This window comes from Pelmatolapia mariae, linkage group LG2 (assembly GCF_036321145.2).
Source record: "Pelmatolapia mariae isolate MD_Pm_ZW linkage group LG2, Pm_UMD_F_2, whole genome shotgun sequence".
Taxonomy (NCBI): Eukaryota; Metazoa; Chordata; class Actinopteri; order Cichliformes; family Cichlidae; genus Pelmatolapia; species Pelmatolapia mariae.
In genome coordinates this window covers 31,547,297-31,691,475 of record NC_086228.1, presented here as the reverse complement: position 1 = coordinate 31,691,475, position 144,179 = coordinate 31,547,297, and the positions used below count along the sequence as shown (strand labels likewise).

Below are 144,179 nucleotides of genomic sequence, written 5' to 3'. Positions count from 1 at the left end.
CTCTCTCACACACACACACACACACACACACACACCAGATGAAGATTGATTTATCCATCTCTGCATTTTCATATTTTTCTGTTCCCAGTACTGTTTTTTTTTTTCTTTGTGCAGCAGTTGCCGATACATCATCCTTTTTTCTTTTCTCGAATAAGAGACTTCGTGTGATCATTGGAAAGTCGGTGCGAGTATAACAATACTACTATATTACTTTCAGTGTTTGCATATGTGCTTGTTTTCATTTATGCCAAGATCAAATGAGTTTTTAGACAGACGAGTGTTTTCATCAGTCCCACACTGACAGCTTCTATTAAAAACACCCTTGGATTCATTCTGATCACAGTTTGACAGGAGTAATTTCCGTGGCATGCAGGATGATGAGATGGAATGCAGACACGAGTTAACACATTTTAATGTCTTTTTTTCTACTGAAGAAAAAAATGTAGTTACTTACTGCATCAAAGCCATATGAACATGTAAAATCTTAGCTTGTAAATAGCAGCTTCAGGACAAATCGCTCACAGCTTTGGGTTGAGCTCAGCAGTGTCTCTCATTGTTGGTGAAGACAATATTTCAGTTAGTTGAATGCCCTAATAAAGGTATTGTAACTGAGGTTTGGAGCTTGCTGTATCAGGCCATTTGTGGTGGCTGCAATCTGTCCTGTACTTAAAACTATAGCCTGAAGGAAAATCTAGATGCATCTAAAGTCGATTGAAATAACAGCAATCCCCGCATGCTGCACTTGTGCATCATAATGTATGTGCATTCTTATTACTGTGGCCATATGGCTGAGCAAATGTGCCAACTAGCAACTTTGTATCACTCTTCGTTTGGAGTTTTGATCAATGCGCATTTTTTCAGATGCATAAAAATGTTATTTCATCATCATCCATCTGTATGCTCTGCATGTAGCCTCACATTTTGCAAGCAACAGTTAGTGTGGTTGTCAATCTTTTTATCCCCCAGGGGTTATGTATTGCCCATGTTCAGTGAAATCCTCATGTCGCCACATCATTAAGCATTTTCAGACGTAATATATTTACACTGTATGATTTCTGAACCTGAAAACACTGAAATCACATGCAGTTTGTTTCATTTTCAAAGCTCGTACTTCTATTGTCAAACACTCTTCAGCTGTTAATGCTGAGATAAAGCACCTCATGTCATCCATGCTGAATGACTTTTTTCAGTGCTGTGATGTTCTTTGACATAACTCAGCTGCAAATTATGGCAAAAAACAACTAACAACATTGTGAGCTCATTTTACGTGATGCTACACACTTTAAACATAAATCAATGTTGTCAGCTGATAAAGTGTGACACATACATTCACTTTCATTTTAATGCTCCCACACTGCTAAAACTACTCTCACACCAAACAAGCTGTACCCACAGCCCCTCCTTTATGAGAAAACAGCAAGGATGAATGACAAAAAATCTGTGTGGCGCATTTCAGGTGCAAACACGGGCCTGACTGTCGACGGTTCTTGGTGGGTAACAGAATAATCTATGTCTAGCATAATTGTTAGTTAATGATAGCTGAAGAAGAGTTTTTAAAACATCTGCAGCATAATAACATTACCTGGCAGTGTAGCTATCACACACAGAATCACAGCATTACAGATATCTTGAGGCATGCTCAGCCCTCCAGCTAAGAAAATCCCAGAAAGTTAATTCTGTGAACTCTCTATAGCTTTTTGAGTAGTAGAAACATTTTGTCACTCATCCAAGTAGAAGAAGTCACTTGGATGAGTGATGAAACGTTTCTCCCACTGAAAACGCTACATACAGATGAACAGAATCAACTTATGGGAGTTTAAAATGGCCTGTATTTGTATAGCGCTTTGGGGTTCCCTAAGGACCCCAAAATGCTATACACTACATTCAGTCATCCACCCATTCACACACTGGTGATGGCAAGCTACATTGTAGCCACAGCTGCCCTGGGGCGCACTGACAGAGGCGAGGCTGCCGGACACTGGCGCCACCGGGCCCTCTGACCACCAGTAGGCAGCGGGTGAAGTGTCTTGCCCAAGGACACAACCGGACACAACACAATTGGACCGGGAACCTTCCAATTATAAGACGAACTGCCAACTCTTGAGTCACGATCGCCAAGTTTCTTGCCTTAGTTAGTTGTAAGGCAGTGAAGAAATAATAAGGACACATTTAGATTCAATAATAATAAATAAACATTGTGCGCTGTTTAAATGTCTAATTTACCCTGCCCTAACTAAACTAATAAGCTCCTACCTAAGACTGATTATCGATTTATTCACTCAAAGTGATGTAAAAACAGCAGTTAGCAATGATTCTACGTGACTCCCACATCCAGAGCTGGAAGGCTCAATTTAAGCTCCCAGGAACGAAACAGGGCTATGGAGCAATTGGAGCTGCTACAACACCCACATCACTGCTGTAGCTGTAGCTCAGGAGCTAGAGCACATCATTTACTAATCAGAAGGTTGGTGGTTTGATCCATTTCAAATATCCAGGATACTAACTCAAGTTGCTCTCTGATGCATCCATCTGAGTGTGAATGTTAGACAGAAAAAACTTAGAGAGATTAGGGGGAATAAAATCCTTTTAGTGCTCAGGGTAGATGACCGCTCCTTTTTTCATACATTCTTAACTTCACTTTGGATGACTCTGATACTGGGAGGAGAGTTCAACCTGGTATTCAGTCCAGAAACTGACAGATTTATTGGCTCCTGGTTTTCAAGTCAAGTCAAGTAGCTTTATTGTCATTTCAACCATGTGGTACAGTACACAGTGAAGCAAGATAACGTTCCTCCAAGACCCTGGTGCTACATATAACAGACAATCGACACAGTACTGCATGAAGTGCAAGTGTGCAAAAATTGCAAAAATTACAAGAAAACAGAACAAAGACAGTCCAATACCAGGCAGAACAGAACGATACAGACACAACAGTGCAGACACAGCAGTTCAATAGAAAAGTCCAACAATGACAGTGCGTTGTGCAAAAAGACTGAGCATTGTGCAAAAAGTAACTTGATGTATGAAGGTGTGTGTGTGTGTTTGTATGAGATTGTAAATAGTAAATGATGAATGGACTGACTCTTATATAGCGCTTTTCTACTCTCCCGGAGTACTCAAAGCGCTGTATGCAACATGCCACATTCACCCATTCACACAAGCACTTTTATGGGCTCAAATTCTGGTCATAAACATTTTGTACTTGTAAATGAAATGCGTATTTGTGAACTGAGTTTTTTAACCTTGTAAACCAAAATATGTGAAAATGTTATGAAAAAATATTTACAGGAGTTACAATATTTTTGTTAAGGTCTAGTTACAGATGCAAGGCAAAAAAAACTAAGTGTAAAACTCTGCGCTCTGGTTCCCTGGCTGTGTGTTGATTTGAACTTACAAGTACAAATTTTGACCCGATTTTTCTTCCTTTCAGCTGATTGGTCAATGTCATGTCACTCACAAATTTAACAATCCAGTCAGAGAGCAGATGGGTTTGGCTGTTGGAGGGGTGCTTTACTGAGCTTCAGGTCCTGGAAGAATAAATGCCCTTTTACATGCCAGTTCGGTGATTTTTGTGTCACAGGTTTACGTGCTTATACTGAGACCTCAACTATGGGCTACTCCAGAGCCTTTTCAACGGCGCTGCGGACGTCGGGGGGAAAGCAGTGTTGTGGAATTGACACAGTCTTCACTAGTGGGACTAGTTACAAAGCTTTCTTCGTTATGAATTAGCGATACATGTTTTTATTGAACATTTGAAGATAAAACAACACAAACTCTTGTAGAGGACATAAAGTCAGAGATAGAAACGACAAGGAGCAGGTGCATCTAGTACACATAGAGCTGCCGATGAACCCACAGAGCTCAGCAGCCAGCGCAACAAATTCTGGATACTTGGCGCTTAGTTAGTAGTTAGCATTAGCAGCACATGCTGCGTCCGCTGTGAAAGGACCTTTATGCTGCGCACTGTGACTCACAGCAATGGTCCCGGGTCAGCCCTGACTTTGTGTTAAACTAGTCCTAAAGTAAAAATGGTATTTCTAACCACTGATATACCACAGCTTTATCCCTTCAACAGCTACCGAAAGTTAGGGGAACTAGCTTGTATGACCCCTATAGAGATTCACAGACCACGTGACTTTCGTGCATTGCATTCTGGGTACGAGTGGCACCAAAATCAAAACACTGCATCAAGTGCTAGCATTTCCAGCACCGGTAATCATTAATTCTGCAGTTTTAATCCCTACTTGCATTTTATTTGCCCCAAAAACAGTTATGTACAAAACGACAGAGCGCACGGCAGGTCCATACAAAGACAGACTTGACGAAGAGGCAAAAATTTTTAAAAAAAGTACGAGGAAAAAATCAAAGGAGTGAAAGGGTCAGACCCATACGAGCATACGAGTGGAGTAAGGATGTTAGCTGCTGCCCAACTTGCATTACGCACATATTTATTATTATATGGTCCTAAGTGTGAGTGCATACACTCACAAAATGTTTAGTAACTTCAGATCCCTGCAACAAGCCCAGGTCCAGTTTACTTTGGTGATTTGGACTATTCCATTTCACAGCTGTTGTTACATTTTTTTTCTTTATTTCCTGCACAGGCCAACGCATCTATTTGTCGTTTCAGGTTGTAGTATTACACAACATTTTCAGATCTAATAGAAATAAAATAAGTGTTTCGTAATTCATTCAATTTATTGTCTTTATTTATAACTGGCATTACTGTTTCATTCTATTATAGGATCTTACAAGAAAGAGGCAAAATTGTATTCCATCATGCTTTATTAGCTTCTTCGGTGAAAAACAAATCAACAAATTAACAATGCAACAACAAAACAAAAAAAACAACAACATTGCAAAACAACACACTGGAAAACAGTTATTCATCACTTGATTGCTTCAATACAACACTTGGGCACATATATGCGGGACTTTTCGTGGCTGTTTTGATATCGCTCTCTCTCTTAACCGGTCAAATCGCGCTGTGGTAGCAGCTTTAAACTCGGTATGACCCAGGTTGATAGAGGGTGCTCAGTCTGGATCGCATTCCAGCATTTTGTAGGCTGGTTTTCCTACAAAACACGACAAACATTAGCCCGCAAAGCAGCATAGCGCAACGAATTCAATTCAAATCAATATAAGACTTATTTGTAACCTACATCAACAATTATGTTACGATAAATTACATAACAACTACAACAGAAGACTTACCTTTGTGGAAATGCTTGGAGCAGACTAACGTGAGCTGGAGTGTTCTGGGACGTTATATTTGGTCTTCGAATGGCTGCAATCCAGGCCATCCATCGGCTCTTTGTTACTTCAGCTTGAACAATTTCTCTTCGACGACGGAATCCGATAAAAACCGATCTCTTTACCCGTCGGCTTCCCGTGGCTGTCATGCGACCGGCTATTGCAGTTAATAATACATCAGCTTCTTGCCATTCTTTGTGTTTCTTTTTATCGCCGCTAAACACGGTTTTCTTGTGAAAACCTGCGTGCACTAGTACCCCTTGCCACTCGTTCCCAGAATCCTTTGCGGTTTTACCCCGGAATATATTTTCAATCTCTATAGGATATTTATATAGAAATCCTCCAGCTTCAAACCGTACTACCCTTCCAGGACCTGAAGCTCAGTAAAGCACCTCTCCAGACCCGGTTCCGGGGACTCGGGGTCCGTGAGCAGTGTGGACTGTTATTATTATCATTATTATTATTTCTATTATTTGATAAGATAAGATAAGATAAGATAACCTTTATTAGTCCCACACGTGGGAAATTTGTTTTGTCACAGCAGGAAGTGGACAGTGCAAAAGTTATGAAGCAAAAATTAGAATAAAATAAAATAAGAATAAATACAGTACACAACTGTACAGAATAGAATAAAATAGAATACTATATACACTAGAATAAAATAGAATAAAATATACAATAAGATAAAAATGCTATATACAACTGAGTAAAAATACAACGATGCCAGAAAGATTATTGCACTTAGTGTTATTGCACATTTGTGGATGTGTGTGTTTGATCAGTTAAAGTCTTTGTTGTGGAGTCTGACAGCAGTGGGGAGGAAAGACCTGCGAAATCTCTCCATCCCACACCGTGGGTGCCGCAGCCTGCCACTGAAGGAGCTGCTCAGTGCTGTCACAGTCTCATGCATGGGGTGGGAGATGTTGTCCAACAGGGATGACAGCTTAGCCACCATTCTCCTGTCACTCACCACCTCCACTGGGTCCAGAGGGCATCCTAGAACAGAGCTGGCCCTTTGGATCAGCCTGTTCAGTCTCTTCCTGTCCCCAGAAGAGATGCTGCCGCCCCAGCAGACCACACCATAAAAGATGGCTGAGGCCACCACAGAGTCATAGAAGGTCTTCAGGAGTGGGCCCTCCACTCCAAACGACCTGAGTCTCCGCAGCAGGTACAGCCTGCTCTGCCCTTTCCTGTAGAGGGCGTCTGAGTTATGAGTCCAGTCCAGTTTGTTGTTCAGATGAACACCAAGGTACCTGTAGCTGTCCACAGTCTCAATGTCCATACCTTGGATGTTCAGTGGTTGCAGTGGAGGATGTTTGTGCCTGCGGAAGTCTACCACCAGCTCCTTTGTTTTACTGGCATTGATCTGGAGGTAGTTCAGCTGGCACCAGTCCACAAAGTCCTGAGTCAGTCCTCTGTACTCCTTGTCGTCCCCATCAGTGGTGAGGCCGACTATAGCAGAGTCATCAGAGAACTTCTGCAGGAAGCACTGGGTGGAGTTGTGGGAGAAGTCTGCAGTGTAGATGGTGAAGAGGAACGGAGCCAGAACCGTTCCCTGTGGGGCCCCCGTACTGCAGACGACCCTGTCCGACACACAGCCCTGAGTCCTCACATACTGTGGTCGGTCGGTGAGGTAGTCCAAAATCCAGGTAGTGAGGTGATGGTCCACTCCAGAGTTCTCCAGCTTGTCCTTCAGAACCGAGGGAAGAATAGTGTTGAAGGCACTGGAGAAATCAAAGAACATGATTCTCACAGTGCTCCCAGCGGTCTCCAGGTGAGCAAGGGAGCGATGTAGGAGGTGAATGACGGCATCATCCGCTCCAATGCCAGGCTGGTAGGCAAACTGAAGTGGATCCAGTGATGAGCTCACAAGGCGCCGAAGCTGAGCCAGGACCAGCCGCTCCAGGGTCTTCATCAGGTGGGATGTCAGAGCCACCGGCCTGTAGCTGTTGAGGTCCTTGGGGCGTGAAGTCTTTGGCACTGGTACAACACAGGAGGTTTTCCAGAGCTGTGGGACTCTTCCCAGCCTCAGGCTCAGGTTGAAGAAGTGCTCCATCACCCCACACAGTTGGTCCGCGCAGGACCTGACGACCCTCGAGCTGATGCCATCTGGGCCCGCTGCCTTCTTGCCATTAATCCTCCTCAGTTCCCTCCTAACCTGGGTGGTTGAGAGAGTCAGGTTGGAGCCTTGTGTTGAGTGTGTATTGGATGCTATTGTTGGGGGTGGGGAGGAGTGAGCAGGGTGAATAGAGGAGGTGTGAAGTGTCTGAGGTGTCAGAGGTGGAACAGCAGCAGTGGGGGTGGGTGAGTCTGCAGCCGATGTTGGAGACTGCCTCATGGCTGAATCAAATCTGTTGAAGAAATGATTCAGTTCATTTGCCCACCTCACATCCCTCCCAGGCAGAGAGTTCTGATGTTTGTGGCCTGAGATGGTTCTGAGGCCTCTCCAGACTTCACCAACGTTGTTTTGCTGAAGCTGGTTCTCCATCTTCTGCCTGTAGCTGTCCTTCCCATTCCTTATCAGTCCCCTCAGCTCTCTCTGCACCCTTTTCAACTCCTCTTTGTCTTTGGATTTGAAGGATGTGTGTGTTTTCTGCACGATACTGTCATATCTGTGTTCCACAGCTTATATGTATAGGCAGGGTGTGTGTGTGTGTATATGTGTGTGTCTGCGGGTGTGGCTGTAGGATGGAGGACAGGCACCTGCAGGCCTGATGGGTGTGGCCCTGCTGGAGGATTGGCCACACCTGAGGCCCATGCCACGCACCTGTTGCTGATTCGGCTTGTCGGGGGAGCTATTTAGGAGAGTGATGGAGCTCCCACCGACGTGGGATCATTGAGTTTAACTCCAAGTCAGTGTGTGTCAGTGTATGGTAGTGTGGATCATGTATGCCCGCGGGGGTCAGTGTTTGATGGCTGCTTATGTTGTTTTCCTGAGGGAGGAACGTGGACAAGAAGGACAGCACGCACAAGGTGTGCAGAAACACAACAGCGGAGAGCACGTGCACGGTCGCCGGAGTGGGACACACACACGGGAGTATAGGGAGCAACGGGGAGTATAGGGAGCAAAAGAGGAATTATGGATTTGATCAACTGGTCCCTGAATGTAATTGACACCCTTTTCTCAACGAGAAGTCTGGGCTCAGGTGAGCCTGAGTGTCCTGGAGGTACTTTCCCTGCCGGATACACGATGGACGGGTGGCAGAACTGGAGAATCGTGTGCCTGGCGGGACTGTCGATTGAAGACGCTGAAGATATCTACCTATTCGGAACCATGATAACAGGGTTCTTGCTGATCGGAGCTGGCTTGGCCCTGGCTTATTGAAGAATTAAGAAAGTGGAACCGGCTGTTCAAACCCCCACAAGGCTGCCCGCTGGGATTGAAACGATGGGACGAGGCGTGAGTTCTCAAAATGGGCTCATTGAGCGCAGCACGGATAAGATCTTGGAGAAGCTTACAGCTGCAGTGAATACTCAGAATAAGGCCTCTGAGCGCAAACTGGATTACATCTTGGAGAAGCTCACTGCGGTCGTGAGTTCTCAGAAATCGGCTCTTTGAGCACAAGCATGGCCAATTAAGGGCTCTGTTGGCTCTTAGGTGACGGTTTCCTCGTGGCTGCGTGCAGCGGGGCTAGGGGAGGGTCTGTGCTGACGGACGTGGGTTACTGACCTGGTAGCCTGGCTGCCCCTGGGTGGGTCCGGGACGGGCGTGAGGTTCTGGGGGCGCTCCGTCTCTGGGCTGGGGCCCTGGCCGGGCCTCGGGGGCTTGGGTCCTGGTTGGTGTGTTGCTGGGGTTGTGGGCGGGTGGGTATATGGGGGCCCAGCCCTGGCACAGGGCGCCGCCAGTGCATCGAGCCACCTGGGGGACTCTTCAACTGGTGGGGGAGGTTGTCACATCTTGCAGGAGCTTTCCTCTCCTCAGGAACTCTCTCTGCAGGAGGGGGAGATATAGGAGAGGTGGAGGAAGATCTCAGCCTGGGCGTCTATTGTCTTGTGTAGTCTGGAAGATGAGTGGATGATGGGGTGGGTGCAGTTTTCTCTGTAGTGGGGTCGGGTGGGCTGTCCCGGGCTCTGTGGGGCCGGGCGGCGCTGCTGCACTGGGCCCTGGTCCGGATGGGCCTGGGCCCCCTTTCCCTGGCGGGTTGCAGAGTATGGGGGTGCCTACTGGGGTCAGCGGGGGAGCTGGCCCCAGGGAGGGGTCACTTGCCCCTCCCTTTCTTCCCTCCCCATCTCCAGCTGCCTCCCTCTTCCCGCTCCACCACAATCACCCACACATGCAGGGCCTTGGGGTAGGGGTGTGTCACCAGGGTGCAGAGGAGGCATCCCCCCCTCTGTCCCCTTCTGGCTGCCTCTGCCTCAATTTTATCTCACAACTTAGACATTCACATTACTCACACTCTCATAACACATACATATAGGATCTTGGGGGTGGGCTCACAACACGGACTCCAAATTACCATCAGGGTGTACACCTCACCCCTGGCGTCGTTGCCCACCTCTCAATTTTAAATACATGTAGACATTGAGGGCTATCAGGAGGGGCTATGCGCTTACCTGCTGCTCTCTGGCAGGTAGCTCCATGCCCTCCTGGGTTTTAATTGCACCTTAGAACACATATACATCAACACTACATATGAGCGGGTAGAGGGAGGTTTGGAGTCTTCTCACACCCCCGGTCTCTGCGGCCTGCTGGAGCGGGGGGGCTAGGAGGAGGAGTTGGCCGTCCGACTGGGGTCTGGTGTGTGGGGCCTCCCTGCTGCTGCGGAGTCCGGGCAGTCTGCTTCTCCCCACTGCAGGGAAAAGGGTAACAGCACCTGGGCCTGGGTGCAGTTTCCCCCTCCAGGGGCAAGGGTACCTAGACCCGGTTCTTAGAGTACGCTTGGGGAGTGTGATTGTGTGTACAGCGTCTCTTTATGTCTGTCTCCACGTTGGTTGAGTGTGGAGTAATTGCCTATGAGAGCATGAGGGTGGGAATGGATATTTGTATTTGAGTGTGCCTGTATGTCTGTGTCTATATGTCAGGTTGGGTATCAGACGCCACCTCTCTGGGGACATCTCAGGCCCTCCAAGGTTTGGAGGCCTATCTCCCCCCACCACTTCCCCTGCCGGTGGCAGACGCCCTCAGACATCGATGCGTTGGTGGTTCTTTGTGTCCGGGGATGGGCGTCCGGGTACACACCGGCTCACTCCTTGGTGGCTGCTTATCGGGGCCTGGAACCTGGGGCTCGCTCGGGCCACTTCGGGGGTGGGGTGCCCTCGGCCTCTCGGCCTGGGGCTCGGTCACTCAGGCACAGCTGGCTGCCGGCGGAGCTCACGGGCACGTCACTGCAACCCCCCCCTGGCTTCTGCTCCGCAGCTGCTGAGTGATCCCTCATCTGGGACTCTCCTCAGCTCTTTCTGGGACAGTGGCGCAGCTGCCCCTCTGTTGGTCTTCCTTGGTCTCTTGTGTTCTGGGGGCCTCTGGATGTCTGGAGTTTTGATCTCCTCCATACCTGCTTCATGCCCTGGAGGATGGGACTGTGGCTCCCCACACCCTCTAGCAGATCATTACATTAAGGAACCTTTTAAATACAAGCGCGTTCATGCTCACAGGTGTACACACAGGTGATCACACACACAAACTACACCCTTTTTGGCTCCTACCTCAAAGCACACTGTGCGCTGTCCATCTTACGTGCTGCACAATAATGTTTAATATTAAGTATTTAGTGTTATATTCCCATATATCATTGTGATGTTGTTTATTCTATTACTCTCGTTTTCTTCTGCTTGTTTTCTTTTTTCTTTCTCAACAGGTGATCCAGGTGATCGATATATGTATTTTTTGTCTGCTTATTCTGTTGGTTTTTGTTTTTTGCCCTTTATCCCCGTCCCTCTTCTCCGCTGTTTTTTTTTTTTTTTCCCCCTCTTTCTTTCTCCATTTTCTTTTCCCCTGTCCCGTATCTAGCAAGTAAAAAAAATAAAAATAAATAAAATAAACAATAAAAGGTAAATCAAATGGACCATTACGGCAAGGCTGGGATGGTCCATTTGGTAAAGTAAATCCGTTGGGCATCTTTCTTCGCCTTTAGACAATAATTCTGATGGCAAAAGAACCAAACGGTTTATATGAAAAAAAAAAAAAAAAAAAAGAATGACAACATCACGGAGCTCAAGTTTGATAACATCATGGAGAAGCTCACGGCTCTCCAACGGGAGATTGAGAGACCAGCGTTGGACTGTTAGAACAGCTTTGAAATTCTCATGAGTTGTTCGCACTAAAGTAAAAACCACCATTACTTCATGCGGATACCCCTTTGGCGCCAGCTGCGGTCTCAAGGCTGGAGCTGAACAACAACACCCTGATACGACTGTGCTTAGACTGTTCTTCCCATTCTATGCAAGGCCACCTGGGTTGGCTGGAAGACTGTTTACTTAGCCTGGCAGGGCGAAGGACACTGTCTCAGCTGAACTCTGGACACACACGCACACAGACATATATATACACATGCAGATGTACACTCATCCCCCCTCCAAACGCCTTCGACACTTATTCCGTTCCGATGCTGACGGTGGATCAAGGAGACCAGCGCACAGGCTGCAGGCCCGGATGTACTGTCTACACTGGCTGTCTCTCACCCTTTACCCACCCCTGTTGCTTGTCATGTGTTTCTTTGGTGTATTAAGAGTTTTTTCATGTGCAGAGGTGTTTTTTTTCTGTTCTCAAACTGATCTCCCTGTTGGAGCTCAGTCTGGGGGGAGTTATTTTTTTCTCCTTATCTTTCCTCATGTGGTGCATTTTCCATGTTATACCCCTCTGACCTGTCTTCCCAATGTGATGTTTTTGTGTAATGTATGTATGGTCGGAGGGTAAGATGGCGCTGCCATTGGTGCAATAGGTCGGCAGCCTTAACATGAAATTTCCCACTCGTGAGACTAATAAAGGTATCTTATCTTATCTTATTGTGCATCTGTTATTTACCTCACTGTAAATAAACGCACTGTCTTCACTAAAGAGTCCAGCATTCGGGTCCTCCTTCCTCACATCCCCACGGTCTGCCATGCGGACCGTGACAGTCACACACAGCCAGGGAACCAGTGCGCAGTTTTACACGTAGTTTTTTGCTTTGTACATGTAACCAGACCTTAACAAAAAAAATTGTAACTCCTGTAAATATTTTTTACACACACACAAGTTCTCATCTGTAGATGCACAAACATAAAATTTTCACATATTTTGGTTTACAAGGTTACAAAACTCAGTTCACAAATGTGCATTTCATTTACAAGTACAAAATATTTTTGACCAGAATTTGAGCCCATACACTTTCTTCTATGTTTTTAAGTGCTTACTAACTAACATTCATACACATTCATACTCTGATGGATTCATCAGAGAGCAACTTGGGGTTAATATCTTGTGCAACTAAGTGCTTGAGGTAGTGACGTGTATGAAAGTGTGTGTGTGTGTCAGTTTCACTAACTTAAGTTGGTTTTAGTAATACAGCTTCTGGTCTTTCTTTTTAATTTTTAATTTTCTCATTTACTTCACTCGGCTACATGAAGTACAAGCAGAGGAATCATAGGAGCTGCTCCTCATCAATCATAGGACTAGCTCAGGGGTGGGCAATCTCAGTCCACGAGGGCCGGTGTCCCTGCAGGTTTTAGATCTCACCTTGAGTCAACACACCTGAATCACATGATTAGTTCGTTACCAGGCCTCTGGAGAACTTCAGGACATGTTGAGGAGCTAATTTAGCCGTTTAAATCAGCTGTGTTGGTTCGAGGACACATCTAAAACCTGCAGGGACACCGGCCCTCGTGGACTGAGATTGCCCACCCCTGGACTAGCTCCTCTCCATGTGAACATGGTGACTTCATGGCCCCTCAACATGAGACTAAGCCATAAAGTCACACTGACTCCTCTAACAACCAATTCTGCCCCCATGTCCATCAGATAAGGCCTTCCACCTGTTGGTTTATAGATAACCTCTCCCATTCCCCAGACAGGATCCAGGGTGACCCTCACCTCTTAAGCTGTTTTTCTCAGCCCTCGACTGGCTTTATGATCCTATGTTGACAGTTTTGAATTTCAATTTCTCTGACTTTTCGCAAAGGGCAAAAAATGGAATATCCTGAATTTAAACTTCTTTAATGCAGGATATTTTATTAAAGCAGTTTAACAGGAACAAAGAAAAAGCAGAATCAAATATTAATAATCGCATTATAATAATCAAGTCACCTAAATTTTACTTAGCATTTGCTCAGAGCGAGAACCAAATATTGGTTCTAATCTTTGGATTATTACAGTGTTACAGAGATTGGAGAGGAGAACGGGCACATCCAGGCCTGAAGATGCACATCTGCTGGTTTAGGTACAACCCAATGGGAAAGGAGTCAATTCTGGTAGGAAACAATGAAGATCCAAATCTTCTTTAAGTTATACTGTAACGTGGTAAAAACGCATGGAAAAAAAAATCATAAAAGCAATGTTTTTTTCAAGAGTACTTAAGGGGACTAGAAAGAGAGAGCATGTTTCTCCTATACTGGCTTCTCTTTACTGGCTCCCTGTTAAATCCTGAGATAAATTATGCTCTTCACATAGCAGATCTTGAATAATCAGGCCCCAAAAGTGCATGGAACTAAAACATTTTTAACTCCATCCCTCCTCCATTTCAGGGGCTAAAAAGTAATTGGACAAATTAAATAACTCAAAAGAAAATGTTCATTCCTAATAATTGGTTGTAAGCCATTTGCTGGCAATGACAACCTAAAATCTTGAACTCATGGACATCACCAAATGCTGGGTTTCCACCTTTTTAAGGCACTGCCAGGCCCTTAGTCCAGCTTCTTTCAGTTGCTGTTTGTTTTTTTATTCACTGTAGATAAGTGCGTGCAGTTATCTTCAGAAGAGGATGCTGAATGTTAAGTCCCCATGAAAGAAGCAGGGGCCCACATCAGAGCGGGGCTGTTCAAACAAAAGACCACACATCAGGTTCTCACCAATTAACAAAGGAGGAAATTATGATCCAGACTCAAGTGGTAGATCAACAATTATTCTGTCACCAGTGAACAGTTCTGATAGCAACAGTTCATGTAATAAAAGAAAATGTAAAAAAAAAACAAACTAAAAAACCAAAACAAAAACTGAAAAAAAACCTGTTCCTTCTATTATGTTTCTCATTATTGTGTATAATCCCTGCTTTTATGCCTACTTTTACTACTTTGCTCTGTACAGTGTCCTTGAGTGTTCTGAAAGGCGCTTTTAAATAAAATGTATTATTATTATTATTATTATTATTATTATTATTATTATTATTGTTATTATTGTTTACAATTTCTCTTTTAGTGGACATAAATAGTCTAGCAACAAATCCAATGCATTACAAGACTCTGCAAGAGATGAGTAAGAAGCCAAAACCCAAACAAGATTGTGCAGACACCATTGTGTCTGCACAATCCTTAACCTTGAGTTTCAATGAAGAAGAGCTTTCACTGACAGGGATGTTCTGAAAAAAGAGTACAGGCAAACAAAGATTCAGATTTACTTTTGCTGTGTCTTCCTCACAAAGCACAGGCACTGTTGAAGGTTTTAATGCTTACTTGCATCATAGGTGATGGAAAAACTTTGGCAGATCCTGAATACAGACAACAACAAATTCACAGCTGAATTAAAGAAGAGATGGGAAGACTTCTGCTCCACGATTCGGTTTTATGGCGTTTGGAAGAAGGTGCTCAACCTGCATAGTGGTTAGTCATTGTGCTGTCTTTAATGCACCTTGTAGCTGTTTCCACAGACATTAGTATGAATAAGTTTGTATATGTTATCAATGCTGATGAAAATGATATTGTTCAAGATGAAGCTGTCAATCAGATTTAGGCAGAGGAACATTGAGCTGAAAGTTAATTTATTCTGTTCCAATGGAATACAACATAGCCCTGTTCAGGGCACTCCCTATACTTTTCCCCTCACCAGCTGCGCCACCGAAGATGCTGGAACATGCTAGTGAGGCATTGTCCTTTAGTTTGGAACCACTCCGATCTCCACATTTGCCAAAGAAAACCTTGATCAAGGTTTGCTGTATGTGATAGCATACTGCTACACGCTGCACATCATCTTCTGTCTATCATTCTAACTGAAGTGCTAAAGGACAATCTCTATGAGCGAGTCACCACAGTCTCGTACAAGAAAGCCATGGACGAGTTTTACTGAGACGTTCAGGCTATTTGTGATACAGACATTTGCATTTCAATTTTTCATTTTTTGTTTATCTAATACAGTTCTTCTTCCATCAACACATCTTCTGTGCCTCAAAACTTCTGCTTCATAGAGTGAGTTTTAGTAGCTTTAAATGTTGATCACAGTTAATGAAACTTACCAGTTACCAGTGAGAGGAACACCAAAATGATGTAACTTTACCAGGCAAGTGAAAGTCACTCTTAGTTTCATAATGATGACACAGCATAAAATGTATTGCATTAATTGCATTATAAGCTTAACATTACTGTTTCACTGCATTTTCATACGTGCAAGGCTTTAAGCATTTTGAGTCAGAATCAGAATCAGCATACTTTATTAATTCCTAAGGAAATTATGTGAGAAGGAAAGTTATTAAAACAGATGAAAGTACAAGTAAATAAAAAAAAGAATAAGTAAGAACAAGGCTAAACTAAAGAGAAAAAGCAGGAGCAACTGTAACAGGCAGCATGCTGATTGGTGCATGTGCACAGAAACGAAGAAGAAGTAATTCAAATAAAGGCTGTTGTATATTATATGTTCTTTAATTCATGTAGTGTATAAAGGCTTTCTTTGCTCTAAGATAGAAATTTTTTTGGTTTTGTTTTTAACAAAAATAAAAAAAAATACAAAGATAAAATATTTTTAAATTAAACGGATCATCTTGTTTAGTTAATCTTGGTTTAAGATATTTTCTTTCAAAGTCAGAAAGAAATGGCAGAGAGAGAACCACTGACAGGCTAGTTTAAAGTTTATTTGACTTAATAAAGTACTTGAGTTGAGTGTTCTTAATTCAAGAAGTATAATTGTCTTCTTATATTTAGATTGTGGCAGTTTTTGCAGTACCCTTGCTGAGCCTGGTTCTGCAGGAGGTTTCCTCCTATTAAAAGGAAGTTTTTCCTTCCCGCTGTCACCAAAGCACTTGCTCAGAGGGGATAATTTAATTATTGGGATTTTCTCTGGGTTTTTTTGTTTCATTGTAGGATCTTTGCTTTGCAATATAAAACACATTGAGGCAACTGTTGTTGTGATTTGGTGCTACATAAGTAAAATTGAATTGAACCAGAATTCTATTAGAAGTCATTATGAAAGACCGGACACATTGGAAGTCAAGATAAGGAAATTTCATGTTGTTTATTTATTATTCACAGGTGAACACAGCAGAGGCATGGAGGAGTTCATACCACACATTCGGCACATTCAGCAAGGCAAAATGTCAGTGACTAATCAGAAATAGAAATCCTTCATGCAGGGACACATAAATGCCCCAGGTCATAAACACTTTTTCACCAACACAGTTAGAAACTTCTGTCACTATCAGTCTATAGATCTCTATCAACTGCTGTTTACTTCTGTTTATTTGCCTTTTTCTTATCTGTATGCAGGAAAGCCTGCTTGGAATTCATGTGCCTATGAAATGGTCAGTAACAGTCCAAACATGTGAAAAGCACAGGAAGTATCAGGACGATCAACACTAAAATGCGAGAGAGTTGGGAAAGCCCTGTGGTAATGCACCTCCTTTATTCTGGCACTTTACTTTAGATAGGGAGGAAATGTCAGTTTGTGTAGAGTGTTCTTAGCCCTCATCGATGTTCTTTAAATAAAGTATGCTTATCACTACCTGCTCACCTCCAGGGTCCAAGCTTTAGTTTGGAATTATCCACAGAAAAGGTTTACATTTGACAAAATGAGAGAGAAAGACCGATCCATCTAATTTGCCTTCATGCTGCTGCCTCTTCTCTGGAGTGACAACTTTTTCTCAGGGTTGTCACTGTGTGTGTGTGTGTGTGTGTGTGTGTGTGTGTGTGTGTGTGTGTGTGTGTGTGTGTGTGTGTGTGTGTGTGTGCGTGTGAGCATCATCGCCTCAATCTCCATGACAATGATATCCTATTCAGCTAGGCACCTGCCAGGATAAGAGGTGAGTGTGGAGGAGTTCAGTCAGTCAACCAGGAAAAAAAAGCATCAAAATGGCCACCCCACCCTCACCAGGTGTTGGTATACTGAAAAGGATCAAACTTCCAAAAATTCATTCAGCTAAATTTACCCCTTGAAGTCACCCAGGGTGCAGAAACTGCAGTAGCCATGGCAACACATTGCAGACAGTGACCAGATCGTGCAGCTGTGTTGAATGGGAAAATAAACATCATGCTTAAGAGGCAATACCACTACAGAAAACATCACAAACATCAATTTATCTGTGATGCAGGGAAGCTCATCTCTACGAGTTCAGGAGTCCATGAGAGGGGTCCTTGAGGAAGGTCTTCACCAAATTATTAACGGTACATAAAATTACTCAACTTCAGTGAGAATGAGTGCGATAGAAGGGAATACTCAGTAGTGGTGAGCATATTATAGTACATACTGTCCCCTGATTACATGCAGTTTGACAGTCTGATAAAAGAAAGGAAGTATAGCAGATCTAAGGTTTTCTATATGTTGAGGGCTTTTCATAAATTGATGACACTGATGCATCAAAATACCTTTGAAATAAAGAGTTGTTTAATACGGAAACATTTTGCACAAGTGTAGCCCAGCTAGGAAAAAAAGAGCAGTGGAAAGTAGGGTTTTTTTTGGTGTATGATGTAAACAATTTAGTCATTTCTTTCTTTTTTTTTGTTTAAAGGAAGATGTGGACAAATAAGATTATCTGTTGTCGTTTAATTTGGCCAATCAGCAATGAGCTCCCAGCGACCCTTGCTGTTGACCTTGATCACATGACTTTCTGTAGTTGCCATTTCGTTTCTGTTCATATAATGCCATGTGCCAGAGAAACTAATGTTCCCGAAGTCGAATTGCTAGGAGTTGCAAGCGAATCTGCTGCAGTTTTTTTTGATCGGTCAGAGTTTCACCCTGTCATCGGTGAGTAAGAAAAGTGGGGAAAACCTAATTTGTTAAGGAGAAAAGGGCAGACTTAACGGGACGAAAAGTCCGCTAGCCGCTAAGCTAAAAGCTAGCGCTCACGCTAGCAGAATTGAATGTGTTTATGTGTGTGAAATGGCTAGCGACTGCGACCGTATTACGTTTAAGAAAAAAAAAGGAAAAGAAACAAAGACAAAAAAAATGGTCCTAATCAGTTTTATGTGTAACAATTTAATTCAATTGTAAGCCGATTCTTGTATTTTCAGTTGTGTTCTTTGAGTTGTTTATAATGTACAAGTCTGGTGAGCTACTGTGAGTTGCCGACTGCAGCTACAGTGTTAACTCTAGAAGCTGTGTTTTTGTGAACATTGTCAACCCTTCAGGTTGATAAAATTATAGCTCACCTAAGAGGATATGATGCTGCAGTGATATAATTTTGTTGTACAACAGAGCTAGCTGAATCAAGATATAGAGTTACACTGATACTTATTGTTCATTCTGAATGTTCTAAGTAAGTGTGGCTGTTTCACAACGGTGTATGTGACTATATGTTATCTGGTAAAAGGATGACTCGACAGACGGACCCAGTCTGAAGCAAGCCCTCATTGAGGAGCAGCGATTCCACAGTTCCAGTTAACTGGATGGCGAGCCAACCCAAAAGTGAACAGGATTTGCTGAGGTTTTATTGAAGCCAAAGTTTCGTTCCCATTGAAGCTTCAGATACCTGCAGGACTACGAACTTTCTTCCTTCATCGGAGTGTGGTAGGACAAACGTAACCAGACATCATTCACTCATACATTTGACTCAGAGAAAGCTGTATGCGCGCACTTTTATTTAGTTTGTTATTTTGGGGGGAAATATTTTGTATTTTATTTTATTGCTTTCATTACATTTGTTGCAGCTGCTGTGTGTCAAATATAACAAATTTGTGAACAGTCTACTGTGGTGTGGTCTCTCCTTATTGGTGTTTATACCTTAGGCTCCTGTCGATCCTAGATTTTCTGATACTGGCTAGTGGGAGTTCGGTCATTCTTAATAATAATTCGTAAGTTGGGTTACACAAGACAATAGAACAGGGGTCTCGAACTCCAGGCCTCGAGGGCCGGTGTCCTGCAGGTTTTAGATATCACCCTGGGTCAACACACCTGAATCAAATGATTAGTTCATTACCAGGCCTCTGGAGAACTTCAGGACATGTTGAGGAGGTCATTTAGACATTTAAATCAGCTGTGTTGGATCAAGGACACATCTAAAACCTGCAGGACACCGGCCCTCGAGGCCTGGAGTTCGAGACCCCTGCAATAGAACATACCCTAAATGCTTAGTGGTTTTGCTGAAACCATATTATGCAGTATGAGTGGATACGGCTATTTTAGCAGAGTTCATTTTTAGCATTTTAACATTGGTCCATATTATTAAGAAATAAGTAACCTAGTCTTACTTCAAGGATACTAACTAGTATGTCTTTTGTTGAAGATCTGAGTGATCCATGAGTGATCAGTCTTGATTTGGTAAGGTTTAGGCAAGTAATTTGTACTTTAATTTGCATTTAAAGGTTAAAGCATTTCAACTATTTGGCTTGGTTTAAGAAATAATCATAGTTGAGATGATGGAAATAAGAGCATATAAACCTCCAGCCTTTACACAAAAGTGGATGTGTTGCTGGGAACATGCCAACACAATTTTAACTCTTGAATATCCAACTGACTTATTTCCAGGCCACCTACAGCCACCATTACTGAGACTAACAAGCTGATCTACACCACGGCAGCAGTGATCAGTGAGATGCTTAGCTACAAGTTGAACAGCCACAAGGAGCAGTACCCTCCATGGAGAAGGAGACTAGAGGCCAAAATCAAGGTAGCACAGAGGGAGGTTAGCCAACTATCGAAGCTGCAGAAAGGTGCAATGCAGAAGGTGCCTAAAAAGTACAGCAAGCTGTCCATACCTGAGGCCTTGGAAAATGCCAAGCAAAGACTCACAGCCTTGACCAGCCGCTTGAAGAGGTACACCACAGAGATAGAAGGCAGGACAATAAACCAGCTGTTCTCCACAGAACCAGCCAAGGTGTACTCTCAGTGGCAGGGGAACAATATGAGAACAGCACCACTAAAGCTGGAGACAGAGCAATACAGGAGAAGGACACAAACCATAATGGCAATGCTCAGTGGCTAGTGGATGTAAGAGCAGACCACAGTAACCTCCCTGAACAGGGTCCAGTAACCATCACAGTGGCAGACACCCAAGAAAGGGTCTCCAGTATGAAGAGCTGGACAGCACCAGGCGCTGACATGGTTCCTACTAGCAGCACAAATGAACCAGCTACTAGTCGATGAGAGACACCCAGAATGGCTAACTGAAGGCCAGACAGTCCTGGTCCCTGAGGACACCCAGAAGGGATCGGTCCTATCCAACTACGGGCCAATAACCTGCCTCAGTACCAAATGGACGCTCCTGTCAGGCATCATAGAGGCTAAGATGAACAGGCACTGGGTGGCCTTGTTCATCTTCACTCAATACATGAGTGGGGCCCTGAAAGCAACTGGCAAGAATACCAGAGGGGCAAAACACCAGCTACTGGTAGACCGAGCAGTCAGCTGACACTGCAAGACCAGAGTGACCAACCTGTGCACTGCCTGGATTGATTACAAGCAGGCCTATGACTCAATGCCCCACATTTGGATCCTGGAATGCCTAGAATTGTACAAGATCAACAGGACCCTAAGAGCCTTCATCAGGAACTCAATGGGGATGTGGTGTACAACACTGGAGGCCAACTTCAGGCCCATAGCACAAGTCACCGTCAAGTGCGGGATCTACCAGGGAGATTCTGTGTCCCCACTACTGTCCTGCGTAGGCCTGAATCCCCTCAGTGAGATCATTGACAAGACTGGCTACGGATACTGACTACGGAACGGAGCAGTTGTCAGCCATCTCCTGTACATGGATGACATCAAGCTGCATACCAAGAGTGAACGAGACAGCGATTCACTGATCCACACCACCAAGATATACAGCAATGACATCGGAATGTCATTTGGACTGGAGAAATGTAGTCGGATGATAACAAAGAGCAGGAAGACAGTCAGAACTGAGGGGATCGAACTACCAGAAGGCAACATTGCAGACATAGAGGACAGTTACAAGTACCTGGGGATCCCACAGGCAAATGGGAACCATGAAGAGGCTGCCAGGAAAACTGCAACCACCAAGTACCTGCAGAGGGTCAGGCAAGTCCTGAGGAGTCAGCTGAACGGTAAGAACAAGATCTGGGCCATCAACACCTACGCCCTGCCCGTAATCAGGTACCCTGCCTGGATGATAAGCTGGCCAAAGGAGGAGATATAAGCCACTGACATCAAGACCAGGAAGCTCCTGACCATGCATGGAGGGTTTCACCCCAAGTCCAGCACCCTGAGGCTGTACGCTAAGCAGAAGGAAGGAGGCCGGGGACTGGTGAGTGTCACCACCACAGTCCAGGAAGAGGCAATGAGCATCCACGAGTACCTTAGGAAGATGGCCTCAACCGACCGCATGCTCAGTGAATACCTCAGGCAGCAGAAACCAAGAAAAGAGAAGGAATCATCATGGCAGGATAGGCCCCTGCATGGTATGTACCAGGGGCAGATAGAGGAGGTGGCTGATATCCAGAAATCCTACCAGTGGCTGGACAAAGCTGGACTGGTGGGTTCTATCACACCAGGCAAGACCCCAGGTGCAGGCTGTGTAAAGATGAGACAATCCAGCAGGGTGTAAGATGCTAGCAGCAGGGCATACATGGAACGCCATAACCAAGTGGCCGGCATAGTGTACAGGAACATTTGTGCTGAGTATGGCCTGGAAGTCCCAAGGTCAAAATGGGAGACGCCCTCTAGGGTGGTGGAGAATGACCGAGCTAAGATCCTGTGGGACTTCCAGATGGAGACGGACAAAATGGTGATGGCTAACCAACTGGACATAGTGGTGGTAGACAAACAGAAGAAGACGGCCGTAGTGATAGATGTAGTGATACTGAATGACAGCAACATCAGAAAGAAGGAACACTAGAAGCTCGAGAAATACCTAGGGCTAAAAAATACCATAGTGGCAAACCTAACGCTACCCCTGACATCACTGGTGACCTGGTGGATGCTAAGAATTCAAGAGTTTGTGATTATTTAATGTTTAACTTTTTGAAACAGGCTGTGAATACAGCTTAGCAGTAAAAACAAAGGAACTTTAGCTGTTTGTGATTGTCAGTGGCATCTGTGCATGTTTCCATAGTTTGCATAAGAATCTGAGACTTTCACTGCATGAAGAAACGTTTTTGCGATGATTTGGTTAATTTGATTAAATTTACTCCTATGGGAGGACTTTGTATGTAAATGTGCCACATTATGATATATTTTTTTTCATTCGGTACACCATAGAGAACTGGATTTAATGACATTCACTAAACATGTCTGAGCATTTACGTCGATTCAAGCAATCTGGTAATCTAGTTACGCAGAACATATGGCTGAGAAGTTGAACTTACTATTGCCACATATTATTGCTCAATGCTCCAAAAAGCACAATGAGTTTTACATGTATTTACATTGAATAACACAGCTTTTTGCTGATGGTCTTTCAGTTTGGTTAGATTAAGCTAAAATTTTTCCCACTTCAACACATTTTGACTAAATTTTTAAAAAATTCTTAATGAATTTTTTGTGTGTGTGGGTTTACCATTTTCATTTTCAAGTTTTCCAGTGTCTAAGAATTAGTGATGTGCGATACCACTGATTTCTTTTCCGATCCGATACCACGTAATATTCAGGGTGGTATCGACGATACTGATCCGATACCGATACTTTGTACAGAAACTTATTTTATTTATTGTATCTCAAATTATAGCATCATAATGATTACAGGACATCAGATTACTTGTTCTTATCACTTAATAATGCAGAGTTCATCATATAGAAATAAAAAAACTGAAGATGTGCGCTATTTGAACATGTTGCCTGCCTGCAGCACTAAAGGACTCCCTGAGAGACGTCTGTCTCGCCCTAGCAGCACCTGTCCCTGTCCTCCTCTTCAGTTCGTCTCAACATACGCTTGTCATATTCTGTGATATGATTTATTCTGAGGTGTTTGACAAGGTTAGTGATGTTGCCACAACCATACATGCCAACCCTCCTGATTTTTCCGGGAGAATCCCGAATTTCAGTGCCCCTCCTGAAAATCTCCCGGAGCCACCATTCTCCAGAATTTCTCCCGATTTTCCACCCGGACAACAAAATTGAAAAACCATATCGCAGAATTCATTGCGCGGCCCAGCCAATTCCAGTTTCCAACAATGGCGGCAGTGACGTTTTAATATTACTCTTATTTCTCTTTCTGGGTCGCAAAAAAACGTTTAACATATTTTCAGGTGAGAATGTAGCTGTGGAAACTTCAAATATCTGAGCCAATCGACACATCGTTTTCAAACCCCCGCGGTCTTTCGCTACACTACTAAGAATCAACATTCTGTTTTCATTGCAGCATAACTGGTTTTAACATGAGATCTTCAAGAGACAAGAATCACAAACCCTAACCACAGCTAGCTGATGAAAAATATCACCTCTGGAAAGATGCTCTATGTGAAATCCCCAAAGTGACTTCTGTTTTTCAGGGCACTCCTGAAGTCAGTGTAACAGATATTAAAAAGAGGAAGAACTGTGGGCAAAAGGAATCTCAGTTAGGTGTTACTGTGTTGATACATCTTTGTTTGTGTGTGTGTGTGTGTGTGTGTGTGTGTGTGTGTGTGTGTGTGTGTGTGTGTGTGTGTGTGTGTTTGAGTGCTCTGATGCATGTGTGTGTTAAGTGGAACAGGAGGGTTCAGGCTTGACAGTCACGCACAGGCACACCTTGCCAGTCCCATCTCTCACTCACATTTTTCTCCCTGTCTGCCTTCATCATATTCCACCCCTCCTCATCGTTTTTCTGCTCCTTCTTCCCCTTACCTTCGTTCCTTTCGTCTTTTGCACTTCCACTGTATCTCTTTTTCACCACTTTATTCCACCGCTTTATCTCACTGGATAAAGCTTTCTCTGCTCTGGAGTTTGTTTTGCTCCCTGCTCTGCCTTTATCTTTCATTTGAATGCTGTGTATTTGCAGAAGCAGAGAGAGAGCGAGAGAGAGAGAGAGAGGCATAAATGAAGAGAGATAGAAGAGAGAGAGAGAGAGACAGCATCCCCATGTCAGGCCAATGATGGATTAGAATACTAAAATACTGAAGAGAGAAAGCAGGCACACTAGAAACTCAAATCTGACATGGTGTGTGTCTGTGTGTGCACACACATTTGTCCATGCAAATCTACTGCTTGGTAATAGAACAATAAAAAAAAGTGCTCCTTTCCATGAACACATCCTCCTCTAGTCCTCTCTCACCCTGGAGGCTTGAGTTGTATTGCTCTCTCTCTTCCTCTCAAAGTTGATTTAACGCATGACTTCTCTGCTTGTTTAGTACATATTATTGTAAATCACCAGTGTCCAGTCCATCCTCTGCCTCTCTTTCTCCCTCTTGTCATTCCATCATCAGGTATCTATCTTCACAACAAACAGCCGGAACAACAATTAAAATGAACAATGGGTTCCAGTAAAAGGATACTGCTCCAGCCTCTGCTAGCCACATAATTCAGACACCTGCTCCCCCCCAAGCTGATCTCAATTAACCCCTGCTATCAGGTAATGCAGAGGAAAATGGTGTGGAGTGGCTGTGAGGTCAAAGGAGACAGTTCATTGACTTTTGAAGTAATTTGCTTTAAACCACATGCTCAGTGTTGTCAATTTGAAAAGGAACATCTAGTAAGTGTAATCAAAGACTGATGCTGTCTTTGACCAAGGCAACAATATCCTCTTCTAGTATTTTTGAACCCATGTGGAAGAAATTTGGTGTTTGGAGAAATTGTTTTTGCTACCCAGCCCCAAGAAAGAAACGTCATGCTCAGCACAGCAGGGATTGGGAACTGAGACATCCACCCATGGAAATAGGAGCAGCAGTGTTTTCAGGTGGCAGATACATGGAGTGAACAGAACACTGACAGCTCAACTGCACTGCCATATCGATGACTTTCTGTAGAATCACAATAGTAGAGCAGCAGACTTTTGGTTGTGGAGGCGTTCAGGACAAGAGAGTATTTGCCATTAGGGCTCTTTTACCACTCCAAAGTAAGAACATAGTCTCACAACAATTTATGAAACTGTAACAGAATTGTATCTATTCATCGGTGCTTCTGGACAACTTCTTGGTTAGGACTAGAATAGAAAAAACTACCCTGTTACATTTAGGCAATAAAAAGGCTTAAACAAGAGGATTGTTTGGATTAAATCACAACAATTGGCACATTTTTCAAATCTTAATTTTCTTGTGATTGCTCATCATGTGATTATTAGGGTTTCTTAATAATATTGTAGGGTCTTTACCTTAAAATATTAAACACATTGAATTAGCTGTTATTGTGAATTACATGTAAATTATACTTGAATTGGTTACTAGGGTAATGTGTGCTTCTGTAAAGGTGTACAACATACATGTTAGGTCTAAATAGGGTCAAACAACAATTTTTTGATGAGTGAATAAATGCTTGGTGTGAGCATTACATATTTTGCTATGAGACTTTTTTTTTTCTTTTATCATTTTACCAAGTCCACCCTGGAAACAACTGCTTATTACCTATTTCTGAACAAGTAATGTAACGTTTACTGCTTACTTAGCTTTACAGGTTTAAATTCTCTTTAACGCCAAAGAAAACTAGCTGCCACCGGTGGCTGATGTGAGCAAGTTAGCTAAGAACAGAGGATTTGAGCAATATTGCATTTGCCTTTTTTGGGAATCAAACAGTTGATCTAGGATTCAAATATTTATCAGACTGTTCTGTTAATGGAAAGCACAGATGAGGAGCTAAGATATAACTGAGTAAGATTAAAAAAACTCAGTGAGATAAAAAAAAAAGGCTGTGGTCGTCACACATCATCTTAAAGATGACATTTGATAATACCAGAAATTTTGGGTTCCTGTTACCTAAGTTACCTAATGTATTTACCTCTAAGCCATATGTCAGTCACTGATATCCTCCACTCTCATTTCAGGCATTTACCTCAAAGTTCAGCAAAGTTTTTCTTGGGGCCCATCCACTTTGCACTGTCAGTGATTATTTCACCGGTAATAGCTCACAGGTCTCCTTGTTAGTGTGGACATTGCTTAAGTAATGTGTTACTGAACTATATAGTAGCCAAATGACTGTTTAAGCTAACTTAGAAAGAAATAATAATAAATAATTTGTCAGGTCAGATGGATTTTTTTTTCTGATTTTTGTTGCTTGTCATTCTCTCCATGCGTTGGTTTAAATGTCATCTTTACATAAAAATGATTTGCTTCAGTCCATTCCCAGTATTTGATGTTCAAAATTCAAGGCACTGATTTTATATTAGCCAGCTTCTATATATGTTAGATCTGATGTCACACATGAAGAAATTTAAATTTTTTGACGTCTACATTTTGACTCACACATCTGAACCCACATCAAATAAAATTAATGGGCTGGTCTGTTTTTGACCTCCACAATGGTTTTTATCAGTTCCCTCAGCTGAACAATTACACTTCAAATGAGCCAGTTGTTTAAGGGAAACGTTTAAAGTGTTGAACAGCCTGGAGGCTGAAGACAAGGAAGGACCCCATCAGAGTTAACTATAAAAATACCCCTTCTACATTAAACCTTTTGACCAAGGAAGCATTCATAACTTACAAAGGTTGCAGATTTGTTATATTCTCAGTGCTTAAGCTGTAAATTCGAAGGTTCATAGCACCAAATGAGAGCGCCATTAAAACAACACAAGAAACAATGTTCGCTAAGAATCATCACATAAAGGTAACTAATTCTGCGTCTTCTATAGTGATTTCAACTTAAGAACTGGCTGAGACTACACATGAAAAAAGGAAAATATGCTGTGAATTGTTAATTTATATCACAGCAGATTCAGTTTAAGAAGAAAACTGACGCTGGCCTGTTACTCATCTTGGAGAATAAACTCTTACTGAGCATATAAATTCTGAAATTCCAGCCTCAAATTTACACTGTCATTTTTCTTTATTTTAAATCTAACATGGTCAAACTTTTATTGAATGTTTTTGTCTAATCAATTGGGGAGCTTTTAATGTTTAATTAGGTAATTTTAGCATTTGTTAGGGACTTTTTCAGTTTGTGGATTAATCCATATTTGAGTCAGAACAGTATACAGCTGACAGAGCAGCTTCATGCGAAAGACTGACCAGGCTGTGAGTGTTTGAGAAGTTAATTAACAATAATCTTATCACTTTTCCTTATCAATTTAACTCTAACATACTTTATGATGGACTGTTTCTTACATTGCACTTTTCTATTCAAGCACGGCGTACAGCATGCCTCCTTCACCCACATGCATATAAGCACCTGTGTTTTCTATCTAATATTCATACAGAACATTTTGATTACTAGATGACAGAGATGTTTTACTCTATAAACCAGAAGTCTCAGGGACTTTAAAAGGACACACATTTTTTCCCTTGTGAACATTTCAGTGGTACAACGTGCCAAGTTGTCTTTATACTCTGCAGTGACACAGCAAACCTGTGTTAAAGCTTCATGAAAATGCATAACTGAGACAGTGACTGGGGGGATAAATGTTTTATTACTATTAGTATCCACCAAACTGCAGGCCTGAAAACGTGAACCCAACATCATTAACAATAAGGCTTCAAAAATGTGAGTCCAAAATGAGTGACACATTGTCTTTGTCAAGCTTGTATATGTATGGTATCCTCTCCTGTATTGCTGTTTTTATTGCCTTCTCGCAGAACATCAGTAGTTGCTGTGCAGACCGCCTCAGTATTTAAAGATAAGAGCTTTACTCAGTCTCTTATCATATTTCACTGATTGACACATGCTTTGTCTAAGACCTTCATTAGGCCTTTGAGATTGTGTGTATGAGTGTTTCCTAGCAGTTGCATCTAACAGCAGTGCCTGAGGAAACAGAGAGGTTACAGTACCCCGCAGACCTGTCACCTCTCACTATGTCTGCCCTAAACCATTCATTCTCTTTGTAGTCTGTTTCCTTGGCAACTTTACAAAACTAACCTCTTCCGCCTCCTCTTCTCTATGTTTCCTTTAACATTCTGCAGAAGAAGAAAACAAGAAAAGCTCTTGTTTTCTGCTCTTGCATTACTCTTCTCCTGTTTACTTTATTATATATAATTCTTGATTCCTGTCTTATTCTTTTCCCGCTTTATTCCAGTTGCTCTTTTCTTTCTTTTCTTTTTTCTCTTTCCCTTCATTTCCTGTTGCGTCTTATTCTTTTGTCTGTCCTCATTTTTTCTTTTTTCCCCTAGTTTATCCTTCTGATTTTTATCTTCCTACTTTTGGCTTTTTTCCCCTACTTGATTTTTTTCCTTTCCCTCTCCCTCTGCTTCTCCTCTTCCCCATTCCACGTCTCTCTTTTCAATTCCATCTTGCATCTTTCATGGACTTTATTCTTTACTCTTCCTTCTCTGTGATTCTCTTTTAGTGTCCTTTTCTGCTTTTAATCCTTCTCTCTCCCTTTTTTCCTTCCTTCCTTTAGACTGTCTTTATCTCTTTTGTTTCCTCTTCCTTCCACTCCTCTTGTCTTCCCTTTTGCTGTTTCCTTTTTATCGCCTTTACTTCTCTGACTTCTATTCTTCTTCCTTGTTTTTTCTTTTCTTCAAACTCACTGTTTCTTTCATTACTTCTTCCTTCTGTTTTCTTTCTCTCCTCTTGTCTCCATCTTCCCAACCATCTTTTCCTCTCTCCTTCCACTGTCTCCTTTCTTAGCTCTGCCCCATCAGTGGCGCCCCTGCAGATGGAAGCTAATTTTACATGTTCCACAAAAATGGGAAATGAGAGAGGAAAAAAGTCATGTCAGCAAGAGATTTATAAGACACAGAAAATCGAGAGCTGGCAATTCTCTGCCATGTTTGTGCTCCAGGGCCAGTGATTTAGCTATCACTGCCTGGTAGCAGTGATAGGACACACACACACACATGCACACATGCACACACGCACACATGCACACACGCACACACACACACACACACACACACACACACACACACACACACACACACACACACACACACATGCACACACAGCTCCTCCCCAGGAGCCTGTCAGATGATAAAAAGATGTTGTTGCAAACTGATCATCAGCAACTAAAAACAAGACAAACACCAAACACAAAGACCACACGGGGACTCAGCCTTATTTCTCTAACATACATTTCTCTCTTTCCCACTCTCTTCATTTTTGTCCGTGTTCATGAACCTGCCAGGGAGCTTTTTGATTTGTTCTGCTGTTTTAGAGATCATATTGTTTCTGGTGTGTTGTTTTTATTATCACTGCTTTATTCATATTACTGCCTGTGGCAGGGCAAAGGGACAGGGATGGAGCAATAAAGAAAGAGAGAGCTGCGTGGTCTTGATATATGGCAGGCAGCATGTGTGCAAATTGGGGGGGACGTCTGTCCAAGCATCCAAGGCTCTGCTGATGAGGGTGGCAACATTACAGTGCAATTGTCAAAGTATAATGACAATTTTTGACAATTTTCTTTGCAGTCTCTGCTTGATCCCTGCACTTGTATGCACAAACACACACATCACATACTTGGCACTTGAACTGAGAGACAAGCGTGTAATTTATCATTCACTATGGCTGGAAAGCAGAGACAGTGGCAGAGCTACTGGGAAGGCTCCATTCATCACTGTGATAAAGTTTGACTTGTGAGTTGTATATCAAGACCTCTTTTCCCTTCAGTCATTGTCAGGATGACCCTTAGACAGGTAAGTCACAACCAGTGACACTAATCATTATTCATAAAGTTAAAAAACAAACAAGTGACAACAACAAAACAGGGGATAACGTGCAAATGTTACACAGAGTTTGGATTCAAACCCAGGACCTTCTTGTTGTGATGCAACAGCACTAACCACTGCTCGTGATGGACAGTGGCAAAAGGTGGAGGACGGTTGCAGATTACTAGCACAGCATAAAGTTTACCTTTTGTTTTTTTCTAAATTACAGTGTGTGAATGTGTGTGTGAATGGGTGGATGTCTGGATATGTAAAGCGCTTTGGGGTCCTTAGGGACTAGTAAGGCGCTATATAAATACAGGCCATTTACCATTTACCATTTACAGTACTGTTCAGTTATAGTAACATCAATTAAGCACATCTGGGGCATTTTATTAAATTTGTATTTGCTGAATTCTCCTGCTTAAAGGCAAACAAATAAGCTGCAATAGCAATAAAAACCTCCTTGACTAAAAGGGAAAAAAATGTCAAAATAAAAGTCAAGTGTGGCAAATTAAATTGTAAGGTGATGATGTAATGTTATCATGATAAAAATATAATTAATTGATTTATGACCTGCTGTAATTTAGAAGTAAATATTTAATTAATATTTGTAACAGTTTTCTTACATAAGGGGAGAACTATTAGACCCCCTGTGAAAAGTATTTCCCAAGCACTGTTAAACCAAGCAAGGAATTTTTAACACAGCTGTTTAAAACATCCTCATTTATTTTGGATGCTTACATTATTTTACTTTGGACACAGAAACAAAAGTATTTTACAAAATCATTTTGGACATTTTTTGGTTTCTTTGTTTTTTACCAGGGACAAAATTATTAACCCTTCTGATGCTAATAGTCAATTTTGTATCCTTTTTGCTGGATAAGAGCCTGCAATCATTCCTTAGTAGTAGTTTTGAACTGATCTCACAAACATCTCATGAGCAATCCCAACCCATTCTCCTTTGGCAGATCGCTTGGGGTCCTCCAGATTTGATGTTCTTCTGGTATGGACCTGGGCCTTAGGTCCACCCTATAGGGGTATCAATGGGATTCAAGTCAGGGCTTTGCACAGGCCAGTTTTGGGTCTTTGTTTTGTTGGAAGAATGAGATGATGTATGAACCAGTTCCCGTTTTACTGCTGACAGCTTGAAGTTTTCAGAATCTTCATAAATCCTTCTTTCTTCATAATTATTTCCACCTTCACAAAATTCCCCAGATCCAGAAGCACTGAAGCATTCCCACAGCAACATACTCCCACCACCGTGTTTCATTGCAGAGACTGTTCTTTGGGTTGTAAGCCACTCCCTTCTTTTTCCAAACATAAGCAGTGTCTCTCTGGGCACAATTCCAGCATGCATGATCTTTAGCATACGTCAGTTTTGCTTGTAACTGTGTGTTCTGTAGAAGTGAAGTTTTTCTTGGCCTGTAACCTTGGGCTCCATTCTTCTGCAGTGTTCTAGTGATTGTCTACTTTGAGACTACAATTCATGACCTGGCTAAGTCGTTTTAGACGCATCTCTCACTAGTTTTCTTTCTAGAGTCTTTGAAATCTTTTGCTTAATTGACAGGCTTATTCTGTACCGTGTGGCTCTCTTTAAATTTCTTCATTATACTTTTCAGTCCAGTTCTCAACACTGTCAAGCACTCAAAACTCTGCATATCCATCTCATGCTTTATGGGCATCAACAGTCTAAAGTACAACATATAAATTTGCAGATAATCCTCAATATTAACTTGATTTTTTCCGGTAGTAATTATGTTATTATATGCAAAAAGAAATACTTTATGCTTTCTAAAGAAAGCTAGTAAGGAATGCTATGTTGAAAATCCATTGCTCTGTTAAAGAAGCACTTGGGAAAATTTGGAGAAAATGTTACATTTTATGACGTGGGGGTGGAGTGGTGATTGTGGGCTAAGAATTTTGTTTCAGGCATTTTGGTAAGTACTGTGTATGCCTTTTATATACCAGTTCAAAACACTGTCTAAACTTTACAATTGGGTGTGTACAAAAGGACACAGAACCGCTGCCAGAAAGTATTTGCTGAGACTACAACAAGCCACTTTCAATTTTTCTCTAGACCGGTGATATGAACAGCTTTATTATGCTTATTAATAATTGCAGTATATGAACACCCGACCACAACTAGGATTTCTGTGCTCATCAGACCTTTTACCTTCAGTCACATTGAAAAAGAAAAAAGAGCCATGTTTAGGTTAGAGGGCAGAGCATGGGGATCGAGGGATTCTACAGACAAATGGCAAAGTCAGTTTTTCAATTTTGGAATTATAATTTTACAGCAATGAATCTAAAATAGTTGTGTGTATGTAATTTCTTTCCATCCTGTGTTTTACAGCCAGCTGAGGGAAAATGACAGGAGAAGAAGCAGGAGTAGCATGGCTTTAGCGGGGCCAGTGGTCAGAGATGTGGACCCCCCAGTCCCAGAAGAGCCCAGGTTGGAGACAGTAGCCCTCTCTGAGTAGAGCGGGATGACATCAAACTGGCCACCATCTGCACCCTCCTGCTCATCTTCTGTTTGTGTCAATTCCTCCTCTTCCTTACTGTCCAACACCTGTCGGGGAACAAAGTGTGAGTGAAAGTTATTGTTGCATTTTTTATGCTTGGACATTTTCACATTTCATAGTGTTGAAAACAGTGCCACTCTCTGGGTCCTGGTGAGGAGGGGAAAATGTCAAAGCTTTTATGTGTTTTGTTGACTTGAGAAAATAGAATTTGAAACTCAAGAACTGAATCTATATTAATTTTTTAAGCTAAAGCTATTAGCACATGCCTAATTACATTGTGTGTTGTTCTGTTTTGTTTGTTTTTTGCCATGTGCAACCAAAAACATCTTTTGAGCAGAGCCCTGATGAATATGAGTCACTGCAGTGATATGGGTGCTAGTGCAGCTGGTTAAATCCAAGACCTATGTGAAGACTGTTGCTTTTCTCATAATATGCCACGATCCTTCAGATGAAACTGCCTCTGATCCTGGCGTGTTATATGTATTTATATATATCTGACTGGGATTGTTTGAGTCTTTTTTAACATTTGATTATCTAGTGTGAAAATCAGAAGCTCCAAATAGGGCTGAGATGAGCAGCAGGTATAAACTGAGAGAAATGAAGTGAGTTAAGGTTAGGGCTGTGCGATATGACCAAAATCTCATATCCCGATATAAGACATTTATCGTCCTGACAACGATATAAATCACAAAAATTTAACATTTTCTGTAAATCCTGTGAACCTGCTCGACTTGTGTGAAATGTTTTCAGCTGGGCATCCTGTACCTGGAGTCTCTACATTTTTAGACATAGGTTGTAACGGCCGCCGTTTTCTTTGTATTTATTACACGGCGTGCTGCGGGGAAAAGCCTGTTCTAATGTTTGAGTCTAAGGTTTATTTTTTTAGCACCTGATGGTTCTTTTTGCTTCTCATCCGTAAACTCTCTGCATACTTTTTCACGTGATTCAGTTTATTTTGGAAAGTCTCAACAGGATCTTGAGCTTTATTGTGAAAGGTGCCACGCAATGGTTTTACCATCGTTGCTGCTAATGACAACACATAAAAACAGGCGCTTGTCCGTCTGTAGTGTGGTTATATTAAATATAAGAGAAAGAGAACTTTAAGGAATTAATATATCCACTACAGTGACCATCAAAACGATGAACAAATATTGCTGTAAACAGTTTATTTTGCGACACCACGAAACAAACGATAGTGTAAAATAAAACGATAGACGATTTATATCGTCATCCGATATATATCGTTATATCGAGCAGCCCTAGTTAAAGTGGGTGCTGTAATGCCTTGAGGATGCAAGACGGAATGAGCCGAGAAGAGACAAGATGTGATGAAATAAGACAAATAACATATTAGTGAGTAGAGGAAATGATGAAAGGACACAAAGAAAAAAGGAGGAGGGAAGGAAGAGGATTTGGGGGAAGAAATAGGAAGGGGAAGACACAGGGCATGAATAAATTCATGCTAATAAAGCCTAAGCAATGCACTGCTTCCAACCAACACCTCAACTAATCTGTTCACTGGAAGAGAGACAGACAAACATAGAGAGCGAGCGAGCAGAGGAGGACAACCAAGACAGAGAGAGAGAGAGAGTTGGAATCCCCTCTTGTCCACTGGCCCAGATTATCTCTGGCAGTAAATGCATGCTGGAAGCTAGAGAGCCACAGCCGTGGCAGATTGTGGCCTTTCCAAGGTTACATTGGGCAGGGCCACAATTGGCTTGGACCACATTTATTGGTCAGTGATGGACAAGAGCAGCCGGGAACCATGGTTCTCAAAAGATGTGTTCTCACCACATTTCAGAGAGTGTGTTTATGTGTGTGTGCATGTGTATGTGTGGGGTGGGGGAGGGTGTGTGTGTGTGTGTGTGTGTGTGTGTGTGTGTGTGGACGGGTATTAATATCTTCATGGGGACCAAAAATTGGTAGTTTACTATACTTGTGGGGACAAACAGCCCTTGTGGGGACCAAAATCCCGGTCCCCACGAGTTTGAAGGCATTTTTGAGCCTCAAAATGTGGTTTTAGTGTCAGGGTTACAATTAGGTTATGGTTAGGTTTAGGGTTAGGGTCAGGGTTAGGTATTCATTTTTGATGGTTAGGGTTAGGGTAAGGGGCTAGGGAAAGCATTGTGTCAATGAAATGTCCCCACAAGGATATAAATACACACATGTGTGTGTGTGTGTGTGTGTGTGTGTGTGTTTAGGGAGGGGCAGTGACAGAAATAGTGTGTCAGTAACAATCTGTCAGGACAAGGAAGGTAAACAGTGTTTGAATGGTCAAATCTAAAAATAGACATAAATTAAAATGAAGCAGTAAGTAATGCAATCTGTCTAATTTCATCTCAAACAGATGAAACCCATTTTACAAGCATATATTCTGACGGGGCAGCACTTTGTTTCTCACGGTTTGCACATGAGCACTGTGGATAGAGAAATGATGGGAGAGCAGCGTGTGCTGGCTCTGAGGTCAGTTACAATAAGTACTTTGTGTGGAAACAAAGCATTAGCGAGTAAATAAGCGTCATTTATCAGCACTGCAGATTCTTGTCCTCTTGGTCAACACCTTGGCCAACTTTGTATGTGTGTGTGTTGGAGTGTGTGTGCTTCTGTGCTGGGATTATTTGTAGCAGTGGAGAATGCAAACATGGCACACAGCCCAGATCTTGTCGGAGGCCTTTAGTGCTTGGTTAGAAAGACTAAGCAAATGTTTAGATAATGTCTGATTTCATGTATCACTTCTGGACCCAGAAATGGGATTTGTTATACTTGACTTTTTCTCTGCTCATTTTTTCCTGTGTTAGATTTTCATTGTTTCCTATTGGACTTGGCTCCTCTCCTATTGAGTTATACGTACACGGAAGAAATAGGTGTGTTACAGCTCATAAATAGCTCTTACAGATTACTCCAGCCTTTTAACAGTAACATACCTCCGGGGCTCACTGTTCAGGCCACTAAACTAAATCTAGAGGGGACCTAGAGTGGCTGGTAGATGACGCCTGCAGGGCTACTCGGGGCCACCGGTTTTTCATCAGTATAGGCAGGGTAGACATCCGGAGAATAGCGGCAGTCCCCTCAGGGTCCCCTCAGTCCCCTGTTCCTCTCTTACATTCTAGCTCTGCAATGCTGACTGAATACTCATTGGATCAGAGATTAGACCAGGGGTCGGCAACCTGCGGCTCTTTAGTCCTTATAGTGCGGCTCCACGTGGTTTGGGAAAATAAATTAGAAGCATTTAGCTGAAGTGTATTTTATTTATGTTAGTTATTTTTTTTAACTTGTAGTTCTAAATTGGAAGATTATTGTGGTCTTGAAATATAAAAATAAAATTATATTCTATTATTTTTTCATCGCTCAAAATAAGCGTCACACTCGCGGAAGCCGGTGTACCCGCTGAAACGCCATGCATTTATCGAGACTTTCAACCCCAGGTAGGCCAGTTATGGATCTTCGGATCCACATTATGTCAGCAGCTCCACCATGAACTATGTTAAAAACAAACACCACTCACGCCTCACAGATGACAGCTTACAGTCCTGCGTAAAGATGAAGTGACTTCGTACAGCCCCGATTTGCAGACGCTGTGCGCAGAGGTTCAGGAGCAGAAGTCCCATATTAAACTTACCACGGCAGACCCGACGATGTTTGCATGAACATGCTTTTCAGCATCTCTTCATTGACCATTTTTCACACACGGTTGCTGTACGCATACAGCTGGCTGTAGCTTTTCAGCTCACAGCCCGACAACACAACAGCAGAGAGAGCACAGACTTTAAGGCGGCGAGGTGTGATTGCGGGTCCCGCTCAGGTGCGTCCGCCTGCCCTGTTGCAGACGACGCCCCGCCACACACATTAACCTGGTAAAATACATATTTAGGCAGAATTTTGCAAATATCTATTTTTCTTTTTTTAGCAGCATAGTGCTTTTTTTCCAGTTATTTTTTAAAAGCCAGGTGAAGGCTCCAAAAGCCCAAAGGCAATATGAGGGTGGCGGCTCACAACAGTTTTTGTTTGCTACATGGATCATTTTAGTTCAGCTGGGTGTCTTTCCTTTTGTTATATTTCTTTAAGAGTTCAAATTGTGTTAATTACATAAATAAAATGTAACTTTCTCTGTAGCTGTCACGGACCCGGCTCTAGAGGACTCGGGGGTCCGTGAGCAGTGGGGATTATTATTATTATTATTATTATTATTATTATGTGGGGTCTGTGTCGTCTACTGTTCTGTCCACATTTGTATGTAGAGTGTGTGTGCGTGTGTGTCTGCTTCTCTCTCTCTCTCCCCCCGGAACTTGGGGCTGTTTACGGAAGTGCGCGCCGTGGGAAAGGCGTGACCTGACGACTGTCGTCATTCGGGAGTCCCTCCTCGCTGTTGCCGGCCCACCTGCAGGTGATTACCTGATCAGCGGTTGTTAATCATCTCCTGGGACTAGACGGAGGTATTTAACTGGGACTCGCGGCGACAGTCGACGTGGGATTATTACTCCTGACTGGTATAGTCTGTGCTAGACGTGTGAGCTTGGTATTTGGCTAGCGTGTGTGGCTAATTGTGGATTGTCCTTCTTCCTCCAGGAAAGTCGAGCGAAGAAGCGAGTTGGGGAGCACACACGCTAAGGGAGCTACAGCACGGGACGCACTGGGAGCAAGGGACGAGCACCATTGGCAAATTGCATCTCTGAGTTAATTGTTGGACTTACCTGTCTATTCACTGCAAATAAAGTGCACTGTGGCATCGCAGAGTCCCGCGTTTTGGGTCCTACTTCCCTCATCCCCGCGGTCTGCGTGGCAGACCGTGACAGAATAATCCCACCAACCACCATGGACCCAGCAGACTCAAGAGTTGCCACGGAGGAGGGATCGCTCACACAGCTGTGGGGTTACTGCCGGAGCGTAATCCAGGCTGTTGATCCACACAAAAGACACATACAGGTAGTGTTTTTTGAGAATTACCTCTCCTCCACTACCTTCTCTGTGAGCTTTCTGGATATTGCAAAACTAATTCAAACTGTAACTGTGCTGAGGGCAAGCTCCAGCTTTGAACTGTTTGTTTTGGGCTGTCCGGGCAAGGAGGATGTGGCTGCCTCCCTGGCAGCACTTGCTGCCTGGTTTTTTCTTCATAGGCGGAGAGTTTTCCCACCGCCGCTTGCTGTTCACCTATTGGACCCTCCACTGCAAGGAAGACGGCGCCCTACTCCATCTCCTCTCACTCCTTCAATGTCCTCTGTGTCGGCAGACAAAAGATCGGCAGTGCTGGTCACCACAGTGAGTAAACCGGACTCTGCCATTTTAATTAATCCAGTCACAAATGAACCGGAGGGGACAGGTTCCTTTGACGCGGCCCCGCCATCACGAAAGAGACGGCGCCGGCATCATCGTCAAACCGAAGCTCACCTCACTCCTGTGGTTTCGGAAGAACCAGCTGACTCTGGACTAGCCGCACAAGGAGCCGCAGTGAGTGAAACGAACTCTGTTGTTGGTAAGGACGTTTTTGTTATGAGAACTGAGATAGCTTCGTCTAAACCTAGGGACAGTGCCCAGTCAATTAATAATAAAACTGGGCTCGCAATGGAGGATGAGCTTAAAAGGTCTGCATTGCCAGAGAGTGGAGGTGGGCCGGAAGCTAATTCTGGGTCATTTATTAACGTAAAGAGTAGTGATGATTGTTTTTCTGGAGCTGGATGCGGAGCCTTAGTTTCTGAGCCAGTTAGCTCTGAGACAGTGAACTCTGAAGGCGCTGGTGTGGCAGCTAAATGGACAGAAGCTGTTGATTCCGAGTCACTGCACTGTGCTAATATGCATCCTGAAACTGTTTTTGTGGCTGCTGATTTGTTAACGGACCCGGTGCTAGAACATGATTCTGCCACTACAGGCAATCGGGAGGCTGGGATTCTCCCCAGGGCTTCCCCTGAGGCCGAACTGGAGGCCTCAGTTGCCTCTGGCCCCCTGGAAATTGCAGAGCCAGCTGTAACATTGTCCTCTCCACCCTTCACGTTAGCCATATCACCCTCCACTCTGTCTGCTGCCAGCTAGTCGCTCAACTGTCATCCGTTCCACCATCCGCATCCACTACTCTGCCACCACATCCACCGCCTGCTGCTGCCGTGTCGCCGTCATCACCGCCAGGTGAGGAGCTCAGCGAGCGGGGGGAGCCCGCACCGCAGCCGGAGGAGCAGCTCAGCGAGCGGAAGGAGCCCGCGCCGCAGCCGGAGGAGCAGCTCAGCGAGCCGCAGCAGGAGCTCGGCGAGCAGAAGGAGCCCGCACTGCCTGATGAGGAGCGCGGCGGTGAGCCAGAGGAGCCCGCACCGCCTGAGGAGGAGCTCTGTGAGCCGGAGCGGGAACTTGGCGAGCGGGAGGAGCAGCCACCATCGAGAGAGGGGCTCGGCGGGCCGGAGGAGCGCGCACCGCCATCGGAGGTCGGCATGCCGGAGGGACCCGCTCAGCCAGAGCTGGAGGTCGGTGTGCCGGAGGGACCCGATCAGCCTAAGCAGGGGGTCAGTGTGCAGGATGCATCTCCACGTCCAGCACGCCCTCCACGCCGTCCACATCCAGCACATCGGGGATCGCACGCCACCGCCTTTCAACTCTGTCGTCCACTGGAGCTGCAACGCTGCCGCCACCGGGCCCGTGGCCGCCCGCTGGAGCTGCAGCGCCGCCGCCATTGCACCCGTGGCAGGCCACCTGAAGTGTTCTGTGGCTATCACAGGACCCGAGGTAGGCCACCTGAACTCTTGTCTTATAGTTACTGGCCGCCTGAACTGTTTTATGGGGACAGGTTCCGCACCACTACTGGGTGTGAGGTCGAACTTTTTGGACTGTGACCCTGGTGTGGCTTTGAGGTTTTGTTTATTTAGGGATTGGGTCTGGCCCTCCGTCCTGAACCGCCCGCCGCCCGCCCTGGGTTGGTTTTCCTGTTTTTTTTTTTTTTTGTTTTTTTTTTAGTTTTTGGGGTCGTCTGGAGTCGACCCTTAGAGGGGGGGTACTGTCACGGACCCGGCTCTAGAGGACTCGGGGGTCCGTGAGCAGTGGGGATTATTATTATTATTATAAGCAACACACCTTAGTTGGTCACACAAAGCATAAAGGTAAAAAACAATATATACAGTGTTATCTTCATTTTAGATGTCAAAAAGTATTTGCGGCTCCCAGTGTTTTCTTTTACGTGGAAACGGGATCCAAATGGCTCTTTGGGTCTTAAAGGTTGCTGACCCCTTGACTAGACTCTTTAAATAGAGAGCCAATCCAGACTTCCTGTACTGGGTTTAGGGTTAGTGTAGAAAGTTTGAGTTGCCCCCAATGTGGTGTGAATGTTACGTAAAAGTGTCATGGTCCTGAGCCTGGTGACTCAGTGTTTATGTTTTTGATTATTAATATTCTTTGTTTCAGTTAGTTTCTGGTTATATTTTAGTGATTTTTAGATCTCAGGTTTTGTTCTGTGTGTCACGTCAAATCAGTTCTGTTTTCTTGGCTGTTCTTTCCCGGTCTCTATATTTGTGTATCTCCTGTGTCTCCCCAGTCAGTTATGTCTCCATGTCGTTGTTTGATACTCTTGTCTCTGTTTCAGCCATATCTCCTTGTCAAGTCTGCATCACCGTGCCTGTCTTGTGTTTCTTGTTTTACTTTGATAATCTCATGTCCTTCGTTCAGTCTTTTCAGTTTTGCTTCCCCTTTGTTTCATCATGTCAGATTAGGTTCATATGTGTCGCCCTCCATTACTCCCTTGTGTATTTAAGCCCTGTGTTTTCCTTTGTCCAATGTCGTGCCGTTAACTACCTCTGTGTTATCTCCGTTCTCCTCATGTCTCCTTGTAACTCCTAGCTCCTTTTTTTCCCCATTTCCTAGTTTATTAATTCTGTCCCTAGCTTCCTAGTTTCCAGTTTAGGTTTTGTTTTTCCATGTTTATGATGTCTGAGTTGTTGCCACAAGCTGCCTCTCTCAGGTCACCCCTCTTGTGTTTCAAGTCCTGCATTTGGGTCCTACATCTTGCCTGCCACAGCATAAAAAAAAGGGTCAAAAGGCTTAGTAGTAGTAGAAAGTACTTTAAGTGCTCATCAAGCCCTCATCAAGAAGCTGCAGAAGAACACCAGAACTGTGAATTGGGAAGCAGGCAGAAATAACAGGATTGGGGCAACTTGCACACGAGCCCGAGGACGACTGCTGGAGTTCCAACACCAGGCTAACATCAATGGGTGAACACAAACCAAATTACTTTTTATTTACTTGAACTACAAATGGCACTTGACAGAAAAATTCTAGAAGATGAACAGCTTTAGTGTTTTCCCTGAAAGAGTTTGTTATGTTCCAGTTTACCAAACTGTTTAAAATGTTTGAGTAGAGATGCGCCTGAGTGTGTAAGTGGGTGTGAGTATATAGGTATATGCACACAGTACTATTATATTTTTCATGTAATTGCTAGGCTTAATTATTGTAAACAAATGTTGGTACTCTTAAACCAGGGAAAGTGTTATAGGAAGCCTTGATCTGTGGGTAAAAGGCAGTCATCATCCCCGCCTTACCTGGGCAGAGCTGGAGCATCCTTCTCTCCTAATCTGTTCACCTGCTGCTCATCTTTAATCAACTGTAATACTTAAGGACCAGTGCAGCCATCCAGACCAGTGCGGCCATCCAGACTCCGGGAGATTATTTTAGAATGGTAAACAGTAAACATGACTCCCCGAGTTGTCACCTCGTGTTCTCCCGATTTGACTCAAGTTCCTAGGGTCTATCACGACAGTCTTCAGCAAGGAGATGGCTTCTTCACTACCTCCCTACAGGTCATAAGACAGCTGCATAGGCCTTGTCCTGAGCTCCATTACCTACTAGCAAATTGTACAATCTCTCCCGCCCTGAGAGGGAGTCTATGGAGAAATACATTAGGGATTCCCTCACCGCTGGGGTAATGTGACCATCCGCCTCCCACATAAGGGCTGGGTTCTTTTTTGTGGCCGAGAAAGATAAGACCCTCACTGAGTACCATGGACTTAATTAGATCACAGTGAAAATTAAATATCCTCTTCACCCCGGTAATTCTGTCTTCAAACTCCTCCAGGGGGCCTCCGTCTTCACTAAACTGAACCTACGAAATGTGGTTCGAATGTGGTGGTTCGAATTCATGAGGGAGATGAATGGAAAATGGCGTTTAATACACGCCTCGGTCACTTCAAGTCTTTAGTGATGCCATCCGGCCTTACTAATGCCCCACATGTCTTCCAGGCACTTATCAATGGTGTACTCCGGGATTTCTTAAACTTGTTTGTCTTTGTTTATTTAGAAGAAATTCTTATTTTTTCTAAGAGTATGGGGGAGCACCAGGTCCATGTGCATCAAGTTTTGCATCGGCTCCTTGAGAACAGATTGTATGTGAAAGCAGAAAAATGTGAGTTTCATGTAACTACAGTATCTTTCGTCGGCTTCGTGTTTCAGGGTGGGCAGGTGAAGACTGATCTGGAAAGAGTAAAAACCATGGCGGATTGGCCCACTCACACCACCTGAAAGCAGCTTCAGCGATTCTTGTTGCTTGCTAATGAGGGAGCCAAGCATCCATTTGTTGTACTGACTGACCATAAGTACCTCCGCCTTGGAGTGAGAAGTACCAGTTCTCTCGGTCCACCAACGTCTACATTCTGAGTTACCCTTAGTTTCCTTTTGCACATATTTAAGCAATCATCATTTTCCTCAGTTTTGTGTTAAAGTGAAAAAAGTATTGCAAAGTTTATTCTGCGCCTCGCTGTCTTGCTGAAGTCCGGCACTTGAGTCAAACTAAGTAAGTTGCAAAACACGACAGAAAGCTCATACCAGAGGAAAAGAGAGATATCTTAAGGGAGTCATGAGTTTAAGTTGGTGACAAAAATACCTATATATGTTGATGGGGGAAGGTAATGATGAATTAACCCACAAAGGGTTGGGAATCAACACCAGAGTGGCGTCCCCTCTTTACGATAGGTTTCCCAGCTCAAAGCACGTAGGGGCCAGCACTTGACAAGTGTAGCTGACCTGTCTTGGTGGAAGTCAGCAGTTCTAAATACAGTTCTTTGTTATTTAAATATGTCTCACTAAAGCTCTTCTGCCAACCGTGGCATTTAACCATTGTGAACATAAAACAAAGGAGATGTTAGAATTATGTTCCTTAATGTAAATGGTCAGGGAATTCCAGTGAAAAGATCTAGAATAATTACCAAACGTAAAAAGTAAAAGGCACAGATGAACTTCTTTCAAGAAACCCATCTGTTGATTGTGGAAGATGAAAAACCCAAAAGATTTGTCTTCAAAAATACTTTTTATTGCTCACATAGAAATTCACGTAAAAGAGGAGAAGCAATATTAATCTCTAATACTATTCATTTTGTGTGTAGAAAGGAAATTAAACACAATGAAGGCAGATACTTCATAGTTAAAGGACTGATGGACCAAACATTGTTACACTGGTGAAAGTGTATGCACCACCTGAAAGTGGACAGAATTTTTTAAATCTCTGTTTGACGCTGTATCAGTGGAAAATGAAGGAATCTGTATATGTGGGTGGAATCTGAACGTAATAATGAATAGAAATATGGACACAACAAGCTACAGGAACCTGTTGCTAAATTAATTAGAAATGTGTGGTGATCAATGTTCCCTCTAAGCTGCGCACGTGCGCAATTGCACACTGCTGGCACGGTCTCTGCACACAAAAAATCTGCGTTGCGCACAAAATAAAATCTAACCTGAATTGAAATGAAAGAAAATACGTTAACAATTCTGTTTTGCAGTGTTAGTCAGTAAGTGACTGGCTGCTCCCGTATGGGATTAGAACGATGCCACCTTATCCCATAGTCCAGCCAATGATGTGATTCACATTCGTATATACGCAGCTAATCAACGTCGTTGACAGGCTATGACAGCGTCCATATGTGCCGACACCGGTGTTTTAGCTAGCAAAGCGGCGTGGCTGATGTGGAGTGAAGCCACGTTAATGACAACGTGTACAACCATTGGAGATGTGAGCAGGACAGACGGAACAATTGACGGGAAAAGTGTGGACTTTATACCAGTTTTTAAATTGTGTTGATAGGCCACGTAAAACCAGAGTTATGATAAAAATATATGCAATGTTTGTTTTCTTCCTGAATACTGTCGTTGTTTATATTTACTGCGGGAAGAAACGGTAAAAACAGCGTTTTATAAGGAAAACGTTTAAAAGCACTCTCCACCTGTGAGCAAAAACAAACCAAAAAAACCCCACCCTTTCCTATTGGTCAAAAAATGTACCATGTGGACCAATCAAAAAATGATATGGCAACATGGCATTTAGTTGTTTAGGAAGGGGGAGGTTTTAGGAGTGACGGCGTGTTTTGAGATGTGAGAGATTTGCGACGTTTAGCGCAAATCTTGTGTAGTTAGTGTGTAGTGTAGTCAATAGTTTTGTTGTGTGTGTCAGAACAATGAGGCGACTGCTGAATGTTACAGGTGTTACAGGAGTGATACATCTCCTGTTGTCAGGCCTGCAGGTATCAGGCTGTTGTTCTCCTTTATCTCACAGTGGACAGAAATTATTTTTGTGTGGCATCAAATTTGATGCAGAACAGCTGATTGTTCTGTAAATAGTTTGAAATGTTTATTTAAAAAACGCCTTGGCTGCATTTTAAGTAAACAGCTGCAAAAAACTTTGTAGTTTGCATAACTCAGTTACTTTTTTGAAGAAGTAACTATATAATTCATTGCCCAACATTGGTCATTACATACTGTATTTTGCAGACAGAGAGTTACAGGACTCTCTCCCAGACCACAGAGTCATAGTCATAATACAAGTCAGAGCTTTATAAAAAAAAATAAAATAGAAAGTTGTGTTTTCAAAATTGGAGTTAAAGTTATTTTTACTTCCAATAGTGTTAACATACTACACAGGTCATGAACAAGATTTTTTTTTTTAAATTGCATTGTAAGTGGGCTAAAGCAGTTATTTAAAAGTAGTCTAACATAAACGTAAATGCTGTAATTTTAATATTTTAATAAACCATGTAACTTGGATGGATTTGATGCTGGCGTGACCACAGTGCACACGTCTGCTGTGGCTCACAGTGGTCCAAGGGGACGCTCAGGGAGTTTGTGCGTTCGCTCAGACACATGAAAAATTAGAGGGAACATTGGTGGTGATGGTCATGGTCCCTGTGGCTGTCCGGCTGACTCTGTAAGGCTTCATGTGTTTTTGCTTTTGTTTTTGCTCACGCTCTCTCTACCTCTGCTGTCTCCTGCCTGGGCAGAGCTCACCACGGGCTCTCGCCTTTGGCCCACGCACCTGCAGGCAATTACACACCTGAGGCTCATTATCCAGCAGTTTCCTGGCTACTACTTAAGGTGGTGGCTCAGAGTTTCTCGTCGATGGACTGTTGTACAGACTCACGTTAGTGTAACCCTGGCTTTGAGTTTCTCTTGTGTTTTCCAAGCGTTATTTAGTGTTGATTCTACTTCGTCTGTTTGTAAACAGATTTCCCTAGACCCGTCTCTTGGGCATTTCCTTTATTCCCTAGAGTGTGGCGAGTGTTGCGTGGAGTGTGTTGGAGTACGTGAGCAGAGCAAGAGTGCAGAGCAGTGGAGTGTATGGAAGAGCCCCCTTTCCTCCCTACCCTTGGATCCCCGGAGTCCCGATTCACTCCCAACACTTTGTATATAGTTCACTTGGTGTTTGTAAATAAAACACTCCATCCATCTGCTTATCCTTTTCAGCGTCGCGGGGGGCGCTGGAGCCTATCCCAGCTGTCATATGGCGAGAGGCAGGGTACAGCCTGGACAGGTCGCCAGTCTGTTGCAGGGCTAACACAGAGAGACAGACAAACATTCACAATCAAACCAATGGGCAATTTAGAGTTTCCAATTAACCTATCCCCACTAACTGCATGTCTTTGGACTGTGGGAGGAAGCTGGAGTACCCGGCGAGAACCCACGCAAACACGCAAACTCCAACTGATGGTGGAATTGAACTCAAGAATTACTGTGCGGCGACAGTGCTAACCACCGTGCCACCGTGCTGCCCAAAAATAAAACACTGTTAAGTTTAATCTTTCCGTCTACACTGGAGTGCGTTCAGTCAGCCCTCGATGGGCGGAGAAATTGCCACCCTCTCCAAAAGAATTACACCCACTACTCAGTAACCCCTTCTGTTAATTTTAGAATAGACGACTTTTTTACACAAAGACAGAATAGGGATAAAATTCAAGAGTGCGTCATCTGAGTATCGGATGATTCAACTCATAGTATCATTTGCTTAAAGCTTAGGTTGAAAAGTGCAAACAGAAATACAATTTGCAGGGTTGATGTCAGAATATTGAACAATCCAGAGATAATTAAAGAAATCAAGGGGGAGATAAAACAATATCTAGAAGAAAATGATGATAATAATAAATTAGGACCAAAAGCCACAAAACTACTGGCAAATAACAACATTAACAACACCACATTATCAACTTCGACACAAATCTAAAGAAGAAAAAATAACTGGTTTGTTGCTCACTGGTCCAATGTCCTCTTTTCTGATGAGAGCAAATTTTGCATCTCATTTGTAAACCAAGGTCCCAGAGTCTGGAGGAAGAATGGAGAGGTTCATAATCCAAGACACTTGAAGTCCAGTTTCCACAGTCTGTGTTGATTTGGGGAGTCATGTCAACTGCTGGTGTTGGTCCACTGTGCTTTATTAAGTCCAGAGTCAACACAGCCATCTACCAGCACATTTTGGAGCACTTCATGCTTCCTTCTGCAGACAAGCTTTATGGAGATGCAGACTTGGCACCTGCCCACACTGCCAAAAGTACCAAAACCTGGTTCAGTGACCATGGGATTACTGTGCTTGATTGGCCAGCAAACTCGCCTGACCTGACCCCCATAAAGAATCTATGGGGCATTGCCAAAAGAAAGAGGAGAGGCATGAGACCGAACAACTATCGAAGCATCCTGGTCTTCCATAACACCTCAGCAGTGCCACAGGCTGATAGCATCCATGCCACGGTGCATTGAGGCAGTAATTCATGCAAAAGGGGCCCAAACCAAGTACTGAGTACATATGCATGATTGCACTTTTCAGAGGTCCGACATTTCTCTATTTAAAATCCTTGTTTTATTGATTTCATGTAATATTGTAATTTTCTGAGCTTTTGAAGTTGGGGTTTACAAAAGCTGTAAGCCATGATGAACAAAATTATAACAAATAACGGGTTGAAATATCTAGTGTTGCATGAAATGAGTCTATATCATATATTAGTTTCACCTTTTAAGTTGAAATAAATGGACTTTCGCATGATATTCCCAATTTTTCAAGCTTCCCCTCTAATAGGGAAGGGAGTTGAGAACCGGTTCCAGCAGCCCAATTCTCCTTCATCGTTAGTCTGCCTGGGTATCAGCCCCACTTATCAGTTCTCCCACTCTCGCTACGAACAGCTGATTTCAGTTTGTGTGCTGGAGGAGGAAAATAGTGGAACAGTCTCCAGCGTGGATATGGACATTACTTTTATTTTTATTGCACAAAAGAATGAAAGTGCGATGATAAAGTGGAGACTGCTCCAGGACAAGAACAACTGCATTATGCTATTAATGCAACTTCACAAGCTCTTCGCAAGCACTGGCACAGACAGCATGCTAACGCTAAGCTAGCCAAGAATGCAGAGTAAACGCAGACCCCAAACCCACCCACAAAGTGCTGAACTTCAACAGGTAACAAGCTGATGAGCAGTCAGGCCGCAGCCTCCATTTCTGCCTGTTCATGTTTCTAAAGCAGAATCACCGTGACTATCACTTTAAAGTGTCTTTGTGCTGGTTTCCATCTTTCCTGTGTGCTGTCAGCTTTGTGTTCATATCTAAATACTAAGTGAAAAATCATGTGTGTCCTCAATAGTGTGTTTCAGATCATTTTACAGAGTAACATGAGAGTAACATAACGAGTAGTATAACGAATGTCTTTTTTCAGGGTGTAATTAAGTAACGTACTGCAAGAAAAGTGAAAAGTTTTAAGAAAAGTATTGTGTAATATGTGCAATTACTTTCTTGAGTAATGACCCCCACACTGACCATAACAAAGAGGGGAAACACCTTCAACGTGCAAAAACATTTGACCACACAGCATGTAATTAATTTGCATGAATGTAATGTCTTTGATATGCTGCTTAGGGATGGTGGTGACTCTCAAAGTGGAGCCAATGAGAATCGATAAGGAATCAAATCAATAATCAATATCGATAATGGAATTGGAATTGCTAAATTCTTATCAGTTTCCATCCCTATATATTAAACCACTGGCTCAGATGATTAGGCAAGATAACTCGTTGACAGGGATCAAAATCAATAACCAGGTACACACTATTAGTTCAGATTAGTTATTCACAGACAATATCATGATATGTTTAACAGACCCAGTTAATTCCTTTTTAAAATTAAGGCAAGCATTAAACACATTAGGAAAATACTCAGGTTACAAGATAAATATTAAAAAGACTCAACTTCTATTATTCAATTGTATCCCAGACCAAAAGCTCCAAGAATTGAAAATAAATTGGAATGCAAACAAACAATATCTAAGTTTTTAGTTCTATACATAACTGAAAACTTAGCGTCCTTATACCAACTACGTTCCAATTGACTCAGACATACAAAAAAATCTTGATAGATGGAATACATATCCTGTGAATCTAGCAGCACAATTATTATATTTATGTTTAACCCTGCCAAGCACCAGAGGCACATTTTCATAGATGGGATAAATCTATTTCTAGATTTATTTGGGAAGGAAGGAAACCCAGGATTCATTACAACATTACAGCTACGTAAGACTGAAGGAGGGATGGCTCTTCCCTATTTAAAAAACTATTTTGACGCAGCTCAGTTACACATTCTGGTATATTAATGTAATACAGAATACACCAAATAGAAATAGAGACCTCCATATTCAGTTTTCCAATCCAAAGAAGTATAGGGGAGAGTAAGATCAAAGTTTCAATAAAAGAAAATTCTAATCCTATAGTCAGATTTACTCTAGAAAAATGGTACACGGTAGTAAAACTTCTAAAGCTGGAAATGGATTTATTACTATTAAAATGGATATTATACGACAACACATTCATACCAGGAAAATTAGACTCCAGCTTAAATGGTGGGCACTAAAGGGGATTACAGCACAATTACTCAAAAAGGACAACTCATAAGCTTCAAATATCTCAAAGACACATTTGACCTCATGAGCCAAGATTTCTATAGATATCTAAATATATTTATATATAAGTGTGAGACTATTATTTGAGATACAAGTGGCAAGTGGCACAACAGTGTAGCTCACCCATTTTGAGGACCCCCATGATGGTTTTTCCTTGTGCTAAATTGAAAGATTTAATAAATACTGAAAGGATATCGGCTTGATTTTTCCAGGCCCATAGTTTTAAACAGTAAAAATGGAGGACTAACACAATAACTGAGGTATAAAAGCCCAGCAACAGAGATAACCACATAATAAATAAAAGTGTGACAGTGATTTGATGGGCTTAGACCAAAGATAACAAGAAGGCTTTAGGATAAGTCTGAAAGGTAATTTAAAATGTGGCAGCAGTGATGAGCGGTGATGAGCTTTAGCGTACTCACAATGTTGTTGTGCTCAGGCAGGTGGTTATTCTTCAGCAGTTCATCCTTCTGAACCAGCGGGGAGGGTCTAGGCGCTGGAGGTTGGGTGATGTCTGCAGGCAGCAAGCCGAGGCTCCCCATCCAGCTGATGGAGTTACCTGCTTGGAGAAACAAGCACATTACTCCCTCTGTCTCTGTGTGTATGCGTGCGTGTGTGTGTGTGTGTGTGTGTGTGTGTGTGTGTGTGCGCGCGCGTGCACAGGTCTGCAACACTCCATCTGTGTAGGCATGAAAAAACATCTATTTGGCAGCTTTATTGTTAGAGCAGTTGGCAGCTAGATAAATTACAATGATTTACGGACAATACATCGATTTATAGATCCAGGCTTTAGTGTTTAGATGTTTATGGCCATTGTGTATGGACACCATTATTGACAGTTCTTGTGATTGAATGACAGCTGAAGGGGCTTTATCCTGCAGATTTTTCTTTTCACACCCTACAAACCTGCAGAGACAATCTGTAAAACTCTCCTGACTGCTAAGGTTGCAGCATGTAGCTGCCTTTAAAAAAAGGTAGAGCTCAGTTCATGCTGAGTACACCACTGCTGGAGACAACCACCCAGAACGATCCAGCAGACACTGTCACAGCCATTTTTTCCTTTATTTCCTTTGATCTGAATCTTAATATATCTTTGATAGTAACACACATTAATGCTGTTTTCACAATTCCTCAGATGCATTATTTAAAGCAGACATTATCAAAATAAATTGTGTGTCAAGTCTTTACAGTGTGTCTATTTTCAAACAATCCCAGAAATATAAACACTTGCATGATTTAGTGTAAAAGACATCTGCATTTGCATGCAGAGCATCATGGGACACCATTAAACCATAAGCTGTTACTTTTTATATTTTTTTAGGCTACATTAGAAAAATTGGCTGCACAGCGTAGCTTATGCTACCTCATGAGGAAATGTTTTTTAAGTAAGATTCATCAAAGCAGTCGTTTTCTTTCTGACAAGTAGGTATGCATTGGACTGGCCTAGTTTTCATTCATTTATTTGATAAACAGCATTTTTTGCTGTTGCATTTTCATTTTATTTCATGTAAAATATTTAATTTATCATGGCTGTCAAACATTTTAAAAATGGAAATTAAAGAATTATATTGCAAACAGTTTAGACGAGGGGTAACAAACAAGTTAATCAAACTTGTTACATCCTGTTATTTGGAATGAAAAATTATTGCTGTATATGAAACGTATGCACTGTAGACTCACGCAGGCAGCTGTTGTGGGTGAAGATGCGTTGCAGTTTCAGACATTCCTGCCACTGGTTGCCACTGCCTTCACAGTTGCACCACAGCGACACATCTGCAGAGCTGTTACTGATGTAGTTGGGCGTCATGATGGTACCTGTGGTTTTAAAAGGTCAAGGTGTTGTCATAGAAACTTCACTGTGGGCAGATCAAAGGTTCTGGATTTTACATTTTAATGATAATTTAATCAATCTTTGAGACCATGTTCTAAGAGACTTCAAGCATTTATTGGCTTCTACATAAAGTTTTACTTAGAACGACTGAGCACGAAATTGAAACTGGTTTTGTGTTCAGAACAACATAACAACCACTTAATGACCTTCATTTAAAGGACTCAAGGGATATTGAAGTTTTCTGGTACTATCTTGTCAATTTTTAAGCCACAAATTTGCATTTTGGAAGTTAGCTAGCACTTTAACAAGCAGTAAAAAACATGACTCAGTACAAAACACACACACAAAGAACATTTCAACATTTGATACATTAGTTTCCATTTGTTCTGATAGATAGATATCTTAATACATTTAATATTAACATTTTTGGAGCCCTCGTGTAAGTTACTTAACAGGCAAATATAAACTACTTTGGAATAGAACATGGATAGAAATAACAGAAACTAGTATCCATCCCTCAGTTTAGAATACAATAAGGTTTTCACTACAGACACGTGAACAAATATTGTAACACGTGTCTACGATTCAGATGTAGTTTTCTGGGATCATGTTAAAACTGGCACAATACTGTAATGTTAATAACAAATGTAACTTATTTGATACTGCTCTTTCAATGTATATGTTCTTTTTAAAGGAAACCAATCTGTAAGTATGGGTTTGTACCGCTGGCAGGCTACCTCGGTGTAAAGGTTTGTGCCATGAGACTTTGAGAACGATCATCAACTAGTGTCTGTTCAAGCCAGCATGGCCATAGTACTGATGTGTCAGAAAATAATTAAAGAGTGAGCTCTTTGTATGTGTTTGTGCCTGGGACTGCCCCAGTGGATTTTGATGTTGGATGCTGAGCTATGAAAATCCCCAAGTACATGTAATAAAATTTATTGTTTATTTTGAGAAAAACAGGAATGAGATATTACAATGTTTTATGATGCATTATACTGCTGATTTATAAGAAATTCTGTTTATGTAGAATCATGGCCTTATTTCTCTGATTAGAAAGAACAAAACATACTGAACAGGAAGCCAAGGTCATAACTGAGAGAGAAAGAATGTGAATACTTAGTTTGGAGGGGGGCCGAAGCTATAAGAATGTGAGAAACAGTCAGACACTGTATTGTATGGCATATTGATTAAAGAGATTGTTGACTGAGCATTAAACGCCGAGTGTTCCTTCAGTCCAAAGATGAAAGAGTTGGGGTATTTAACAACGTGCACATTTGTGACGTTGTGTTAGTAATCAGCATATTAACCACACCCCTAAAAGTGCACCCTGAATAGACCCGGAAACCAAACTTTCAAGCAACGGTGAGTACACTAGCGTAGATAACACCAGGTTGTGTGTTAATTTGTGCTGTAAGAACATCTCCACCCCCATCAAGCTCGCCCAAATCACCAGAACACAAACACCATAACAAAGCCCAGGAGAACCAGATTGGTTGCAGCCAGTAGCAACAACGAAGAAGCTGAAAACACCATTGTACTGTGTGAGAAACATGCATGAAAGCCTGCGCCAGTGTCCAATTTGAATTTGTAAAAGGCTTCAACTTTAATGGTCCCAGAATTTCATCTCTGCTTTTTGCAGATGATGTGGTTATGTTGTCTTTATCAGGGGGTGGCCTCCAGCTCACACTGGAGCAGTGTTGCAGCCAAGTTTGAAGCAGCGGGAATGTGATTCAGGACCTCCAAATCTGAAGCCATGGTCCTCAGCTAGAAAAGGATGAAGATCCCACTTTGGATTGGGGACAGGTTGGTGCCCCAGTTGGAGGAGCTTAGGTATCTCGGGGTCACATGTGAGGGAATATGGTGGCAACAGATTGACAGTCGGGTTGAGAAGTGATGGGGACACTGTACTACTCTGTTGTGGTGAAGAGAGAGCTTACTGTAAAAGCGAAGATCTCGATTTACCAATCAATCTACGCCATCAACCTCACCTATGGTCACAAGCTTTGGGTAGCGACTGAAAGAATGAGATTGCAGCAGATGAGGTTTCTCTAAGGGTGGCTGGTTAGAGTGAGGAGTTGAGACATTTGAGAGGGGCTCAGGGTAGAGCTGCTATTCCTCCGTATCGAAAGGAGCCAGTTGATGTGGTTTGGGCATCTGACAAAGATGCCTACAGGGTGCCTCCTGGGTGTGGTGTTCTGGGCATGTCCCACTGGAAGGAGGCCCATGGGAAGACCTAGAACATGCTGGAGAGATTACATCTCTCAGCTGGCCTGGGACCGCCTTGATGTTTACCCCGGATAAACTGAAGAAGGTGGCTGTGGAGAGGGAGGTCTAAGCTTCTGTGCTTAAGCTGCTGCCCTGCGATCCGGCATGGCTAAGCAAGTAAATAAATTTCTGTAAATTTAAATGTTTCAAACACTATTGATGAGATAGATTACAACATCAAGAGAGGGACTGTAGAATGCACATTTTTTTAAACTGCAATGGTGTCAGATGGGACAGGTTGAAACACTGACACTCAGACTCGTTACCTTTTCTTTTTCCTCTTTTTCGTTGTTTTGTCCATACTGTGTGTTTCGTGATTCTTGTTTGTTACACTTCAAAAGTAACTAAGGGCTCTGTGTTTTCTAAATTTCTCTGAAACTGTAATAAAAATGACAAACATGCCAAATCCGACACTTCAGTTCTGTCTTGGTGCTGGTAACCTGCAGCCTTCTATTTTTTGGTAAGGCAGTAGGCTTTTTCGTCTTTTTCTCCCTCCTTCCCCGTGTGTTTAGTACCTATGAGTCCGGCATAGGCTCGGAGACAGAGGCCTGCTGAATCTTTCAGGCAGCCGCTGGCTGTCAGATGAGATGGTTGGCAGTTATTGAGGAAATCAGCCAGTCTGGACCTGGCAACAACACAAACAACAAGTCAATATCAACATTAAAAGCAGGCAAGACTAACTTACACAACACCTTCTTATGTATAATAAACTTAGCACAAAAAATAAGAAAATTTGTCTTTGGCTGATTATTTCTTTGCTGTAGCAATACTTCTTAGCAAAAAATCATCTGTCTTTAGAAAGCCTGTTTATTTCCCATTAAATGGCGTCACATTTGTAAAGAAAATGCATTTATGGTTTGAGCAGTTGAGTATATGGGTTGCACCCATGTAAAATTTGCCAAATATGATCTGCCAAATACTAAACAGCTTATTCTGTTATTGACTCTTGTTTTGATCCTCTGTTACTGTAGACACCAGCTGATAATCAGGTGTTTGATTGGCACCTCAGTAATGGCACCTCTGAACGTGGACCCTGCTACAGCAGTCAGTTGGTGTCTCCTTCAAACATGCCATGTTTGATAGATGTGGACAGGGCCCATGCCGTAGGGCAATTTCAAGCAGGTGTTCCACAACACCAAGCTGCAATTTTATTTGGAGTGAGCCCTAATACCATCTCCAAATAGAAGTTTCACGTCCATATATACGGGGGATGTCAGAGACACGCTGCAAAGTGGGCCGCTCCCAAAAAGACAAAGCCAGATCATGTCAACTCTCACCACCTAGGAGCTACAGATTTGCAGTCAAGGTTTGCAGGACAACATGACTGATGGCTCTCTCATTGCACACAGTCAATCTGTGATTTCAAAAGGGTGCCAGGAGGCCTGCTGATTGGCCTTCACAATTTGTGCTGGTGTTGGCAACATGCGCACTGGAAAGTGAACATGTGGAGAAATTTTATGTGGCGTGATGAGTCCAGATTCTGCCTATGGCAGTTCATAAAATCAAATTGCAGAGAAGATGCAGAGAATGCTATATTGACTGCTGGACCAATATGGTAACCACTTTTGGTGGAAGCAGTGTAATAGTGCATCTCCCTCACTAAAGAAAAACAAGGGTTTCAATCATTGGATGCATAGCAGTGAAAATTTATGCTATGCCTTCTGATGATACTCCCTAAGGGAAGCATGTATAATGTAAACAGAACTGGTCCTAGCACTGAACCCTGTGGAACTCCATAAATAACCTCAGCATGTGAAGAAGACTCTCCATTTACATGAACAATTGGGAGTCTATTAGATAGATATGATACAAACCACTGCAGTGCAGTACCTGTAATACCTACAGCGTGCTCTAATCGCTCTAATAGGATATTATGGTCGACAGTATCGAACGCTGCACTGAGGTCTAGCAGGACAAGCACAGAGATGAGTCCACTGTCAGAGGCCATAAGAAGATCATTTGTAACCTTCACTAAAGCTGTTTCTGTGCTGTGATGAGCTCTGAAACCTGACTGAAACTCTTCAAATAAGCTATGGTTCTTTCACATGCAACTGAGGCCCCTGTTTGTTCCATCCATCAGCCATCCATTTTCTGCTGCTTATCTGAGTTTAGGCTGCAAGGGCAGCAGTCTCAGCACAGAAGCCATGACATCCCTCACCCCAGCCACCTCCTTCAGCTCATACGGACATTCCCAAGACAGCTGAGAGGTAATATCTCTCCAGGAAGTCTTGGGTCTGTACTGGGCCCTCTTCCTGGTACAACATACCTGGAACACCTCACCTAGAAGGTGTACAGAAGACATTTTAGTTAGATTCCTGAATCACCTCAACTGTGTAGACGAGCAGCAATGCTACTCAGTCCCTCTTGAATGACTGAGCTCCTCACCCTATCTTTCACAGAGAGCCCAGCCACTCTTCAAACGAAACTAATTTCTACACCTTGTATTCACAACCTCATTCTTTCAGTCACTAATCAGAGCTCATGACCATAGGTGAGGGTAGGAGCCTAGATTACCTGGTGAATGACTAGCTATGCTTTAACACTCAGCTCTCACTTCACCACAACAGATTAGTACAGCACCTGCATCAGTGCGGACACCTCCCCGATCCATCTGTCTTATGTTCCACTCTAACTCATGAACAAGACCCCGAGATACTTGAACCCCTCCATTTAGGCCAGTAAGTTGTCCCTAACCCAGAGTGTGTATGCCAACTTTTTCCACCTCAGACTTGGGGGTGCTAATTCTAAATTCTCAGGTCGCCAAAGTGGAGAAACTCCACTACTTGGCTATGCCCTTTACATGCTGTTCTATCCATAAAAACTATGAACAGAATCAGTGACAAAGGGCAGCTCAGGGGAAGTCCAGCAACCACCGGAAATGAGTCCTACTTACTGCTGGCACAATGAACCAAGCTCTTGCTACAGTTTTAAAGGGACTGAATGGCCTACAACAATGGACTAGACACCCCATACTCCCAAAGCACCCACCACAAGGGACCTGGGCAAATGCCTTTTCTAAGTCCACAAAATGCATATAGACTAGTTGGGCAAACATACACCCTTCAAATATCCTTAAGAGGATAAAGAGTTGGTCCCGTGTTCCACGACCAGGACGAAAACAGCATTGTTCCTTCTGAATCCAAGGCTCAACTAACAGATGGACTTGCCTTTTCATTACTCTTGCATAAAGCTTCTCAAGAAGGCCAAAGAATCCCACTGTAGTTGGAGCACACCCTCCGGCCCCCCTTCTTAAAGATGGGAGCCACCACCTGAGCCTGCATATTCAGAGGAACCATTTCAGACCTCCACACGACAATGCAAAGATGTGTCAGCTAGGACAGCCCTACATCGACATTCTTCAGGAACTCTCATCCACTCCAGGGGGCCTGCCACTATGCAGTTGTTTAACTATGTGAGTGACTTCACCCCAGTGATTAGCGAGTCGTCCCCCTCCTCCTCTTCATCAGTGCCGCACTCCGTTGGCCTGCCAGTACCTGTCAGCTACCACTGGAGTCCCACAGTCTAACCAAGCCCAATAAAATTCCTTCAACCTGATGGCTCCCTTCACCTCTGATATCCACCATCTGGTTCTGGGATTGCTGTCACAGACACCAACAGCCAACAATCTTTCAGTAGCAGCTCTTTGCAGCAGCCTTAGCAATGGAGGTGCAGAACATGGTCCACTCAGACTTAATGTTGCTGGCCTCCCTTGAAATGCAATTGAAGCCAGAGATGAAAACAGAAGATCTTGATGACTGTGGCAGACATTCCCAGTGCACTGTCACTATAAGTTTAGGTACACCAAGTCTGGTTCCAGATCAGGCAGACTATATCTAATTGGTTTCTCCGAACCTCGCTCAGCCTCCTTCCCCACCAGCGAGATGACATTCCGTGTAACACAAGTCAGTTTTGGAAGCTGGGGATTGTCCAGAATGGGGTGGCAGTCAGAGGTGGTGATGTTGGCGCTTCAAAGTTTGCAGGACCCTTGAATTGTTATGCTGCATAGAGATTGTATGAATCACCGCTCACCCAGGATCTGCCATGGAGACCCTACCAGGGGCCCTGACAACATAAATCCATAGATCAATGGGACACACCAACCACTCGACTGCAATAAGGTGTCAACTTATAGAAGGAGACCCAGTTTGTTAAATTCATAATTTGTTAAACTGCTAGTATGTCTTGCTCCTTCAGATTTAAATCATCCAAATCATTAAACAACATGAAACAAGAGTCAATTGCTGAATAAAGTGTTTGGCATTGGAAGCAAAATCTTTCATTGGCTGAAATGCAGCCCAAAACCATAACAAAGCCTCCATCAAGTTTTACAGATAACTGTAAACACTCACTGTTAAACCTCTCCTGACCTACTTCACACATACTGATAAAATTGGCAACAGGTTTTCAGTAGCGATGAATCCAAAGTTTTTGTTTTTTGGTTTAACTCTTTACGTCGAAATTGTATGTACCTATGTCAGATCTTTGCAGGATTCCCCCCCCCCCCCCCCCCCGTTTTTTTCTTAAGGACATTTCATATACAGTTTATCTACTCTAGATAGGTTGTTTTACATCTGCTGCTGTTTTTGTCCTCTACTTGTCAAGGTTCCTCAGATTTGGGAATCATTTTGTTGGTGAAGAAATGTATTGAAGTGCCCAAAGACACTAATTAAAATGTTTCTTTGGTAATCATCTGTTATGTATAGACATCACTAGCTCATTCCTTTACTTTGGTGACTGTTTTTGTTTGAAAAATACAGAGGTTAGCATTAAGTGGCAAAAACTGAAAAATATCTTCCTCTGAAAATGGTCAGGTTCAAGTACTGGACAGAAATATGCAAATACATCAATGGATGTCCAAAGAAAAGCTTCAGAAAGCCTGGGGAAATATTGCTCAAGACCACTTTAAAAATTACAAAAAAGTCTGGCTCATTGGAAGCAAAATATAAAGAAATTAGGGGTGGCTCACAGTACTGTACATCTGCCTCTGCGCTTTATGTCTAACCTGCAAAGGTCGTCTCGGCGACAGAAGCTTTGCTGATGGAGGCAGTTCAGTTGCAGACCTTCTTTGTCGTGGTAGGAGCAGGAGGGTACAATGGTTTTCCTTCTCCTCTCACCACACAGGGTATCAGTGCAGCGGCAGAATAGGACACCCAGGCTGTACTCTTCTGGCACCCGCTCCAGAAAGCGACGTAATGATCGGTGGCATTTGTGTTGGTTACATCTGTTGGTACCAGGCATCGGCTTTGTGCAGGCTAGCACATATTCTGATCGTAGGTTACCACACTTTTCGTACAAGCCACAGTCTTGTGCTGCCTTCAAGCACTGGTTCTCACCACCCAGTTGCATGAAAGATGAGGCTGGGGGTGGGGGGGTGGGGGTCAGAAGAATAGACCAAGAGAAGATATTCCTAGGATTAGCATACTCTTTGACTACATTCCTCAACATGTCAGTTCATACCTGGGATTTTAAATCAGCACTTGTAATTGGATCTGGCTTCTAAGCACTTTTTGCAAAAACATGAAGGCTATATCATTTCTGTTAGAGAACAAATATCAGAGTCCTGCACAGTTTTAACAAGCTTGATTCAGTACAGAAGCAAAACCATTACCTGAAACTATAATCCAAGCCTGGCCATTAGTGATCACACATTTAGGCCACACAGTAACTTGCATGTATGGCCAATAGATTTGCTAAATTAACCCTTTATTGACCGGCCCTTCAAATATACCTGTAAAATGGGCCCGCCGGTGGGCCCATGGTCAATAAAGGGTTAATGTCAAACTTTTTTGACTGCATAAAATATACCAAACAACAATGTAGCATTCTCAGACATTCTCAAAGTTTTGTGTGCTACTGAGCTGAATTTTATAGGCGATTCCACATTGAAACAGTCAGCATGTCTGCATTGGCCAGGCTTGTTAATAGCAGCAACTGGTGCATGCATGTTGCTTTTGCTTAATCATATGTGATGGTAAAACACTTAAAAGCAAAGTAGGGAAAGGAAAAAAATTGGCAGTTTTAGATTGACATTACAAAATGAAATAATACAGTGGGTAAAATGCGTATTGAACATGTCATCATTTTTCAAAGTGAAAGTGTGTGTAAATGAAAGTATTGGATGTGCTTACGGAGATTTGTTTAATACTTTGTACAAAAGCCTTTCATTGCTCAGGAATGAAATGAATGAATGAATGAATGGAATTTTGCATGGTGAGTGTGCATCCAGGCCATGGCAGTTGAATACATTACTTATTGTTTTCTTTAAAACAATTGTAACTGGTGATGCCAGGTTTTTCGGTAGCTCTCCACAAGTGGTCCTTGGCTCTTGGACAATTCTTCTGATAATTCTTTTCACTCTTCTGTCTAAAACCTTGGCTACTGGTTGTGACCAGTTTATGGTGAAATGATGTTCTTTCCACTTCTGGGATATGGTGCAAGACGGCTCGCTGGAACCTTCAGGAGTTTAGAAGTCCTTCTGTAGGCCTCGAGAGAGCCATTGTTTTGTTCTCTGTTTGCTGACAGATTTTAGCTGTGTCATGACTTTCCATGCCTTTTTATACCTCCCTTTCTTCATGTGTTCAAAACTTAATAATAATAATAATAATAGAAAGCACTCTGGCACACTGTTGCCTCACAGTAAGAAGGTCCTATATTCAGTGTTCGCTGGTCCTTCGGTGTGGGCCTTTCTGTGTGGAGTTTGCATGTTCTCCCTGTGGTTGCGTGGGTTCTCACCCACAGTCCAAAAACTTGCAGTTAAGCCCCTTTTCCATTCGTAACTACTCAGATTGACTCGCCAGGATTTTCCTTTATGTCATATTACCTGGTACCAGTTACTTTTTTAGTACCTGCTCGGCCGGGGTTCCAAGCGATCCAACCAGGAACGCTTGATCGCTTGCTACTAAAATGTGACAGGGTCACGCTGCATGCCACCGATTTCCTGGTCAGTAGCGTCACTCGATGAGTCATGAGAGCGTCTTGTTCACAATAATTAAAAACGCCATTTTTGAAACCTGGGAACGAGGGAAATGGCTACAGAAAAACCGCAGTGATTACCCGAGTCTGAGGAAAAGCCACAGAACAAGCAGCAGGCACATTCTTGCCTCAATGTCCACCTTTGTTGTACCGTTCGTGTTGCATATTAATTAAATCACGAGGCACCCAGGCTATGACAACAAGCATTCACTCTGGGTTGTAATGGAAAACCAGTTGATCCGAGTTCATCCGAGTCGTGGTGTTTCAATGTGTCTTCACCATGTCTTGAATTCTGAGATTTAGCAGATGGGGGAACCCTAAGTTCAGGAGTAGCAGGGCAGCAAGTTTGACAGGAGCTAAGCTAGAAGCGACCAAGGGTACCACATTCTGCTCTTCACCAGTTAAACATACCACAATTTCAGTAGTTGTAAACTGAACCTCAACACTGCAAACTACCCAGTTTGTAATCTAACGGTTGTCTAATATAAACCTTAAATTATTCTCATTTAATGTGCTTTTGAAAACATTTTAGAATAAGAAACATCCAGATAAACTCAGCAACGTCTCATGTACATATCCAATATCCGATTTAAAACCTTGGATAGATTAGAACATTATATATAAGCTTTAAATGTTTAGCTTATCAAACTTGCTCAGCAGTCTTTAACTTAGAAAATAATCTTCAAAGAATTCACACATTAATTTGTTTAAAGGTTACTGTGAATATGCTCCACTTCTGTAAAACTATCTAGATGCTGAAATACCTTAAGCACAACTTCATATCTGAACATATCATATGTGATGAAAACACAATTGCAGGCAGGATGGTGGCTTAACTGTCTCTGTGGCATCAGCTAAAAAGAAAATGAGAATGGAGCTCATAAAAATTAAAATTGCTTGACAATATTTTGTATTAAACTGCCAGTCAGATTTAATTGCTCATTAAATGAAGGTGTCTGAATCCCAATCTAGATCATTCTGGGCCATTTTAACTCCTGCATATACACAAAATACTTGATAATACCCTAAATATACTCATACCATATAAATAATACTTATTACTTTCCTACATTAAAGTTTTTCTAATTTGATTCAAATGAATGGAGTGGTATCTAAAATTAATAAACAAAAATAAAATTACATTTACAGCTAGAGAACACTATAACATCTGTTATTGGCACGAATCTTGCCTCTGATCCAAAGTTCTTCAATTTTCTGGTAACATTTTTGGTTTGGATACAGGATATCCAAATAAGACAAATGGATGACAGTCTGATTACCCACTGTCTGTGTAACACTGCAGGTGGAATTTTACACCACATCACTGCTGAATGGGTTGATCTCCGCATGCAGTGTAATGCTACTTGGGAACATTTATAACATTTCAGTCTAACCTTTTGCTTCTCTGTTGTGATGCTAGGTTGCTGCAGAAATTTCTAAGTAGTATGTTGTTTTTATGGAGGAAAACTGGCCCAAAGTTCATTTTTGTGATGAGGGAAATTTAATTTAGCTAGTTCAGATGAGAACAAAATATATTTGGGGGAAATCTGGGGAAAGATTTTGTGAAGTGAGAATGTGAAAGACATCAATCATTCTGGACCGGGAAAGAGTAGCGGTTTGGTCTCTTATTGATCTACATGGCAAGTTGAACAATAAAGTTTATCTTAAGCTCTGTCACAAACAAACAGCTTGTATCCACAGGCTGAACTGGAAGAACAACAGAGAGGCTGTACACAAAAAGGGGATAAGCAGGTGCTTCAATGTGTGCAGCTAAACGATGTGTAATGTGTTCTGTGTAAGTTGGTGTGGTTACAACTACTGTAACAAAAGAATTTCCCAAATATGGGGTAAGTATTACTCATTTTTCATGTATATAAGATTGTCCTATGCTGTAAATTATGGGATACAGTAATACAGTTTTTTTATTTGTTTTTAAAAAAAAAGGTGTAAAATAAATTAATCACAGTAATTCTTCTCACCGAGTACTGGTGCTCTTTAAAAAAATGACCCTCTGAATCTACAGCGGGTAAAATAAGTAGATAAATAACATAATATAGTTAATAATATATTTCTAACGGAAACAACTGACATGAAATTCTCATCAGATGTCGGTAACAAAGTAAATAAAGACCTACACTAACACAAAGAAAACAGAAAAAACAATTTCAAGACTGATTGATTTCATGACTTTCACAACCTTATCGTTCTAAAATATACTGATGGCATTGGTTATAAAATAATTTCTAAACTAATGAAGGGTCCAGTAAGCATTCTTGGGGCCATAATCCAGATGTGGAAAGAACATAATTTCACCAAAAACCAACCACGACCTGGCGCTCCTACCAAGGTTTCAGACAGAGAGAAAAGAATTATCAGAAGAATTGTCCAAGAGCCAAGGACCACTTGTAGAAAGCTACAGAAAGACTTGGAATCAGCAGGTCCAATAATCTCAAAGAAAACAAGTAAACCTCCAGGGCGTCACCACAGAAGATTCAATTTCTGAAGAAAAAAAGCATATTGAACCTTTTTTTAAGTTTTAAATTTAACTCCTTGAATGCCATAAAATACACCATATCTGAGTCACTTGCTGGTCAAAAGGCACTTTAAAACGTCATACGAACAGTGACGTTTGGAAGTAGGTACATCAAAGTGTGGGGTTGTTTTCCACCATCCGACACTTCATATAAGTGAAGGAAAGATGAATGTAAAAATGTACCAAGACATTCTTGATAAAAAATCTGATGCCATCTACCATGAAGATGAAAAAGGTGGTTTCAATTGTTTCAGCGAAAGAAGATAAAGCTCCTAGAATGGCCCAGCCAAACATATGATCTGAATCCAATTGAAAATCTATGGAAAGAACTGAAGAACTGAGGTTATAGAAGGGGCCCAACGGACTTTCAGGATTTGGAGGCTGTTAAGGAGGGAAGAATGGGCCAAAATCAGACCTGAGCAATGTTTGCACCTAGTTTCTCCATATAAGAGGCGTCTTGAATTGATTCCAATAAAGGCTTTTGTACGGAGTATTAAACAACTCTCAGTAAGCATGTTCATTTCTCACTATAGCACTTCATTTAATTTATGGACCTCTATGGTTTGATTTCTTTGCATGTGTGGATTGGATGGGCTGTTACCAACGTCAGATTTCATAGCACCTTTAGAAATATATTTACTTGGAACATGTTCAATACTTATTTTACCCGGAGTAGGCTGGGATTCCTCCCCTGGGAACCTTGAGTATGTTTCTTATCAGTGTTATAGCTATCTATTAACTTGAGACATTTGACAGTTTATGCTCTTTTGGATATGTCCAAAAGTAATCACCAGTTTTTTTTAGGATATGTTTTTCATAACAATAAATGCCTGTTGCGTGTCTGTTCCATTCAGCTTGGACATTTCTGGATAAAAGAAAATATGCAGCTGGTCAAAGGAGACCAACCTAACACCACTAATGTGAGTGCACACTGAAAACCCTTATGGTGAAAATATTGTTGATGTAGATGGACTTAGAAAAGCAGAGATTAGAAAAAAAAACAATAAAAGATCAGTGTCACTACATGATATTGATTGATATATACTTAACAGCATCTCTGAGGCTTAGTGATCCATTGATCTGCTTCACTGCTATAGACCTCTATGTCATTAAAAACTCAATGTGCAAGTCCACAAACTCAATGTGGTTAATCGTGATAAAAAGACCACACAAGTGGCCATGTGCTTATCAGTGCTTACCTGCCACTAACGAAGCCATGTGTGTATCCACAAGCATGTCGTCATATGGAGATATTTCCAGCTCCTCCTCCCCTGGGAACAAAGGAACACACAAACATTAGCAAACCTATCTGTCTGTTTACAATAAGGCAAACATATTTAAAAGAAAAACTTAGGTAATGCATGGAAACGATATCGAAATTCCCCACTGATATTCACACATCTGTTTTCATTATTAAAGGATTTAATTAATTACAGATTCCCAAGGAAAGAAATTGGCTCATGCTTGCTGATTGGTTTAAGGATATATTAACTCTGAGGTTGTTCAGTTTAACTGAAGTGCCACAGTCCTACACCATTACTTCAAATTCACTTACAAAAAGTCCTAAGTCAAAAAGAGACCAACTGAACTTGTCTTTGGGAACACCAATAACCATGATGTTTATCCAGGGCCAGGTCACAGAAGCAGAAAAACCTAGGCTCGCCCTCTCCAGCCACCTTCTCCAGCTGACGTCTCAGCCATCCAATTCATTATTCTCATGCCAGCTGAGAGATCTGACTGGTTTGTCATCAGTCTACACATGGACTCCTCATGGCAAAATCTGAAAAGCCGGGGTTTGGGCCACCAGGGCCTCCACCTTTGACTGCTGTCTTACGCACATCGCAGCCAACCCCTGTGGCACCTACTGTGAGCCTGCAGGAGGGCAGGCCCATGTTTCCTTTTCAGGCTCGGCCAAAAGAACGAGCCACTGGGCGCTCTCCCACGTACTCCCTCAGTTTACTGCCAGGTTACTCTGTATCAGGCAGGGTAAAATAGACCCGTGCTATTTTCTGCGCTAACAGGAATAACACTTCAAATTTTAGTTTTCACGGCAGCTGGTTAATATTAACAATTGTAGGCCTGATGATAATATGGGGATGAAATAAACATATTTCCTGTGGACACAAACAGAATAGTAACACAAGGCGATGAAAGGCAATATGATATAATGTGGTGTAATGTAATGTAGCATACATATAATATGCATTATAATGTTTCATACAGATGTAGGTGGTTCACTGAAAAACTCTAATATTGCAGACATACAAAATGATGGTTTCATATTAAGTAACACTGAAGGGCTTTTCTTTAGACTGTTGGCCTCCCTGTTGCAATTGGCTGGGATGTGAGGGGCAAAATGAATAGGAAGAAAGAGAAGAAGAACACAACACAACAGTACTGCCTCTGAAGATGTTGACACAATTCGCTTGGTTTACAGTTTTTGCCCGTTGCTTGAACACTATAAACCCATGCTTAGACTAAAGTAACACAACTTGAAGCTTTTGTTACCATACCTCAAACACATGTACCCATACCTTAAACAAAAGCGCTGCTTTGCACTCTAGTTGCAATTATGCAACACACTTACTCCTTTATGCAACACACATGGTCCTGCATACTACACTCTATTCCATACATAAGACACTTCGTTCAAAAATGAAATTTCAGGGTGCCATTTGGAAAACACATGTATCCAAAATACAAAACACATCAGGTAATTGCAACCACTCAAATACACACCTGAAGGCACTTACTTGCAAAACTGAACACCAATTAGCCAACTACAAAAAGTCCTCAGTTTAGCCATTTCAAGAACTTTGCAAGCATGGATGGAGGGAGAGCAAGAGGAGGAGGAGGAGGAGGAGGTCGAAGAGGCCATGCATGGACCCATATTTCTGATGATATAAGAGCAACTTTGGTGGACCATGTCATCAACCATGGCCTGACTATGAGGGAAGCTGGGCAGAGAGTCCACCCACATCTAAGCCGCTTCACAGTGGCATCTGTAATAAGAACATTCCGACTAGAAAACAGGTATGTCGTCACCTCTCTACCTTCTACTCTACTCAGATGGTTTCTATAGCACTGTTCTACAGTATATCACATTACCATATCAAGTGTACAGGATATTGCAGGGTGCTAATGCTCCTTTTGCAGCCAAAGTGGTAGTTTCTGTGAAACATACCATGATTACTTATATTGAAGTACAGTGTTGTACAGTGGATGATACAGTATATACAGTAAAGTACTGTAAGAAAAATAAGCAAACCGATGACAATATGTGGTTGTATGTCTCTAGAATGACTCGAAGACCTTCTGGGGGAGGACGCCAACGCCTGTTCACACAACAGCAGGAACTTGCCGTTGTGGACCTAGTGAGGGCAGACAATGCCATCCGTCTCCACCAGCTACGAAAGAAAATACTTGCAGACAGGCAAGTGTTCAACAACATAAACCATGTGAGCATCACCACCATCAGACGCATCTTGGGAAAACACAGCATCACCATGAAGCAGCTCTACAGAGTCCCATTTGAGAGGAACAGTGACAGGGTCAAAGGACTTCGAGCTGAATATGTACGGGTAAGTGTAACTGTCCTTTACATTTACAATACAGTATTGGTGAAATCCAGTAGCAGCTGAATATGTACCATATCAGTACCACATGGATCCATTCTGAGAGCTACACAGGTACCTGTGTGATGGGGTGAGGGTTCTGTATGTGTAGCACTGTAGTACAGTAATATGTTCTCTTTTTTTTTTTTACAGAGAATCTTGGCCATGGATGGAGCTGCACAGCCTCATGAATTCATTTTCATTGATGAAGCTGGATTCGACCTGTGCAAAACAAGACGACGGGGTCGTAATGTAATTGGCCAAAGGGCAATTGTGCACGTCCCAGGGCAGCGCGGGGGAAATATCACATTGTGTGCCGCCATAAGCCTTCGAGGGCTTCTGCATCATCATGCAAAACTAGGTCCATACAATAGCCAACATATACTCACATTTCTAGATGCTCTCCATAATATAGTTGTACAGGACAGACCAGATCAGCCCAGGTTTGTGGTGATATGGGATAATGTCAGTTTCCATCGGGCTGCTCTGGTCCAGGCCTGGTTCTCCAACCACAATCAACTTGAAGTGGTATACTTGCCCCCTTACTCACCATTTTTAAACCCTATAGAGGAAATTTTTTTGGCTTGGAGATGGCGTGTATATGACCGCCAACCACATACCCGCATGCCTCTTCTGCAGGCAATGGAACAGGCCTGCGGCGACATTCAGGTGACAGCAATCCATGGATGGTTTCGACATGCAAGGGGATATTTTCCCCGGTGTATAGCGGGAGAAGACATTGCTTGCGATGTCGATGAGGTCCTGTGGCCAGACCCCAACAGACGGCGGGATCCATGAGCCCACGTATGCACAATTGTCATGATTTTTTGTGTTTACAGTATAGTGTTTTTTCTATTACTGTATTATGGTTTTTTTTTTTTGCTTTATCTGAATTCATGGTACTGCAATGTACAGTGCTGCAATGTACAATATTGAGTAGGCCTCTTTGCTTTTTTGGTTGTTTGAAAATGTGTCTCCTGAAAATATGCCTTCTGAATAAACAATGAAAATCAAAGACTGCAGTGTTTTATATAAAGTAGACTAGTGTGTTCCCCCTGATCTGACAGTGTTTGCATATGATGCAAGTATGTGTCATTTTGTCAGCAGAGTTACATTTTGACAAAGGAATGTTAGGTTTTGATAGCAGAGTTTAGGTTTTGAGAGTAGAGTTTCAATTTGGCACAGATGTGACTGGTATATTTCCCAGTGTTGTGTCATGTTTACTTCTGTTTAGAGTTTTGGCACAATGAGCGCAATTTTGCAAAATGTGTTCAAGCAAAGGGCAAAAACTGTAAGAGGGGTAACTTGCAACAGAGAGATTAATAGCAATTATCAGTGTGTGTGAAAGTTTGTTAAGTCACACTACAGAGAACTGTACTGCAGTGGAGGACTGTTTCCAGGTGAGGCCTAAGCAGCTAGCACAGATTGCTTGTCTGCTCCATGGGCTCAACTATAAAGAACTTTTGGTGGACTGAATGGTGAGCTGTTACAGAGCTGCAAGCATAGAAGTACACGCTAACATCACGAGGAGGCAAGAGATATGAGTCCATTTGGATTGGTAAGTCCTACCCGATAAAAGCTAATACCCCAGCTGAAAATAACGGGTATCACAACAGTGGCTGTCAGCTTTATCTGTTAACCCAGGCTTTCTAGCTGAGGCTCTGTGTATGTTCACATAGAAAGATAAGGCTTTAATTGAACATGTAAGAATAGGTAACTTGAGTTCATATGCATGTAAAGGTAGACGAACGAATACTTTTGGCAATACAGTGTAGTAAGACAGACAAACATCTGACATTTGTATCATAAAACAAACAAACAAAGAGGATAAAAAATCTAGAATATGTTATTGAAGACAGAAACTTTATTATTTTATTCTAAGAACTTTTATCAAAATATATAACCATCAAACAAAAATAAAACCTTCAAAATGACTAAAAGCCCCAACTGACAGCTTATACAATACAAAACTCTGTACTGAACACAAATAGGCTTTACACACTCAAACACAACCCACTGGACAGGAATCTCTGCTGATTACTATATGCATGCTATATAATTGTTCAGACATTCTGGCAGAGGACATGTGGAGACCAATCCACATGGTTTAATTGCTGTATCCAAACTTTACCTAAACTATGTATTTTAGTTTGGGTGAAGAAAAAGAAAAACACAAACAAGAAGAGCCTAAAGCAACCCTCTAGAATCTATAGAGATCATCTGACAGTGAATTAAGACTCAATCTCAGAACAAAAAGCAGGGATGTCTGGAGAGGGAATTGGGGACAGGCGCCCAGGACAACAACGATTCGATTCAGAGAAGTGGTCAACTTCCAGAGAAAACCAACACCTATCACACTGGTGAACATCCATGGTTTGGACATCAAGGTCATGAACAGGTATGAATTCCTGGGTGTTCACCTTAACAGTGAACTGCACTGGTCACATGACACTCAAGCTCTGTACAAGAGGGACCAAAGCTGGCTCAATCTACTGGGCAGTTCACTGTGTCATAACAAGTCTTCAGTAATGTTTTGCACACCCCAAAAGATTTTGATGGCAATCTTTTATCTGGTTGCCTGCTGGGCAAGTGGCAGCACAGAGGGGTAAAGGAAAAGGCTTGTGAGGCTCCTGACTGAGAGAAGAAGACTGGTGCAGAAGGGCAGCTGTGTCTGGCCAGTTCCCAAAACCCCTAATAGCAGATGTGTGGGGGAGGATGTTAGCTGAGCTAATGTCCATTATCGACAACACCTCTTACTCCTGGCACGAGACTGTTAGAGCCACAGTGCTATCGCATCCTGACAGCATTCAGACTGTATGATACATGATAGATGACAGTTCTGTTTATTATTCATTTTTATGTGTTGTGATTGACTATGTGCTTCACATGAGTGATCGATTGGTTTTAGAACTTAAGAGCCTTCTAGGATGAGAGGTGAAACGTCTCTAAGAAACTTCAAGAAACACAGACATACCAGAAGGCAAAATTCTAGAAATGCTTGTCCCCAACAATTTTGGACATATGTCACTGAAAAACTGTCATGGAAATGCAGCTAAAGAAATTGAAATCTGAATTTCCTCATAGGTCTAAGTTCACACTCAAAGCCATGCCTCTAATGTTCCTGTTGCTGTATCAGCACACCTGCATCTAAGCCCTATTACCACAGTATGCTTCTCACCATGTTTTGGACCTGGCTCTGTGGCTCACAGACACTTTGCTACCCAGCCAATCATAAGAAAAACTGCCCATCTGCATCAGGGCTCCTCATCCTGATGCAGACGGGACATCGCCAATCCTTTGCTATTTCGCCTTTTCAGGCGGAAGAGGGCTACTGTCATCTCTGCTTCTCACCCTGGTCAGAACCTGCCTCTTCACCTAAGTCTGAGGACATCAAGGTGCTAAAGATGCTGAGCTTTCTGTTTATGAGTCTTCAGTAAGCTTGGTGGTTCGATCCCAGTATGCTCCAGTCTGCATGCCAAGTGTCCTTGGGTAAATTACTAACCATGCTGCTCTCCAATGCATCCATCAGAGTATGAATGCATGTGAATGTTAGATAGGAACCACTTAGAAACAGCGTACTTTGGACATATTTCAGTCATCCATGGGGTAATGTACAAGTAAAGTGCTTTGAGTGGTCAGATAGAGAAGAAAAGCGCTAAATAAGAACCAGTCCATTTACTTTTCTGAGCAGCAGATATAAAAAGTGAATTTTCAAATCTTGAGCCTGTTAATATAAAGACTGGGTTCAATGTGCCTACTCGCAGAACTTCCCTGCTGTACCATGCTGTACCAAGACTAAAGTTTGTGTTACTGAACCTTTTGGTATTAAGACTGAGTTTTCTGAATTTAGCATTTTTTGTTAATCTCTGTCTCTCTTCCACGGCATGTCTTTATCCTGTCTTCCTTCTCTCACCCCAACCAATCACAGCAGATGGCCCCGCCCCTCCCTGAGCCTGGTTCTGCCGGAGGTTTCTTCCTGTTAAAAGGGAGTTTTTCCCTTCCCACCGTCGCCAAAGTGCTAGGGCTAGTGCTATGGTTGTTGGGCTTTTCTCTGTATGTAGGCTCTACCTTACAATATAAAGCGCCTTGAGGGGACTGTTGTTGTGATTTGGCGCTGTATAAATAAAACTAAAATTGAATAATTCCTGTGGCAACAAACACAACAGGTGGTGAAAGATTATATAATATAATGTAATATATAATATAATGTGATGTATATAATTTAAAATGAATTATAATATTTTATAAAGACATAGGTGGTTCATTGAGAAATTTGAATATTGTGGAAACTTGAAATGATTTGACATTAACATTGAAGGTAACTGAGGTAAAATTCTTAGTTGGGTTTTTTTGTTTGTGTGTTTGTTTTGAGTGGTCACATCTGCTGACCCTCTACCTACTTTGCTATGGCAAGCTCAGAGACTTCGAATGGTTCCTCTACAGGAACTGTGCAAGCCCAAGGAGACTGTGTGCCCTGCTGAGCAGTCAGAGTCACCAACATATTTAGTGATGACACCTCAGATGTCCCTTTAGGGTTGACACATATACTAATTGGTCTTCTCGTCTTACCCCACGTACAACACATCACTCAACATGTGTGGTCTATGCATCCATTATTTTAACAACTATAGAAGCACAACCACGAAAGTCATTTCCCTTCATCATATTACTGCTCTTTTAGTCTTCTTGATGTTTCTTGTACTGAATTGCAAATCATATTGTACACTTAACCTTTCATTGAAATCAGTCAATAACACATCCCTCTGTCATATAAAATCTCATCAATACGGACAAAATAAATGACAAGGTATGACTGACAGGATACCACATCCAAAGTGATCATGAGCCCATGTTATTAAAAGCTACTTCTGTCCACTTGTAAAAGCCATTAGCAGAGCTGTAATTGACTAGTGGACCAGGCGCTTGTTCCTGCAAATTATTTAAGCGCATTCCAAAGTACAAGTTCAATCAAAAATGTAATGGCATGTAAAGTGTTTATGTATGTAAATCCTTTTCCAGGCTATATATTTATGGTAATGACATGCTAGAGCAGCCTAGTAGCATAGGGAACTGAAGAGTGTGTAATTACACTAATGCTCCACTGACTAATAGGCCACAGGGGAGGTGGAGTCCGTAGGCTTGTGTTAGCTCACTTACTGATGCACAAATCCCACCAGCACAGAAGATAGACTCCTGTGATTGTGTGTGTTCAGACTGAGGAGTCTTTAGCAGGGCTTCATTTGTACACAGGGCTGGTTTGGGATTATGACAAGTTTGTTGGTTAAAAAAGAGATTCTGTCTTGAATAAAAGGGCTAAAATTAGCAATGATTGAATATAGAGTAGTCACTAGAAAGTCTTTTTATAACATAAGAAAGTACATAGATGCATATGGTTGCCTGTGTAAAAAAAGAAAAAAAGTATCAACAGTGTGTCAAAATGCTCCTGCTAATGATCTTCTATGTAACCTGCCAGAAACAAGGATGCAACAGGTGCTGTTATTTGGTTAGTGAGCATAAAATCTTGAGGCATAATGTTGATGAGTAGACTCCACCACACACAGATATATTGAAAACGCTGTAATATCTGACAATTATACCTACAATGTAGATTCAATCATTACATACAATATGTGTAGCGAATGTGATATAATAGTAGCTACTATATCACATTTGCCTTCCACACTGGCATGCCTCCACTATACCTAATATATATGTCATACAAAAATAATAAAGCACAAGCTTTAAATATCCTTGAGACTTTTGAAGTATAAAGATAGCCTTCAAAACAGTACATACTATATTTAATGAATGTGAATGAAAACATTGCAAACAGTAATGTGCATGCAGAGGCAATTCTTTACTGTGGCAACACCACAAACCTATATAAATACATGAAAGGCCAGGAAAAAAAATAAAAGCTTTTTCTTGGAAACAGCAGGATAATAAACAACAAGAAATTCCACAGACAGACCCCGACCGCCAGCGTAGAGACAGATGCCACTGTTCCAGTCCTTCCAGAAATGCAAAGAAATACCAGGTAGCTCATGTAGTGGTCAAAGTAATCTCTTAGTAAATGGACTGATGCTTTTATAGCACTTTTTTACTCTCCCAGAGCACTCATCACGCTTTATGCGACATGCCACACTCACACAAGCACTTTCTTCTATGCTTTAAGGGCTTACTAGCTAACATTCACACGCATTCATTTCTGATGCATTCCGATGGATACATCAAAGAGCAACTTGGGGTTAATGTCTTCCCCAAGGATACCTGGCTCCCCCATGCAGACTGGGGGAGCCAGGGATCAAACCACCAACCTTCCAATCAGTAGATGACCTGCTCTACCTCTACTCAGGACCATTGCTGTGAGCAACAGTGCTAGACACCGCACCACCATGGTGCCCTATGTTCAGACATTTAAATTATATATTCAGCCCACTGAATTGTGTTAAATAAGTTACTTTATTCCAGCGCGTCTTGGGTCTGCCCCAGGGCCTCCTCCCGGTGGGACATGCCCGGAACACCTCACCCAAGAGGAGCCCAGGAGGCATCCTTATCAGATACCTGAACCACCTCAGCTGGCTCCTTATATTTTTTTTATTAAATCTAATAAAATTAATTTATTGGATTTGAAAATATATACCTCAAACATGAATCATGAAACATGTCTGAATATATTAACCCTTTATGTTGACTGTTTATCTTATTTATAAAATACATTTAAACTGGTATAACACCAAGTCATTTTAAGTTCCAGATCTCAGAAAAACCCAAAATATTTGAAAAGCTAAAAGGTATTTTTTTAACGTGTAAATTATTTAAAATACATTCAGGTCATTAAATTATATTCAGAATTTGCAAAGTGGTAATGATTCGTCTCATAAATCTTCTCCTCTAAACTATAAGTATCGCTGTTGGTATCTGCAGTACTGACCCTGTATTTGCTTGGTATTGATACCGAAATATTGATAGTATTGCTCAACACTATCAGCTACAGCTGGATTAGTCAGCATACATTTAAACTGAAATGACCACACCCCTAACTTTAAACCTTATGCTGTCCAAAGAGTTTAGTTGAGTTTTAGATATACACCTCCAACACGATCCAACCACACTGACCTGGCAGCAGGCGAACCCTCCAGTATATGCGCAGACACAGCTCCTCCTTACGGAAACCACGCTGACATTTGCAGGTCAGTAGAGAGGGGTGTTTGGCTAGCAGGGCATCCCGTCTCTCCATGCACTCAGATGCCAACTGTTCTGCCTGCGGGGACACCGCTGCATCTTCTGCACATAGCTCCAAGCCTCGATACAATGCCTCGCACGTGGGTTCAACGGAGCACACACGATGAGCTTCAACACAGTCAATGGTGGGGGCAGGGAAGTTAAAGATGGATGCTGAGGATGGCAACACACCTAGGAAAGCAAAAAAGTTAACATCAGATACACTGCATTATTATGCCGTGACAAGGTCTTAGAGAAAATACTTACAGCGTATACCTATAGTGACTTGCATAGCCAGCAAACTATTGCAGCTAAGATAAGATGTGTTTGTACTGTTGTATGTTTACTCTTTTGTGGAGCACAATTTTTTCTTATAGAGAATAAAATGTTGAGTGGCGCACCAGAGCTAATAAGCAACAGCACCTTCTTCTGGACTCAGTCACTGGCTTTCTGCACCCTCATAGGTCCATATGAGACCTTGTCTAACAAACCTCAAGATGGCGCCGGTGTACGTGGCTGCTCGTCTGTCGCTGTCAGTTTTGTTTGTTTTTATATTGCTCCTGTCGTGTGTCACTCAAGAAATCGGGTCATTACTGGTGTACGATCGCCAATCGCTTCTGAACCTCCGATGTTCTGGACAAAACACAGCTGCATTTTCTAACGGAGGTCAGAATTCATGGTGTCCGCTGCTGTCTCATATCCCAACTTGCCTATGCCGTGCAGCCATGCTACCTCCCCGGCGAAGACGTCGGGGTAGGCGCAGTGGTCGGCTGGTTAAACTCAAGATCTCTTTAGCGCACCATCCCACTACCGTCAAAGGAATACAGAGATTATTTCCTGGAGTTTTTGTGCACCGACGTTTCCTGGACCCCGTGGATTCCTGCCTCATCCCCGTGGTCTGCCAGGATGACGCGCCGCTCCTCCGTGACCCCTGTCCTCCTCGGCTCAACGTGCGCCGGGCGAACCTCCGCAATCTGAGGCCGCTGTGTCGGACTCCCTGTGCCGCTGGGGCTTATACCTCATCCCCGGCTCCTGTCAGGATTGGGCTGGTAAACGCCAGATCGCTGGTGAACAAATCTTTTATTCTGAATGAGTCATTCATCTCCTGGAAACTAGACTTCATGTGTGTCACGGAGACTTGGCTTAATACTGGTGAGTCCAGTACTTTATCTGAACTTTTACCAGCGGGTTGTTCCTATTTTAACACACCAAGGACATCAGGGAGAGGAGGAGGTACGGCAGTTGTTTTTAAAAAGGATTTTAAATGTAAACAGTGTGTTTTACAGCCCTCGTTTTCCAGCTTTGAGCTCACGTGTTTTGAAGTTAATCGCTCTAACTCTGTGCTCTTTGCTGTTATTTATCGTCCCCCTAAATACAATAAGAATTTCATAAATGACTTTTCAGAATTTCTAGCTGGGATTATGCCCAACTACGATCATGTTCTTATTGTGGGAGATTTTAATATCCATGTCTGCTGCCCTGACAAACCTCTGGTGAAGGAATTTTTAAGTCTCATTGACTCTTTTAATCTGGTCCAGTCCGTACCTGGTCCCACACATGAACATGGACACACACTAGACCTGGTCTTGTCACACAGTCTACCTGTGTCTAACGTGGAAGTGACTGACACTGCTTTCTCTGACCATATGGCTGTATTATTTGATGCTGTGTTTTCACGCACTACAGTTCAAACCAGCGCTCCTATTCGCCGCTGTCGGATTATTAACCCTTCCACTGCTGCCCAGTTCTCAACTGCTTTTGACCAGCTTTCTATCCCCGCCGATCGTACTCCCTTGGACACAGAGAACCTCAGCTCCTGGTTTCAATATTCTTGCCTTACTATTCTGGACTCTGTGGCACCATTAAAAACCAGGAAGCCCAAGGCTAAAACTGACCCTTGGTTTAATGACGCCACTCGGGCTGTGAAGAGGGAGTGTCGTAGAGCTGAACGCAGATGGAAGAGGGACAAACTGCAGGTGTCTCTTCAAATCCTAAAGGACTGCTGGCGCCTCTATCAGGATACAGTCAAAGAGGCTAAAAGAAAATATTTCTCTAAGATCATTTCCTCCAACAGTCACAATCCACGTGTGTTATTTAAATCTATTGACTCAGTCTTAAATGCTCCACAAAGTGGCTGTTTGGAGGCCTCTCATAAACTGTCAAATGATTTTATGTGTTTTTTCATTGAGAAGGTTGCAACCACGCGGGCTCTCATTTCTTCCCCTGAGTCTGACCCCTCTGTTTCGATCCCTTGCTCTGCTGTTTTTAACCAGTTTGAGCCTGTGTCTCTTTCTTATTTAGAGGATGTGGTCGGCCACCTGAGGCCCTCTGGTTCCCCAAATGATCCTGTCCCACCACAATTTTTTAAGGAGATTTTTCCTAGCATAGGTCAGGCTGTTCTTACTGTTATAAACAGCAGTTTAATATCTGGTGTAGTCCCTGCTAATTTTAAGCATGCGGTAGTACAACCCTTGCTTAAGAAACCTGCCCTGGACCACACTGTGTTGGCTAACTACAGGCCTCTCTCCAAGTTGTCCTTTATGTCTAAAATCTTAGAGAAAATTGTACATTGCCAATTGATGGATTTTTTAAATGAGAATGGTATCCTGGAGGTCTTTCAATCAGGTTTTAAAAACTTTCATAGCACGGAGTCAGCACTCTTAAAGGTTTTTAATGATATCCTCCTTACCTGTGACTCTGGTAATCATGTTGTTCTTGTCCTCCTTGACCTAACAGCTGCCTTTGACACTGTAGACCACAACATTTTACTGTCTCGCTTGCACCATCTTGCAGGCATTCGTGGTACTGCTTTGAAATGGTTTAGGTCTTATCTTTGTGACAGAACTTTTAGTGTTAACTTTTTAGGGTATGAGTCTTCCTCTGCCACTTTTCAGTCTGGGGTCCCGCAGGGCTCAATTTTAGGGCCTCTGCTTTTTTCATTATACTTACAGCCCCTGGGAACCATCCTCAGAAGGCATGGAATATCCTTCCACTGCTATGCTGACGACTGTCAGATTTATTTGCCTCTGAAGCAGAAAGAGGCCTTCTCTATTAAGCCACTTCTAGCATGTCTAGAAGACATTAAATCTTGGATGTCCCTAAACTTTCTAAGGTGTAATTCAAGCAAAACTGAGGTGATTCTGTTTGGTCCTAGTGGACCTTGTGAACCCTCTGCTATTGATTTGGGACCCCTGGCAGAGTATTTTAAATCTGTTGTTACAAACCTGGGTTTTAAGATGGACAGTGATTTTAAATTAGACAGTCAAATTAGGGCTACTGTCAAGTCCAGTTTTTACCATTTAAGGCGCTTGGCAAAGATAAGACCTGTTTTATCCAGGCAGCATCTTGAAACGGTAATCCATGCTTTTATTTCATGTCGTCTAGATTACTGTAATGCTCTGTATTGTGGAGTTAGTCAGCATCTTCTCTCTCGTCTGCAGCTGGTCCAGAATTCTGCTGCACGACTTTTAACCAAAACTCGTAAAAGAGAGCACATAACTCCCATCCTGGCTTCACTCCATTGGCTGCCTGTATATCTTAGAGTTCATTTTAAAATTCTCATGTTTGTGTTTAAATGTTTAAACGGTCTTGCCCCAACTTACCTCTCTGAGCTTCTCCATCCTTACTCACCCCCCAGGTCTCTCAGGTCAGCTGACAAGCTGCTCCTGGAGGTACCCAGGTCCAAGAGGAAGCTCAGAGGGGACAGGGCCTTCTCTATTGCTGCTCCTAATCTGTGGAACAGTCTGCCCCAGCACATTAGAGAGGCCCCTTCACTGTCCACTTTTAAAACACATCTTAAAACCCATTTTTATTCCTTGGCATATGACACAGTCTGACCCAATTTTATTGATTTTATTGTTTTGATCTAATGTGCTGATTTTATTGTTTTAAATGTAATTCTCATCATCATTTTTTATACTATTTTATTATTGTCTTTGCTATTTGTGCTAATTTTATTTATTTTAATGTCATTTTAATAATCATTTTTTATATATATATATATATATATATATATATATATATATATATATATATATAATTATTATATATATTATTATTATTTTATTTTTTTTTTTTTGGTAATATTATTATTTTTCTTATTTTTTAACATGTTCAATGTATCACTCTGGCATGTCAAGTGTACAGCACTTTGTGTTCAGCTGGGGGCTGATCCGAAAGTGCTATATAAATAAATTGCTTGCTTGCTTGCTTGCTTACTCTCAAGATAGTACCGTATTTTCCACACTATAAGGCATATGCTTTCACTTTCATATTAGTGCATTAGTGCGCCTCATAATCCAGTGCACCTTATGTATGTATTCTGGTTGTGCTTACTGACCTTGAACCAATTTTATGTGGTACATGGCGCTCAAAAATCTGTCAAAAATGTTTTAGTACGACTTTGGTAAGCTACGAAGCCGCATCGCTTCATGGATTGCCGGAGCATTACAGCTACCGTAGTCATGAGTCTTGCTGAGTAATCTGGGTCCTAAACTCCGGGCCTTTCTCAATATGCGTACTTGTGCGTACTTGCGTTCTCGTGTACTCGTGATACGTCATCAGTCGGAGACCAAGTACTGTTCCAATTCAAAGTACGCATCAAGCCGAGAACGTGAAAAAGTCCCGGATGTGTTCTCGCTCCGCCTGTTTTATCGAGCATGCATCGGTGGTGACTTGTGTGGACTTGGTACAGCTAAATATCCCAGAATGCATTTCGTCCAAAGCTCAAACGTGGTAATGGCGGACGAGCGGGGCTAAAAACTTTTAAATATTACTCTTTCTGGGTCACAAGATAAACTTTTAAGTTATTTTCAAGCGAGAATGTAGCTGTGTAAGCTTCAAATATCTGCTTGATTTATCAAGATATCATATATTTCCAAACGTGCTCCGATGTTTTCGGAGACGTCTGTGACCCGCCAGCTCCATAGCAGACAGCAAGATCGAGGATCACTAGAGCCGGCGAGAACAGCGGACTCCCGGCACATTGTTTTCAACCCCCCCGGGGTCTTTTCGCTACTCAGGTTAAACAAACCCCAAACCCCAACAGCTGTCTATTGTATTGAGTGTCCACTAATATAAAAATAAAAGCGTTCTAACATCTCACCTGCTTGTTTTTATTAAGACATACATGTACACTATTTTTATTAATAGAGATTTCACTACTGAGGTTAAACATGATATATAAGCAGTGTTGGGCAAGTTACTTTGAAAAAGTAATTCAATTATAGTTATTAGTTACTATTTCAAAAAAGTAACTGAGTTAGTAACTGAGTTACAATATTCTAAAAGTAATTAATTACTTGAAAAGTAACTATTGCGTTACTTTAAAAAAAAGTTTAACCCTCTGGGGTCCAGGGTATAACTGGCCATTTTAACTACTTTTGATTTTCCCTCCACATTTTACCTTTGAAAACTATTTACTTTGCCTTGTTTGGTATCATCCTTTTCAGCACAACCTCACGTGTCTGAATTTACAGTCATGTTTTCATTTTGACATACTGTATTAACACAATTGATCTAAAATCAGACAAAAACCATAAAATCAGAGTAGAAAAAGTTATATTTTTTACTGTAACAACCACAAACATCTTTAATGAATCATATTTCATAACTTTAAATGCAACTATAAATTGTCAATTTTAAAATCCTATGCACAAGATTACTTTTACCCTTTTTTTAAATAACCATTTCAAACTATTTACAGAACAATCAGCTGTTCTTCAATAAGATGCCACACAAATTATTTGTGCCACTCCAAATATTTCTGTCCACTATAAAGGAAACATCACAGCCTGATACCTGCAGGTCTGACAGCAGCAGGTGTATCACTCCTGTTTCTACCTGGAGACAGCAGTCGCCTCATTGTTCTGACACACAACACAAAACTATCCACAACACTACACACTAACTACACAAGACAACACATTAACTACACACTCCAAACACGCTAAACGTCACAAATCTCTCACATCTCAAAACTCGCTCTCTCTCTTTTTCTGCTCTCTCTCTCGCCGTCACTCCTAAAACTTCTGCTGTTTTTTTTTTGTTTTGCTCATAAGCAGAGAGGTCTCGCTGCGCTGTCCTTAGACAGTAAACGTGACGAAACTATTGAGGTAAAAACGCCGCGTATATATTGTTTATCATGACTCTGGTTTTACGTGGCCTATCAACACAATTTATAAACTGGTATATATCACCTTGTTGCTTTGTCATCTTGGTCATGTGATTGGCTTACCACGACTACTTTATTCTTCCTCAGTCAAACAGCAGCACTCATGTGATTGTTTTGCCCCTTAGCTCCAGGTGTTGTGCTAGACAGTGATTGTGATTGCCGTCCGCGGGAGCGCGCAGCTGCTTAAAGCTGTAGCGCCCAGATTACTTACAGCTACTTCCGTGCAACTGATATAAGATGCAGTAAGCTGAACACAGCTTCAACCGTCTGTTTGTTGAAAAATAGTAACGGACCGCGTTTCCTTGTTAGTAACTGTAACGGCGTTGTAATGATAGGAATAGTAATTAGTTAAATTACTCGTTACTGAAAAAAGTAACGCCGTTAGTAACGCCGTTACTTGTAACGCCGTTATTCCCGTCACTGTATATAAGTAACTTACATCACTTCTAAATGTTAATGTTTGGTTTATTTCAGTGTTTTATTTGTTCCTGAGTAAATCGGTTTGGCTGTGATTAAAGTTAAGCTTCATAACATGTTACTCACAGTTAAATTAAGAAGGTACGGCAGTAAAAACTCCGGACCTATGACATCATCAAGTACGCTGGTGTTCCAATTATACAAATCGCGAGTCCGTGCTCGCGTTCTCGGCAAGTCCGTACTCCCGTGCGGTCTCGGCAAGTCCGGTCTCGCCGAGAACGCGAGTACGTACTTGCGTACTTCGAATTGAGAAAGGGCCTCCGTCTTCTTCATGTCTCAACGTCAAACGAACACTGCAGCTTCACTAAGAGTTAAAAACTGTCTAAATTCTTTCATCTTTAATAAAATGATCAGCATTCCTGCTTTACCAGTTGTAACAATTAAGTTTAACATCCAGGCATTCATGAAAACAGAATTTATTAAATTTAACGGAGTTAGAAGAAGTTAGCTCGCTAGCTTCCACCTAAACATGATATAGCATGTTCTGACTGAGAGATTTCTGAAAAATTAAAACTCAGCTCTGCTATCACTTCCAACATAAATGGAGTTTGGCTACACTCACACTTGTCAGCAATTTAAAATGACCAATTAACCTGACCCCATGCATTTCTTTGGACTGTTAGAGGAAGACAAATGTGGTGAGGCGTGGTAGGCGGTGCCGTGTGGACGCACCTGCATGGCATCTGCAATCACGCCTGCAGTGTTAAAAACATGGGGAAGCAGGGGTTGTTGGAGGTTCTGGTGTGATGCATGAGGAATGAATAAAGATGGGTTTGACTAACAATCTATGTATCCGCCGTGTCTCAATCATACCACAACAGAATACCCAGAGACAAACCACGGAGACATGAAGAAAACTCAACACAGAAAGGCTCCAGGCTCTATACAAACCCAGGACCTTCTTCCCATGAGTGCTAACCACCGTACATCTGTCAGTTGTTTTTGTTGGTTTGTTTGATTTACATAAAGGAAGCTTTTATTATTTTGTGTTAAGATTATTTTTGGTGGCATGAGTGCATGGCACTGAAGATGAGTGGTACCACCAACATCCAATCTAGCCCCTGGACATCATCAAGAGTAGATGCAAAACCAATGATTACTTAACTTTAAAGCTAAGTACTATCAATCCATTGCAATAGCATTCAATAATTGTTCAGTTGTAACAAGATAAATATTAAACCAGGAGTGTAGCATATTGTTGTCTTGTCATAAAAAGTTAATGAAATTTGGTGAACAAAGTTACACAGACTGTTGCTCTGTTGATCTGAAGAGGTCTGTGCTGCTATTAGAACTGAAGAGGTTTCACATGTTTTTCATTAGAACTATGATGATCTAGAACTGTTGTCTTATTGTGCTGTTCAGTCTTTCTTCTTTGAACACTTCTTCTCTTCCTGAAATGATACGTTCTTGATTTTGATCTTGACTTCTTGATAAAAGACACGCATACAAAAAAAAGCTGTAGTATTTTTTTTTTTATATGTTCACAAAAAACACAAAACAAGGTAACTTGTCCTGGTTTGGCAATTTCCTTTTCTCTTTACATGACTCAGGGAGCTTTCATTCCTGACCCTTGGATGGGTCACTACCTGGGCCTCACCCTTTCACACCTGCAGGTTGCTTTCCATCAAGAAGATGAGTATTTGGGAGCCGCAGTTGTGATGGGTCTCCGCCTGATCACAGTACCTCAATTCTGGGCCTCATATTCTGCAGTCCTACCTGAAATCTTACCTGTTCAGCTTCTTGGATTTCCCAGTCACTGGTCGTGCTCCTCACATTGCTTTGAAAGAATCTTGTCACGGGATACTCACCTGCCTGCCCACTCTTCACCAAGGCCACCTAAAGCCTTGTCTTGTTCCAAGTATCTCCACCTCTGTCTTCTTCTGAATCACAAACCCACTTAGACCCCAGTGCCATCTTTGTCTGCTTCCTGCCCAGTTTCCCCCTAATGTAAATAAATACTATGCACCTGCTTCCTGTTTGCCTTTGGCCTTGTCAAATCTTAAAGTAAACATGGTACACAATGGTATTGGAGCCATGGGTGGCCACACAGTCTGAAGTGTAGAGGGAGTAGAGCAGTGGTGAGAGGACACACCCCTGTGGTGCTTCCATGCTGATGGTGATGCTGTCGGAGACGCACCTACCCAACCTCACCACCTGAGTTCTGCCAGCGAGGAAATCCAACACCCACGCACACAGACGGCTGTCCTAGATCCCTCAGCTTTGTGAACAGTCTGCCAGGCACTATTGTGTTAAAAGCTGAACTGTGAGCAACAAACAGCAATCTCACATAGTTACCCTGTTTCTTGTCCACGTGACTGAGAGTGGTGTGCAGGGCATGGGCGATGGCATCCTCTGTGGACCTGTTGGGTCGGTGGGCGAACTGGAGATGATTTTCTTCAACAGCCTCTCGAACACCTTCATAACCACCGAGGTCAGTGCAACTGGCCGGTAGTCATTCAGGAATGAGGGCGCAGGGATGATGGTGGATCTCTTGAAGCATGTGGGGACCACAGACTTAGCCAGGGACTCGTTGAAAATTGAAGTGAACACACCTGCTAGCTGGTTAGCACAGCACCACAGCAGATGGCCAGTGATGCCATCTGGTCCTGCAGTTTTCCTTGTGCATACTCTCCTCAGCGCCACTCGGACATTGTGCTCTGCGATGCGGATCGCCGGTCCCTCGCTTATGATGTCACTGTCCTCAGTTGTCAGGCAGTAGTTAGCATTAGCCACCTGGCTAACCTCGAAACAGGTGTAGAACTGGTTCAGCTCGTTGGTGAATGCAGAGTCGGCGTTGGTCAGCACAGTGTCCCTGGCTTTGTAAATGGCTGCAGTGGGCCCAGAACTACAGGAAGACTAATTTCAAACAGGCTTGCTAACAGATGAGTGCCGTGCAACCCTGGATGGTCCAGATGGATGGAGTGGTGGATGGTTGGTGTACGGCCACCATGTCCCAACAAGGCTGCGATGTCAGCAAGGAGGTGGTGGGATCATGATTAGGGCCGGAATCATGGGGAGAGAACTGGTTGGCCCTTTTAGGGTCCCTGAAGGTGTGAAAATGACCTCTGTGAAGTATGTGGAGTTTCTGACTGACCACTTTCTTCCATGGCAGAAAAAGAAGAACCATGCTTCCCACAACAAAGTCATCTTCATGCTAGACAATGTACCATCTCATGCTGCATCTGCATCATTGGCTGCTATTGGCATAAAAGGAGAGAAACTCATGGTGTGGACCCCATCCTCCTCTAACCTCAATCCTATTGAGAGCCTTGGGAGCATCCTCAAGCAAAAGGATGTATGACGGTGGGGGGCAGTTCACATCCAAACAGCAGCTCTGTGAGGCTATTCTGACATCCTGCAAAGACATTCAAGGAGAAACTCTCCAAAAAAGTTCCATGGATGCAAGAATTGTGAAACTATCAAATAAGGGGTTTTACGTTAATATGTAACTTGACCTGTTAAGATGTTTTTGATTGAAATAGCTTTTGATTCCAGTAAATATGATCTTCTAATGCTGCAAATTCAACAAATGACCATTTTCAATTCTCTACAACCTATAAAATGTTTTGAAACTCTGTTGCGCGTAATAATTTGGAACAGTGCGTTTTAAGATTTTTATTTGTGAAAAACATACTGTTTTCATTGGGAGGTTTGTTCAGTAACATTTGAATTATACTCTAATGGTTGATGACTCAAAAATTATGCTGACTGTCATTTGAATCGACTGTTTAGGAAAATCAGAGAAAAAGATCACTTACATAATAATTTGGAACTTGGTGGATGTTCCCTCTGTCACCATGTCAGCTATGTCATAGTGTTTCTGATGTCTCTGAGTCTGTGTCTGTGCGTACGTGTCGTATTTCCTGTTTCACTTTGACAGTCTTGTGCGCTTGGTCAGTGTATCTATTTTTGCCCCCCCCCCTATCTCATTATGTTTGATTTGTCCCAGCTGTGTTTAGTCCTGTTCCCCATGCTCCCGTGATCCTATCTGTGTATTTTAGTCCTCAGTCTTCCCCTGCTTGTTGTCGCGCCGTGCTGTGTTTTCTCCTCTCATGTTCCTGAAAATATTGTAGGTCCTGGTCATGGTTTGTTTCCTTTCTCAAGTTTCTTAGTCTGCAGGTTCCAGTGCCCAGTTTAGTTTCTAGTTTTTGGTTTGTTTTTTTAAAAGTCTATTTCTTATGAAGAGTTTTTCCCGGCAATAAAGCTGTGCTTTAAGTTTAACTTTCTGTTTCTGAGTGCTGCGTTTAGGTACTTCATATTGCCTGCCACACAGCACAGAAGCATCACAGCAAAATTGCCATTGTGTCAAAATAACAGGAGGATTTTTTTCCAAGCCTAAATTTCTTTTGTCTTTTGTAGCATATAACCCCTTTGAAAATATGCAGCAGTAGACCAAAAACTGAAGAAAACCACAGATCATCATGTGTACATTACCTGTTTCACTAAAGTGAAACAGAGCAAAGTTACAGAGGTGCATTAGAGACATAGCTAAGCGTTTTGCAATTTGGCACCATCTGTGAAAGTTTTTAGGTACTGAATAGCAGAAATTAGGCTTTTTAGTTAGAGGTAATTTTTTCCAAATAAAATAATCAAAATAAAATAGTGATGTATGAAAGGACATTGTTTGTCCACCGTTCATCCATGGTTGGGTGAACAGGGCAATCTGTACTTTGTATTTTCATCGTCTTCTTTTTACCTGCTCTATAATTATCTGCTCTTTTAGTTGTTTATGGTGGACATTGGAATGGTTTTGGGATTTTTGTAACTGAGATTTTTCCGTTTATGTAAATGTCCATATTTAAATAGCAGGCCTGGTGGCCTATGAAACCTTATTTTCCTCCTTCATCACGCAGTACCTCCAGTTCACACTAGAACGGGACGCAGCCAACTGTAAGGCAGCATGAATGAGAATTAGAACATCCAAGGCTAAGTCCTTGGTCCTCATACACCAACTTTAACCCTTAATGAGGACACACATACAATCTTTCTATTACTTTTTGTTGTGAACAGAAAGCTGACAACAAAAAGCAAAGTTAAAAACCAGCTCAAAGAGACTTCAAAGAGAGCACCACAGCAATTCTACTGTAGAAACATGAACGGATAGCAATGGAAGCTTAAAGTCTAACTGCTCATCAGTTCTCTACGTGTTGTTTAGAGTTTGGCTCTTTGCAGCCATCTGCATAGAAAGAATGTTAACACAAAGCTAGCCAAGAATCCACAGTGATAATAAAGCTGGGTGAATGCCAACCCCAGTTTAGCAGCTAAAGTTTGGAAGCAGTATAATTGGTTTGTTTGTGTCCATGATCCAGTTTGCACCATTGCGCTCTTATCCTTTTGTGGAATAAAAGTAAAATAAAATATCAATATGTTTACTCCTCAAAAGCTGCATTGCCGTACCACTCTACGATACAAACTGTGGGCCGTAAAAACAAACAAAAGGTTCAAAACAGAAAACTGAAGAACATGTGTGCAAAAGTAACAACATAATCGTTACTGTAATGTCATTACTAAATGTAGTACAATAGTGCATTACATTACTGCATACTGAAAAATGTAATGTGAACTAGCTGTCTGTTTGACTTGTTTGAATAAAGACAAACATTTGGATATTCATTTCATATTAATGTTGTTGCAAAGTTTGAGGCTTTTGTCTCTGAGTGGACTGCTTTTCTGGGTGCTCCACGTGGGTAAAAAAAAATTCTGCATAATAATTTTGGCTTTGGAATCAGTCTAAAAGTGAACTAGCACAAATTCTGTCTGCTGTGCTTTAACATCTCAAACAAACCACACCACAGTCAATCTGAAAGCTTGCTGAGAAGAATTCTCTGTGTGGTTGTTTGGTCTGCATTTGTGTAATAGGCATCATGCCAGTTGTCATGGACTAAGCACACAGTGACAATTTCACTAATCTGACTTTTAATAACTAAAGAATTGATTTTTCTGTCATTCCAACATTCCACCTCCTCTTTTGTATTCTTACCTACTTGAAGAAGTGTACAATAAATGCAGGTAGGCACGGATGCTCTCCAAAGTCAGTCTTTGCTTTATGTATTATTTTCAAATTGCTCTTGAATTCTGTTGAATCCAAAGTTTTTCCAGAAAGAAATTGTTGCTTTCTGAAGTAAGATTGCTTCAATTTGCAATAGCAAAAAAATACAAAATAAACAAATAAACAAACAAACAAACAAAAAACTCGATGATCCACTGCTAAAATCCAATAACTGACACACGGGAAGTGCGACCCTCTGCCATCCTATAATGATGGCAGAAATGTCATATGGGGAGGTGGACGGGGGAATGCAAAGATAGAAAAAGGGAGAGGTGTCAGTGCAGAGAGCAAGAGATGTAGAAGATTGTGAGCGAGCATACCAGTGTGAACCTTGATGGGTTGGACACGTGCACAGCATGAAGCACAATCAGCAGCACCACAGGCACACGCGCATGCATGGGAGAACACAATATTGCATAACCACAGGGGAGGGTCTAAAACACACACACTCATGCACACATACCTTTGAGTAAGAATATTGTGGTTGGGACAGCATAAACAGCCCTAATGAAAGACTTATCACATACACAGTACTTTTTTCAGTAATTAGTAATCTGGAAACATTCCGGAGAGACCGGGGGTGTGAGAAGACTCCAAACCTCCCTCTACCCGCTCATATGTAGTGTTGATGTATATGAATGTATATGTTGATCTATATGTATAAAAATCCGGAATGTTTCCGGATTTTTTTTTTTTTCTTCTCGTTTTTTGTTCTCTTTTTTCCCCCTCTTGTTTTTATGCTGCTCACCCTTGTCCTTGGTTTCTTTCTTTCTTTTTTCTTTCTTTCACTGCTTCGATCACCTGCTTCCACACTCATCCACAAACAACATCCTTTATTTGGACACATACGCACAGCACGATCACGCACAGCCATGCGCTCAACGGCAGCACATTTACATCAGACAGCGCACACAGTCGTATAGGATACACACACTTAAACCAAGCGTACTCATATTAGTAAATATGCACACACATAGTCAGACTCAGGGAGCATCTCACCACACATTTTTTCTCTCTCCCCCTCTTTTTATTTACGAACAAGTGATGTATTCTCTCCACCTGTCTAAGCGACACACACAGCGCACACCCCTAGTTATACACAGACATCTATGGGTGCACTAAGATTCGTTACATGGAATGTAAATGGAGCTGGCTCCAGAGAAAAGAGGTTAAAAATATTTAACCAACTCAAAAAACTACAGGCAGATGTTGTCCTTTTACAAGAGACCCACAGACCTCTTAGAGGTTCGAATGAACTTAAAACACCTGAGTTTCCTAATGTGTTCTCAGCTTGTTATAATTCTAGACAAAGGGGAGTAGCAATTTTAATCCATAAAAAAATTAATTTCACAGTACTCGATACAGTTATAGATCCAGAGGGCAGATTCTTAATCATTAAACTATCTATACTTGATAAAAAGCTATGTATTGTAAGTGTATATGGTCCAAATGCTGATGATCCCTCATTCTTTCACGGTTTTTTCAGTGCACTCTCTGAACACTTAGATGGCACACTTGTTCTTGGAGGCGACCTCAACCTTGGACTAAATGAAGAAATGGATAGGCTCAATACAGCAGGAACTCAGCGTAATTGGCAGTCCATAAATATAATCAAACAGTATATGAGCGACTTTGGTCTTTGCGATGCATGGCGCTCCCTTCACCCCACCAGTAAGGAATATACTTTTTTCTCACATGTCCATCACTCCTACTCTCGTCTGGATTATTTTTTGGTCAGCAGCTCACTGTTGAGGGACATTTCAGACACTGAGATTCACCCTATAGCTGTCAGCGATCATGCTCCTGTATCTTTAACACTAATGCACAAGAATAATACTACGCCTAGTAAAAACTGGAGATTTAATACATCACTGCTTAAAGATGAAGACTTTATTAAATATTTTAAAAAAGAGTGGACTTCATATTTAGACTTTAATGACACTCCCGGAACATCAGCTTCTGTTCTATGGGAAGCAGGGAAAGCTGTGATGAGAGGTAAAATAATTTCTTTCTCATCACATAAAAAGAAAAAAGAAAACAAAAATATCCAGGAATTAGAAAAAACCATCAAATCACTAGAAGAAGCCTATGCGTCCGACCAAGATCAGGAAACATTGAACAAAATACGCAAAACAAAACTAGAATTAAATGAGATAATTGATAAAAAAACAAAATTCTTAGTACAAAGACTACGCTTACAAAATTATGAACATGGTAATAAATCCGGTCAATTTCTAGCAAACCAGCTAAAAATAAATAAAGAAAAAACAACTCTATGTGCTGTTCAAGACTCATCTGGGAATACAGTATATGACCCGAAACAAATAAACAACATCTTCAGGGATTTCTATAAAACGTTGTATTCACCACAAATAAACCCATCTAAAAAGGAAATTGATCAGTTTTTAGACAACATAACTCTCCCAAAATTATTAGACTCTCAAGCAATGGCATTGGATTCGCCACTGACACCAGGTGAACTCCAGGAAGCCCTGATAAGTATGCCCAATAATAAGGCTCCAGGTCCAGACGGCTTTCCTGCAGAATTCTACAAAGAATTCTGGACGATTTTAGCCCCAATTTTTTACAGAACGCTGTTGGAAATCAAAGAAAATGGCAGACTCCCATCAAATATGAATTCTGCAAACATTAATCTCCTGCTAAAACCAGGCAAAGACCCTGTATATCCCTCAAGCTATCATCCAATATCCCTTATAAATGTAGACCTTAAAATAATCTGCAAAGCTCTCTCGAAGAGACTAGAGAAAATAACCCCCCTCTTAATTCATCCTGACCAAACTGGTTTCATAAAAGGTAGGCACTCATCAACAAATACACGTAGACTACTTAATTTGATAGACTACTCATACAGTAAAAACCTTGAAACTACAATATTTTCTTTAGATGCAGAAGAAGCGTTTGACAGAGTTAACTGGAAATTTCTATTTGCAACTTTACACAAATTTGGTTTTGGATCTTCTTTCATCAGCTGGTTAAAAATATTATATAATTCCCCAACAGCTTGTGTCAGAACAAATGACCAGACATCCTCCAGCTTCTGTCTCCTGAGGGGCACCAGGCAGGGATGCCCACTCTCCCCTTCACTGTTTGCAATTTTTATTGAGCCACTAGCAGCAGCAATTAGACAGAATTCAGTAATTAAGGGCATAAAATGCAAGAACGTGGAACATAAAATCAGCCTTTATGCGGATGATGTGCTACTCTTTCTCCAAAATTCACAAACCAATATCTCTGGGGTGATTGAATTGATAAACTCTTTTGCAAGAATATCAGATTACTCAATTAACTGGTCAAAATCTACAGTCCTTCCGATTAATTGCTCCTTCCATAATTCCTCTTCTACTCCACTGCAATCGGGAAATATAAAATATTTAGGTATTAATGTTTCTCCCAAGCTTGCAGATCTAACTAAATTAAACTATATCCCACTTTTAAAGAAAGTAGAAGGCGATCTGGCTAGGTGGAAATGTCTACCCATATCAGTCATGGGAAGGGTTGCCGCTATAAAAATGATGGTCTTACCAAAAATAAATTATTTATTCTCAATGATCCCAACTAAACCGCCACAAGATTGGTTCAGATCTCTAGATTCATATATGTCCAAATTCCTTTGGAAAAAGAAGCCCCCACGTATAAGCTTAAAAACACTACAAAAGACCAAGGATAAAGGAGGATTAGAACTACCTAACTTTCAGCACTACTTCTTAGCCAACAGGCTCCAATTTATCTCAGGATGGCTAAAACATACCCTCTTAGATGAACCTTGGCTAGATGTAGAACAAGCACTTTGCAATAATCTAGAGATTTCAGATCTACCATTTATCAGCTCAAACATTCAACGACATGAATGCTTCAAAAGCGTCAACATTAGCTCCTCTCTGACAGCATGGTGGGAGTTTCTGAAGTTGACAGAGTCTTCATTAATCCCATGCAAACGTACACCTATCTGGAACAACCCTGACATATTACAAAACAATAATATGATAAACTTTTCAGATTGGAGTGGTAAAGGAATCAAATATTTAGAACATATACTAGAAGGAACAGAATTTATTTCATTTGACAGACTAGTTACAAAATATGGGATCAACAAGAAAAGATTTTTAGAATATCAACAAATTAAATCCATAGTAAAAAAGAAATTTAAACCGGGTCAAGTTGAACTACAAACACCACCAAGTGTGGTTCAATTTCTTACTCTTAAAACCCCCAAATTACTATCCAAAATATACAGAATGCTTTCTAAAATAGATGAATCAATATCACTTCCTATTGCAAAATGGGAAGCGGATTTATCAGTTAACTTAGACCAAAACTTCTGGTCTCAGATTTGCTTAAAAACCTTTCATCTAATTAGAAATCCCAGTCTTCAATTAATTCAATACAAAATACTACATAGAGTGCACTATACAGGTCATCGGATGTTCAAGATGGGCTTTACGTCTACCAACAACTGCTCACACTGCCAAACCAATTCACTGGACAATTATATCCACGCTCTTTGGTTCTGTCCACCAGTTCAGAAGTTTTGGCGTGAGATATGTGAAGACTTATCGAAGTGTCTGAAATGTAACATTCCAACTTCTCCTTTAGTATGTTTGTTGGGCAGCTTAGATAATGTCACTTCAGAAAAGAATATAGCCCACATGGTTTTCACTGCCCTATGCATAGCCAAGAAAACAGTCCTCATGAACTGGAAAAATAAAAATAATCTTAATTCTAACCAGTATAGAAATTATCTATTAGATTACATTAGTCTTGATACAGCCTCTGCCACCACATCAGATCAATTGCTCTGGGCTCCTTTGATCAGCTCCATCACCTAGTGGGGGTGGGGGGTCATAGTTTGGTCCCACCTTCACTGTTGTGATTAGTGTGGGGGTAGGGACAGGCTTAGGGCGTCGGGGGGTTCCCCAGGAGCATCTTCCTTGGGGGGCTCAACCCGGGGTAGTGGTCATGGCCAATTAAGGGCTCTGTTGGCTCTTAGGTGACGGTTTCCTCGTGGCTGCGTGCAGCGGGGCTAGGGGAGGGTCTGTGCTGACGGACGTGGGTTACTGACCTGGTAGCCTGGCTGCCCCTGGGTGGGTCCGGGACGGGCGTGAGGTTCTGGGGGCGCTCCGTCTCTGGGCTGGGGCCCTGGCCGGGCCTCGGGGGCTCGGGTCCTGGTTGGTGTGTTGCTGGGGTTGTGGGCGGGTGGGTATATGGGGGCCCAGTCCTGGCGCAGGGCGCCGCCAGTGCATCGAGCCACCTGGGGGACTCTTCAACTGGTGGGGGAGGTTGTCACGTCTTGCAGGAGCTTTCCTCTCCTCAGGAATTCTCTCTGCAGGAGGGGGAGATATAGGAGAGGTGGAGGAAGATCTCAGCCTGGGCGTCTATTGTCTTGTGTAGTCTGGAAGATGAGTGGATGATGGGGTGGGTGCAGTTTTCTCTGTAGTGGGGTCGGGTGGGCTATCCCGGGCTCTGTGCGGCCCCACAGCAGCGCTGCTGCACTGGGCCCTGGTCCGGATGGGCCTGGGCCCCCTTTCCCTGGCGGGTTGCAGAGCATGGGGGTGCCTACTGGGGTCAGCGGGGGAGCTGGCCCCAGGGAGGGGTCACTTGCCCCTCCCTTTCTTCCCTCCCCATCTCCAGCTGCCTCCCTCTTCCCGCTCCACCACAATCACCCACACATGCAGGGCCTTGGGGTAGGGGTGTGTCACCAGGGTGCAGAGGAGGCATCCCCCCCCTCTGTCCCCTTCTGGCTGCCTCTGCCTCAATTTTATCTCACAACTTAGACATTCACATTACTCACACTCTCATAACGCATACATATAGGATCTTGGGGGTGGGCTCACAACACGGACTCCAAATTACCATCAGGGTGTACACCTCACCCCTGGCGTCGTTGCCCACCTCTCAATTTTAAATACACGTAGACATTGAGGGCTATCAGGAGGGGCTATGCGCTTACCTGCTGCTCTCTGGCAGGTAGCTCCATGCCCTCCTGGGTTTTAATTGCACCTTAGAACACATATACATCAACACTACATATGAGCGAGTAGAGGGAGGTTTGGAGTCTTCTCACACCCCCGGTCTCTGCGGCCTGCTGGAGCGGGGGGGCTGAGAGGAGGAGTTGGCCGTCCGACTGGGGTCTGGTGTGTGGGGCCTCCCTGCTGCTGCGGAGTCGGGGCAGTCTGCTTCTCCCCACTGCAGGGAAAAGGGTAACACCACCTGGGTCTGGGTGCAGTTTCCCCCTCCAGGGGCAAGGGTACCTAGACCCGGTTCTTAGAGTACGCTTGGGGAGTGTGATTGTGTGTACAGCGTCTCTTTATGTCTGTCTCCACGTTGGTTGAGTGTGGAGTAATTGCCTATGAGAGCATGAGGGTGGGAATGGATGTTTGTATTTGAGTGTGCCTGTATGTCTGTGTCTATATGTCAGGTTGGGTATCAGACGCCACCTCTCTGGGGACATCTCAGGCCCTCCAAGGTTTGGAGGCCTATCTCCCCCCACCACTTCCCCTGCCGGTGGCAGACGCCCTCAGACATCGATGCGTTGGTGGTTCTTTGTGTCCAGGGGTGGGCGTCCGGGTACACACCGGCTCACTCCTTGGTGGCTGCTTATCGGGGCCTGGAACCTGGGGCTCGCTCGGGCCACTTCGGGGGTGGGGTGCCCTCGGCCTCTCGGCCTGGGGCTCGGTCACTCAGGCACAGCTGGCTGCCGGCGGAGCTCACGGGCACGTCACTGCAACCCCCCCTGGCTTCTGCTCCGCGGCTGCTGAGTGATCCCTCATCTGGGACTCTCCTCAGCTCTTTCTGGGATAGTGGCGCGGCTGCCCCTCTGTTGGTCTTCCTTGGTCTCTTGTGTTCTGGGGGCCTCTGGATGTCTGGAGTTTTGATCTCCTCCATACCTGCTTCATGCCCTGGAGGATGGGGCTGTGGCCCCCCACACCCTCTAGCAGATCATTACATTAAGGAACCTTTTAAATACAAGCGCGCTCATGCTCACAGGTGTACACACAGGTGATCACACACACAAACTACACCCTTTTTGGCTCCTACCTCAAAGCACACTGTGCGCTGTCGATCTTACAATAATGTTTAATATTAAGTATTTAGTGTTATATTCCCATATATCATTGTGATGTTGTTTATTCTATTACTCTCGTTTTCTTCTGCTTGTTTTCTTTTTTCTTTCTCAACAGGTGATCCAGGTGATCGATATATGTATTTTTTGTCTGCTTATTTTGTTGTTTTTTTTTTTTGCCCTTTATCCCCGTCCCTCTTCTCCGCTGTTTTTTTTGTTTTGTTTTGTTTTTTCCCCCCTCTTTCTTTCTCCCTTTTCTTTTCCCCTGTCCCGTATCTAGCAAGTAAAAAAAATAAAATAAAATAAAATAAAATAAACAATAAAAGGTAAATCAAATGGACCATTACGGCAAGGCTGGGATGGTCCATTTGGTAAAGTAAATCCCTCGGGCATCTTTCTTCGCCTTTAGACAATAATTCTGATGGCAAAAGAACCAAACGGTATAGGTTTAAAAAAAAAAAAAAAAAAAAAAAGTAATTAGTAATCTAACACATTACTATCTAATTCTAATTACTTTCTATTGTTACAACGCTGTTACCGTTAGTAACAAGAAAATGCGATGCAGATGCGTTACTATTTTTCAACACACATACGATTGAAGCTGTCTTCAGCTTACCGGAGCTAGGGAGCAAAACAATCGCACAAGTGCTGCTGATTGGCTGACGAAGAATAAAGTACTCATGGCAAACCAATCGCATGACCAATTTAAAGTGACATAGAAAAATGACTACGGGAAGAAACTGCGTTGTCTAAGGAAAGTCCTCGAAAGCAAAAACAAAAGCCATGTGAGAGATTTGTGATGTTTAGCGTGTTTGGTGTGTGTAGTTAGGGTGTTGTAGTTGATAGTTTAGTTTTGTGTGTCAGAACAATGAGGTGACTGCTGCAGTCGCTGCCAAAAAGCCACCAAAGGCAGACAGCAGTGTAAACAGATAAACAGTTTTTAAAGTAACGCAATAGTTACTTTTCCTTGTAATTAGTTACTTGTATAATATTGTAACTCAGTTACTAACTCAATTACTTGAAGAACTTACTTGAAGAAGTAGCTAGTAACTATAACTAATTACTTGCCCAACACTGACAACTTTTAAAACCTCTGCTGAGTTTTAGCTCTCAGTGGAGGTTAAACACTGGGCATAACTGGGCTCTGTCTGACGGGGGCGTTTACTGTTGTATTTACAATTTAGAAAATCAGTCCGGCTCAGATTAAAGTTAAGTTTCATAACTGCTGTTAGACTTTTAAACTGAACCATTCGCTTTTCTTTATTATCTGGTGTTCATATGTGTTGGATTTTTTTTAACGGAATTGAATTTTGAATTAAAACTAGCATTAAAAATCTTTTTTATACAAGGTGGAAAGAGAAGTGTTGGGATTTATGTTTATCTATAAAGCTATAAATAAATTGTGAAAACTTATAACTGGAGCATATTTGTCCTCTCTCTCATGAAAAACCCTACAGAAGGTGCATTTCCACTGGGAGGAGCAGCATCTGAACCAGCATGTTGTTCATGGATATTGAAGACTCCAGCCTGTCCAGAAATGATTACATCATCTGGTTCTTAATATTTATTCAACTGTATTCTAAGCACCAGCTGACTGTTAGAATTTTCAGAGTTCACAAAAATTAAAATAAAAAACAACCATCCATCTTCTTCCGCTCATCCTGGGCATGGTCACGGGGGTAGCGGCCTAAGCAGAGAAGCCCAGACCTCCCTCTCCCCAGCCACCTCCTCCAGCTCATCCGGGGGAACACCAAGGCGTTCCCAGGCACGCCGAGAAATATAATCTCTCCAACGTGTCCTGGGTCTGCCCCGGGGCCTCCTCCCGGTGGGACACACCTCACCCGGGACGCGCCCAGGAAGCATCCTTAACAGATCCCCGAACCACCTCAACTGGCTCCTTTCGATGTGGAGGAGCAGCAACTCTACTCTGAGCCCATGGCAAAACTTCTCCCATCACTCGTGAACAAGAAATACTTAAATTATTCCACTTGGGGCAGGAACTTGTCCCTGGCCCAGAGTGGGTACTCCACCGTTTTCCAGCTAAGGACCATGGCCTCAGATTCGAAGGTGCTGATTCTCATACTACCGCTTCCCACTTGGCTGCGAACCGTTCCAGTGCGAGGTGGAGGCCAATCACTTAACAAGGCTTGTTAGAAACTATGAAACACATGGTGCAGACTTCTGGATGTTAGAAGACAACTAATAATTCTCATGAATAAGACTAAAGGCAGAAAGGTGTCCTTTATTTCTGAACATGTTAATAGCAATGTTGATAGCACCTCCAGATTTATATTATATTATCTTTATATTATATTGTATTTATATATTATATTTGTACATATATTTATTCTTATAATTCTCGAATTCCTATTCTTATATTTTGCTTTGTTTCTTCGTTCATCAGATGTGCAGCTAGTCTTACAGCAGGGTCCTGCTGAAAAACTGCAAAACACATGGAAACATGTTGATGATGAAAATAGCGGGTGTGCCTAAAGTCTTTGTGTTTCCCTGATGAGCATCAGTAATATAATCACAGATACAACTTTATTCCTTTTTCATGTTGGCTGAAAACAATTTTACATATATGATCTTATAACAGGATGCAGACACTTTAATTGCTGAGTCTATGTTTGAAGTTTGTTTGTATACCTAATCTTTACTCTCAAACTGCAGCAAGTCTGCAGCGGAGAGAATAAAACACTGTCGGAGCAGGTTTGATCATTTTGATTAAAAATCAGCTGGAAACTCCACGTTTTCACTCAGTCTTTTATTTAAAGCATGTGTTAAGAGATTATATAATGGGGGAATCTGTTTTATATGAGCAGCATGTGAAGCCCTTTGTACTGAAGAGCAAACAGTCACATTGTCACAGGAAGATGCGTGTATTAATTTGGTTATTTATTAAATGTATAAATGTTGTTCTGGTTGATTCTAATCGGCTGCTGAGTCTCTTACGCCAGCGTAAGGTTGCACGGTCAGACAGGGCAGGGGCCACACAGGTTTATAACCTCAACCTCCTCAAGCGTGGAGAGAGGCTGAAACCACTTCTCTGGTGAGCCTGGTGAAGGAGAGACATTAGTTGGAGAGATTAGTTGGGGCATTCCCACCTCCCTCCATTGTGATGACCATCTCACACAGGCACAGAGAGCGGATGTTGCTGCACTGCAACAGCGCTTTCCCGAAATTCCCCCCCCCCCCCCCCCCCCCTCCCCCGCTTGGCCGTACGACTCTCATCGAGCACCATTTTGAAACGCAGCCTGGAGTGACGGTGCGTTCATGACCCTACAGGCTTCCTGAACATAAAAGACAAATTGTTCAGAGGGACAGAGGGCCGAAATCCTGAAGATGGGCTACCTGGGGTAGCCCTATAGTTCTTGTGGTGAAGAAGGATGGGTCTATACGGTTCTGTGTGGACTATCGCAAAATAAGTAAAGTGTCACATTTTGTTGCTTACCCAATGCCCCGGGTCAAAGAACTGCTGGACCGGTTGGGCATGGCCCGTTTTTCACAATGCTGGATATAACCACTACTGGCAGAGTCCCTTATCTGCAGAATCCAAGGAAAAAACAGCCTTCTCCACGGTTTGTACCAATTTGTCACACTTGCGTTCAGCTCATTCAGAGCCCCAGTTGAGTGCTGCAGCCACACAATGCATTGCTGCCGCCTACTTGGACAATGTTATCATCCATAATGACACCTGGGTGGAGGGTAAATGAAGTTGGTGTTCACCCTCTGAGAGGTGAAAGTCAGCGGAGGTTATGCAAGTTATGGTGGAACCCACGCTTTATCAGCTGCACCTGAGCCCGACTGTTTGCTTGCCATGATACTGGGCTGGGCAGACATCTCCAAAATCATCAAAGCACTTTTGCAAATAGGCTCTAGTGTAAAAACCAAACACATATTTGATGATTCAACCAGTACATTCTCGGTTAAAAAAACATTAAGTGCATTTAGTGACACACAAACAGGGTATTTCAAACTACAGTTTAGTTAGTTTCAACATTTCTATTGTTGGTGCTGAGAAACACCCACTGAAAGAATGGCCACCAGGCCAAAGCAATGGTTTTGACTCGATCATCACTAGCCCCGCTCCCTGACTTTGATGACTGAGACTGAGAGATAAAATGAATTCATGAACACAGCCCCGAGGCCAGGAGTGCCAAAATGAATTAAATAAAAAGTAATTAAATAACTAGCTAAATGTGTCAATAAGTAATTTATTAAATATATAATTAATTTATTAAATGTGTCATTAATTAACTAAAACAGGAAATAAATAAATAATTTTATAAATGTTTTAAATAAAATGAGTGGACATTTAATTATTGATATATTTATTTAATTAATTCCAATTTTAATTAATTAATGAAACATTAAATGAATTATTTAACCCTTTAAAGCCGGTTTTGCGTAACTATTTTTAAATCCCTGTAGAACCGGAACCACTTAAGCTAGCGCAATAATCTTTTTTGCATATGAAACCGGAAGAGTTGTACTTACATGTTATGCCATCAGCTTGCCCTAGGTCACGGTTTCCTTCCACATATAGCTTTGCAAAAATTGCATAAAAAGCGCTTGCAGCAACAAAAACATAATGTTCCAGAAACATGCTTTGCCGATCCAAACAGCTGTTCAAAACACTTCCTACGTTGGAATAGACGTCAGCGCGAACTATCGCATGTCCGCCATTACCAGGCCAAAACCGGAAGTGACGTCATTTTCGCGGAAATGTAGTTTTTTTACCTTATAAGCCTATAGTGGTGTTTTTAAAATTCATGTTTGACTTTATGCTTTTCTGAATAGAACTCAAACTGCACTGCTGGAAATAGTTTATTTTGATGCACATGCTGGTTTTTTTGCAAATTTGGATTATAATATTTATTTTCGTTTTTCCTGCAGTATATAAAAATTGGTGTATTTCAAAAATAAAACTATGAAGAGACTCAAAATAAATTTCCTGTTGTTGGAAACTATTTTGTGAAACTTATTTGTATTTACATTTTTGAGGGATAAACCTCTTAAATTTCTCTAACTAGAAATATATGTAAATAAAACAAAAACGATTTTCAATTTTTTTGTAGTTTATTGCACTTTTTTGCAATTTATATAGTTACTATGGACTTAATGCATACATATTATTAAAATTTGGGCTATAACAGTTGTATTGATGTATAGCAACTTGAAATGCTCTCAAAAATGGCACTATAGCATGTAGAAATATAAAGATAAGCTCTGGCGGACTTGGTTCTATGGTAGATCTTCAAGGGTTAATGATGTATTTAATTCATTCATTTTGTCATTCCTGGCCCTCCATACAACACAGAGAATTTTTTCTTTTCTGTCGAAGAACTCACACATCAGTACCTATCACACACAAAGTGCAACACTGCAGAGCAAACCTTGCACATTTGTATGAAACTTGTACATTTTTATGTTTGGTATTTTTACATTTGTTCTTATTGTTATTTATTCTACATGCTGCTACCAGGGAGATGTGTCTAATTTCATTTAACATCTGATGTTTAATGACAATAAAAGGATTCTGATTCTAATTTGACAAATCATTCTCTTGGTTGTGATATGGTTTCAGCATGTGACACAATCTGCTTTGTCATAAACAGCCTGGTGTGGCAAAAATGTAATTGGTGTCACTAATGTTTTTCCTCTACAGTACACTCAGAGCATGTTTCTGATTCAATTCCATTAAGTTTTATTTATGCAGCGCCAAATCACAAAAACAGTCACATCAAGGTGTTTTATTTTGTAAGGTACAACACTCAAGTGAGTCCCTATGTGTCCGTGGGTAGCAGACTTATCATGATTGTGATGAGGACACATGCAGACACAGAGGCAGACGGCAGGTTCAAATTGAAAGCGAGCTTTTTATTCCGGCTGATCAGAACATATTACAAAATAAGAAAACTAAATTGGAACATGGAACTAAACAGAAGGCCTAAACTAGGAAAAACTAGGAAAACACCAGGACACGGAACCTGAGCAACATAGGGGTAGAAGAACAGATGCTCTGACCAGGGACAAAGGGAGACAGACATAATATAAACATATGAGGGAATTAAGGCAGAGAGGAGACACAGGAGGAACAAGGTTGGACATAATCTGACTAACAACATGCAAGAGGCGTCTCTCTCTAGAGGCGCAAGAGAGAGACACTGATGACTAGGGTAAACACACAGACAAGGCCAAGACAACCAGGACATGAAAAATAACTGACAAAAAGAACAAGTAAGTAACTAATATCTAGAAATAAATCAAGAACCCAAAGACCAAAGAATAACACATCAACCTTCAAAACTCCAAAGACATAGGGCACAGGGAACCTAACACTATGAGCCAGCACTTGGCGATAGTGGGAAGAAAAAACTTCCTTTTAACAGGAATAAACATCCAGAAGAACCAGGCTCAGGAGAAACAGCCATCTGCTGTGACTGGTTCAAAGACAGAGATAGGACAAAATATACACTGTCAAAGAGAGCCAGAAATGAATAATAATTAATTATTAAAAGCAAATTGGTGTATATTCACAGAGAATGAAAAGAGGTGATAGAAAGAGAAATGCTCAGGGTGTCATTGGAAGACTGACTTCTGAAATGTAAGTCTTCACCATATCCCGCTTCCAAAAAACAGATGCACAAGCAAGATTCATCATTTCAGAAAACACTGCGCCAGCAACATGCTTTACACCACTCCATTACACTTTTTGTACTGGTCTTGAAAGCAGATGGACCGGTTCTTGGACAGATGGACAGGATATAGCATTTCTACTCTGTGTGAGCAATCAAAGCGCTTTAAACAACTTGTACATTCGCACAAGCACTTTCGTATACGCTATTTCTAAATGCTTCCTATTTAACATTCACACACCAATGGCTGCATCAGAGAGCAACATAGTGTTAGCATCTTGCCCTAGGATATTTGCCCAGGATGCCCAAGGATGCAGACTGGGATCGACTGCTCTACCACCTGAGCTACAGCTACCCCTGAAGCAAATAAAGGCTTGGATGCAGATGCTCAGCCATGAAACTCCATCCCATGAAGTTCTCTATCAGTGTTATTGAGTTAATCTGAAGGCCACATGCAGTTTTTAGGCATGTAAATATTGACTCTGCAGAAAGTTGGTGCCTCTGTGCACTACGTACCTCAGCATCAACTTTATTTATAAAGCGCTTTCAAACAAAGTGCTGTACAACTATTTGAAACTAAAGAGATAAATAAAATAAAAGCGATACATAGCAATACAAGTAAAAAACACAATACAAGTTAAAAACAGTAAATATTTAAAAACTCAAAGCCACAGAATTAAGACATGTAGGATGGGGTGAACAATTGTGTCTTCAACTTAGTTTTAAAAACCTCCACAGAGCATGCCTGCCTAATATCTTGAGGGAGGTTGTTCCACAGAAACGGGACATGAAAAGAAAAAGCACGCTCTCCAATTGTCTTTTTTCTGGCTCTAGGAATCTTTAGAAGGCCAGAGTCCTGAGATCGTAGAGCACGAGATGGAACATAAAGGTGTAAAAGGTCAGAGAGGTATGTAGGTGCCAATCCGTTTAAAGCCTTGTAGGTGAGCAGCAGGACCTTAAAATCTGCTTGAACCTGACAAGGTAGCCAATGAAGAGATCTCAGTACATTGGTATTGTGCTCAAATTCCCAGTTCTTTTTAAAATGCGAGCAGCTGCATTTAGCACCTTCTGTGCAACCCATTCTTTCACAAATGTTTGTAGGAGCAGTCTGCATGCCTAGGTTGTTGATTTTATACACCTGTGTTCATGGATATGATTTGAACACCTAGATTCAATAATGTGAGTGAATGTGAATAATTACTTTTGGCAATATAGTATAGACGAGGTCAAGCAGGACACTTTTCTTACAATTCCAAAGAGTCCAAAGAGTCGTGCTGACGCATTTCCTTCTTAGCAGCAGATTTTTCTGTATCATGTAGACCAGATACAATTATATCCAGCCTGTGAGATAATTTCATGTGTCAGTTATTAATGGCCCCTCCAGTATGTGGGACATCAGTCTTTAGCCCTGCTGAGAATCCATGCAGGCAGAGGTGGGATTATATTTTGATGGGCCCACTATGTAGTCAATTGCATTAAAATACAGACTAGGCTCACACCATTATGTGAAAGAATGAAGGGGACAGATGCTCCAAAGACAGCAAGTGTAGTGGTTAAGGTCAGGTACGCAGAGAGGCGGGGAGTCGGTGGTCCTTCTAAAGTCTTTGTGGGTCCCTCGCTATAACGCGCTTCACTTTTCGCAGCATCACTGTTTCACTGATTTTTTTTTTTTTTGCATGCTTTTTTTTTGTTCACAACGCATTGTGTTCTGTGTCCTGATTGGCTGTAGACCATTGTCAATCAATCTCGTGCCGTGTTTCCTGTACAGTACAGAATGCGTTCAGCTTGTCAAATTTACATAAATCTTCGATTGCTAGCAGTGTGACTCTGAAGTGCTGTACTGTGTGTTTGTAAGTTTCCTCCAACAAACACAACAACCTTTTGCACTGTCAAAGGCAGCTGCGGTAGCACCCAACAGGCAGAGGAAGATGCTAACCATCGCACAAAAAGTTGGACTTCTGGACATGCTAAAGGAAGGTAGAAGTTACCGTATTTTTCAGATTATAAGGCACATTAAGTGAAACAAAACAGTCAGATAAGTCAAACTTTACTCAACTCATTCTTATTGTTTCTTTTACTTCTCTACCATTGATTCATTAATGTTGAATTCTCTCACAGCTGCTCTATTCCCATGTTCTGGACCTGAAAACAGGGTTTGATCTTTGGTTTCATTCAATAATACTGGCTTATTTTTCTACGAAGGTTTGAAGTTTGAGGGTGTTTAAACAAGAGAGGAAAGTGTGAAAATGTTCATGCCTGTCTGAGAAAAGTGTGTAAAGTGTGTACTGAGGGGTTTTACAGCCTTAAAACATCTATAATGATTGTAAAAAATAAAGTTGGCTACTTCGCCGATGATTTTTAGAACGTAACTCCCACAATAAACGAGGGACCACTGTACATACAAAGTGTCTTTGAATGGCAGAGATGCAGACATGTCTGTATGTAGCACAGAGCCATGGCTCAGTGTCTAAATGCATTTCACAGGCTTGAATATGCGCTTAAAGCCATTTATAATTCTTCACTCAACACAAACAAGCACAAGCAGAAATTTTAGAGAGAGTTGTTGACCCACTATTGATCATGTGCTTCATCACACGAGCCAAGATGTGAAAAAGGACGTGAGTCATTATCTGCACCGTTTTCAGGTAAAACGATTGCGAGACCTTGCTTCACTGTATCATCTGTCTAAAATGTGAACATTAGCATCCTCAAAAGAGTGACCTTCATCTTTAGAAGCATCTTTAGATACAGCTGAGTCCTGTGGTACTTAGTCATTACATTTACATGCTATTTTGATAGACTATCAGCAAGTAAAAAAAATGATGATATGAATGGAGGTTGGAAAAGATGAAAATAATTTGGAAAGCATCTGATTGTCTTAATTTTTCAGCATGACAATGATCCCAAACCCACTGCCAATGCAGGTCAAATAAAATACCTGTAGAAAAAAAACATACAGTGGGGTATTACCAGTGATCGACTGGTCTCCCTGAGCTTGGGTCTACACATTATTGAACCAGAATGGAATTATCCTGACAGACAATAGAACAAAAGGGAGCCAACATCCAAAGAAGAGCTGTGGCGTGTTCTCGAAGAAGACTAGAGAACTATTCCTGAAGAATCCTTAAAGGAATTGAAAGAAAGCTTGCATAAGAGAGTTTACGTTGTGTTAAACAATAAAGTTCCTCGTGTCTAATATTGACTTTTAAGTTTGTAAGAATTGTATAAATCTTTTTTGCCTTCGAATTATATTTAATTTAATTTAATAAATGGCTGCCCCTATTTACTATTTTCCTAACAAAATATAAAAAAATAAGAGGCTCAAGACTTTTGGACAGCAATATATTCCTTTGGAGTCCTAACTAAGAATTGCAGCTGCTTGCCTCATAATTTATTAGCAGGAACTCTGTAACAGGTTTCAGTATATAAGTTTTAATAAGTTTTAGTTCTCTCCAAATTTGATTTGCTTAACCATTTTGACTTTTTCAAATTAAATTCCAACCTTGTGATATATCACAATTCTTTTTCTACTCATCCTTAAAGTGTTAATTCAAGTTTCAAGGTTTCCAGCTTTTCTAGAGCTTCCAAAAAACCAAGTGAAGCAATGTCCCCAAAGTTGGGAATATGCTATTTCAGTTAAATTATTTTTCTCTTGTTTCAATCAGGTCTGCTGAAAAAAAAAGAAAATAAGGTGTTATGACCAGGAGGAGGCCCTGAGGCAAACCCAGGACACGCTGGAGAAATTATATCTCTCGGCTGTCCTGGGAACGCCTTGGTGTTCTCCTGGAAAGGCTGGAGGAGGTGACCGGGGAGAGTAAGTAAAGTTTATTTATATAGCACCTTTCACAGACATATGTCACAAAGTGCTTTACAAGGTAAAAACATAATACAGTCATAAAATACATCATAAAAACCCTGGTCTAATTAAAAGCTTTTTGAAATAAAAATGTCTTTAGCTGCTTTTTGAAGGTCTCCACTGAGTCCAAACCCCGTAGAAATAGGGGAAGTGCATTCCACAATCTGGGTGCAACAGCTTGGAAAGATCGGTCCCCTCGGGTTTTAAAACGAGTGTGGGGGACCACTAAAAGGTTTTGGTTTGCTGACCTCAGGTTACGAGTGGAGGTATGTGTATGAATCAGATCAGCAATGTAGGGGGGGGGGCTGTCTCTGTAATACTCTAAAAGTTAAAACTAGAATTTTAAAATGGAACCTGAATCTGATTGGTAGCCAGTGCAGCGACTTTAAAACAGGGGTCATATGAGCACCCTTGTTCGAGCGGGTCAGTAGCCTCGCTGCAGAGTTTTGAACAACCTGTAGGCAGGCTAGCCCTTTCATGTTTAGACAAGTAAACAGGCTGTTACAGTAGTCAAGTCTTGTAGAGATAAAAATATGTATTATCATCTTGAGTTCACTTGTTGACACGATGGATCTAAGTTTAGAAATATTCCTCAAGTGAAAAAAGCAGGTTCTTACTATCTGATTTAAATGTCCCTCCAAAGAAAAAGCTTCATCAAAAATAACACCCAGGTTTCTAAGGTTATGTTTCTGTGAGGAACCTAAGTCACCCAGTCGCCGTTTAATATCGGGTATTGCACTGCCTGGTGCAATAATCAAAGTTTCTGTTTTGGCCGGGTTTAGCTGTAAGCAATTATTGTTCAACCATTGTTTAATGTTGGTTAAACAGTCAATCAGATTGGAGAGCTTATGAGCTTCAGCAGGCTTAAAAGAATAATATAGCTGAATATCGTTAGCAAAAAGATGATAAGATACTTCAGGTAACTGCTGTATTATCTGACTTTTAAACAGAATATTAAAAACAGAATAGGTCCCAGCACAGAGCCCTGAGGAACTCCACACAACAACTCTGTAGATTCCGACATGATCTGGTTTGCAGACACACTAAAACTCCTTTCAGATATATAAGATGAAAACCAGTCTAGAACAGAGCCAGACATCCCAACCAGGTCTCTCAGTCTGTTTATCAGGATGGTATGGTTGACTGTATCAAAGGCTGAGGTAAGGTCTAACAAGACTAGGACTGTGTATTCTCTGGAGTCTGCTGACATCATAATATCATTAGTAACTTTCAGTAGTGCTGTCTCAGTGGAATGCAATTTACGGAACCCAGATTGAAAACGGTCATGGATGTTATATTTCTCCAAGTATGCCGTAAGGTGGACAGCTACTGCCTTCTCAAGGAGTTTTGACATAAATGGGAGTTTGGAGATAGGTCTTAAATTTTGAAGTAGTGTTGGGTCCAGGTTGGGTTTTTTGAGCCTTGGTTCCACAATGGCATGTTTAAAAAAAGCTGGGGAACACCCCAGTCTGAAGAGAAACATTAAAAAGGTTCACAACCCAAGGACCAATGGTGTCAAAGGCATTAATAAAAAGCTTAGTGGGGATAATGTCTGAGGGGCTTGAGGATGGCTTCATTTTGTCCACCAGGGCTGCTATTTCATCATATGTTACAGTTGTAAAAGTCGACCAGGAGTACAAAGGGAGTGCCTGACTCAGAGAACAAGAAAGCTTTGGGGAGATTTTAGCATTGATGTCTTTAATCTTATCAACAAAAACTCAGAGGAGTTTATTACTATCTACTTTAGAGTGTACATCTAAAGGTACCACATCTGGGGAGACAATAGCACTAACTTTGTCAAAAAGAAACTTGGGAGTTCTCTTGTTTTTTGTTATGAGTCTAGAAAAATATTCAGATCTAACAGTTCTCACCGTGTCATTTAAGGAGAGCATGAGATCTCGAAGATGGAGCCTGTGTACGTCAAGTTTGGTTTTCTTCCATAGTCGTTCTATTTTGCGGCATATTCTCCTTAAGTTTAAGATAGACTCATTAATCCAAGGGCATGTCTTCTTTTGTAAAGCCGAGCTTGTTTTAATAGGTGCCACTTGATCCAAAATGGATGTGCATTCCCTATTAAAAGACTGAATAAGAGCATTTACATCGTTTCCGGTAAAAAGTAGAGACCTGTCAAACATAATGGAGAACCTCTCAGCAGTAGTCTCAGTTATTATGCGTCTATGAGTTTTTAACTTCACAGGCGTCTGTTTAGAGCTAAAATTAAGTTCAACAAAGATACAGTTATGATCACTCAAATGTACATCCTCAGCAAACAGATTGCCAATGTTGAGGCCCAAGGAAAAAACAAGGTCCAAGGTATGGCCTTTTAAATGGGTTGGACCGGAGACATGTTGGACAAAGTTAAAAGACTCAGATATAGATAAAAGTTCAGCTGCAGAGTTAGATGAGGCATCATCAATATGAATGTTAAAATCCCCAAGAATTAAAACTTTCTCCAGTTTGATAATAGAAGATAAGAAGTCCATAAAATCCTTTAAGAACTCAGTAGCAGGGCCAGGAGGGCGATAGACTAAAACACAATAAAAGATGTTCGTAGAGCCCACCTTAATTGTTTGCGACTCAAAGGAAGAATAGTTTTCAGTTTGCATACCTCTGCAGGTGAAACTGTCCTTAAAGACAACAGCAAGTCCTCCACCATGGCGACCTAAACGGGGGGCGCCCAAGTAAGAGCAGTCTGCAGGACGCAGTTCGTTTAGGTGAATAAATTCGCCATCCCTCTGCCATGTTTCAGTGAGAAACAGAAAGTCCAGGCTTTTCCTTGTGAAGAGCTCATTCAGAGAGAAGGATTTGTTTGCGATGGAGCGTGCGTTCAAGAGCACAATCCGATTAAAAGCTGGCAGCGCAGGTTTCCCATCAGCTTGTCGGAGTGGAACTGACAGCAAACACCGTGTCCGCACGCGAGGTCTCCAGCAGCGCCACAGAACCGGCGGGGCCAACCACTGGTTGTGCGATGCAGGCTGTGAGGGCGCAGCGGTGGGGAGATAATCGGTAAAATCCAGAGCATCAGATGGGCAGGATCCACGCTGTAGTGACTGCAAGTATGTGTTTCCAATCAAATCCGGAAGGGTGACTGGCAGCAGAAACCGGGGACGCCTCCAGACGAGTCGGGAAATCTCCGATCTGTAGGCTCGTCTGATGTGTACCTGGGTGCCGGCCCTACAGCCTCTTTTCCTCGATTTCTTCTTGGAATTGCTTAGGGCACGTTTCGCAGGTAGCAAGAAGTAATCCGGTGGGGTGGAAGAGTGCACAAATGGTGGGGGGAAAGTTTTTCTATAACTGTCCCAGTCATCATAAAGACGTTCCATAGACTGTTTGATGTGGAGCAAGGAAGAATGGTCGTAAATCACAGCAGCATAGCTCCATATATTAAACGTCAGGGCTGATGTAAAAGCATAAAATACAATACAACGTAGGCAGGTAGACGCCAAGCCGAGCAAAGGCGCCATCTTCCTTTGAGGTCTGGGCTTCTCTGCTTAGGCTGCTGCCCCCGTGACCAGGCCCTGGATGAACGGAAGACGATGGATGAATGGAAGTTGGCATAATCTTCCATTATGGTCCACTTTAATAAAATACTGCAACCAATAAAGACCTAAAGAATATATCCTTATATCGATGCATCACATGACTTTGGCAAAATGATACCAATCAAAAATCTCTATTGGCCTTTCAAACAATAATGCAAATTCTACAGTGGAGCAGTTCTCACTCATGCATAACGAAAAGGTCCAGTCATAGCTGATGGATGAAATTTCAAGGGCTCACACTCGAGAGAAAGATGGAAAGGAGCAAAGAAACACTGTGTTTGCAGCGTGTGATAAGAGAACATCTTAGAATCACTGCGTGGACTTTGGCTCCTTGTTCTGTGCTTCCTTAGTAACAGCTTAAGCTGAAGATCAATAATTGTAGTCTGACCGTTTAACAAAGCAAAAACTTTACCATATTTGTAAAATTTGTCCTGCAGCACGAGAGTGGGTCAACATATCTATCATATCATAATAGTTTGCAGAAAATCAACAAAATGAGCTGAGCTTTAGTTCTCCTTTGGTTCCTCTCACCATCCCAACTCTATCCTCATTTTAAATGAACCAGAATTAGTCTTACAGAAGTCAATATGTCACCTGAAAGATCACATGTTAAAGAGACTTGGAGAGACTGAATAAACAACCCTATACATTCTCATTTCCCTTCACTCCTTGTTTATGAATAACTTAGGTAACAGGGGAGCTGTAATTAGTGTAATTATGATCTGAGCACAAAATAATGGATAATGTCTGAATGGTTGCAAAGTTCCCAGACAGTGATGAATGCCTTTTTCTTTCCATTCTGCAAAGGAAGTCCCGCTGTGTTGCTGCTGATCCCAGTTTGTGTTTCATAAAAGCATGAATGTTGATGGACTGTGGTTTTCACAAGAAAAGAGCAGGAAAGGGGTGAGTCACTCGCGGCCAATGAAACGACTGCTGGGGAGGTTGTGATAGCAGGCTTTAAGTGAGTAATACTCCGCTAAACCTATATTAAACCTATACTGTGAATAAGCGACAGGATGTCAATCACACTGAATTGAAACTAAAAAATCGTGCTGAAAACGATCACCATTCCTTAGAGAATCAAGAGGCAGCAAGAGACGAAACGCAAGAAAGTCGAGAGTAAAATAACAGATGAAAAATAGGGAAAAACTCTCTTGAATTCCTGTGAAAAAAACACCAGTTGTTCCTTACAACACTCAACTATGTAAATGTGCTTAAAAATGTAATACAAGCTCGTTTCTGTTGCTGTTAATTTTGTACAATCATAATTTAATAAACTGTTGAAATATGAATGCGCTGTCACAGATCAAATTTGAAATCAACCAAAGCTTTATTCACAATGAAGACAACAGTGACTGATTATTATCCAATGGGAGTTTACTAATTAATAGGAATATTCTTTTTAGTAGTAATAGTATCAGTTTAATCAACTAACATAGAGGTTTATAAAACTGAGGAAAATGTTTTTCAAAACTGACCAGTCAAAGTAAAAAAACACTCTAATGCTAAACTGCATACTGCATCCAGTAGAATAGAATAGTTTCATCTTTAACCAACTGATTCAATTTATAGCTCTTTTTCACTCGTACCTATTCGGGTCAGCTCAGCTCACATACAAATGACGTCACGGGACTTTAGACCGCAATGCTATAATGACTATAATAACAACACTACTTACAATACTATTGTAATGAAAACTGTAATAGAAAACGTTGAGTCGTGTTGATTTAAGCTAGGTTGCATTGCGTCAAGCCTGGTAGGTAGTAGTGGACAAGGGCTATTATTCCATATGAAACAAATCAACTGAACATGAATCCTGGCCAGGTCTCTCTTGTTAATGACATTTAATGAGACTTTTCACCTGGATAAAGGACAATAAAGGAAGTATGACAAAGAAGACTTGGGCTAGAATCCTATATCAGACTAGAGTGGGAGACATTCCTCTTCCAAAAGTCCAGCAACTGGCCTCCTCAGTTTGTAGATGTTTAAGGACAATTGTTAGATGGGGATGGTACAGTGGAAAAATGGGCCCTTTCCTAACTTTTCTGAGACATTTTGGTGCCATTAAATGCAAAATGAGTTAATATTTTTTCTAAATTTTCTTAAAATTCTGAAACATTTTTCTCACTTTAAACACGTGATGTGTTTTCCAAGTCGTACTGTGACTAAAATATGGGTTTACGAGATTTACATATCAATGCACTCAGTTTTGAGTTACATGTTAAACTGAGTTTATTGGAATTTGGTTTTAGGTACTGTATTTGGCAGTTGCATTTACACTTGCCAGAAAACAAACCCTTTGTGTCTGAAGGGTGTTTGAGATTTCTTGTATTGGCAGATCCAGGATCAGTTGTATACTTTCTACTCAACACTGATTTGTTTTTCCTCAAAATTGGACTTTTATGTATGTTCAAACCTTAAAACTTCTGTCAATTTTAATCTTATAGCAGCCTTACGTGACTATTCCCCTATTCACAAGGAGGTGCTGCAGCAGTTGGCTGAGCATGTTTGTGTGATGTTTGGCAGATTTTTATGCCAGACACCTTTCCTGAAATAGCTGCCCAAGGGATTTGTGGCATCACTTACCATGGCAAGCGTCATGGTACTGGGTCTGTGACCCAGTGTTTCTGTATTTGGACATTTTGAATCTGGTTGAACTTATATTCTAAATTTAGTTAAATTCTCTGAGTTTTCTTGTGCTTATTAGTTCTGATTAGATCATTTAGTTCCTTTTGCATTTGTCCTTTAGATGTCTCTCCTTCCTGTGTTCCTGTATTTGGTCTGTCATGTCTATCCTGTTTTATTTTGATAGTCCCTTGTCCAGTGTTCAGTGTATTCAGTTTTGCTTCCTCCCTGTCTCGTTATGTCTGATTAGTCCAGCTGTGTTTCCCAACTGTTTCCCACCCCCTCGTTATCCTCTATGTATTTAGTCCTCTGTCTTCCGCTGCCTGTTGACAGATTATCTGCTCATCTTCCCTTCTGTTTCTAAGTCTCAGAACATGAAACCCGGAACATTAAAAACCTATGTTTTAGATCTCATGTCTCAGGCTTTAGATCTTTACGTTCCATGTACTTAGTGCTTAGTTGTTTTTCCCAGTTTAGATTTTGATAGTTTAGTCTTTGTCTCCCATTTGCTTTTTGTTTGTGTTTCATACAGCCATAAATAAAGGCTCACTTTCAGTTAAAGTTCCGTCTCTAGCATCTGCATTTGGGTCCAATCTCTCTCCACTCCATACTGTCCGTCAGCGCAGTACTCCAAATATTTGCTTAATTATTTAGCTTATTACCAATCCTATGAAATACTCGGTGCCAATTATCTTAAAATTGTTATTTATAGAGATGAGGCACGGAGTAATATTGGCAGTCAAAAAATTACAGCTGTCAATGAGAGACAGATTATTATTTTTACATAACAAAAGTAATATGATGACAGGCTTTATGTAAACTATTTTGTAATATGACAGTTTTAATTCTTGTATTATAACCTTCTTTTTCCTATTTTAACTGCTCCCTTGATGACATCACCACAAAATATCATCTTAGTCCATCTCACACTATCATTATTACACCAACACTCTCCTTCACTACACTTCCTATTTTCCTTCTGCCCGGCAGCTCCACCTACCTTGCCCTATACATCCACTATACTCCTCTGTACAGATACAGCCATTTAAAATAGCTGCCTCATCACTGACAGGACCATGGTGGATGTGTGGCGGATTCCTGGCTGATGGGTGATAGTGATAATATCAACTTATGAAGTGGACAATGCAACCATTTAGAAAACCAGTGGTCTTGTGTATTGACCAGAGGGTGCAACATGGAGGCGCATTAATTTATAACTTTGTTGTGCTATAAATGCATACCTTTTAAATTTGTTCAGGAATTCTATAATTATGACAGAATCAAAACACTTGAGCCTTTCTATAAAATATTGATATATGGTTGCAGCAAATAAAATACAAGTTGTGCACACCGAACAATCCAGACAGAAAGTGATGATAGCATTCTATGATTATTGATGACCTGTGTTTCTGAACAAGAAAGCATAAAATCATTATTAATCTGCTAATGTTCTCATACAAAACGCAAAAATGATATTTACTGTAAATGCACTCAGATAGCACAACAATATGTATGTCCTCCTGGCAACTCCCTGTGGAAATTCCTCCTGTGTTTTTGTTAGTGCCACTCTCTCCAAACCATACATTATAGCAGGTATAACTCTTGTAAACCTTCTCTTTCACTCTTCTTGCTATTACGATGCTTACAAAAAAAAGCATCTTGAAATGACTGCTGTCATTTTACTGTGACTGGGATATAGCCTTTCATTCATAAATTACCCATGCATGTACTAGTTTATTTTTTCTGTAATTTAGTATTTTATAAGGTGATTGATAGGTTACATGATGACTTCAAAAGATTCTGTGTATAATTCACATTTTGTGGATATAAATTAAACATTGCTGTTGCAACATTGGTGTTGCTTTTGTATTGTGTTACAGGTGCGTAAACATTACAAATGGGTCATTTTGGCCCGTTGGTTGGTAACTTTTAGACAACACGATATAAGAGGATTTCATAAACAGAGCCTTTGTGTGTTTTGTATGACTTACACACACACAGGTACATAAAATTCCCCTCTCGCCCCTGCGGGCGGTCTACCTTTCAAGCTAAGGTCCTCTACCAGAGGTCTGGGTCCTCCCACTCGACTTGCTTGGAGCTCACTGCACCAAGTGTTCCAATTAGCACGAGGGCCACTGTTACCTTCACCCTCCACATCTTCTCGAGCTCTTCTCTCAACCCTTGGTATTTCTCCAGCTTCTCATGTTAGTTTTTCCTGATGCTGCTACATCTACATCTATCACTACGGCCATCTTCCTCTGCTTGTCGACCACTACTATGTCCGGTTGGTTAGCCATCATCAGTTTATCTGTCTGTACCTAGAAGTGCCACAGGATCTTAGCTCCATCATACTTAGCCACCCTAGGGGGTTTTTCCCATTTTTACATCGGACTTCTAGGCCATACTCAGCACAGATGTTCCTGTATATTATGCTGGAATTGGTTATGGTGTTCCATGTATGCCGTGCCTGGTAGCATCTTGCACCCTGCTGTTAAGTGCTGGAGTGTCAGGGGGCATCTTTACACAGCTTGCACCTGGGGTCTTAACTTGTGTGGTAGACCCAAACCTCTCTGGATCTTCTACTTAGAGCTTGTTCCTGCACCTCTCCATTCTTGGGTTTCTGCTGCATGCGGTATTCACTAAACACACGGTCGGTTGGGGCCATCTCCCTGATATACTCATGGATGTTTGTTGTCTCATCCTGCACAGTGGCTCTGACACTCACCAGTCCTTGGCCTCCTTTCTTGTGCTTAGCGTACAGTTAACACACAGAGGGTTCAACCCTCATGGTCATAAGCTTCCTCGTCTTGATGTCAGTGGCTTCTATCTCCTCCTTTGGTCAGCTTATTATCCCAGCAGCGTACCTGATCACCGGCAGGGCGTAGGTGTTGATAACCCAGAAAATGTTCTTGCTGTTCAGCTGACTCCTCAGACTTTCTAGCAGCCTCTTCGTGGTTTTCTTTTGCCTGTGGGATTCCCAGGTACTTGTAGCTGTCCTCAATGTCTGCAATGTTGCCTTCTGGTATTGTGAGCACCTCAGTTCTGACTACCTTCCCTTTCTTTGTTAGCATCTGACTACACTTCTCCAGTCCGAATGACATTCCAATGTCAATTGCGCCATTCGTAGTCAGTATACATAGCTAATCTTGTCAATAATGTCACTGAGGGTGTTCAGGCCTATGCAGAACAGCAGTGGGGACAGAGCATCTCCTTGGTAGATCCCACACTTGATGGTGACTTGTGCTATGGGCTTGAAGTTGGCCTCTAGTGTTGTTCACCACATCCCCATTTAATTCCTGATGAAGGTTCTTAGGGTCCTGTTGATCTTGTACAATTCTAGGGATTCCAGGATCCAGGTGTGAGGTATCACGTCATAGGCTTTCCTGTAGTCAATCCACAGATTGGTCACTCTGGTCTTGCAGTCTCGGGTGACTGCTCTGTCTGCCAGCAGCTGGTGTTAAACTCCTCTGGTATTCCTGGCAATTCCTTTCTGTACCACGCTCATGTATTGAGTCATGTGCCTGTTCTTCTTCTTCTTCTTTTTTTTTTTTTTTGCCTGTCCCGTTTGGTTCTTTTGCCATCAGAATTATTGTCTAAAGGCAAAGAAAGATGCCCAACGGATTTACTTTACCAAATGGACCATCCCAGCCTTGCCGTATTGGTCTATTTGATTCACCTTTGCTTTTATTGTTTATTTTATTTTCATTTGATGAACACGGGACAGACTTGACTGGGGAAAAGAAAAGGGAGAAAGAAAGAGGGAAAGAAAAACAGCGGTGAAGAGGGATGGTGAAAAAGGGCAAAAAACAAAAACCAACAAAACAAACAGACAAAAAATACATATATATAGCAATCACCTGGATCACCTGTTGAGAAAGAAAAAAAAGAAAACAAGCAAAGAAAGACAGCAATATAATAAACAACATCATCGCGATGATCTATGTGAATATAACAGTAAATACTAAATACTGAATATTATTGTGCAGCACGTAAGATCGACAGCGCACAGTGTGCTTTGAGGTAGGAGCCAAAAAGGGTGTAGTTTGTGTGTGTGAGCACCCGTGTGTACACCTGTGAGCATGAGCGCGCTTGTATTTAAAAGGTTCCTTCATGTAATGATCTGCCAGAGGGTGTGGGGGGCCACAGCCCCGTCCTCCAGGGCATGAAGCAGGTATGGAGGAGATCCAGGCTCCAGACATCCAGAGGCCCTCAGAGCACAAGAGACCAAGGAAGACCAACAGAGGGGCAGCCGCGCCACTATCCCAGAAAGAGCTGAGGAGAGTCCCAGATAAGGGGTCACTCAGCAGCCGCGGAGCAGAAGCCAGGGGGGGTTGCAGTGACGTGCCCGTGAGCTCCGCCAGCAGCCAGCTGTGCCAGAGTGACCGAGCCCCAGGACCGAGAGGCTGATGGCACCCCACCCCCGAAGGGGCCCGAGCAGCCACCAGGAGTGAGCCGGTGGGTACCTGAACGCCCATCCCCGGACATAAAGAACCACCAACGCACCGATGTCTGAGGGCGTCTGCCACTGGCAGGGGAAGTGGTGGGGGGAGATAGGCCTCCATACCTTGGAGGACCTGAGATGTCCCCAGAGAGGTGGCGTCTGATACCCAACCTGACATATAGACACAGACAAACAGGCACACACAGATACAAACATCCATTCCCACCCTCATGCTCTCATAAGCAATTACTCCACACTCACCCAACGTGGAGACAGACATAAATAGACACTGTACACACAATCACACTCCCCAAGCGTTCTCTATACCCCGGGTCTTGGTACCCTTGCCACTGGAGGGGGAAACTGCACCCAGACCCAGGTAGTGTTACCCTCTTCCCTGGGGTGGAGAGAAGCAGACCGCCCCGACTCCGCAGCAGCAGGGAGGCCCCACATTCCAGACCCCAATCGGACGGCCAACTCCTCCTCTCAGCCCCCCGCTCCAACAGGCAACAGAAAACGGGGGTGTGTGAAGACTCCAAACCTCCCTCCACCCGGTCATATGTAGTGTTGATGCATGTGTGTTCTAAGGTGCGTTTAAAACCCAGGAGGGCATGGAGCTACCTGCCAGAGAGCAGCAGGTAAGCGCATAGCCCCTCCTGCTAGCCCTCAATGTATACGTGTATTTAAAATTGAGAGGTGGGCAACGGCGCCAGGGGTGAGGTTGTACACTCTGATGGTCATCTGGATGCCATGTAGCGTGCCCACCCCCAAGGCCCTATATGTATGTGTTATGAGAGTGTGAGTAATGTGAATGTCTAAGTTGTGAGATAAAATTGAGGCACAGGCAGCCAGAAGGGGACAGAGGGGGGGATGCCTCCCCTGCATCCTGGTGACACACCTTTACCCCAAAGCCCTGCATGTGTGGGTGATTGTGGTGGAGCGGGAAGAGGGAGGCAGCTGGAGATGGGGAGGGAAGGAAGGGAGGGGCAAGTGGCCCCTCCCTGGGGCCAGCTCCCCCGCTGACCCCAGTAGGCACCCCCATACTCAGCAACCCACCAGGGCAAGGGGGCCCAGGCCCATCCGGACCGGGGCCCAGTTCAGCAGCGCCGCCGGCCCCACAGAGCCCAGGACAGCCCACCTGACCCCACCACAGAGAAAACTGCACCCACCCCGTCATCCACTCATCTTCCAGACTAGACAAGACAATAGACACCCAGTGCCTGTTCTTCTCAGCTGCTACGATGCCTGACAGGAGCTTCCATGTGGTACTGAGGCAGGACCGGCCCCTTTTGGGGATCCTTGGGACTCAGGACTGTCCAGCCTTCAGTTATCCATTCCAGGTGTGTCTCATCCATTACCAGCTGGTTCATTTGTGCTGCCAGACATTCACAGAGTGCAGTCAGCTTCTTCAGCCAGTTGGTGTGAATCATGTCAGGGCCTGGTGCTGTCCAACTCTTCAATGCTGGAGACCCTTTCTTGGATCTTTGCCACTGTGATGTTCACTGGATCCTGTTCAGGGAGGTTGGTGTGGTCTACTCTTAGATCCACTAACCACTGTGCACTGTCGTTATGGATTGGGTCCTTCTCCCATATGCTCTTCCAGTATTGCTCCATTTCAAGCCTTGGTGGTGCTGTTCTCATATTGTTCCCCTGCCACTGAGAGTACACCTTGGATAGTTCAGTGGAGCAGGGCTGGTTTATTCTCTTGCCTTCTATCTATGTCTATCTATGTTTCCATGTTTGAAAACTGAGCAGTTGCCTGAGAGTGATTTATAATACTCAAGCTGGGAAATGAGGGCTAAAATTTAAGAACTTTCAGTGTTTGTTTTCATCTTCGGCCAAACCGTCCTAGTGTATGTGTCTGTACATGTGCACACAAGCCCCTCCATCCCCCCACCCCTCTCCTAGCCTTGGCTTTGAAGCCTACTACACACACCATCCTCTCACTCCGCATGATGGCAGGCAGCAGATCAGATAATTCTGTTGAGTTTGTGCGTTGTGGAGTCTGTGTAGACATCACTACATAGAGTGGAGTTTCTTTCCTGGTCCCCCCCCTCTTCCGGTTAAGGTGGCGCCTGTAGAGTCCAGATGCAGCGCCATCTCCATTGCAATAAAAACGTTTAGGCTGACGTCTTGGAGCTCATACTGCATCACACTGACCCAGAGCCAAAGGAACCACCTCTGCTCGTACCACCTCTGCTACTTCTGTGTGATCCCTGCAGATGATTCTCTGGCACTTTTTCATCCAAGTCAACATGTCCTTTTTATGACGTTGGTGTCCTACCTGGATGTCCCAATTGAAGCTTGCCCAATGAGTCTTAATACTCTATTTGTAAAGGTTGGCGACTGCTGTAGCAGTACTCTAAATATGGCACCACCTGCTGATCGCATATTCTGTCTTTTTATAACTGCCACGATGGTGTGCCACAGTGGTAGAGATGCCACAGTTTATTCTGCTCATTGTCAACCTTCTCCTCCTTTGGCTCCCTCTGCTCTGCTTCAGCCAAATACTGCTGCTCCCATTTTGAGAAACAGTGCTCAGGTCCGTGTTCCTGTATTTCCTGTTCCTAATTCCTGTAGTTGCTCCATTTAATATGCCAAGTTGATTCAAAATAACACAGTGAGGGTATTAACAGGGACTAGACTGAGAGATAATATTCAATTCAATCCAATTTTATATAGCATCAAATGATAACAACAGTAGCCTCTAGGTGCTTTATACTGTAAGGTCAAAGCTCTACAATAATACAGAGAAAACCCCAACAATCAGGCAAGTGCTTGCCCTATGAGAAAACACTTGTCAACAGTGGGAAGGAAAACTCTCTTTAACAGGAAGAAAACTCTGGCAAAATGAGGCTCTCTAGGAGAAGAAGCCATCTGCCGCAACCAGTTGGGGATGACGGAAGGTGTATGGACGTATATTTGTAGGCATATCTGTTTAACCCCCTTAGGACCTCTGGGCTAAGTCTATATGACAGTGTGTTTATCTGTGCCCTTGGTCAGCCTGCAGTTCCTCACTCTCGGAATCCACAGCATCATACAGTGTTTTTCCTTGCTTTCCTAAACAATCTCTAAATCATGCCAAATATCTTTGGGCAAGAAACTAACCCCATGTTTCTCTTCGATGCATCCATTGTAGTATGAATGTGTGTGTGAATGTTAGATAGGAAGCACTTAGAAACAGCTTAGAAAAAAGTGCTTGTGTCAATGGGTCTGAATAGGTGAATGTACAAGTTGTGTAAAGTGCTTTGAGTGCTCAAATAGAGTAGAAAACCGCTAAATAAGAACCAGTCCATTTACCATTTAAATGGAAGTGTATTAACTGTTTCTCACTGTCCTGCAAGTGAGTCCATCATTCTATTGGTTCATGACAGCAGGAAGAGAGAACAAAAGAAACACTGTGGAAGAGAGCCAGAAAGTAATAATGATGATTAAATGCAGAATGGTGTATGAAAATAGAGAGAGTGAAAACAGGTGCGTGAAGAAGAATGCATTCGGTTTATTGCAGTTTAACCAAGGGAAGGGTTCAGAGTCACCTGATCCAGCCCTAACAAGCTGTATCAAAAAGTAAAGTTTTAAGCTCAATCTTAAAATTAGAATGGCAGTCTGTCTGGACTCTGGTTTTAACAGGGAGCCAATGAAGAGAAGCCAACATAGGGGACTCTCTTCAAGTCCCTGTCAGTGCTCTCACTGCAACATTTCGGATCAACTGAAGGCTTTTCAGGGAGTTTTTCACCACATCCTAATAATGAAATACACCCACATAGCAAGCAGGTCTGGCCCGGATCTGGTATCAAGCCGGCACTGCTGGCTGACTTCTGGCATGATAAGACTTATATCATCCAGATATGGGCCAGGTCTGGCAATGATGCCACTGTTTATGTAATGGCATGCCATATCTGGCCCGATTATGGTTTGGTTTATGTGGCCCAGTCCCATAGAAAACAGGTCTAGCTGGGATTCGGCATGAAGCTGGCACTTCTGACTGACCGGTGTTATGGCAGGGTGTATGTCAACCAGATGTGGGCCAAGTCTGGCAATGATGGCACTGTTTATGTTCCTATTTTCCTATTTTAGTTAGAAGACCCAAATGCCATGTTGCAATACTATACTGCTATGGTAGCCAAGGTTTCAAATCCAGGTGTGACAGGTGAGTTCACACTTTATCCAAAACCTAGTGAGGGTTTACTCATCTTTGCCAGTGGGTGGCTGTAGCTCAGGTAGTAGAGCAGGGCACCTGTTGATTGGAAGGTTAGTGGTTCGATCCCTCACTCCCCCCGTTTGCATGTTGTGAGTGTGAATGTGCATGAATGTAGTTAGGAAGCACAGTTAAGAGAAAGTGTGTGAATGTGGCATGTTGTATAGAGCACTTTGAGTAATCTGGGAGAGTTGAAAAATGCTATATAAGAATCAGTCTATTCACTGTCTGAACAGAGTTTTGTCATGTTACTTTTGCACTATTATGCACATGTTGTTACTACATGGCTTGATTAAGGTACATATTAGGCTGACATCTGGGGCCAGAGCTGAAACTGTTCTGGGCCAGCACAGGGCCAGCAGTGTGTCTGCAACTGGCCTTGTGCTGGCCTGTGTGTGGGCCACCTTTGGCAAACCAGATCTGGGCCCCCAAAGGGCCGTCATTCTTTGCGGTATGTGGGCCATGTGTAAGCACATTGTGTGGGCCAGATCCGGGTCATACCAATTTTGCTATGTGGGCAATAGTCCTTCATAAAAGTAATACATTCATGGAACTAATTTTTCAGCATCACTCTGAGACAGGATGTTTCTAATTTTAGATGTATTGCGCAAATGAAAGAAAGCAGTTCTACATATTTGTTTAATTTGCATGTTGAAGGACATACCCTGGTCAAAAATGATTCCAAGATTCCTCAAAGTGTTACTGGACAACAAGGTAATGCCACCCAAGAGGATGCATCTGGTTAGATACCATGTTTCTAAAGGCTTTTGTGTAGGGCTCCCCTTCCTCCTCACAGTCACCATCTGCACTTTGACAATTTGCTCAGGGAGAGCTTACAGTGGCTGAGCTAACTTTGCCTGCACCAACTTAGCAACTTGATTTTCAAGTGTGTCTCGAAAGATTCCTTTTTGATAAAGTATATACTTAGGATTGGATCCAGTGAGCCTGAACCATCCCTTAGTTATACTGCTAAGCTCAGGCTGGTAGGTGAGTTTCAATGATGCAAAAAATAAACAGACATTTACACAAACAGATTTTAGCTGAATGGATTTTAATTTAATGTCAGTTCCACATATATCCTTTTAGAATTCACATATGCAAAACTTGTATGTGCAGACTGGCTTTGCAAGGCTTCATCCAATTAACAATAAACTGCAGAATTATTCCCATTCTTCCTGTGTTTATTCTGTGAGTTGCCTTAGGGCTATTGATGTCTTAGGGTTTTGTGCTTCATGCAGCTAGGAAAAAGGTGGAGATGATAAAAAGTTGTGTTTCCACCAAACTAACTGTGTGTAAATGAGACTAACTAGGGATTGTGGGTCCATCCACAGGTCTTAAGCCAGGCTCTAACGCATCTGTTATTGTGATAGCAGATGGGCTGGAGGTCAGACCGTAGCTGACCTGGGATCAGCCCAGCTCTCCAACCACAGAGAGCAGCAATCCCTTCAGGGAGCACTGACTCACGTTCGACATTGAGTTTGGGTAAGGACAGCCCCTAACCCCCCCCCCCCCCCCCCCCCCCCCCCCCCCACACACACACACAAACACACACAGACACAGACACAAATTTACAGCACTCAAGCTACTGCTGTTTACACACTTCATGCACAGACACACACACACTCACACACAACCAAGGAAGCAGAAGCCAACACACCATCTGCCGCCCCTGTGTTTGAGTTCCAAATCCCAGTTATCAACAAAACACACAGAAGACCTCCAAACTATTCCCTTGGATAGACCATTCCCTTTGAGAAGAACTCTCACACACAGTCACATATGCACACACTGCACACACACCTCTGCATCCAGATCAGATGGAACCAGGTGGATGGAGTCCAGGTAAGTTGCTCATTTTTCATTAAATGTGACAGAAGAAGTGAGATGGATTTTCTTACTTCTTTCACAAAGTTCATTCACCTCACACATTTCTAATCCTCTTCATCTCTCTCCCTCCTCTGACCTGGGATGATCTCCTTTCCTTCCTGCTCTGAGCTGCTTTTTTTTCACACTTATCATCAAAGCAGGTTTACGATGCACATTTCACTGGCCTCATTGCTCTTCATAGACGTCATCATCTGTCACTAGAGATCAATACTGATAAGAAATTCTCTCCATGTCTCTCTCTTGCTCTGTGCCTACTGGAAGGACTCCTGTTGTTCAAAGAACACACCCCTGCAGTGCTGTGAAATCATCAACGATAGGTGAAAAACACCTGACACTATGTGTGTGTGCGTGCACATGTGCAAATTATAGAAGTCTACAGCACAGCAATACCAGTATTTCCAATATCTCACTTGTGCAGCACTGACCCCAAATTCTCTCTGTAGCTGAAGCCATTCCCTTATGAGGGAAGCACGGTGCTGCTTCTACAATAAACAATACTTAAAGGTTTAACATTCATTTTAGGTTAAAATTGCGTGCACAGCAGCAGACGACCAAGTCTGACAATTTGTGCAAATGACACTAAGAAAGGAGTTGCTCTCTTCAACGCCACCAGTTTCTAAACATTACAACACTATTTTAACTCGTCTGATGCAGTGCAAAAAATATAGAAACTGCAAAGTATACATAGGACAAAAAAAAGGTAGTCCACAACAAAATTTAAAACAACAGGTAGTGCCGAGCTTCTGGTGAGTTTGGACCATGCTGAAAACAGTGTTAGATTGACTTTCACTGTTTCCGTCTAGTTCCTGGCAGACCTTACTCAGCTTCAATCTGGGGCTCTTAAAAATACACAAAAACTGTATTATCCTCTTAACCCTGTCTATTAATATTACAGACAGGTAGGAATGATAATATTTACTGCCTAACTACTCCATTAATATTAGTGTGGTATTCTGAACCACAGCTGCGAGGCAAAACAACCATCTTGATTGTGCGCTGCGTGCTTCTATTCTGATTTTTTAAATTTTGTACAGTTTCTGAAATATTCCACTTTTTTTGTTGCTACAGTGACACTGCACATTAATGATCAAGGAACTGACCTCCCAGCCTGAACCTAGCCTATTCAGTGGGCTAGGTTCAGGTATTGTGCAAATGTACTGTTTATAAGGTTGGGGAAAACTGCAGTCAGCTGAGACTGAAGAAGTCACTTGGACGATGATGAAATGTTTCTCCCATTAAAAACGTCCAGATGAACAGAATCAACTTTTTGGGATATGTGCTGTATGAAATGATACTACAGTAATGCTACTTACAGTGACAGTGCACTGCCACTTCATTAGGTACAGCTGTATTCGAGGTCAGACGAGATCGGGGGTCATCATTTTTACTGTCTTTCTCTGTTTCTCAGTATGATCATACAGTATGGGTAACATTCACAATCTCTGCCATTTTATTAAGTACACTTTTTAGTTGCATGTGAAGACATTGCACGCTGAACTTAGGATAATTTTGACATGTCTAAAGTTTATGCTCTGTGATGGCTCTATTGTTTTTAAGGGGGTTTCGAAGCAATTACTTCGTGTCATTTACTGGCTCAGTGACACAGTTACTCTGACCATCTGTTACTGTTGTCTGCTGAAGGTCGCCAGTTTGTGTACCATGACATTCTTCTCAATATGAACTAACATAAAGACATCAGTTGGTCAACACTTTATTAGGTACACCTGTTTTCACTCTACAGCAACAACCTGTTTACCTACAACTTTTTACTGCCACTGACAGCGAGTCGGTAGAAAAAATCCTGCTGCAATTCCTCCACAAATTGCACGTTTTAGTTGCTAAATGCTAACTGGTTAAAGTTATGTGTTCAACAGGCAGGTTAACATTGATGATAGCTGTTTAAAACTTCAATGCTATTGAAATAGGGGTCATTCCATCTCAAATTAGACAATTTGTAACATCTTTAGCACATTTTCTGCTCGGACCTACATAAAAAGCGTACATATGAGCGTTGTGAAATTTTAGCTTTACATAACAAATGTGTGCAAAAGTTTTAGGCAGGTGAGGAAAAAATGCTGGCGCCCCCCCTTCCGGCTCTCCTCTCTGCTCTCTCCTATCTCGTCCCTCTTGTCTTACTTCTCTCTATCACCTTTTCTGTCCCTTTGAGGAAGTGAGGCTCCATAAATGCTAAAGAGGTAAGTATTATTTCTCAGTTACAGTGAATAGATAGGAGAAAATAAACTGTAGAAAACTAAACAGAAGAAAGAATAAGAGAAATAACAATTTAACATAAACCAGTGACACACTCCGGGGCCTGATCAACCCTGGCAGGGCTTCCTTGGATGAGGGTGTCTAGTGATAATGGCTGAAACACCCGATGAATCCAAGGTCCACTACTGATGATGTGTCCCAAATCTTAATGTGATAACCTAGATCAGATCTCTAATCCCCCCAAAAAATGGCAGATTTTTGGACTACCTCACCGACCGACCACAGTATGTGAGGACTCAGGGCTGTGTGTCGGACAGGGTCGTCTGCAGTACGGGGGCCCCACAGGGAACGGTTCTGGCTCCGTTCCTCTTCACCATCTACACTGCAGACTTCTCCCACAACTCCACCCAGTGCTTCCTGCAGAAGTTCTCTGATGACTCTGCTATAGTCGGCCTCATCACTGATGGGGACGACAAGGAGTACAGAGGACTGACTCAGGACTTTGTGGACTGGTGCCAGCAGAACTACCTCCAGATCAATGCCAGTAAAACCAAGGAGCTGGTGGTAGACTTCCGCAGGCACAAACATCCTCCACTGCAACCACTGAACATCCAAGGTATGGACATTGAGACTGTGGACAGCTACAGGTACCTTGGTGTTCATCTGAACAGCAAACTGGACTGGACTCATAACTCAGACGCCCTCTACAGGAAAGGGCAGAGCAGGCTGTACCTGCTGCGGAGACTCAGGTCGTTTGGAGTGGAGGGCCCACTCCTGAAGACCTTCTATGACTCTGTGGTGGCCTCAGCCATCTTTTATGGTGTGGTCTGCTGGGGCGGCAGTATCTCTGCTGGGGACAGGAAGAGACTGAACAGGCTGATCCGAAGGGCCAGCTCTGTTCTAGGATGCCCTCTGGACCCAGTGGAGGTGGTGAGTGACAGGAGAATGGTGGCTAAGCTGTGATCCCTGTTGGACAACATCTCCCACCCCATGCATGAGACTGTGACAGCACTGAGCAGCTCCTTCAGTGGGAGACTGCGGCACCCACGGTGTGGGACGGAGAGATTTCGCAGGTCTTTCCTCCCCACTGCTGTCAGACTCCACAACAAAGACTTTAACTGATCAAACACACACATCCACAAATGTGCAATAACACTAAGTGCAATAATCTTTTCTGGCATCGTTGTATTTTTACTCAGTTGTATATAGCATTTTTATCTTATTGTATATTTTATTCTATTTTATTCTAGTGTATATAGTATTCTATTTTATTCTATTCTGTACAGTTGTGTACTGTATTTATTCTTATTTTATTTTATTCTAATTTTTGCTTCATAACTTTTGCACTGTCCACTTCCTGCTGTGACAAAACAAATTTCCCACGTGTGGGACTAATAAAGGTTATCTTATCTTATCTTATCTTATCTTATTAGCCTGGGTAAAAGACTGAAAGTTGAGGCACACCATGATGTGTGCTGCTGGTAAAGTTTCTGGGCTGCCTTTCCTCATAACAACCATCCCTCAAGATTCTCACCATTTAAAGCAATGCACTGTCAGGGACTACAACATCTAATCATTTTACTGAATGTGGATGTAGGCTTCCTCACATCCTTCGGTCTCTTCATTTAATCCCAGACACACTCGATGATGTTGAAATCAGGGCTCTGTGGGAGCCAAACCATCACTTCCAGTACTTCTTTATGCTGAAGATAGTTCTTAATGACTTTGGCTGTGTGTTTGGGGTCGTTGTCCTGCTGCAGAATACATTTGGGCCAATAAACAATCATTTATATTTCTGGAAGCATTCTTTGTTTACAGCATTTTTTCACACCTGCCTAAAAACTTTGCACAGTGCTGTATATATAATTTTTTTCCTTTTGAAAAAATCGTCCGTTGACCCACTTTCAAATCATTCTTTTGTATATCAAAATATTAGTTAAAACCCTGAAATTTTTAACCAGTGAATTTGGTACACGTGCAACAAACAAATACAAATTATTTTTTCCTCATATTATCTAGTTAAAATATGAGGGAAAAGCCTTCAAGCCCTCCTGCAAAAAAACAATAAACATTTCACATTGGAAAAGACAGCTACTGGCAATTTCTGAATTGTATGTAGTTATATTTCACAATGATGCAAAATAAAGCATGCAGAATACTTTTTAACATTAATTTCTTAATAACATAAATTAAGAAAAAGCTATTTTCATTCAACTTCAATGCTGGATTATGGATATAAGATAAATTGCATAACAAGAAAAATATTAATAGATTGTCAAATCCAAATAAAACAAAATTCTGGAGTTTCTACATGGCACTCTAATTAGAAAATAGAAAATAATTGTTATTAAATATGTGCAGATTTTTCGCTTTCAAGCACTAGGATATCTCAAATCATCAAATCAAATTTTTAGAAGATTTTTTGTTAAACCTCCATTTGGCATAAAAAAAATTATGGTTCAAAGTCTGGACACAAGACTACTATACTACGTGAAGTAACTGCTGAAAATCTACTAGTGAATGCAGCATTACAGACAGTCTCTACTGCAAAAATCAATGAAACCAACCAGCTGATCTACACCACGGCAAGAGTAGTCGTTGACATGGTTGGCTACAGGATGAACAGCCACAAAGAGCAGGACCCTCCATGGAGAAGAAGAATAGAGGCCAAGAGCAAAACAGCATGGGGGGAAGTTAGCCAACAATCAGAAATGCAGAAAGGTGTGATGAATGGGTGCCCTATAAACCCGCTCAGTTTTCTGCCATTTTCAGTCAGAACTGTGTCATTCCTCTGTCTATGTGCAATCTCACTGAGGAGCTTAGTTCATGTTTTCACTCCAACTGCCACACTGTGGCTCCGCTGAAAACCAGGAGGCCTAAAACTAAATCTGAACCCTGGCTGTCAGACACGAGTGCCGCAGAGCTGAGTGCAAGCACAAAAAGGACAATCTGCAGGTGTCACTTCAAAGGGATTGCTGGAATCATTATCAGGAACCAGTGAAAGATGCCAAAAGAAAATACTTCTCTGCTATTATTCTGTCAAACTGTGACAAACCTCACGTTTTATTTAAGACGAATGCCTCACAGAGAGTTTGCATTGAATCCTCTCCTGCTGTTTGTGAAAGCTTCCTTCCCTTTTTTTATTGGTGAAGTCATTTCCACAAAGACTCAGATCATCTGCTGATGACCCCTCAGTGTCTGTCCCCTGTCCTGTTGTTATCAACAAGTTTAAGCCTGTGACTTCGTTCTCTTTACAGGAGATTGATGATCACTTGAAACCATTCGGTTCATTAAATGATGCTGTACCTTCTTGTCTATTTAAAGAGGTTTTTCCCACTGTAGGGCCGTCTGTTCTAGCAGCTGTCAATAGCAGTCTGTCCTCAGGTGTAGTCCCAAAATGTTTTAAACATGCAGTAGTTCAATTTCTGCTTAAAAAAAACTGGATACCACAGTTGATGCAAACTACAGAACTATCTCTAAACTGTAAATTTAAAAATTGTGTAGAAGATTTTACAACTGCGTTTTTGGAATAACATTCTAGAGGTTTTCTACTCTGGTTTCAGAACTTAATACAGCACTGAAACAGCTCCTTTAAGAGTTTTAACAACTGCTACTGACTCTGGCGATTGTGTTGTTCTTAACCTTGTAAATTTAACTGTTGCATTTGACACAGTGGATCTTGAAATTTTACTCTCTTGTTGGGACCAGGTCATTATTATCAGGAAGTCCTAAAAACTCCCTGAAAAGCCTTCAGTTAATCCAAAATGCTGCAGCAAGAGTCCTGACAGAGACTAGAAAGAGAGAGCAGATTTCTCCTGTTTTGGCTTCCCTTCACTTGCTTCCTGTTAAATCCAGAATTCAAAATCCTGCTCCTCACATACAAGGTCTTAAATAATCAGGCCCCATCTTATCTTAATGACCTTGTAGTACCATATCACCCTATTAGAGCACTTTGCTCTCACACTGCAGGCCTACTTGTTGTTCCTAGAGTATTTAACAGTAGAATGGGAGGCAGAGCCTTCAGTTTTCAGGCCCCTCTTCTGTGGAACCAGCTTCCAGTTTGGATTCAGGAGACAGACACTATCTCTACTTTTAAGATTAGGCTTCAAACTTTCCTTTTTGCTAAAGCATATAGTTAGGGCTGGACCAGGTGACCCTGAATCCTCCCTTAGTTATGCTGCAATAGGTGTAGGCTGCCGGGGAATTCCCATGATGCACTGGGTGTTTCTTCTTCACTCACTATGTGTTAATAGACCTCTCTGCATTGAATCGTACTTGTTATTAATCTCTGTCTCTCTTCCACAGCATGTCTTTATCCTGTCTTCCTTCTCTCACCCCAAACGGTCGCAGGAGATGGCCCCGCCCCTCCCTGAGCCTGGTTCTGCCGGAGGTTTCTTCCTGTTAAAAGGGAGTTTTTCCTTCCCACTGTCGCCAAAGTGCTTGCTCATAGGGGGTCATATGACTGTTGGGTTTTTCTCTGTATGCATTATTGCAGGGTCTGCCTTACAATATAAAGCGCCTTGAGGCGACTGTTGTAGTGATTTGGTGCTTTATAAATAAAATTGAATTGAATTGAACCAGTGCATGAACATCAAGGGCATAGCCCTGGTGTTGTTTAGATCCGACTTAGCAGATTGAACTTTCTGTGGTAGCCTTGGTGACTACAAATACTCCTCCACTCCTTTTTCATGGGGAGTCCCTCAGGGCTCAGTTTGATTATTTTGATGAACCCAGATTTTTGTCCTTCTTAAAAAGAATGAAGCATATTCTGCTAGATTGCTGCTCAAGTGTCTTGAAGACATGAAGGCCTGGATGGCTCTCAACTTTTTAAATTTTAATGAGAAAAAGTCAGAAGTGATGGTGTTTGGTGATAACACTCAGACCCCGTTTGTCAACCTGGGTTCCTTTGTTCAGTACGTAGAGTCGACTGTCACAAACCTCGGGGACAGTGGAGCGTAAAGCTCATGGTGATCTGAGATGGAATGAGCCATGGGAGCTTTATGAGGTGTTTTGACAGTTCAGTAAAGTCTTGCTAAGTGTTTTGAACATCAACTACTGGTCATATCTTTAACTGCTAGTGAGAGGGGGGGGCTGTGTGCCTGCCCCTCCATAGTGGTGCTATGTGATGTGCTAAAGGAGGAAAAGAAACTAATCAGTGTTTTAAAAAAATTATTGTGTTTGTTTTGTTTCTGGACAGTCCTATAACACAAACTAAGCAACCCAACGAGGCAACAGTAAACAAACAACTCCCCTGTTTTGCAACGTAAAGTTGGTGTTTTTGTCAATTAAGTCTGGTGAACTGTAGCAGCTACACTTCCTTGTTAAAAAGAAGCAGGTCAAGAAGTGAAAATGTCTTATATACAGTGCTCAAGTCATAATGAGTCTTTTAGGTTACTTCGGGGCACCACAGAAGTACATTGCTTTAGGTTTTGTGCCAGCTGCCACTGCTCTCTGCTCTCTGCTTGGGAAAGTGCCTACTGTCATCTACTGGAGTTAACAACTTGTGTGGACCAAACTCACACATAACTGACTGAAAATAGTTTACCTAGTGAAAGCATTATTATTGAAAACATGTTTTTTTAAGTTTTAAATTTTAATGAGAAAAAGTGATGGTGTGTGGTGATAACAGTCAGACCCCGTTTGTTGATCTGGGGTCTCAGTACACAAAGCCAACTGTCACAAACCGTGGACGCCGAACTTCAGTTTGAGAGTCAGATCTCGGCCCTGATTAAATCTAGCTTTTTACAAGTCTTGTCGGTTTTTAAACGTCTTCTTAAAACCTATCTCTTCTCCATGGCCTGTAACATCTGTGATATGTTGATTGTATTATATATATTTTTGCAAAGCTTCCTAAAAAGTGCTACAGCTCTTGATTTTTAAATATAACCTATGAAAATTAATGAAATCTTTAATTTTTAAAAATAAAATAATAATAATAATAATAATAATAATAATAATAATAATAATAATAATAATGTATTGTTCCTTACAACACTGAAAATACTACAAGATATATGGAATTATGTAGCGGAGAAAAATGATAAATAGTTGTAAGTATGTCTTATATTTTAGATTCCTGAAAGTAGCCACACTGTAAAATGTAATATTGTGTTTAATTAAAAATATTAAATAGGCTGAACTCAATTTTTATCAATTTGTTATTAGAACTCAATTTAAATAACTTACCAGTACTTTTTATGCAAAAACGCTGATAAACTCGATTAATTTGAGTTGTCCTAACTTATAAAAACTAAGTAAGCTGGAAGTTTTGCTTCTCTGGGCGGAAGGATGAAAGATGTGTTTTGAAAATGCCACGTGACTACCGTCCTCCTCCCTCGCGGATCAGTCCGCATGTTCACGGTGCCAGCATTTGTTATGGAATATGTTGAGCAAACCTGGAGAAGTTTCAGCTCAAGAGACTATTGTTGTCATTGCTGTGGATCTTTACCTGATACACTGACTTGGTGAGTAAATGTTTACTCTTATTCAAACTGATTTTGTGGCTTCTCTTAGTTTAGCACCAGGTTTATAATCTTGCTAGCTAGTTAGTGTTAGCCTAGCATTGCTGCTGCCGCTGGGCTCATGTTACTTAAAAATTAACACCACAGCCTTAAAAACCTTACATAAAACTATGTCGGTGAAATTTTCTGTTGATCGTTTGAAATAAATAAGTGAGATAAGAGCCCAGACAAAATTCTTTGGGAGGGGCAGCCGTTAGGGGTGTGGGGGGTGGATAACAGAGCTCTCCGAAAACGTGGAAGCACTTTTGCAAATATGTGATATTTTGATAAATTAAGTAGATATTTGAGCATTACATAGCTACATTCTCGCCTGAAAATATCTTAAAAGGTTATTTTGTGATCCAGAAAGGGTAGTCTGGGGAAAAGGAGGATCGCATTTGTCGGCCACGGTTGTCGGAGCCTGTGCGCACTTGTAAGCGCGGCAATGGCGGAGGAGCGCCGCTGAAAAACTTATTACTTTTTCTGGGTCACAAAATAAACTTTTAAGATATTTTCAGGCGAGAATGTAGCTGTGTAAATTTCAAATATCTGCTCGATTTATCAAGACATCACATATTTGCAAAAATGCTCGGAGACGTCCATTTGTTGTTCATGCTTTGTGGCAGCTTTAGAACATCTGTGGCATCTATTAATGCCAAATCTAGCCTTTATTTAACAACATAAGCAAACTCTATGTTACAATGATTGCACAGCCATTAAGGATCAAATCAGTTTCTGAAATATGTTCTGTTTTTTCTCCCTCTGCTTGCTTCTTACTGTCTTTGAGGCTCGGGACCAGCACTCCTGTTGTTGGACAGAAAGACATCAACTCAGTGGTAAGTATTTTGGTTTTCCAATATATTAGCAACTGTCAGTGACATTTATATTAATCAGGCTGAACTTTAATCATACTCTAGATCAGCCTGTTTTACTTATTGTTTTGTTTGTGCTTTGGTTTGGGGAAGTTGTTTCTTTACTGATCTTTTCCTGTCTTCTGTTATTAGACTTGAGATATGACTGCACTATGCTGTTGCTGTGACTCCAGTTAATTCTACAAGACATGCTGTGTAAGTAAGCAAACAACAACAGTTTGGTCTGCATTTCTTCAAACTTAGTTTAGAGGGTCTACACTGTATATAGTGAAGTCTGCAAGTTTTCGAACAGCAAAATTTGTTTTGTGCCCAAATCATTTTGCACATCATTAGAATGAAAGTTATTGCCCATGTTTGCATAGCCCTTTTTAAAATGATGCTTTCATGACATTATTGTGTGTTGCGTGGTGGTCACGGCTATCCAGACTGACAATTGGGACATTGAATGTCACCTCTCCGGTGGGGAGGGAGCCTGAGATTGTCTAAATTGGAGTCTGTTTTATACCAAATGCAGAAAAAAATGTTTTAAGAAAGCAATTAAGTTCATGTTCCAAAAATATGATTGTTTGCTTGCAGGACAACAGGAGAGGTGAGTCCTCCGTCACAGATGGTGTGGTCAGTGAAGATGGTCGCCTGCAGGTTCAAGCTCATTGCATCTCCAACCCACATCCACTGCCACTGTACTTAAGGGAAGTTAAAGACTTTCTTCTGCACCTACATTTGGATCACCTCGATCCATGACAGTCATTCAGGCAGTAATGCCTGGACTGGAAACAAGCCATCCTTAAAATATTACAACATTCCAGCTCATGTGTTGGAATGAAAAACAAATGTGTTGTTTAAATTAGAGACTGCACTTGTGACAGAACAACAAATATTTTATTTTGATTATATAAGTAATGTAAGTACAAAACAAACTTGTGGTAGGCCTAAACTTATTTTCAGAATAATTACATCTGAGACTTTGTTTCATTGTAAGATTCTAACAGTGATGGCAATATAATTGTTTGTTGTTCAGCAGAACAGTGTCCAGTATGTTGGCTGTTATACTTTGTTGTGTTTGAAAATAAAAGTTGGGCTCATTTTAACATCATTACAAAAATTGTTGTTAATTATTTTTAATCATATTCAGGTTACCACAAATTGTTTTTTCATTTAGTTGAACTTGAAATGTTTGTCAGTAGGTAAACAATTAGTATTGTCAGAAAGTCAGAAATATCAAGTTATTCTTAATACTGCAGACTTGCAATGTATAAGTTGTCCTAACAGTCATCTTAAGTAAGCTTTACTTAGTTTTTTTGAGGCAACGAGTTTCCATAATTTTTTTGAGTTCTGGGAACTAACAGGGCTGTACAGTGTACTCAAAATGAGTAAGTTGCCCTAACTTGGTCATCTTACGTAAACTTGATCCAATTTTTTTGAGTTCTGGGAACAAATGAGCTTGTACAGAGTACTCAAAATAAATAAGTTGTCCTAACTTAGTCATTTTTAGCTAAGCTTTACTCAATTTTTTTGAGGCAACGAGTTTCCATAATTTTTTTGAGTTCTGGGAACTAATTAGATTTTACAGTGCACACTTTGCTTGGTTGACAGTGCTGTTAGTGACCCTCGGCCTTCTCTCAATGAGCTTGATGATGTAGTCACCTGAAATGGTTTCACTTCACAGGTGTGAAGGTGTCAGGGTTCATTTGTGGAATTTCTTGCCTTCCTAATGAAATTGGGAGCATCAACCCTATTAAGAAGACAACAACACTCCATTGTTACTTTAGGAACTGAAGGTCAGTCAGTCTGGAAAATTGCTAAAACTTTGAACGTGCAGCCGCAAACACCATCAAGCGCTAGAATGAAACTGGCTCACATGAGGATCGCCCCAGGAAAGGAAGTCCAAGAGTCACCTCTGCTGCTGAGGATGAATTCATCCGAGTCACCAGCCTCAGAAATCACAAGTTAACAGCAGCTCAGATTAGAGCCCAGATAAATGCCACACAGAGTTTCAGTAGCAGACACATCTCTACATGTTCAGAGTAGACTGTGTGAATCAGGCCTCTACTAAAGAAAAGCATCCAGCAGAAGAGATTTGTTTGGGTCAAGAAAAACAAGGAATGGACATTAGACCAGTGGAAATCTGTTTTAATCTGCTGAGTCCAAATTTGAGATCTTTGGTTCCACCTGCCGTGTCTTTGTGCGGTGTAGGAAAGGTGAACGGATGGAGTGGGGGTTCTTTGCTGGTGACACTGTTGGGGATTTATTTTAAAATTGAAGGCACACTGATCCAGCATGGCTACCACAGCATCCCGCAGTGACATGCCATCCCATCCGATTTGTGTTTAGTTGGACCTTCATTGATTTTTTAAATGGACAATGACCCCAAACACACCTCCAGGCTGTGTAAGGGCTATTTGACCAAGAAGGAGAGTGATGGAGTGCTGCACCAGATGGCCAGACCTCCAAAGTCACCTGACTTAAATCCAACTGAGATAGTTTTGGGATGAGATGGACCGGAGAGTGAAGGCAAAAGTGCCAACCAGTGCTCAGCATCTCTGGGAACCCCATCAAGACTGTTGGAAAGCCATTTCAGGTGACGACCTCATGAAGCTCATGGAGAGAATGCCAAGAGTGTGCAAAGCAGCAATCAAAGCAAAGGGGGCTGTTACGAAGAATCTAAAATATAAAACATGCTTTGAGTTCTTTCACACTTTTATGTTTACTGCATAATTCCATATTTGTTCATTCATAGTTTTGTTGCCTTCAGTGAGAATCTATAATGTAATGTATGCCATGAAAATAAAGAAAAACCATTAAATGAGAAGGTATGTTCAAACTTTTGATTGGTAGTATATATATGTGTACACTACCAATCACTTCATCCTAAAAACAATTGAGATATATTTTCTCTATATAACTCAATTGCTCGGTCATCTTTCCTGCACTAAACTGATTTAAAAAAAAACATAACTCGACATAATAACAGGTTATTTTATTTATAATTGATATAAATAAAATAACTTGACATTTCTCATATCTGAAAGGACACCCTCCTCAAATGTGTTTTTAACCCTATAATGCCCTTTGTATCATATTTGATACATGAGTTTCTGAGACCTCTGTTTCAACAACATGATCAATACTTTCCATCATTTCAAAATGTTATGGACTAAACTCTTTTTTTTGTCTAAAATTAACATTGTTGTTAAATAAAAGTTGCCAAAATTACCAAATGTATCAAATGCGATACACAAAATATATAATAAATATATAATAAAAATATATCATACACAACATAATATAGCAACAAAAAAAATGTGGATTTTGTTTTTAAGGGTTAATAAACATCTCAGTTCCAAAAAATCAGAATTTTCAGGCTATTTTTTGATGGGTTGAGTCTTACAGGGTTAATATTCCACAAAGGTATTCTGATGAATTTTGTGAAAACAAAAGATTATAACATTACAGAGGTTGACTAAAATCATTATATGTCCACACTTTGTTTTCTGTTAAGTAGAATTGATGCCTATTTGGCAAAGAATTCATGTGCAAAAGGTTATACACATTCAGTATTTCCATTTGATACAGCAGTAATCTAGCACCATCGAGGCCTACATATGTAAGATATTCTAAAGCAGCACAAAGCCCTGTTGTTCTGCAGTATCGAGGGGTTAAAAATTCTCCAAATATTTCATGATGAGAGCTTCATTTAAAAAAAGTATCCGTATCAGTGTATGCCTTCAAGAAAAAAAATGCCAGCAGTGTCTGTGGGCCCTGTCATACACCCTCCTACTATTAAAAACAACAACAAAAAAATACACACAAACACACATATCTGGGTGCACACACACATATGCGCATTTCTGACATATATTTTGACTATATATAACAACTATGTAAACAACAACTATTTAAAACTATTTAAAGGGATTACTAATACAAAAATATGAATAGAAACCACTCATATAGCCAGAAATGCAACTATGCTGCAAAAAATGTTAAGAAATTTTAAAATGTGACTGGAAAGAGACACAAACTAAAGCTTCAAATTATTTGCGCATATTCTACCTTCTTTATCGACCTTCATTTATTGAAGCAGTTCAGCAGAATGTTCTGTTCAGTTTAAGCATTTTTATTCATAGAGCCAATTAAAGCATTTTACACTCTGAGGTGAAATTCAACTGAACTCTAAAGTCTAACTGAAACTGATTCGTCATCCTGTTACCTTCTAGATGATGTCAGGAATTTCCCACCTTTGGCGTTGTCTTACAGCAATTAACTGTTCAAATCTTGTCCCGCTAACAGCCAAATATGGGCTCATTCAGACGGAGGTACTCACAGAAGTTCACATTTTCACAATCTGATGAAACAACAAACAAGTTCTATACAAAAAGCATGATATAGAATGTGTTTAGAAAGCTCTTCTGCACTATTGCCCACGCTCTTAGAGTGAAGACAGGCCGTGTATTTACACCTTTGTTCTATGCAGGCTTCTCCGCTTTCCCTAAACTAAACTACTGTTTAGCTACATGTGATTTTAACTTGAACTACACGCATAGTTTCTGCTGGATGCATTTGTGTAAAATGTATTTAAATTATTCATTATGTGCTTTCTATGGCTTTTTTCATTTTGAAATTAAGCAATAAAAGTATATCACAATATCCAAAGCTAAAAACTAATTTAAGACCAACTTTAAAATCTTACATATGTAACATTTAATTTTTTAATTTTTTAATATGACACTATAATTTGAGCCTCTATATCTCTTATAATAAGAGTAATATTTGTAAATATACTACTTTGTATATACACACACATACATACATATATATAAATTCTCATTCTAATTTGATCCTTATAGGAGTCTGATGTATATCAGTCTGTGGGTTTACGGGTCATTACTGTGACTATCAGGTATTTTTTGCCAAAACGCCTCTATGAAACTTCAATTTCTTGCTTGAGCTAAGAGCACAGAAACATAGCCAAAAACTGAGTTTTTTAAGAAAAATAAAAGCAAACTAGTATTGAGAATTAAGTAGTGGGCAGCATCCACATCCATATTCAGACAGTCTTTCCATCGCTGAGGTTTAAAACAATGAAACTGACCAAGCGAACCCAAATCTTCGCATCGAAGTTATGCAAATGCATAATAATCATTAAAACAAAACAACAGAGGCTCGCCGAACCAAAATGTGAGGCTATGAAATGACTTTTCACTCCCCATTCTCTTCTCCATTTCACTTTGGTGACAAAGAGCATCTAGACAAAGACTGTTGTGTTTTTCTTCAGGTATTTCCCTGAAGAGTTCTCTCTCTTGTGACAATAATTAAACCACTGGACCTACCTGAGATGTAAAGAACGAGCGCAAATCCGTTCAGAATCATGGTGGTCTTGTTCGGGACACCCTTTGGAGGGACGGGGAGTGGGGAATTAAAAAGGAGGATGTGGGACGGGACGCGGTGCGTTCTCGGCTAGTCCGTGGTGCGTTCTCGGCTAGTCCAACAGCACCGCTCAGTAAGACACACAGCCCGCTGCTACATTTACCGCACTGACACTATCCGTGCGTCCCCCTGTTCTCTGCCCTGCGACGGGAAAGTCCTTTAAGTTTCAGTCTCCAGAGGAAAGAAAGGAGAAGCCTCGGAGGAATGTCTCGGTGCAAAGTACGCGCCAGCGAGAACGCTCTGAGAGGGAGATTGTGACTGCTGTTGTGCCAAAGGTTCGCTTTCACGCAGCTCTGCTCGGAGAATTCAACTGGATGGAGAAAATGTGACTGGGCTACAGCTGTGCACGCAGACAGTCATCATAACGCGGCTTCGTTTGGTCCCGGTGCATTCTGCGATCACAATGCTGACAAGCAGCGGATGTTGGGGTTATAAACTGGTGATATCCCTCCTCCTCTTCCTCCTACACCCCCTGAGATCATCATCATCATCATCATCACCACCACCACCTTTAGGAACTGGCGGATGAAAACACTCCTTTACTTAGGTCATTGTAAAGAGTAGTCACACTGTAAACTGCTTTTCCCATTTCTGTAACCACCAAACACTGCGCACAGCCTCAACTCACTTTGGCCCAGCGACATTTATTCTCAGTTCTAATTATAAAATCACAAACATGCGCATTTACACTAACATCACTGAAGTAGTCAAATATTCGACTGTTTAATAATTTGGATACTAGAATATCTACACACACAAAAAAAAAAGACAATTGATGCAACTATCGACCATCAGAATTAGCTCTGTAGAATTAAATCACGGAAACTGTTTTGCATCCTGTAATGACTACAAGGACATCATCATCACAACACTAACAGCCTCAGTGCCGTGGTAGGAACACTCTATAGGCTAGAGAGAGAAAATTAATCACCAAAGCCAGTGCTGGGTCTTACAGTTTTAAAGAAAATGTTAAAAGAAAAGAATTTAAATGTAAACAAAACAAAACAAACAAGCAATAAAAAACCTTCTTCACCCACCAGCTGTTCTTGATCCACACCTGCCATGGTACTGGATCTGTGACCCAGTGTTTTGTGTTTGTTGGTTAATTAATATTTTTGACTATTGTTATTCCTGGTTATCTTTGTTTCTTAAGTTCTCAGCGATATTAGTTCCTCCTCCCTCAGTGTTTAACTTAGCCTTTATTTGTCCCGGTTCTGGCCCTTTTTGCCCCAAGATGTTGAGTTTTTTTGTATTTTGGTATTATTCTGTATTATGTTTATGTTCTTATTCATTATTTGTGCTGTTTCGATTATTATTGTTTCAGTTCAATTCTTACACTTACACTTAGATTCTTAATTCAGCACACACCATGACACACCATGAAGTTTTCTGTTTTTGACTTCCATCATTCCTAGTTCTGTGCTTCTTCTTTCCTAGTGTTTCTGTTACATACATACATACATACATACATACATACATGTATACAGCAGTATACACAGTATACAATGTGCCGGAATTCTGTTTCAACCCAAGCTCCCCATGGTGCATTTATAAGTATATAAGATATATATCTCCAAGAGATATAAAACTAGAAATTACAAATAAATAACATGCCAAATTTCAGTAAAATTAATGGATACAAAGGTACTAATGACTAACTATACAATACTATAATGATAACTATACAATACTAAATGTACGATAAACAAAAACAGGACAGAGACAATACGAAGTGGATTGTGTCATGGTATTGAATACCAGGTTCAAGTTATTGTCCGTTTCTAGTTTCCCTAGTGTTTTAGTTCTTAGCTTCTACTTCCCACATAGCAAAATTGGTATGGCCCAGATCTGGCCCAAACAATGTGCTTACATATGGCCCACATACCGCAAAGAATGACGGCCCTTTGGTGGCCCAGATCTGGTTTGCCAGAGGTAGCCCACACATGGGCCAGTTGCAGACACACTGGTGGTCCTTTGCTGGTCCATGTGTGGATTACCTCTTGCAAACCTGATCTGGGCCACCAAAGGGCCATCATTCTTTGCGGTATGTGGGCCATGTGTAAGTTGTGTGCAGCCACGGGCCAGTTGTAGACACACTGCTGGTCCTGTGCTGGCCCAGAACAGTTTCAGCTCTGGCCCCAGATGTCAGCCTAATGTGTACCTTAATCAAGCCATGTGTCAGTTTTGGCCGGCGGTCATAGGTCCCTTCCAATAATATGACGCGAAACTGGAATAAAATGTATCCATGGACTAGAAAACGTTATTAAAGAAGATATATGTTAACACAGCCCAAACACCAACACCAACTAAAAGCAAAAAAAGCTTTATACTCTACTCTATACTCTATACTCTATTCAGGTGAGCATCCAGACTAGCCCGAGTATGGGGGTTAACTAATCAAAATGAAAACATAACCCTCCACACAAACAAACATACAATAACATTAGAGCACATAACAAACATATACATTTTTCCAACACATACTATAAACAAATCAATAACATAAGCTTCAGCCATTTCTATCTAAACTAAAACCCTTCTTAACCATACTCCCCAAACCTGGCACACTGGTCTGCTCCAGGAGCTCATAAGCAGGTGATTGAGCTGCTCTTACTCTTTAGCTCCACATTCTGCAAGAAGCAACCAGGACAGGTGAGTACTTTTACAAATTCTCTTTCTACACATATGTTTAAGTTACCGACAGATGATTAAATGTAAGCAGCTCTAACTCCGGCTCTTTTCTAGCACAGGTAGGATGGCCTGTCCCCTTGTCTCTTCACCTTTACAAGCTGTCAATTTAATCCTAAATCAAATAAACCTAATAAAAAATTCATAAGAACGAATGTGTGTTTTCTTTATTATATTGTTTTTAATTCCCAATCAGTCAATGAATTAATAAAAATACAAACAAGGTAATGGAACCCCTGGTCTCCATTACACCATGTAATAACAACATGTGCCGGAACATAATAGTGCAAAAGTAACATGACGAAACTCCGTTCAGACAGATTCTTATATAGCGCTTTTCTACTCTCCCGGATTCCTCAATGTGCTCTATACAACAGGCCACATTCAGCCAATCACACACTTTCTGTAAACTGAGTGCTTCCTAACTACATTCATACACATTCACACTCATTATATGCAGATTGGAGAAGCCAGGGATCAAACCACTAACCTCCCGATCATTAGGTGACCTGCTCTACTACCTGAGCTACAGCCACCCAGTGTTAAACATGAGTAAACCCTCACTAGGTTTTAGATAAAGTGTACACTCACAAACCTGTCAAACCTGCATTTGAAACGTTGGCTACCATAGCAGTATAGCATTGCAACGTGGCATTTGGGTCTTCTAACTAAAATAGGAAAATAGGAACATAAACAGTGCCATCATTGCCAGACCTGGCCCACATCTGGTTGACATACACCCTGCCATGACACCAGTCAGTCAGAAGTGCCAGCTTGATGCCAGATCTGGGCCAGACCTGTTTTCTATGAGCCTGGGCCACATAAGCCAAACCACAATTGAGTCAGATATGGCATGCCATCACATAGACAGTGCCATCTATGCCAGGCCTGGACTATATCTGGATGACATACGTCTTATCATGCCAGAAGTCAGCCAGCAGTGCCGGCTTGATACCAGATCCGGGCCAGACCTGCTTGCTATGTGGGTTTGGTTTATTCTTCGTGAGTTTATTTACTGAGTGTCTGCACAGCAATAAAGCTGCTTCCTTAAGTTCATCCCTCTGTGTCTGTGAGTCCTGCGTTTGGGTCCTCATCCTGCCTGCGTTACCATGACAGAACGACACGACCACGAAATGGACTCAATGGAGTTCGTGACTGAGCAGCATCGAGTGGTCAGTGTGCTTCTGTGAGAGAGGATGAGACCGGAGTCTCAGCGTGCTTGAGAGTGCCAGCCGCCATTCAATGCGACCACGCTGGCTTTTGGGGGGTCCTCAAAGTCTCCAGACCTCCTGGTTTGCAGGTCACCCTCGGGCTCACTCTTCCGCCTCCTCTCCTCCTCTGTCGGCACCTCCATCCTGGTCCCAAGGGAGGTGCTCTGGGCAGCAGGAAGAAGACTTTGAGCTCGGGCCCAGCTAGCTCATGCTGGCGCATTGACGCTGGGGATTACAATAATCCTGCCCGTTTCCTCCAGCTCATCAGCGTCACCGTAGCAGCAGCAGCAGCGGGCGAATCCTTCCACGTCACCACAGCAGTGGACAGATTTTTCCATGTTCCAGCAGCAGGAGTTACAGCGGGCGAGCTGTTCCATGTCGCAACAGCAGCACCAGACAAGCTTTTCCTGCAGCTGCTATCCTGCCGTCTGATCCAGCTCCATCTCCGCCAGAGGCCAGCGTGCCTGCACAGCCTGCCTGTCCACACTCTTCTACCACACCACACAATCACTGGCCATTTTCTGGGCCATTAACTGCAGAGCTTCGCCTGCACCCCCACTGCTTTTCACGCAGTTGGCCTCCTGACCTGTTTTGTTGCTGCCACTTCCCATGCGGTTGGCCTCCTGAACTGTGTCTGTGCTGCAACTTTCCAACATTAGATGTTGGATGTTAAACAACCCAAGGAGGCCTACAGAAGGAGGATAGAGCCCTCTACACCCTCACCAACCGCAAAGCCCCCCAACACCTGACAACAGCCTTACAGCTCAATTTGAACTCAATTTCTTTGCCCAGTTTCAGGTCATCCCTCTTCTACACCCCCACAGCAGCAGCTATGTTAGGATGCTCTTCATGGAGTACAACTCATTCAACACCTTCAGATCCCCCCGCAACCTGCTCAAAGGATCAAAGATTTCTTCACAAACCGGCCTCAATCCATTAAGCTCGGCACCCATCTCTCGCCTCCACTCTCATACTGTACACCATCCCATTCAACCAACATCATCAGTAAGTATGCCAGTGATACCACTTTGACTGGTCTCATCTCTGATGGAGACAAGACAGCTTACAGGGCAGAGGTAGAGAATCTGTCACACTGTCGCACTCAGAAAATAACCTGAAACTGAATGCCCTCAAAACAAAAGAACTCACCATGGACTTAAGGAGGTGCAGACAGGTTCACTCTTCTCTCATTATAAATGGAAAATGGATGGAATCCTTTAACACCTTCAGGTTTCCAGGAAGCTATATCTCCACCGATCTCACCTAGACCCACAATGCCATGCCCAGGTAAAGAAGACCCTTCCCACGTGTCTTGGGGAAGAACAACCTGGACCAGAAGTTGCTGCTTCAAACCCAACCCTGAATTGGATAAGCGGAAGGGGATGTATTGATGTAGGGATGTATGTATGGATGGATGGATGGATAGATGGATGGATAGATGGATGGATAGATGGATGGATGGATGGATGGAGTTCATCATATATAATATTGTGTTATTATAGATAAATTAACCCAGTGGTAAATGAGGCAGCCTAAGATAAAGGTCAAACCATTTGCTCCTATAAATTATATATAATTCAAATATATATTTATGCATGTACATGATTGTAGAGTCAAGTATTGCTGCCATAACTAGGCCAAGACCCATACCAGATTTTGCACTAACCAACTAATCCACTAAAGCTACCAGTCTTTGAGGATCTGAATTAGGAAGGAGGTGCCAGAAATTAACTTTCAGATAGAATTAAAAAAAACAAAACAATCTGCTGTAAAGTCTCTTTTACTCTGCTAGAAACATAGAACAAACCCCAAGAACACCAGTTCAATCAATGCAATGAATTTCACTCTTATCTATAACAATATTGAAGGAATGTCCATGTCTCCTTTATTAGCCTATGGGACAATAAGCTTTAATGTTTAACTAGATCCAGTTTAAAGTTTCAGAGCTCTAATGTGCAGCCATTGCCTTAGAAATAAACAGCAAAATCCGCTCTGGGTAAAAACTGTTAACTGGAGTTAAAATGTTTATTGTGTGTGCTAAATGACCAGATTTACTGAAGAATTTTCTTTTTCTGTTTGCTGATAGTAAATCGTGTTTCTTCTTAATCAAAGATGTAATCAAAGTATAAGTCTGATTAATATGTTAAATAAGAAATAAAGTGCAGGGATGGGGAAGATGTGTCGACAACCCATCATTATACATGATTTTGAATAAGAGTAATAATATTACGCATTCAAGTGTTGAACACAAAACAATAATTCATATTTTCCTGATAGTCAGTTATGCTCCATGCTGATCAAAATATAATCAAGTATATAAATATAAGTATGTCTAAGTTTAACCAACATAGCAAAAAAGAAAATATAAAAGATAATGATTCTAAAACTCAGAAGAGTCTGAACTATAACCTTACTCTTACACAATTCTAGGTTTTATTTTAGATTCCCTTGTACAACATTCAAGTGAATCGCAAATTCAACAATTAAACAACAACTACAATTTTGAATTATTTAACATCCTGAAAATGTGCAGTACTCTTCAGTAAATTATGTTTGTGTTCTCATAACACTAACTCTCACCCACTGAACATAAATCATGACAAAATTTTGACTTAGCATAGTGAGCAAGCAATTAATTCACATGGAAAACTCCCCTCATTGACAGATATAGTAAAATAATATTTTATGCATCAAATACTGTGATTAGCATCCTCAAAAGTAAACATCTATAACCCATGAAGAAAATGAACATGAGTACAATATGTAATTACTCTTGCTGCAAACATTTTACACAGAGGGTAAGTTTACCGTGGAGACACGTGGAACAACATTAATTTAGCTGGATTTTGGCAGCTCTGCCTAACATTCATCTCACTATTGTGACTTTACCTGATAATGTCTGGAATTGTGTTTGTTTGTTTGTTTGTTTGTTTGTTTGTTTTAAACAACTTTTATTAAGCTTTGCTTCAGTAACAGAGACAGTTTCTGCTGCTAATCAGGCAAAAGGCTTATTTTTGGAGGTTTTTTTGTTTTTAGTTACTCCTAACAACAAATGTTAATGCACAACTTCCTGTAGATCTTCATAATAAAACCTCCTGCTAGGCACAGCAGGAAGTGGAGTAACCAAAACCAGTTCTTTCATGGCATCGCTTATTGTAACAATAAAATAAAACAAATAAAAGAATGATTCCATAGCTCAACAAATCACTTACAAATTATCTCTTATTTTAACCAAGTTCTCCAGCTGTGACTGTTGTTATGAACAACACAGAAATCTGTTAACATGGTTGGATGTCACAATGTGTGAGGCCAGATGGCACCTCAGAAGATGTGACCTCCAGTGATGGAGAAGGAAGAAAGGGTGAGCAGGTATAAAATTTAAGTGAAGAAGAGATGCAGGGTTCTTCTCTTTTGTCCTCTGTGAAATGAGAGTTTAGAAGATTGGACCTAAGGCTATTCAGTCTTTTTTCTTATCAGAGGGATCAGGGAAAACACCTGGACCTTGAGGCAATTAGAACTGGGTGAGTCCTCCATCTGAACTCTGCATTGTCTGCTGGGTAACACTCACAGGATCAGAGATTAGGACTTTTTAAACAGAGAGCCGACCCAGACTTCCTGTACTGAGGTGCTGGTCCTGCAGCCACAGTTCTTTAGAAATTTCTATCACCATTTGATTACATCTCTGGAGTAGGTAGCAATAATTTTCTGTGTAAGAAAAGTCATATGATCTGTGAAATGTCCATTTGCAGCTAATCAGATGCTGCCAACACCACCCCTATCGTGTGAGGGTGCAGGAGAAACCCTGTTTCACTTGATGAGTTGATAACCAGCTTCATGTGACTGCTTATTCTGATCGCCAGTGTTTGGAAAAGTGAATCCAGATAACCGCAAAATACCATGAGAATGCTGAATTCACTTCATAGTATATGGCTCAGTTCTTAACCATTATAACTGACTGCAGTTTTCAGTTGCAAGCACTTCCTTTTGTAGGATCAGGCTATTTTTATTCTGTGTAGCTTTGTAGCTTGTTTTTATATTCAATGATGTCAACTATAAAAATTCAGCGCAGAACATTATTGTTGACCCGTTATATACCACGTAAATGTGTTTTTGTAACTGCAATGCACTACAGGACGCTATAAGGACAATATCACCTATATCATCTGCTAAAGGCTGCTAATGAAGAAGAACATAATGTAAACAGCAAAACAGGAGGACGGAGGAAAATGTATAAGGATTTCACAGAAAAAAGGTAAATGCAGACAGTGCAAAACAGAGCTTTCTTTCCCGCTTTAGTGCAGTGCATGAGCATTTAAAATTACCGACACCCTGGAGCTTTTAATGACTCTGAATGGGTCAGTTTTAGAGAGTTGAGTTTGTGCGTCGCATTGATATCTTGTTTATATTAATGTTTGTACAGTAATGTTTATGCTAGCTTACCTGTCAGAAACTTCTCAGGATGATGCTTGCTAAGCAAACACCATTTCAGTTCTGTTAGCTAATGAGTGAAATGCGACAGTAAACCATTAAACAGGAGTAGCTACACAGTTTGTAGTTTGTTTGTTTTTTCTCACATTAATATTAACGTTTAGTCTGAATAGTAAACCTCTTCCACCTAAGGTTAAGTAGTTAATCTGTGGGTTGGACAGGATCAATAATTAACTATATATATCTATATATATATATATATATATATATATATATACATATATATATATACACATATATATGTTAATGCAGCACTACGGATGATACCTACAGCCACGATTACCGAGACTAACAAGCTGATCTACAATACGGCAGCAGTGATCAGTGAGATGCTTGGCTACAAGTTGAACAGCCACAAGGAGCAGTACCCTCCATGGAGAAGGAGGCTACAGGCTAAAATCAAGGTAGCATGGAGGGAGGTCAGCCAACTATCAGAGTTGCAGAAAGGCACAATGAAGAAGGTGCCTAAGAAATACAGGAAGCTGTCCATATCTGAGGCCTTGGAAACTG

At 41.9% G+C, this 144,179-nt stretch overlaps 1 protein-coding gene and 1 long non-coding RNA gene across 2 annotated transcripts; one reads left to right on the top strand and one right to left on the bottom strand.

Annotated features, from left to right (window-relative positions):
* Window positions 1-32,257: 32,257 nt before the first annotated feature.
* Window positions 32,258-135,664, bottom strand: gfra3 (GDNF family receptor alpha 3). Its single transcript, XM_063498742.1, has 8 exons — window positions 135,186-135,664; window positions 73,199-73,495; window positions 63,665-63,736; window positions 57,963-58,317; window positions 53,476-53,585; window positions 50,542-50,676; window positions 49,284-49,420; window positions 32,258-32,746 (listed from the first exon to the last, which is right to left on the bottom strand). Exons 1-8 carry the CDS (start codon window positions 135,223-135,225, stop codon window positions 32,525-32,527), a joined length of 1,368 nt encoding a protein of 455 aa, XP_063354812.1. The 5' UTR covers window positions 135,226-135,664; the 3' UTR covers window positions 32,258-32,524.
* On the top strand, window positions 128,735-131,071 carry LOC134637170 (uncharacterized). Its single transcript, XR_010095078.1, has 4 exons — window positions 128,735-128,947; window positions 129,771-129,819; window positions 129,988-130,050; window positions 130,432-131,071. It is a non-coding gene; the product is annotated as an uncharacterized LOC134637170 (long non-coding RNA).
* Window positions 135,665-144,179: the final 8,515 nt, after the last annotated feature.

Coding starts and splice junctions, on each gene's coding strand:
- gfra3 (XM_063498742.1), bottom strand. CDS start 135,225: ATGATTCTGAACGGATTTGCGCTCGTTCTTTACATCTCAG. Junction 63,737..73,198: donor GAGGGTTCGCCTGCTGCCAG/GTCAGTGTGGTT, acceptor CTTTGTTCCCAG/GGGAGGAGGAGCTGGAAATA. Junction 49,421..50,541: donor CACCCACAACAGCTGCCTGC/GTGAGTCTACAG, acceptor TTCTCCAAGCAG/GTAACTCCATCAGCTGGATG.